Consider the following 121,896-nt stretch of genomic DNA (forward strand, 5'->3'; position numbering starts at 1 on the left):
GCAACAACATGAAGACAGGGGCAGCATATAAGTCAATACCAGAAGCATTTATTGACTGATCTCAAAAGTGTTGGCTTACCAGGGTTGGTGGAGCCCTCAGTTTCATCTTTGCCTCGCAAAGCTAACTCAAACACTCATGAAAACTTCACACACTGGATTAGCCGGCTGAGGATGTGGCGGTTCTTGCTAATGTCGTAGTAAATATATTTGTTATAGTGAATATGGAATATGATATGTTGAGTAAAATGTTGTGCTAAGATCTATTTAGGTCAGGAGCTGGTTATAAGTTCTGTTCCTATCCAATAACAATGGACAAAAGGGTCCTATCTTGTCAGCCTTGTCAGCAGGTGGCCAAGGACAACACCCACGCCATAGGACTCTCAGTTCTTCCAACTCACGAGTTCTTGCTCTGAGGACACACACACACACACACACACACACAAACACACACACACACACATCATCACTGTTAAACACACACACACACACACACACACACATCATCATCACTGTTAAACACACACACACACACACACACATAAAAATCCCCTCTCTTAGGCTGAACATTTGAAGACAGAGAACCCGACTCAGAGCCAATGCAACAGTGACAGTAGCCTGGAGGGGACCTCGCCCAACTCATCAGGACCAATCAGAAGATCAGAACTACTAGATTCAACCTACTTCATTTATTGCATAAAATGTCTGCACACAATGTTTCGGGGGCTCTCTTCAGATAATAATAATAATAATAATAATAATAATAATAATAATAATAATGCCATTTAGCAGACGCTTTTATCCAAAGCGACTTACAGTCATGCGTGCATAAATTTTTGTGTATGGGTGGTCCCGGGGATCGAACCCACTACCTTGGCGTTACAAGCGCCGTGCTCTACCAGCTGAGCTACAGAAAGTGGATACTCATGGATGCGCATCGCAATTGTAAAATGTCAACACAATTGGAGACACCATGTCATTTTGGAGACATGTTATTGACAGTAAACTATTGTAGATGCGACTGCTAACTAAATAAAACATTTTAGCTGGCTAGCTAATCATCTTAGCTAAATGTGGGGCAAACAATTCAGTTATTTACCGTTAATTTGAGGGATTGGGGTGAAAGAAATCGAAGTTACATAGTGATACTTTACGATATACTGTATTGACAATATCGCAATATTTTAGCGCTAGTTGGCTGTACCTGCACCAAAACACCATTATTGTTCCTTCATAGCTTGTTCTCAATCTTTTCACATTGGGAGCCAATTTGTTTTCAGCACTTTTATTTCCATGACTGATCAAAACTCGTTCTCATGGCTTTCTGATCCCTCTGCAACAGACATATGGTGCGAATAAAATCACAGTATCGAATCGCAATACGTATAGAATCATGAGACTCGCAATGCATATATCTTATCGTGAGGTCCCTGGCAATTCCCAGCCCAAGTTCATTTGCCACAACAAATCTCTTCGCTAGCAAACGCGATGTCTTCTCCAAAACGGCAATGTGTCTCCAGCAATGTTTACTTTTTTGACGTTCTATGGCATCTCCACTTTCCAAGCATATATGACCACATGTAATATTTTGGTAAGTGATGCAAATAGTGAACTATGTAGGGCCAGGATGTAAAATATATGTAGCTGCAGCAATTTCTCTTATCTGATATGGTAAGTAATGGGGCTTAATTTATAGCTCCCTAAGAGTTTGACGAACGGGTCCGTGCACGCGATTCCAGATATCTTTACCTCTGAATAAACTGCCTTTATTATACCATATCAACCCTGTCCAAAGTCTCTACTTGGTCTCAGTTCTCCAGTAAACTTGTGATTATCAACACTAACCTCATCGTTGTGGCGGCGGACAGCTAGCCTGTATCCCTCATCAAGTTGAGTGGCAATGTTATTTTTCCGTTCGTACCAATTTTTGGAAAATCCTCGGGTGTAGGACTTTCCGCCTTTAGTAGAAACCTGTTGAATTATTAAATTTGGTCTGGGAGGTCCTAATTGTTTCGTTGCCAATTTATCTTCATTTGTTCGCCGACAAAAAGGAACTTCTTTCAAAGACACAATCCGCTCTTTTCTCAGTTACGTTCATGGTTACGTTACGTTACGTATGACGAAAGCGTAAGTGCAAGCCCTCAGACACCCATAGAGATTGTATTGAAGGCTCTGAAATTTGAAAAAATAGATTTTACATGGGAGTCTATGACAGACTTCTGGGCGATTTTCAACCTGACTGAAATCGCCCCCAAAGGGGGGAGCCATTTGAAGCACCGACTTTAGCCTGATTCGACATTTAGTGGCAGTGTGGCACTGTGGCAGATCAGACGTATAGATTACAACACTGATAACTACTGTTGCCGTGATATAATTGATTAGAAAAAAAATCCCTTCCTTTTCCCGTTTGGCAGTGCGTCGCCCATATCGCCCTATTGAACAGGCCGCCCCTGCACTCCACTATACCCAAAATAATAACTAAAACAAAGTGGATAGCAGAGAACTTGTCTACCGTTTTCCCTAACTTCTTGGACAGACCAGAGCCTTAGATATGCAGTTTTATAAATTGTTCTTCATCCTGTATGCATTACATGGCAACGTGGGAATTTTGATAGCGCATAGGGCTGTGGGTCAGTAGGTTGTGGGTTTGCAGACCACCGTGGCAACCTGGTCTCAGAGCATTTCGTATTATTCTGTACGATAATATGAAAACGTTCTATTTAGTATGATATGTTACGTTTTGTATGGTATGTATTAATTTGGGGATGTCCATCACCCATTCCGTATGATATGATACGAATTACAATTCTTATTATATGTTACGAATTTGCCAAATGTACAATTTATTACGAATTTGAAAAACGTATGATATGTTACGAATTCTAGTTAAGTGGCTATCGTTAGCTAAGCTAGGGGTTAGGGTTATGGTCAGGGTTAAGTTTAAGTGTTAGGTTAAAGGATTAAGGTTAGGGGATGGGGACGGGAAGGCTAACATGCTAAGTAGTTGGAAAGTAGCAAAAAATGTGTAAATAGTTGAAAAGTTGCTAATTGCATAAAATGCTCAAGTTGTCCGTGATGAGATTCAAACTCGCAACCTTTGGGTTGCTAGACGTTCACATTATACGCTCCACTAGGGTTGAATGGCGGGAACCCGGTTACCGAGATTTACTGAGATTTACCGCCCAAAACCACTCCCTTTTCCCAGGATAAATAACTGTGAGAAATGGTAAATTATAATACATTATTTATATCAACAGTATGACGTAAAATGGAACTGTTAAATTACTGTATATGCAATGTCTAAATCTGGCTTCTCTATGGCCTTCTCTCTGCATGATCAATCATCAACGCTCAGGGTGGGGACAGACAGCCCATCTCAGTATGGAGCACAGTTCGCAACGCATGTAGACCTATCATCTCATCATGGTCACTTTTCTTTTGTGACACAGGCCTAAATTTGCTACAGCATAGCCTATGCTACAGTAGTATAAGGACCAAATGTGTGTCTAATTTACACATTTCCATCTGGCTTTCGGGGGTCACTATATTTTCTAATTGGAAATATATATTTTTGAAATTGCAGCTGCAGAGTTTTAAAACAGCCTATCACTCTAATATCATTGCTTTAAAATCAGAGCATGTACATGCAGTCTCTCTCCATCCATTCCATTCAAATTCCATCCAAAATAGATCATCCTGTTTCAGATATACAGTATATACTGTATATATAGCCTATATATATATATATATATATATATATATATATATATATATATATATTTTGTGGAAAAAATTAAGAGACCACTGCAAAATTATCAGTTTCTCTGGTTTAACTATTTATAGGTATGTGTTTGGGTAAAAATAACATTTTTGTTTTATTCTATAAACTACTGACAACATTTCTCCCAAATTCCAAATAAAAATATTGTCATTTAGAGCATTTATTTGCAGAAAATGACAACTGGTCAAAATAACAAAAAATATGCAGGGTTGTCAGACCTCAAATAATGCAAAGAAAATAAGTTCATGTTCATTTTTAAACAACACAATAGTTTTAACTTAGGAAGAGTTCAAAAATCAATATTTGGTGGAATAACCCTAACAGCTTTCATGCGTCTTGGCATGCTCTCCACCAGTCTTTCACATTGATGTTGGGTGACTTTATGCCACTCCTGGCGCAAAAATTCAAGCAGCTCGGCTTTATTTGATGGCTTGCGACCATCCATCTTCCTCTTGATCACATTCCAGAAGTTTTCAATGGGGTTCAGGTCTGGAGATTGGGCTGGCCATGACAGGGTCTTGATCTGGTGGTCCGCCATCCTCACCTTGATTTACCTGGCTGTGTGGCATGGCGCATTGTCCTGCTGGAAAAACCAATCCTCAGAGTTGGGGAACAATGTCAGAGCAAAAGGAAGCAAGTTTTCTTCCAGGACAACCTTTTACGTGGCTTGATTCATGCGTCCTTCACAAAGACAAATCTGCCCTATTCCAGCCTTGCTGAGGCACCCCCAGATCATCACCGATCCTCCACCAAATTTCACATTGGGTGCGAGACACTGTGGCTTGTAGGCCTCTCCAGGTCTCTGTCTAACCATTAGACGACCAGGTGTTGGGCAAAGCTGAAAATTGGACTCATCAAAGAAGATGACCTTACTCCAGTCCTCTACGGTCCAATCCTTATGGTCTTTTGCAAACCTCAGCCTGGCTCTTCTTTGCTTCTCATTGATGAAGGGCTTTTTTCTCGCTTTGCACGACTTCAGCCCTGGCCCTAGGAGCCTGTTTCGAACCGTCCTCGCCGTGCACTTCACCCCAGCTGCCGTTTGCCATTCTTTTTGTAGGTCACTTGATGTCATCCTATGGTTGTTGAGTGACATTCGAATGAGTTGGCGGTCATCCCGGTCAGTAGAGAGTCGTTTTCGCCCTCTGCCGGTCTGTAGCTTTGTTGTCCCCAATGTCTGCTGCTTGACCTTGTTCTTATGAACCGCTGTCTTTGACATTTTAAGGATGGAAGCAACCTGACGCTCACTGTATCCCTCTGCCAGTAAAGCCAGAATTGAACCCTTCTTTTCCTCACTCAAAACTTTCCCTTTCAACTATTTAGGCATGGTCAATAGTTATTTTTTGATTAATATTACTTTTGAGGTACTATTAGCACTGTTTTTGCCATCCAGCTGGTCCTATTGCAAGAGGATAGTGATGACCACAGCAGTGGTTTTTATACTTTTCCTCGTTAAATAAGATTTGGTTCATGTGATCACCTAATCAGTACCTAATTCAGTAGAATGAGGTGTGCCTGTGTTGGAATTCAACAGACACTGGAATGGAATGGCTGTCATACATGTAGAGATGCTGATTTAAGAAAAATTTGCAGTGGTTTCTTAATTTTTTCCAGAGCTGTATGTCCTAGCCTACCTCTTTCAGGTAATACATTCAATGCAGTATTAGCCTTATATTTAGCTAATGAATGATGGGTTATGCATAATAAGCTTCTCTTGTTCAATATGCACGCAACTGTGCTCCATTGGCCTCTCTCTTTAAATAACATTCCTTAGCTCTTGGAGTCCCATGCAGGAAAAGCTAGACTAGAATAGCTTGCTGGCCTTTTTTTGTGCATTTCTTATACCAATAGACTGTTCGAAGAGGGACGCAAGTTCTTGTTTGCTGAATGTTAAATATAGCAGCCAACTGAACTCACATGTAGTTTGAAAGAAGAGCGAACACGCTATGGTGGTAGGCTATAGCAGTTATTTTATCAGACCCATAACATTTTCGTGAAGTGAAGTGAAAGCCGTCTGCATCCAATTCTAGTCACATATTATTCAAGCATGTCATAAGAATGATCAAGATAAGGACAACAAAACTTATTTCATTTAACTGTTGAAAGCGAAGGAATGAAGCAACAATAGAGAGAGAAAGGAGGTAAGCTAATAACATTAGGGGAAATATTATGAAAGGTATATATGTTTTAGCCTACTAATTATACATATAGGCCCTATTATATTTACAAATTAAAATCAAATTCGCTACCCTATATTTGTAACTTTGTAGGCCGCATGTGCTGCACCAGAATTGCATGTTCTCTTCTGCTTTATCATGGTTTGAACGAGGTGCGTCATTCCAGTCCATATAATACAATACAGTACAGTAATACAGTTCACACTAAAAAGATTAGCCTACTGGAGCTTGTTTCATTTATTTACCCAAGGGAGCATATAGCTAGCTACATCTATGGGCTTTTATGTTTTTCTATCGTGCGTAATGTGCAATAGCCTATAACCCTATATCATATACAGTATGTAATGGATAACGGCACAATCATTAAACATTTTTGGGCTTGTGCTCATAGAATGTCTTAAATGTAGGTATTTAAATGTATTTAATGTATGGAGCATCAGGCTCAAGTAGCATCAGGCTTGAATTTTCAAACAAAGCTGTCTGGGTGGTTTAATACATCATCCACAGCATAATTATTAACTTGACCATGCTTAAAGAGATATTCAATGTCTGATTGCTATTGTTACCCATCTACCAAGCACTGCCCTTCTTTACGACGCTTTTGAAAACCTCCCTGGTCTTTGTAGTTGAATCTGTGCTTGAAATTCTATACTTGACTGAGGGACCTTACAGATGTTGTATGCATGGAGGACAGAGGAAAGGGTAGTCATTAAAAAATCATGTCAACCCCTTGAGACCTTGGGACTATAAGGTTCTATCTGCGCAAAGCATAGTTCTGAGATATTGAGCATCAAAGTTTTCACATCGCAGATCTCAGAACTGTTTTGTAGTGAGTTCTTATTTCATAACCCACTAAGGTCTTCGCCTTAAAGGTACCTAAAGTGCTGAGTATCAAAATTCTAAGACATTTGTAAATCCGTTTTTTTTAGGGGGGTGCAATCGCAGATAGAACCTTATGGCTCTGAAATGAGGGTTCTATCTGTTAGAGAATGTTACAATTCTTTCAATTTCAATAGAAAAGTACAGACATTTAATGATTAAATAAAAATAATACCCTTCTTTCTTTCTAATCACATCATCAAATGTATTAATTCATGTTCATCACACATTTGTTAAAGTGATAGTTCCCTAAAATAACAAATACACTATATCCTATGGATAACTAACAACATTGATAAAGCTTAGCTCTGGATGAGTAAACTGATATATTTTTCTGGTCTCTGACACCCAAAGTCAGTAAACTACTTGCTATTAATCAATAAAATGTGATAAGTATGTAATTTTAGTGAAATATCCCTTCCATGGAGGTTTTCATATTGACACAGAACAATACAAAAACAGCAATGCCTCTCCTAAGGGCTCTAAAGCACCTGTATTTATTCATTTTACCATAAAGAGCTTATGGCCATTCTTCTGAAAAAGTGGTGCAAAAAAAATCTAAGTAAATGCTAAATGTATAGTTTTGAGATAATGGGTATTTTTCAAGTCCCAGATCTCAGAACAGTTTTTTGATGTCTTCCTTTTTCATGACTCAATACAGTGCCTTCGGAAAGTATTCAGACCCCTTTACCTTTTCCACATTTTGTTAAATTACAGCCTTATTCTAAAATGGATTAAAACAAATGTGTTCCCTCAGCAAGGTGCTTCAACAAAGTACGTAAATGTGATATTTCCGTATTTTGTGCTTGTTATGTCAAGGGGTGGAAAAATTCAAGGGGTCTGAATACTTTTGTTACATTACAGCCTTATTCTAAAATGGATTAAATAGTTATTTCCTTCTTCAATCTACACACAATACCCCATAATGACAAAGCAAAAACAGTTTTTTAGAGAAAAAAAAGAAATACGGAAATATCACATTTACATAAGTATTCAGACCCTTTACTCAATACTTTGTTGAAGCAGCTTTTGTAGCTACAAGCTTTTGACGCTGCAAGCTTGGCACACCTGTATTTGGGGAGTTTTCCCATTCTTCTCTGCAGATCCTCTAAAACTCTGTCAGGTTGGATGGGGACGTCGCTGCACAGCTATTTTCAGGTCTCTCCAGAGATGTTAGATCGGGTTCAAGTCCGGGCTCGGGTTGGGCCACTCAAGGATATTAAGAGACTTGTCCCGAAGCCACTTCTACGTTTTCTTGGCTATGTGCTTAGGGTCGTTGTCCTGTTGGAAGTTGAACCTTCGCCCCAGTATGAGGTCCTAAGCACTCTGGAGCAAGTTTTCATCATGGATCTCTCTGTACTTTGCTCCGTTCATCTTTCCCTCGATCCTGACTAGTCTCCCAGTCCCTGCCGCTGAAAAACGCACAGCATGATGCTGCCACCACCATGCTTCACCATAGGGATGGTGGCAGGTTTCCTCCAGACGTGACGCTTGGAATTCAGGCCAAAGAGTTAAATCTTGGTTTCATCAGACCAGAGAATCTTGTTTCTCATGGTCTGAGAGTCCTTTAGGTGCCTTTTGGCAAACTCCAAGTGGGCTGTCATGTGCCTTTTACTGAGGAGTGGCTTCCTTCTGGCCACTACAATAAAGGCCTGATTGGTGGAGTGCTGCAGAGATGATTGTCATTCTGGAAGGTTCTCCCATCTTCACAGAGGAGATGGAGCTCTTTCAGAGTGACCATCAAGTTCTTGGTCACCTCCTTTATTTTACCCTTATTTTACCAGGTAAGTTGACTGAGTACACATTCTCATTTACAGAAATGACCTGTGGAATAGTTACAGAGGAGAGGAGGTGAATGAATGAGCCAATTGGAAGCTGGGGATGATTAGGTGGCTATGATGGTATGAGGGCCAGATTGGGAATTTAGCCATGACACCGGGGTCAACACCCCTACTCTTATGATAAGTGCCATGGGATCATTAGTGACCACAGAGAGTCAGGACACCCGTTTAACGTCCCATCTGAAAGACTGCACCCAACACAGGGCAATGTCCCCAATCACTGCCCTGGGGCATTGGGATATTGTTTTTTAGACCAGAGGAAAGAGTGCCTTCTACTGGCCCTCTAACACCACTTCCAGCAGCATCTGGTCTCCCATCGAGGGACCAACTAGGACCAACTCAGCTTAGCTTCAGAGGCAAGCCAGCATTGGAATGCAGGGTGGTATGCTGCTGGCACATCCCTAGTGCAAACCCTGCCCACCTGTCAATTCAGACCGGCTAAAGCAAACTCTAGGTTGTCTTATAGGCTACATGATTTGTCTTGCAGAAGAAGCTGATGAAGCAGTTTCTGGTGCTCCAGAGACAAGGCGTCCAGAGTCATGTCCCTCACCACACCACTGTGGAGGACATGAGCAACTGGCTTGTTAAGAACAAGACCCTGGAGCAGTGAGTACAGCTATTTGTACTATGTACCATAGAATTAGGAATTAGAATACTAGAATGGACATGAACCTCCTTATGACAGTATAAAATGTCAGCCATTTTGGTAAGGGAGTTGGTATGCCAGTTGTCAGCCAGTGCTGTGATAAGATATTGTGTAAAACAAATGAATTTGAAGATTTTCTGCACAGTATGTTTGTTAGCTACCTAGACAGTTTATGTGGAATGATTCCAAAAAAGATTCTAACTAACTGCCAATATGCCAACATTCCATACAAACAATCTAGTCAATCCACAGCCATACACTGGCTGAAATCAGTTGATGATAGGACTAAGACAAGTTGTAAATGAGAAAAGTACTGATATTGTATCATATTATAACACTCACTAACACGACTCTAGATAGACCCAGATGCAGACACAGGAGGCAGACAGTTCAAATCTCAGATGTTTATTACAAAACAGGGGGAAGGCAAAAGGCAGGTTAAGGGCAGGCAGAGGTCAGTGATCCAAGACAGCATCAATCAGGGACAGAACGGCAGGCAGACTCAGGGTCAGGGCAGGCAGAATGGTCAGAACCGGGAGGACTAGAAAACAGAAACTAGAGATGCTGGAAAATGGGAAAAACACGCTGGTAAGACTTGACAAGACAAGACGAACTGGCAACAGACAAACAGAAAATGCAGGTATAAATACACAGGGGATAATGGGGAAAATGAGAGACACCTGGTGGAGACAAGATCAGTGTGTGACAGTGGCACCCTACCCGGGCACATACCTGGTTGACCGGGGTGCCGGCGGCAGAACTCCGAAATGAGGGCTGAGTCCAGGATGTTCCTAGCGGGGACCCAGCACCTCTCCTCTGGGCCATAACCCTCCCAGTCAACCAGGTACTGGAATCCCCTGCCCTGAGATCGAACACTCAGACACTCCTGGAAACAGGAGACAAAGAGCTGTGAGACAGAGGTTTAATCCTAGACACATGAAAAGTGGGATGTGTACGGAGGGTGCGGAGGGTGCGGGGCAAAAGAAGACAAACAGCAGAGGGGCTAAGAATCTTAGAGATGAGAAAAAGGCTGATAAAACGGGGGGAAAGTTTGCGGGACTCCAACCGGAGGGGCAGATCCCGAGTGGACAGCCATACCCTCTGCCCGAGACGATAGCGGGGAGCAGGGCTCTGGTGGTGGTCCGCCTGTCGCCGATACCTGGAGGTGGTCTTCAGAAGAGCGGACCGGGCTCTCTTCCAGGTACGGCGACAGCGGCGGACGAACATCTGGGCCGAGGATATGCTGACCTCTTCCTCTTGCCAAGGGAAGAGTGGGGGGCTGATATCCCATGGAACACTCAAAAGGCGAGAGACCAGTGGCCGAGCAGGGAAGGGTGTTGCGGGCGTATTCCATCCACACAAGTTGCTGGCTCCAGGTGGTGGGGTTGGCTCTGACTGACCGTTAGACTGGGAGTGAAAACCGGAGGACAGGCTGGCCGACGACCCAATGAGGGTGCAGAACCTCAGTGGTGTTAAGACGATGGGAAAGGAAAGTGCAGGGATGAAGCTTTTGGTCCTGGGCAGAACGCTAGGACAGGATAGACCCCACTACGATGTCCGAGGCGTCGACCTCCACCACGAACTGACGGGACGGATCCGGATGGATTAAGATGGGAGCTGTAGTGAATCGATGCTTGAGGTCTGAGAACGCCCGGTCAGCAGCTGGAGACCTCGTGAACGGGACCTTGGGAGAGGTGAGTGCTGAAAGGGGGGAAGCCAGGGTGCTGTAACCCCGGATGAAATGGCGGTAGAAATGTGCAAACCCCAGGGGCAGGCTGCGCCAACTTCAGGCAATGAGCATGGCAGAACGGGCTCCAACCCTTGATAGAACCAACAGTCCAGTCGATAAGGGGATTGTGCCTCTGGAGCAATGAAAACTCAAACACCACGGGTACCTGAGGAGATTTGATGAGCAGAAATTGCATAGACTCAATGTGGTTACCTGACACTCACAGGATGATAGGAACCGTATTGTGGGTGACTCTACCAATAGAGCGCCCATCCAGCGCTCTGACATCCATGGGAATGGAGAGGGGTTGAGTGGGGATTCCCAGCTCTGACACCAGGGTAGTATCCATAAAACTATCGCCGGCCCCAGAGTCAATGAGTACCCAGAGAGATTTAGACCGGTCACCCCACAGCAGGATGGCATGGAGAGGGGTGTGAGTAATGGGAGATTGGAAATTCTCCGTATGGCCCACCATACCACCCGGGGAAGTCGGGTAACCTCGGATTGTCTCGGTAATGTAGACGCCGGGGACTTCCAGGATTCCTCGGCGGCGAGATGGGATCCTTGAACGAGCGAGTGTGACTGGGAACAGACCTCTTCTCCCTCCTACGTTCCCGTAGCCGCCCATCGAGCCGTATGGTCAAGGCAATGAGAGAGTCGAGATCCATGGGAAGCTCACGGGCTGCGAGCTCGTCTTTAACCTATAATCCGATAATCCGTGAAGGAACATGTCAAATCGAACACCTTTTTCAACTCTGCCATGAACTCCTCCAGACTGAAGCACACGGTGGATTGTTGCTCCCACACCGCCGTAGCCCAGGCGAGAGCCCTCCCGGACATCAGCGTTATAAGGTATGCTATCTTGGAGCGGTCCAAGGGAAAAGAAGAGGGCTGCAGCTCGAAGATGAGGGAGCACTGGGAGAGAAATGCCTGACAGGTTCCTGAATAGCATTCCTGAGGAGGTAAGCAGGGTTCTCTGGAAGCCAGGGTAGGCTGGGGAGACGCGCTGCTTACAGTGGGGTTACTGAGAGGCTGGGAGGTTACTGTAGTGGCTGGCTGCCTAATAGACAATCCGCGGAATTGCTCAAGCAATGTATTGAAAGTGCGGTCATGGTGTTCCACCAAGGTCTGGAATCCTTCCATAAGATTTTTGGGATGAGTTGGACCGCAGAGTGAAGGAAATGCAGCCAACAAGTGCTCAGCATATGTGGGAACTCCTTCAAGACTGTTGGAAAAGCATTCCAGGTAAAGCTGGTTGAAAGAATGCCAAGAGTGTGCAAAGCTGTCCTCAAGGCAAAGGGTGGCTACTTTGAAGAATCTAAAATCTATAATATATTTTGATTTGTTTAACACTTTTTTGGTTACTACATGATTCCATATGTGTTATTTCATAGTTTTGATGTCTTCACTATTATTCTACAATGTAGAAAATTGTAAAAATAAAGAAAAACCATTGAATGTGTAGGTGTGTCCAAACTTTTGACTGGTACTGTATATTTATTTATTTATTGCTCTTTACTTGTCAGTGTTCCCAAATAGGACATTATTTGTCTTTTTACTTAAACATGCAAACACCATCAGATAGAATTCATAGCAATCAGTGCACTGGGTTAGTCAGATTTGATGAAATATACATGTAACAGAACAGATGACCTGGAATGACATTCACTCTCACGGGATGGGTTACCAAAAATACAAAACTGAAAGCCACACCCCCAATAAGCCACAAATATAACTGCATTGAGGCATATGTCACTGTGCTTCTATGGTTATATGCACCATGCCACTGCTTATTTCATTTGTTCATTTAGCAAACAAGACAGCTCATAATTCAGTGCCTTCATCAGTCAACACATCTATATTTTAGCTTTAGTGCAACATTTTCTCTCAGCCTCATGGCAAAAATGTGTAGAATTGCAGGAAGTTTCTGGACCACCCACATTTTTGCAGGCACACCCATCAACGAATTTCTGGCTACGCCACTTTTTTTCACTAGGCAAGTCAGTTAAGAACAAATTCTTATTTCCAATGACGGCCTACACCGGCCAAACCCAGACGACAACTGTATACAGCATATTTCTTACAGAGGATGCATTTCAAAGTGCATAAAAGTGTTTCCTCTTGTCTCTCTGGCTTGTATATTTTAGAAACCCTGAGGTCTGCGATGAGGTTGTAAGAGCTCTAAAGAGCATTTCCCGGAGCCTGGCCTTCCAGCCGTACTCCAAGCTGTGCTGTCCCTCTAAGGTGGTGGTGGACATCGTGCCCAGGCTGCTCCAGGCCCTCTGGTCCCGCCAGATGGAAGGCCCCTGTGACATGTCCTCCATGGCCCTGAGCAACATGAGTGTCACCAAAGTGCTGGCAGTAGTGGATAACCTCTCTGGAGTTCTGAAGGCCCTTCCTGTCGCTCAGGTCTACTACTCACGTTCCACTGGTGTCAGGATGGTCCACTCACTCAACCGTAAGATCCAGTTCCTAAGCAGCCCTGAGGACCTTAGGAGGACTCTTTTAATCCAAAGTTCCACCCTGATCAGCACCATCATTGAAGCTGTGAGCACGAAAGTCCAGAGGATGTTTGAAGCTCCTGCTGACTACATTCCATTAAGCTCTATCCGCAGCTGGCTATCAGAGCCAAAGGCGAGCGAGGTTCGTCCAAAGTGCTCTGACCAGCTGGTAATCTCCTCGGAGCTCCTGAGGACCATCATTGGTCTGATAGTTTATGTAGTCTTCGAAGGCCACCTAGAGGAAGACATCAACCTTCATTACTGGCCCCTCATAAATGACATAATCCACCAGCTGTCACTGTGTGGGGTCAAAGTCACAAAGAGAGCGAGCAAGGCTAACTGGCATCTTGGCTGGGACCAGATCCTTGAGATGGTGACAAACATCCATACCCATCTTCACCACTACACTGGCACAGAGCTGGTACTTAGGTTTGCAACATCTGCCAGGGCCACCATGCTAACGAGGCACATGGTTCACCATGTGGTCGAGGAGCTGGTAAAGCTGAAGGACTTGGATGAAGGGACAACAGCTTCAGGGAGCAGTGAGGTAAGCAATGATTACAAGTGTTTATCTTTATGAAAGTCCACTCATTCAAAACATTTTTGTTGTCGGTAAAAAGAAGATCTGAAATGTTGCAAATGTTCTGTTAAATATTATATCCTTGTTGCTTTCAGTCTGTGGACGTGAACCTGGCAATCACCGACCACTTTGTCCCTATCCTTGTCAAAGCGGTGGACTGGCTTCAACCCCTGGCCACTACCCCAGCGGTGGACATAGCAGCACCCCTAATCACTAACTCAGTCAAAGTGGACAACATCACAACAACCCTGACCACTACACCAGTTGACCTCCAGTCAGGTGAGTTAAATTGACACTAATCACTTTGACAGGTTATCATTTCTTACTGTAATAGGGCCTCCTGTAGCTCAGTTGGTAGAGCATGGCGCTTGCAACGCCAGGGTTGTGGGTTCAATTCCATGGGGTGGCAGTATGAAAAATGTATGCACTCACTAACTGTAAGTCGCTCTGGATAAGAGCATCTGGTAAATGTAATATAACTTATTAGCTAATGTTTTGTAACTAGACAATTTCGTAATTAAGTTGTGTTTTTATGAGATTGATCTTCTCCTTCTAATTTCAAGGGGATGTTGTGGTCAAACACCCAGCACCCTGCATTCCAACTGCAGGCTTTGCCACGGCACCATGCATACTACCCCCAGGCTTTGCCCCGGCACCATGCACCCCACCACCAGGCTTTGCTCTTGCACCCTGCACCCCACCACCAGGCTTTTCCCCAGCATCCTGCCCCCCACCACCAGGCTTTTCCCCAGCACCCTGCCCCCCCACCACCAGGCTTTGCCCCAGCACCCTGCATTCCACCCCCAGGCTTTGCCCCGGCACCCTGCACCCCACCACCAGGCTTTTCCCCAGCACCCTGCATTCCACCCCCAGGCTTTGCCTCGGCATCCTGCACCCCACCACCAGTCCCTCCCCCGTCCATCCTGAGACACATTGTCCTCCGGTTCTTGGAGAAGTCAGGTGAGTTACATTGACACAATCACTTTGACAGGTTATCATTTTTTCACTGTAATAGGGCCTCCTGGTGCTCAGTTGGTAGAGCATGGCGCTTGCAATGCCAGGGTTGTGGGTTCAATTCCCACGGGGGGCCAGTATGAAAAATGTATGCACTCACTAACTGTAAGTCGCTCTGGATAAGAGCATCTGCTAAATGACGTAAATGTAATATAACTTGATGTCATCGGCCTCCCCCCTTGCTTGGGGAACAATAGAGAAGCAACATAGAACAAAAGAGCCTACCCACACTTGTGCTATGTCATGACATACCTGGACCACCTATTGAGATGTGACTTTTGTTAAGTAAATCAGGTGTTAAATGAGGTGAAAAGGAGACTGGAGTGCCACTTAAAGTTTTTATGTAAGACTGATCTTCACTTTGTCCGCCACCAACAGGCTGTGCTCCGGCACACTGCACCCCACCACCAGGCTTTGCCCCGGCACCCTGCACCCCACCACCAGGCTTTGCCCCAGCACCCTGCATTCCACCCCCAGGCTTTGCCTCGGCATCCTGCACCCCACGACCAGGCTTTGCCCCGGCACCCTGCACCCCACCACCAGGCTTTGCCCCAGCACCCTGCATTCCACCCCCAGGCTTTGCCCCGGCACCCTGCACCCCACCACCGGGCTTTGCCCCAGCACCCTGCATTCCACCCCCAGGCTTTGCCTCGGCATCCTGCACCCCACCACCAGGCTTTTCCCCAGCAACCTGCACTCCGTCGCCATGCTTTGCAGCTAATGCCATGCCAGGCTTTGGCACGAAAGTCATCCTGAAACTAATGGTCCTGCTATTCCTGGAGAGGCTCCCTCCTGCATCAGAGGACCTTGTGTCAGAGTTCCTCACTGTCGCCGATCGTATCTGCACGCTGTTTCAAAGCATCACTGCCAGATTCCGCAACATCATTAATGAGGACCTGGAGAAATGTACAGACTCTGACAGTAAGCAGTACTGGGCTAACACCTTCTACTGGGAGTACATGAAGAGGTACCCATCATCCCAGTGCCTGGGGATTGAAGCCTTCACATGTGATGAGGAGAGATGTTTAGTGGTGGCCAACTTGTTTGCAAAGAAAATGTACCCCAAGATGTTCCTCTCAGCAGAAGACTTCGACACGGCTGAAGATTCAGGGAGCAATGGAGTAAGCAATGATTTCAAGTGTTTATCTTTATAAAAGTCCACTCATTCAGTTATCTCTGATACTGCACTGTCGGAGCTAGAAGCACAAGCATTTCGCTACACCCGCTATAACATCTGCTAAACACGTGTATGTGACAAATCAAATTTGATTTGATGATTTGATTTGATTTCATCCAAAAATGTATTATTGTCGATATTGGTAAAAACAGTAAATCTGCAATGTTGCAAATGTTATGTTAAATAATAAATATCTTAAATATTTAATATTTTTGCTTTCAGTCTGTGGACATGAACCTGGCAATCTCCGACGAATTTGTCCCTAACCCTGTCAAGGTGTTGGAGGTGCTTCGACCCCTGTCACTGCCAGACATCAAAGAGCCCTTGACCACTATCCATGACAAAGTGGTGGACAACACAACAACAACCCTGGTTGCTGCCCCAGTTAAGATGGACAACATCACAACACCCCTGGCCCTGACCATTAACTTAGTCAACCTCAAGGTTACGGATGAACCAGTTGACCTCCAGTCAGGTGAGTTACATTAACACAGATCACTTTGACAGGTTATCATTTCCCGAGTGGCGCAGTGGTCTAAGGCACTGCATCGCAGTGCTAGCTGTGCCACTAGAGATCCTGGTTCGAATCCAGGCTCTGTCGTAGCCGGCCGCGACCGGGAGACCCATGGGGCGGCGCACAATTGACCCAGCGTCGTCCAGGGTAGGGGAGGGAATGGCCGGCAGGGGATGCAGCTCAGTTGGTAGAGCATGGCGTTTGCAACGCCAGGGTTGTGGGTTCGATAAAATAATGTATGCGCTTAACTGTAAGTCGCTCTGGATAAGAGCGTCTGCTAAATAATGTAAATGTAATCACCCCGTAATATAACGTATTAGCTAATGTTTTGTAACTAGACAATTTCGTAATTAAGTTGTGTTTCTATGAGATTGATCTTCTCCTTCTAATTTCAAGGGGATGTTGTGGTCAAACACCCAGCACCCTGCATTCCAACCGCAGGCTTTGCCACGGCACCATGCATACTACCCCCAGGCTTTGCCCCGGCACCCTGCACCCCACCACCAGGCTTTGCCCCAGCACCCTGCATTCCACCCCCAGGCTTTGCCCCGGCACCCTGCACCCCACCACCAGGCTTTTCCCCAGCACCCTGCCCCCCACCACCAGGCTTTGCCCCAGCACCCTGCATTCCACCCCCAGGCTTTGCCCCGGCACCCTGCACCCCACCACCAGGCTTTGCCCCAGCACCCTGCATTCCACCCCCAGGCTTTGCCTCGGCATCCTGCACCCCACCACCAGGCTTTGCTCTTGCATCCTTCCCCCCACCACCAGTCCCTCCCCCGTCCATCCTGAGACACATTGTCCTCCGGTTCTTGGAGAAGTCAGGTGAGTTACATTGACACAATCACTTTGACAGGTTATCATTTTTCACTGTAATAGGGCCTCCTGGTGCTCAGTTGGTAGAGCATGGCGCTTGCAATGCCAGGGTTGTGGGTTCAATTCCCACGGGGGGCCAGTATGAAAAATGTATGCACTCACTAACTGTAAGTCGCTCTGGATAAGAGCATCTGCTAAATGACGTAAATGTAATATAACTTGATGTCATCGGCCTCCCCCCTTGCTTGGGGAACAATAGAGAAGCAACATAGAACAAAAGAGCCTACCCACACTTGTGCTATGTCATGACATACCTGGACCACCTATTGAGATGTGACTTTTGTTAAGTAAATCAGGTGTTAAATGAGGTGAAAAGGAGACTGGAGTGCCACTTAAAGTTTTTATGTAAGACTGATCTTCACTTTGTCCGCCACCAACAGGCTGTGCTCCGGCACACTGCACCCCACCACCAGGCTTTGCCCCGGCACCCTGCACCCCACCACCAGGCTTTGCCCCAGCACCCTGCATTCCACCCCCAGGCTTTGCCTCGGCATCCTGCACCCCACGACCAGGCTTTGCCCCGGCACCCTGCACCCCACACCAGGCTTTGCCCCAGCACCCTGCATTCCCCCCAGGCTTTGCCCGTCACCACACAGGCTTTGCCCCCAGCACCCTGCATTCCACCCCCAGGCTTTGCCACGGCACCCTGCACCCCACCACCAGGGCTTTGCCCCAGCACCCTGCATTCCACCCCCAGGCTTTGCCTCGGCATCCTGCACCCCACCACCAGGCTTTTCCCCAGCAACCTGCACTCCGTCGCCATGCTTTGCAGCTAATGCCATGCCAGGCTTTGGCACGAAAGTCATCCTGAAAGTAATGGTCCTGCTATTCCTGGAGAGGCTCCCTCCTGCATCAGAGGACCTTGTGTCAGAGTTCCTCACTGTCGCCGATCGTATCTGCACGCTGTTTCAAAGCATCACTGCCAGATTCCGCAACATCATTAATGAGGACCTGGAGAAATGTACAGACTCTGACAGTAAGCAGTACTGGGCTTACACCTTCTACTGGGAGTACATGAAGAGGTACCCATCATCCCAGTGCCTGGGGATTGAAGCCTTCACATGTGATGAGGAGAGATGTTTAGTGGTGGCCAACTTGTTTGCAAAGAAAATGTACCCCAAGATGTTCCTCTCAGCAGAAGACTTCGACACGGCTGAAGATTCAGGGAGCAATGGAGTAAGCAATGATTTCAAGTGTTTATCTTTATAAAAGTCCACTCATTCAGTTATCTCTGATACTGCACTGTCGGAGCTAGAAGCACAAGCATTTCGCTACACCCGCTATAACATCTGCTAAACACGTGTATGTGACAAATCAAATTTGATTTGATGATTTGATTTGATTTCATCCAAAAATGTATTGTTGTCGATATTGGTAAAAACAGTAAATCTGCAATGTTGCAAATGTTATGTTAAATAATAAATATCTTAAATATTTAATATTTTTGCTTTCAGTCTGTGGACATGAACCTGGCAATCTCCCACGAATTTGTCCCTAACCCTGTCAAGGTGTTGGAGGTGCTTCGACCCCTGTCACTGCCAGACATCAAAGAGCCCTTGACCACTATCCATGACAAAGTGGTGGACAACACAACAACAACCCTGGTTGCTGCCCCAGTTAAGGTGGACAACATCACAACACCCCTGGCCCTGACCATTAACTTAGTCAACCTCAAGGTTACGGATGAACCAGTTGACCTCCAGTCAGGTGAGTTACATTAACACAGATCACTTTGACAGGTTATCATTTCCCGAGTGGCGCAGTGGTCTAAGGCACTGCATCGCAGTGCTAGCTGTGCCACTAGAGATCCTGGTTCGAATCCAGGCTCTGTCGTAGCCGGCCGTGACCGGGAGACCCATGGGGCGGCGCACAATTGACCCAGCGTCGTCCAGGGTAGGGGAGGGAATGGCCGGCAGGGGATGCAGCTCAGTTGGTAGAGCATGGCGTTTGCAACGCCAGGGTTGTGGGTTCGATAAAATAATGTATGCGCTAACTGTAAGTCGCTCTGGATAAGAGCGTCTGCTAAATAATGTAAATGTAATCATTTCCCTCTGTAATATAAGGTATTAGCTAATGTTTTGTAACTAGACAATTTCGTAATTAAGTTGTGTTTCTATGAGATTGATCTTCTCCTTCTAATTTCAAGGGGATGTTGTGGTCAAACACCCAGCACCCTGCATTCCAACCGCAGGCTTTGCCACGGCACCATGCATACTACCCCCAGGCTTTGCCCCGGCACCCTGCACCCCACCACCAGGCTTTGCCCCAGCACCCTGCATTCCACCCCCAGGCTTTGCCCCGGCACCCTGCACCCCACCACCAGGCTTTTCCCCAGCACCCTGCCCCCCACCACCAGGCTTTGCCCCAGCACCCTGCATTCCACCCCCAGGCTTTGCCCCGGCACCCTGCACCCCACCACCAGGCTTTGCCCCAGCACCCTGCATTCCACCCCCAGGCTTTGCCTCGGCATCCTGCACCCCACCACCAGGCTTTGCTCTTGCATCCTTCCCCCCACCACCAGTCCCTCCCCCGTCCATCCTGAGACACATTGTCCTCCGGTTCTTGGAGAAGTCAGGTGAGTTACATTGACACAATCACTTTGACAGGTTATCATTTTTCACTGTAATAGGGCCTCCTGGTGCTCAGTTGGTAGAGCATGGCGCTTGCAATGCCAGGGTTGTGGGTTCAATTCCCACGGGGGCCAGTATGAAAAATGTATGCACTCACTAACTGTAAGTCGCTCTGGATAAGAGCATCTGCTAAATGACGTAAATGTAATATAACTTGATGTCATCGGCCTCCCCCCCTTGCTTGGGGAACAATAGAGAAGCAACATAGAACAAAAGAGCCTACCCACACTTGTGCTATGTCATGACATACCTGGACCACCTATTGAGATGTGACTTTTGTTAAGTAAATCAGGTGTTAAATGAGGTGAAAAGGAGACTGGAGTGCCACTTAAAGTTTTTATGTAAGACTGATCTTCACTTTGTCCGCCACCAACAGGCTGTGCTCCGGCACACTGCACCCCACCACCAGGCTTTGCCCCGGCACCCTGCACCCCACCACCAGGCTTTGCCCCAGCACCCTGCATTCCACCCCCAGGCTTTGCCTCGGCATCCTGCACCCCACGACCAGGCTTTGCCCCGGCACCCTGCACCCCACCACCAGGCTTTGCCCCAGCACCCTGCATTCCACCCCCAGGCTTTGCCCCGGCACCCTGCACCCCACCACCAGGCTTTGCCCCAGCACCCTGCATTCCACCCCCAGGCTTTGCCACGGCACCCTGCACCCCACCACCAGGCTTTGCCCCAGCACCCTGCATTCCACCCCCAGGCTTTGCCTCGGCATCCTGCACCCCACCACCAGGCTTTTCCCCAGCAACCTGCACTCCGTCGCCATGCTTTGCAGCTAATGCCATGCCAGGCTTTGGCACGAAAGTCATCCTGAAAGAAATGGTCCTGCTATTCCTGGAGAGGCTCCCTCCTGCATCAGAGGACCTTGTGTCAGAGTGCCTCACTGTCGCCGATCGTATCTGCACGCTGTTTCAAAGCATCACCGCCAGATTCCGCAACATCATTAATGAGGACCTGGAGAAATGTACCGACTCTGACAGTAAGCAGTACTGGGCTTACACCTTCTACTGGGAGTACATGAAGAGGTACCCATCATCCCAGTGCCTGGGGATTGAAGCCTTCACATGTGATGAGGAGAGATGTTTAGTGGTGGCCAACTTGTTTGCAAAGAAAATGTACCCCAAGATGTTCCTCTCAGCAGAAGACTTCGACACGGCTGAAGATTCAGGGAGCAATGGAGTAAGCAATGATTTCAAGTTTTTATCTTTATAAAAGTCCACTCATTCAGTTATCTCTGATACTGCACTGTCGGAGCTAGAAGCACAAGCATTTCGCTACACCCGCTATAACATCTGCTAAACACGTGTATGTGACAAATCAAATTTTATTTGATGATTTTATTTGATTTTATCCAAAAATGTATTGTTGTCGATATTGTTAAAAAAACGAAATCTGCAATGTTGCAAATGTTATGTTAAATAATAAATATCTTAAATATTTATTATTTTTGCTTTCAGTCTGTGGACATGAACCTGGCAATCTCCGACGAATTTGTCCCTAACCCTGTCAAGGTGTTGGAGTGGCTTCGACCCCTGTCACTGCCAGACATCAAAGAGCCCTTGACCACTATCCATGACAAAGTGGTGGACAACACAACAACAACCCTGGTTGCTGCCCCAGTTAAGGTGGACAACATCACAACACCCCTGGCCCTGACCATTAACTTAGTCAACCTCAAGGTTACGGATGAACCAGTTGACCTCCCGTCAGGTGAGTTACATTAGCACAGATCACTTTGACAGGTTATCATTTCCCTCTGTAATATAAGGTATTAGCTAATGTTTTATTATAACTAGACAGTTTTTGTAAATAATTTAAGCTATTGTGTGAGATTGATCTTCTCTTTATATAATTTCCAGAAGATGTTGTGGTCATCAAACCAAAGAAAAGCAGAGTCATGAGATTCTTCCGTCGACTTTTCTGCTGCATGTCCAAAGATGATTTCAAGGTGTGAACCTGACCAGCTTTTCAGCTGATGACTTCAGATCACACACACCCATTTACATTACATTTACATTTTATCCAGAGCGACTTACAGTTAGTGCATACATTTTCATACTGGCCCCCCTGGCCATCGAACCCACAACCCTGGCGTTGCAAGCTCCATGCTCTACCAACTGAGCTACACGGGGCCACACCTTCAGCTCACACACTTATATGTGCGCACGTACACACACACACACACACACACACACACGCACACACCACAGTTCTTTAAAATGTTTGAGTTTCCCATGTTAAACATTTCTCATTACTTTTTTCCTCATTAAATATTTTAAGAACAAGTTATTTTGTCTTCATTCACTGTTGACTGTTTTTACTATTTACAGTAGCAATCAATTATGATTGTTATTTTTGTCAAATACAGTTTCAATTCACATTTCATCACAAACTTAAATTACATATTATTTATGCATCAACAACATGTATTGAATGTGTGTTTAGACTGAGTTTCCTACTGTACTTCTTCAGTTTTCCAGCAGAGGGCAGTCTTGTCTAATATCTGAAGTCATGTCTGTTACAGTAATTCTGATGGCCTTGTGTCTTGGTGTATATGTTTTTAGTCATTATCATGTACTATAAAGAATACTACATTGAAATATATGGATATAAACTGACAAGCATGACCACAGTACAAAGAACAATGGTCTGTATGTGTATGCTATTAAGCTATTAGTCTGAAAGATAGGGCCATATCCAACAATGTTTCCCTTTCTTTGATTGCAACATCTGTATGGGTAATCTCCAGGGGTCCCTGTTGGACTAGATAGATTATGGAAACCAAAGAAAGCTTTACAGTTTACTCTGTAGCAGGGATCTGGTTCATTTCAGTTTCAAGTGATTATGATGACCACGCCTCTCACTACATGATGTGTGGGGGCTGTGGAGAGACTGGGAACAAGACCATGGGAAGAACTAGTAGGAAAACGTTGAGACACATCAACTACAGTGCCATGCAGTACATCGGTCAAGAGTGGTGCCTTTAAAAAAATAACTGATCGAAGATACTGTACTGTATTTAGACTCCAGTCTGATTCCCACACCTTTCAACAGCACAACACCCCCGAGACCCGTGCAGGCGCAGATCTACAGCTCCCGCCAATGCCCTCGGTCCAGGTTTCCCACTTCTTTTATTCTGTGATACACACACACACCACAACCCCCCCCTTACCCCCACCCGGCCCGTCCCACACGTACACAACCACACACCTCTCCCTGTCAAATTAGCAGTGGTTCACAGGGCTGGGGGGGGGTGAGAAGAAGCCTGGCACGGAGCTACAGTGAGAGGCAGCGGAGGGCCTGATTGAAAGGCTTCCGAGAATTCTCTGGCTTTGTTGTGTAGTTCTCTCCGCAGCGTACAGGAGACGAGTAATGGCTTTAGCAGGGCCAGGTACACAAAGCTCCTGTGGCCACAAACCGGAGCTCGACAAACTTTACTGTTGACATCTGGAATTTCTTTCCTCCCTTCTCTTTTTTTCTTCTTCTTCTCTCTCCTCCTTTTTTTGATTGAGGGGTGACTCACTGGTGTTCCAGCTTGTACTGTATCCATCATCGTAAAGGCGTCAGCTGGCTAAATGTAGATGTTTTGTTTGCCTGTCCATGGTCATGTTCTGTACTGTATGGTTTTATCATGCCCTCTTGTATGTTTGACTGAGGAGAACACTGCAGTTGCCTGACTGTGTGACAATCCTTCACGTTGAACCCGTATAACATACACAATCCATGTCTCAATTGTCTCAAGGCTTAAAAATCCTTCTTTAACCCCGTCTCCTCCCCTTCATCTACACTGATTGAAGTGGATTTAACAAGTGAAATCAATAAGGGATCATAGTATTCACCTGGATTCACCTGGTCAGTCTGTGTCATGGAAAGAGCAGGTGTTCTTAATGTTTTGTATTCTCAGTGTGTATATATATACAGTTGAAGTCGGAAGTTAACCTTAGCCAAATACATTTAAACTCAGTTTTTCACAATTCCTGACATTTAATCCTAGTAAAAAAGTCCCTGTCTTAGGTCAGTTAGGATCACCACTTTATTTTAAGAATGTGAAATGTCAGAATAACAGTAGAGAGAATGTTTTATTTCAGCTTTTATTTCTTTCATCTCATTCCCAGTGGGTCAGAAGTTTACATACACTCAATTAGTATTTGGTAGCATTGCCTTTAAATTGTTTAACTTGGGTCAAATGTTTCGGGTAGCCTTCCACAAGCGTCCCACAATAAATTGGGTGAATTTTGGCCCATTCCTCCTGACAGAGCTGGTGTAACTGAGTCAGGTTTGTAAGCCTCCTTGCTCGCCCACATTTTTTCAGTTCTGCCAACAAATGTTCTATAGGATTGAGGTCAGGGCTTTGTGATGGCCACTCCAATACTTTTAATTTGTTGTCCTTAAGCCATTTTGCCACAACTTTGGAAGTATGCTTTGGGTCATTGTCCAGTTGGCAGACCCATTTGCGACCAAGCTTTAACACCCTGACTGATGTCTTGAGATGTTGCTTCAATATATCCACATAACTTTCCTTCCTCATGATGCCATCTATTTTGTGAAGTGCACCAGTCCCTCCTGCTGCAAAGCACCCCCACAGCATGATCCCACGGTTGGGATGGTGTTCTTCAGCTTGCAAGCCTACCCCTTTTTCCTCCAAACATAACGATGGTCATTGTGGCCAAACAGTTCTATTTTTGTTTCATCAGACCAGAGGACATTTCTCCAAAAAGTAAGATCTTTGTCCCCATGTTCAGTTGCAAACCGTAGTTTGGCTTTTTTTATGGCGGTTTTGGAGCAGTGGCTTCTTCCTTGCTGAGCGGCCTTTCAGTTTATGTTGATATAGGACTCGTTTTACTGTAGATACTTTTGTACCTGTTTCCCCCAGCATCTTCACAAGGTCCTTTGCTGTAGTTCTGGGATTGATTTGCACTTTTTGCACCAAAGTACGTTCAACTCTAGGAGACAGAACACGTCTCCTTCCTGAGCGGTATGATGGCTGCGTGATCCCATGGTGTTTATACTTGCGTACTATTGTTTGTACAGATGAACGTGGTACCTTCAGGCGTTTGGAAATTGCTCCCAAGAATGAACCAGACTTGTGGAGGTCTACAATTATTTTTCTGAGGTCTTGGATGATTTCTTTTGATTTTCCCATGATGTCAAGCAAAGAGGCACTGAGTTTGAAGGTAGGCCTTGAAATACATCCACAGGTACACCTCCAATTGACTCAAATGATGTCAATTAGCCTATCAAAAGCTTCTAAAGCCATGACATCATTTTCTGGAATTTTCCAAACTGTTTAAGGGCACAGTCAACTTAGTGTATGTAAACTTCTGACCCACTGGAATTGTGATAAAGTGAATTATAAGTGAAATAATCTGTCTGTAAGCAATTGTTGGAAAAATTACTTGTGTCATGCACAAAGTAGATGTCCTAACCGACTTGCCAATACTATAGTTTGTTAACAAGAAATTTGTGGAGTGGTTGAAAAACGAGTTTTAATGACTCCAACCTAAGTGTATGTAAACTTCCGATTTCAACTGTATATCTACGCCCATGGGGAGATTCCAAAGGGCATTTTAAACTGTCCTACAGCCAACCTGATCAGAGCCAGCTGAGGTGAGATAGGATCTAGTTTCCTGTGTGTTACAGGCTGAAAGAAACCACTACACACACATCTAAGAAAAGACTGACACTGACACCCACCCACAACATGACATGAAATATCGCCGGAAATGTAAATAACTTTTGGTATAGATTGTAAAGTTTGATAAATGTGAGTGTATTATTTTTTTTGTAGCTTGGATGATTTGTTTCCTCTGGTCCATGTGCAGGTAGGCCTACAAAATGAGTGGGTACAGACCAGATACTGTAAATATATGTGTTTCCAATCTACTGTACCACCATTTACTGTATAGGACACCAGTCTTCACAGCCTTACCTTTACATAACTATTTAAATATAAAATATTTAAGACACAGTATTAACACAACACTGGATAGGCCTATCCAATCAAGGGTCATGCTGTCTGCCTTGCTTTGGAAAAGGTGTCCCTCAAATCAAGTCAACGTTCAACGAACATTCAATATTACCAAGCTAATCTAGTTGCCTGATAACGAATTACATAATTGGTTAATTAATTGCCTGTCGAATCGAGGAGAAAATTCACATTAAACTGGAGTGGAAGATGAATGTCAACTGTACCAGTTTCGACCACTAGAGGACACTGTTAATTTGCTTTTCTCTGCAAAGCTCTAACTTCCACAGACGAAGGCCCTGTCCAGTAACAACTCCTATCCCACTACCCCCTAAGCACATGTAAATTTCGGGGCCAGGTGGAACTAACATAACCTCTCAGCTAGAAATGATCACTGTTTTATGTTGTTTGGATATCATACTTGTTTGATATTCGCTAGGGTAGTTTGTTCCACAACTATGTTACAGTGCTTTTGAAAAGTATTTCCTGAAGTAGCCAACCGTAGCAATTAGCTCAGACTCTCAACGATGTTGTGTTGAATTGCAGACACACTGGTTAACCATACTGAACTCTCATATTATATGCATAGTGTATGGTTGACGGGACCTGTAGCATACTTTCTGTGTTTGATCTCTTCGCATGCAACCTCTGTGCCCTCTGGTAAGTGATACTCTGGGACGTCAGTCAGTTGTGTAGAGATAGGCTACTCTACTGTGTGCCTACTGTAGAGATAGGCTACAGTGTGAGCTGGCTTCCCATTGACAGTTTGGGTCAAAGTTCTAATAAGGTACAGGATATGAAGTTATTATGATATGTTGTGATTTGATCTGATGCCTAACTCCACCCACTACCCACTTCATGTAGAGCTCAGGTATAAACCAAATATTATATGTGTATTGTCTGATTGGTGTGGCCATTCTACTACTGTTATACAGTAGCCTAAATAAGGGGCCTCTTTCAGAGGGCCAGCAGCAGAGATAAGGCCTTGTCTCTCACAGCCCAGGGAGCCTAGGGTAGTATGGGTCAGTATGGGTCATCCTGTCAGCCAGCAGAGACTGATGGAGGGACTAATCCCACTGCTGTCATGAAGATGGATCAGATGAAAACACAAAAACACCCGCCCTGCCCCCCGACCTGGGGGCTCAGACTGACAGAGACAGGTTTCAAAGAAAACTTGAGTGACTGACACACATGCATGCATGCGCGCACACAATAAATAGGCATCAAGGGAATAGGAATTATGGGAATTAGAGTTGAACCATTCTAGTTGGTTGATTTTATTAAATCAAATGGTACAGATTGAAATGGCTGCTAGATTTGCAATCTATAAACAGTAGCTAAAACCAATAGCTAAACTTACTCATTGCACACACACACACACACACACGCACACACACGTACCCTGACACACAGATGGCCCCCGGTCTGACCACAAGTGGCGTCTAACCCCTGCACCCTGTGGTGAGCTAGAACCCAGATTGCCACTAAAAAAAAGGGATGCTTCATAGGTCAACTATTTTCTGGGTAAATGGAAAGGGGTTGTGTTTGACCTCAAACACTTCACGCTCTCACTGAGGCAGGCTGTGTGTGTGTGTGTGTGTGTGTGTGTGTGTGTGTGTGTGTGTGTGTGTGTGACAGACGGTGGAGGTGAGGTCCACTGAGAGAGGTCAGGAGCAGTATGGGGACAGGGAGTGGAGGAAGATAGTCATCTCAAAACTATGAACACGTCAGGTTTACTCAAAAACATTCAGTTCTCTTCTGTTGAAGTGTGGTTATGTACAGTTAGTGGGTCATGGAGAAAGTGAAATTGAAACTGCAATATGGTAGTTTGAGGTAAAAAAAAACAACAACGTAGAAATGTATTTTAAGTACAATGATAACTCAGAACATTATTGTACAATACCATGACCAAGGGCTTTGAGTGGTATATAGATCTGGTTTTACGGATATTTCATTTGACTTTATTGTAAACAGACATATATTTTTGGTGATTCATTATCCTTCACCCCTCAGAAAATATTGAGCAAACAAAACCAGCTGACACAAGTGTCACAGTTCAGTGCATGTCACGGTTCAATTTGTAAAAATAAAATAAAAAGTGAAATATTGTACAGTACAGCCACAATCAATCAGATACCTTGAAAAAACAAAAGCAAGTTGTCAAAAATAAACATTTTCCAAGATAATACATAAAGTCAAATAAACTCTGAATTGAAATAATTTGATAATTATCAATAATGGACCATTTCAAATCTAAAATACTGCTCTGAAATCCCATATTCCATCTCATTACAGTAAAGTGTACTCAAGAGGTGTGAGAGTCGTTAGCTCCAAATCCAACCAATATATCACACAAAAGCTAAGTGGAATTCTGCCAGGCCGATTAGGCTGTGTAGCTCAAGGCTAAACACATATACAGAATAACTTTAGCTTATCCTGAGAGAAGAAAATGTAGATTGGAAAAGACAGACTGGGATCAGGGGTGTAGAGTGAAGGGGTGGAGGTGAACTTTCCTCCAAAGAGTGTCGGACTAAATTGTGTGTCAAAAACCACTAAGGGGTTTGCTTTTATATTTTACAGACAATATCCCTTTAAAAGCGCGGCACGTCTGGAAAGCCCATTAGATGTGCATATAAAATGTCCTCTGTGATTAATAGTTGATGAGGCAGGGTTGGTGGGGTTGGTCGCAGGGTACCCACATGTGGCCACCAGGGCTCTGCCTCTACAAGCTCGCGTTACACTCCATAAACTTGCCACTCTTTCCCACCTATGCATTTAAAAGGGAGGAGGGACCACTTGTCAGGAATATCTTAGAACTGTGAAAACAGCCAGCCCAGTCAGGAGCGTGTGTGTTGGTGTGTGTGTGTGTGTGTGTGGACGCAGGGGTTAGCCTAACACTTCTCTAGCAGCACAGCCAGTCAGATCACTTGTCCACTCGCCGGTCGGTGGGTGTGAAAGTGTGTGTGTGAGTGTGTGTGAGGAGCTGCTCTCTACGACGTCACCCATGCAAGACGGAGCGAGAGAGACCAACTAACCAGAGGAAGGTGTCCATCCTTACACATTGGACTGAGGAGAGTCAACAAGCCACAGTCAGTGACAGAAAGACAGACAGACAGAGAGAGTGAGTAACTTCTTCCAGAGTTGGATGTGCTGGGGAGATGATGTGCTTCTAAAACCAAAAAGCTGAAATGGATATTACCCCATATTGACAGAACCAGAGAACTCTCTGCAGGGACTTTCAGCTCTCAGCAAGGACTTCACTCAAGAAGTGTGTGAGGCTGACTAAGTGTGTGTGTGAGGGAGTGTTTATTGTGTTTATCGCCATGGATCAGACAACCAGCAGCTGCATGCGGAGCACCCACCCCGGCAATCCCATCTGGGGGTGCGTGAGGAACCCTCACCCCGGAGCAGGGCTCCAGTCGCAGGCCCCCTTCTCCCTGCACCAGAAGCCTGAGTACCTTGCCTATACAGACTTCTCCACCTCCTGCCTGGTGCCTGCGCCCTACACCGCCTACTCCCGCGACGACAGACTTTACCAAGAGCCCCATGCGGGCTTCCAGAGGGCCGACTGGCAGTTCCCCCCCTGTGAGACGCGGGGCCGGGGGCAGGAGGCCTGTCGGGTAGTGCCCGTGGCGGTGGTTGGTGGAGGGGTGGTGGGTGGCGTAGGGGGAGAGATGGACAGCACAGGTGGGGAGGTGCCAGGGGCAGTGCCCAGGTGTCTGAAGGGGGAGTACTCGCCACAGAGCATGGCATCGGCCGACACAGAGAAGAAGAGCTCCAAGAGGAAGAGGGACATAATAGGTGAGTCAATGATACGCCATGAGGGGATCAGTTGGGGTGTGCTGCTGGTAAATACCATGACTGAAAAGATGTGGGAAAAGACATGGGTGACCACTTCAGTAAGCCTACATTGCGTGCTAATACAGGTCAAATGCCATGCAGAGACAGAAATTAAAACATGATTCCCAGAGTTGACATTCATTTCGACAAACCCCTTTTCCTCATGAATATACAAGATAGATGTGCTATTCTGCAGGGAAACTCTCACCAGACTACTCTATCAGTGGACCATGATACAGTATCACATTCACTAATGCCCCATGTCATTGCTGGCAATGGGACAGAATCTCTGTATCTGTTTCCTCACCAAAAGACAGTCAACCTAGAGCCTCAACAGATAGGTATGTAAAAGGTGACGACACTTGGTGCTCAAGACACACTCTGAGTGGACCAGTTACATCCTCTCATTGTTTGAGGGCTCTTAAAATGTTGAATACTAATCTGCTTTGTTGCATCGGTGTATCCTTTGTTTCATTGAGACATGACGGCTGTCAGGATACTGCGGGTATAAATCAAATGAGATGTTTGTCAGCAAAATAAGCTTGGCGTATCTCATATTCTTATGATACATAGTATGAGGGTCACGGACAGTCCATAATAGCAAATATATAATTAGATGTCTTTATAAGCCGTACTATTAAAAGCATTAGAAGCTCCATGAACTACTTCAACATCAACACCAACAGTCAACTGTATATTACTCGCAATTCCTCATTGATTATTGATTTCAACTTCTCACCGTAAACATTGATGTTACACCAACAGAACAACGGATATTTCTTAAGTTTGTCTAGTAGGGTACGACACTTAAGGACCTATGTTTAAATATCATGGTGATATTATACCGGTCGCCAAAGTACTATTTCTGATGCAGCATAAATGCAAGTGAAAGGGTTCACTGAGAAAATATGAATTTATGATTCAGTTCAGGGCCATATTCAAATTTTCAGTTAAGAGTTCAGTCTTCTAATTTAAAAAATAGTTTTAATTGTTCACTAATCTATTCTTCTTATCTTCTTTCATTCGTGACAGGAAATCGAACCAAATTTCTAGTACAGTAACTGATATCCATGAAGTGCTAATTCCTAAAAGTCACACACTTTTTAATGACCTTTTAGTTAATGGCCCTGGGAACTGTTTATATGTATTTTCTAGCTGTAGATGTGTTATTGAAATATACTCCCACATTCATGCTAGCTGAAAGAGAGCAAAAGTGAACCTCACTTTTTTCAGCACATATGCTATAGGCATTCCCTTCAGCTTTCAGCCATGCTATGGAAACCAAACTTTCTAACCTCCATTTTTTGAAGATAAATAAATGTATTACCTCCTTGATCAGTATTCAAGTGGCTACTGGCTATATTAGGATGGCCAAAACTAAAACGCAATACTCACTTTAGGAAAATCACGTAGGGCTTGGAGACATTATTCGATAAACGTGTCTAATATGAAATCTCCTTCATGGGGCAGCAGACACAGGCCTTAGGCGCTTAATTGGGGAAATATAGATTTTTTCCCTTTTCTTGGTTTACCTTGTTGTAACTCTCCCTCAATCCAGTGAAAACATGCCAGACCACGTCTGGTAAAATCGCTTGCCTGCAACCCCACCTCTACATTCTTATCCATTGACATTTTCCTGTCATTAAGCTGTAACAGAATCGCCCACTGAACACATGCAGCATGGTTGACCACTGCATAGGCCCAGTATTTCATAGATGACCATTCCACCCTGCGTTGAATACTTTTACCTAGTATTGGGAAAAGAACCTTATTAACCTTTTACTGCAGTGGGCTAAATCAGGGTCACACAGAGTGGTTCTTGGTAGTCTTAACCAAATCTACTTTGAAAGAAAAGCACACACCTCACACACATGGTTAAAAAATGAAGTCACCTGTACCATGTCAGATATAGAGTTGAAATGTATTCCATTTTTAGTTTGCATCCCAATATTACACTTTATATACTTCACAGAAGACTGAAATATAACAAAACTATTTGAAATAAAAACACCGGATTTTCAGCAGGTTTAAAAAAAAAAAAGTTTATTAATGATGAAATTATACAAAACATTTATAACAGGGTGTTTGAATCTCATCATAGACAACTTTATCATTTTAGCTAATTCGCAAACATTGCAACTACTTACTACTTTTTAGCTACTTTGCAACTACTGTACATAGCATGTTAGCCAACCCTTCACCTAATGCTATCCCTAACCTTAACCCTTTTTGCTAACCCTTCCCCTAACCCCATCCCCTAGCCTAGCTAACGTTAGCCAGCTAGCTAACGTTAGCATTAGACACCTAACCACCTAGCTAACATTAGCAACAACTAATTGGAAATTGTAAGATATCCTACGAATTGCCATTCATAACATAACAAACAAATTGTAATGCATAAAATATCATACGAAATTGGTGATGGACATCAACAAATTAATACATACCATACGAAACGTAACATATCATACTAAATGGAGTGTCTTGGATTTCCATACAGAATAATACAAAATGCTCTGAGACCAGGTTGTATATACGGTAAGCATTTAGCTCTATAATGATATGGTGATGGGTTCACCTTCATTCATACTTTCAACCATTTCAAAAGGTTCAACCTCTACTGATATGCAGATTAATACATGTTTTGACTGAAGGAATGTCAGGTCTATCTACAGGTTTTAATTGTTTAGAGAAGCTCTGTTTAATCTAAATCAAGCAAGGTAGGGTATAATGTGCCTGTATTTCTCCAACTCCTTTACAATAGCTCTGCAATTTGAATAGTGGATACTTAAATTCTTTAAATATTATACTTATCAAAGCCAACTATTTAACTTTATTGAACCTTGTTGTGTTAATACTGAAACATATATGAGCCTGTTTCGTAACTATTTGTATTTAGAACAGGTTTATAGTGCTGCTAAACCTATGAGCATTGCAGGGTGATTTTGATCCATTTGCCTGACCACCATCATTGTTAACTTATCAACTTTATAATAACTTGTCTCTAAACAATTTCAGTAATAACTTTAATAAACATATTACCACTCCAATATAAAACTAATTACAACACCACTGTGAATAAAAACATCTTGGAGGTGTACACATTTATTTATATACGTTCATAAACCTTGGCACACACTTTAATACATTAACTAATCATGTCATTAATTAAATAGTCATTTTAATTTCTGTTTGAGTCTGAACCCCACACACACACACTTATTTACAATGGGCTTAATTCAGTGTTAATTAAGACAAATGACTTTTGCACCATCTCCAAGAAATACAAAATGCTGGGTGCAGGAGTTGCTCCCCTCCAGTTTATGAGCTCTGGCTGTGCAGGATATTTATTGGGGCCTGTTTAGTGAAGGCCAGTGTGTGTGCCCACTAAATCTGTCCTGCCAGGTGTTCAGCAAGCTAAAACTGCTCTCTACTCAGTTCCTCCACACCAGGCCAGAGTAGAGCAGCACACATAGAACAAGTTTTAATTATGATAATATGGCATTTTCAACATGAGGCATTATAGGCCACAGGTTGGTCTCTCTGAATGGGAGTCTTTTGACTAAGGTGTATAGACACACACATGGCCGCGGGAAGATGTTTTGAGTTGGGGGTACTGTGAGCGTGTGTGTGTGTGTGCATGCGTGTATGCACACGCAAGGCAAAGATGCACGACACACACACATGCAAGCACACACTGAAGGACGCGGGCACATGTGCACACACACACGCACACACACACACACACACAAGCGCACACATAGTGAGTCTGAAGGACACAGGCACACACGCACAGACAGACAGACAGACAGACAGACAGACAGACAGACAGACAGACAGACAGACAGACAGACAGACAGACAGACAGACAGAGACAGACACACACACACACACACACACAGTGAGTCTGGATCTTCCCAGTCACATCTGGACCAGGCACTGCAGTTCATTTCACAGTCTGGCTCCACGCTCTGGCAAGCACAAAGCAGAACTTCTCACTTTGACAAATTAGAACCATTTTCTTGAGATTACATCAGCAGCTAGTGTCGCTACCTACGCACAATTATTACTTAAAATCATTCCATTTAACATAAAGTTTAGATTTTTAACAAGGAATGATTAAATGGCTTTCATGTACAGTATTTTCTATCCTAATATACTGTACATTTCATTTTGACCAAGTTTACAATAGCCTTCATATTCCCTGTCGTACAAATTTGTCATACAAACTTTATTACCCTATAAGGAGAGTAAATCAATAAACACAATGCACACATATATGAAAGCCACAGTAATTACAGCACATGATTTCATAATTACTCTTTCCTATGCTCTGCTATATGGGTGAGAATGCTTCCTATTTTACAGAGGCTGGCGAGGCTGTCAGGTTGTGTGTGAGTTACTGTGACATGGCCCTCCGCCTCCTCTTCTCTGGCCCATGAGGGGAAGTCTTCCCATCTTCCCAGAGATACACACGTTTGAGCCGGACAAATCCCCATCTTTGTTCTTTTGTTAGAGGGTTTAACGATGTTCCGCTGCATTCCTCTCTAACTCAAGCCCTCTGCCTCCTGGTTTGGTGGCCCCCGTTGCAGGGCAGAGGAGCGTTGACTTGACTGGGGCACTGGTGGTTCGATAGTGTAACTCAGGTCAGGGTGGTCTCTCGTAGGGTGGTGGTCCGGTCGCGTTCTTAGTGTATACGACTAGAGCCTCGACAGATTTGTTGGCTGACCTCTTCTTCGCGAAATGGCCTAATACCAGACAGACAAACCACTCAACTTCTGTCCACATTCAGTTCTAAACCAATATACACGCAAATACATTGTAGGCCTTAGTGGTACTCCTTCAATGCATAAATGCAGGTACAGATGTAGGATCTTAATTTGATCACTCTTCTGTTGCTGAGACCTTTCCTGCAAAGCAGGAAATGCAAACTTGTAGTGTATTCTACTTTAAAAAAGGCTTCTACAGTTTGTAATTTGCACTTCGAAATTTCAGACTTGATTTACCCTAACAAAAAATTTATCAACCCCTACAAAAATGTCCATTCATTATAATCCACATAATAATTCACATTTCCTGTTGCTGCAGGATTGTTTTCCTGCTGTAGCAAACTGGCGTGCACAGAATTTTACTGAATTATTTCTCAACACTAGTGTATATCATAGCATAGGCTAATCATGCAGTGCTAATGAAATAACAATTCTCTCCACTTCTTATGTCCAGATATTCAGGACTCTAATTTCAAGGTGGACTCTAACTGCAAAGCGAGGAAAGAGCGTACAGCATTCACTAAAGAGCAGCTCCGGGAACTGGAGGCAGAGTTCACCCACCATAACTACCTGACCAGACTGCGTCGCTACGAGATCGCTGTCAACCTGGACCTCACAGAGAGACAGGTAATGAAGATGCATCAAACAGTGGTGTAAGGTACTTTAGTAAAACAATTTTAAAGTTCTACTTAAGTTGTTTTTTGTGGTATCTGTACTTTACTTTACTATTTATATTTTGGGCAACTTTTACTTCACTACATTCCTAAAGAAAATAATGTACTTTTTACTCCATACATTTTCCCTGACACCCAAAAAAACTCGTTACATTTTTAATACTTAGCAGGACCGGAAAATGGTCCAATTCACGCACCTATCAAGAGAACATCCCTGGTCATCACTACTGTCTCTGATTTTACATTTTAGTCATTTAGCAGACGCTCTTTCCAGACAGTTAGTGAGTGCATAAATTTTTCATAAGTCATCTGATCTGGCAGATTCACTAAACACACATGCTCCGTTTGTAAATTATGTCTGAGTGTTGGAGTGTGCCCTTGGCTATGCATACATAAAATGGTGCCATGTGGTTTGTTTAATTTAAGGAATTTGAAATGATTTATACTTTTACTTTTGATACTTAAGTATTTTTGAGCAATTACATTTACTTTTGATACTTAAGTATATTTAAAACCAAATACTTTTAGACTTTTACTGAAGTAGTATTTTACTTGGTGACTTTCACTTTTACTTGAGTCATTTTCTATTAAAGGTATCTTTACTTTTACTCAAATATGACAATTGGATACTTTTCCCACATTTTTACATTTTACATTTTAGTCATTTAGCAGACGCTCTTATCCAGAGCGACTTACAGTTAGTGAGTGCATACATTTTTTTTCCATTTTTTTTTTACCACTGGCATCAAACACACAACACCTACACAAGAATGTTTCTACACAATGAAAATATTTAGTGATCTATAAGCATACATTTTTCCAAGGAATAGAAAGAATAGGTCTATGAAAAAGAGGATGTTTTCAGCTAATTGCCTGACAAATAAGAGAAGAGCCTGTTGATTGGATGAGAATATGTGATTTAAAGGGCAATATTATTAACCACAAAGTATTTTTAAAATGGACATATAATTAACAATTCTCTTGATATAGTGAGCTGGAACATAGTTGATAACTTAGTTGAGTCTCTGCAGCCTACTGGCTCAGTTTGTTTCTTGTTAATAGCACTCATCCTAATAGGTGACCAACCTGAGCAGGGGATGTTTGAAGCCTTCCTTTGTGAGTGGGCAGTAGATCTTAGAGCCTGGTGAGACAAGGCTAACATTTGTAAGAACTTGGCAGTCTCCTCTGTTCCTCTCCCCATTTCCAGCCCCTGTCCCCACTCCCTACTCCTCCTAACGAGCCCATAGTTTCTCAGTGACTGCACATAGCCTGCTCTTAGATGAATTTCCCAGGCCTCTGGTGCTCAAGGCCAGCTAGGTTCCAGCCCTACACTCTGGGCTCTGAGTCCCATTGCAACTCAGGCTCAACTTTTTTGTGATTTCTTTCCGACACATCTTGGCAGAGTGACGTTCCTTCAGTCACGAGTGGCAGACAGTATCAGACGAGGGGATAGTCTTAATAAAAATAGTGTGGGAACAGATTAGTCTGTCCCAGTGTTGCCGTGGGGAATGCTGAGAGGGATGCACAGAGGTCAGGCACTGCCCTCCCCTGAGCCTGCGGGTCCAGTCGACACAGGATAGCGACTGACTGGGTCCAAGGAAATGATGTCATAAGTCATGTCAGTGATATTGTAGAATGATCCAGAAAGCTCATTAGCTACTGCAACCTACATATTGTTGCTGTCTGATGAAAACCTCTTATCTCCAAAACAGAAACCTTTCAGTAAATGGAAAAAAGTAACATATTTCCCCACTAATTAATATACAATTATGAAACTTCAGAAGCTATTTTGAACACATTTTATTGGTCCTAGAGTCATATAATGTACAGAGGACATTGAGGGAAATCTAAACAAAAATTGAGTTACAAGGTTTTCATCAGACAGAGACGATATGATACTGACTTAAATGTGATCCAACCCTAAATTCATGCTATACACTAAGACAGCACAGTAGCTCTTCCCAAGCACAAAAAAACACCAACCTGACTGATGTACTGAACTGTTGTGGAAAATTGTGGGATTATGCTTATTTACAATAAACATTATGATACGAACATGTGGAAAATGATCTAAACAATCTCACTCAATATCCCAAGCATCCATATATATCATTATGTAGAAATGGTAGTGACACCTCCTGTCTATGTCCTGTAGGTGAAGGTGTGGTTCCAGAACAGAAGGATGAAGTGGAAGAGGGTGAAAGGAGGACAGCCTGCTTCCCCTAACGACCTGGAGACAGACGACATAGACTCTGCTGCCTCACCCAGCTCAGAGTGAACACATAGAGAGGAGAGGAGGCCCTCCAACACCAACTGGACATCCATAGAGAACACAATACATCCTATAGTATCCCTGGAGAGTCGGCTGCTGGAAAGAGCATTTCTAGAGACTTCATACGCAGCCTGAACCCCTGTGTGTTTCCTATTGTAAATACTGTAGTGCTCTGTCTGTCAATGTCCAAAGTATTTTTTTAAACTTCTCTATCTAATGAGGACAATATTAGATCTAACTTCAAAGGGGTTATAAAATGTTCTGTATTCCCTACAATCTAACTCCTGGAGCATTGACTGCGCTGGAGTATTGGAATAAATAAATGAAGGAATGGATAAATCTTAGCTAGTTGCAGAGTTTATCACCCTGCCCAAGTGAGAGCTTGCAGCACAGCGATGACATGTCAGGTCTGCGATTTGATTTTGTTTGAGGACATCTCCTCAGTTCTCGCATCGTAATCATGGCCCTCGACGCTTCACTACAGCCACCTGCAGACACTCAAACCGTTTCAGCGTTGCCAAGCCATAAGTGCCTCAAAATCTGATTGTATTCAAAGTTGTGTTGTCAGGTTTTTCCTAGAATTAACTTTTTCTGTCAAACTAATTTGTGAAAATGTTTTGTACTTTTCTTTTTCTTTTTTTTACATTTGAATGATATTGATAAAACACAGATGTTGCCAATTGAAATCTGCAAAAATTAATAAATCGTAAATAAATGGGAAAAATACTTTGATAATTTCTTCCAACCAGCCACGTGAGTTCTGAAGTGACAGTGCATGGAGCTATAGGACATAACCAATGCTTTGGCATTTACAGGTTACTTAGTCCAATTTCTATGACAACTGTCTGCAGACGTCTGTCTCTATCACAACTGTGTTTTCTTTCTTTTCCTGTGTGTGTGTGTGCCTGCGAGTGTGAGCGAGAGAGCTGCACCTGTGACAACATCTGCAAATCTGTGTACGCAACCAATAAACTTTGATTTGATTTGAGAGAGATGGACAGAGAGACAGAGTGAGAAAGAGAGAGAGAGAGAGATAAATCCAAAACCCTCTCAATATAGAACTACACTCCTCGAAAAAAGGGTTCCAAAAGGGTTCTTTGGCTGTCCCCATAGGATAACCCTTTTTGGTTCCAGGTAGAACTTTGTGGAGGCTTCTACACCTGGAACCAAAAGGTTTCTACCTGGAACCAAAAATGGTTCTTCAAAGGGTTCTCCTATTGGGACAGCCGAATAACCCTTTTCGGTTCTAGATAGCACCGTTTTTTCTAAGAGTGTAGCCTTATTATCATTAATACCTCATGTGGTGTTGGGGACTTGCCTTAAAGAGCGACTGCCCCTAAAAAGCAACTTCTTGTTTTGAAAATGGCTTATGTGGCATCGATATGAGTCAGAAACATTTATTATATTGTTATAATTGACTACAAAGTGTAAATAGGATACGTTTGGTCATAAATTCAGTCTCGTCCAAAACATAGATTTGCGAGATGATAGGAAAAATGGAATGTCACGGAATGAAGGGTACCGTAACAGTTTTCCTTGGGTTGGGTTTATTTTAATCCTGCCTACATGCCCACAGCTGGCAGCACCCAAGTAATCATCAATTCGGGGCACAGTTGCACACGACCTGATCGTAATGCCCATGGTCAATTTGGTTTGACATTTGATATCCCTATGGGGCTAATTAGTGACCATCAGTAAATTACACAATGTACTTGGGACAATATTTTAAAAGGTCAATAGCTCCAAATGTCAATGACATAAAAACCTCAAACCAACTATAAATTGTAGAAATTCATATAGAAATATTGGAAGCAACTAAAAGATGTGTAAAGTTCCAGAGCATGTCTAAGTAGGTTTTGATTAAACTAATTTGTGCCCACACAAAATCTGGTATATATTAGAATAATCCTCTAGGATGTTTTTACACTGGGAATTTGTCTGGTCTGGTGTTCTTCCTAATAGCAATAAACCCTAAGAATATCACTATGATGGAAGTCCATTTACCTGACATGGTACTGACATGGACATAAGTGGATCTGGGCCTGCATTTGAATGATCACATTCGCTTTGCAAACCATAATCACTGCCATTTCAATCAGCTCACAAAGCACCATTAACCTGACAAGGTGGAATCTGGCTCCTAAAGCCCTATTTGGCCCCCAAACTATTTTCAACGGAAGCATCTGGCTGGGGCCAATTTGATCTCAACCCGAGTGGAACTCAGACAAGCCCACGCGAGGGCCGCTAGGAACCAGAAGTCTGCTGGCTGACCACTTGCGTATGATGGAAAGGGGAAATAATAGGTGGGTATGGGTGAAAAGACGGCTTCTCAAGTACAGGATGTTGTTGTAGCAGGTAGCTAGTCATCCAATTTCCTGCTTCCCAAAGAAAACAAGAGGTAAAGCGTAGGAATCCGGGGACTTACAATGGCCGGCCTATGCTCGGCCGGCCCAAACAAAGACTTTTGGAGGTTATTGCCCTTTCTCTTCCACCAACGGGGGGAGAGGTTCCATACACACCCACGGTATAGGGGTCAAGTGTGACTGTAGCACTGACCCAGTGAGGCTGCGCAGCAGCTGCTGGGGGTGGAAAAGCTCTGAGCCAATCCTCGCATCACTTCCTCCGCATTGGGTCCCTATTAGGGAATATTATTGTATTAGTGGTAATAGTAGTCAAAATAAACTATGTCCAATTGTAATGATAGTATTAATATCACTAGTGTAAACCAATGTACTTGGAATGTTGTTCTTGTACCACAAAGGTGTCTTTAAAAGGTACAGGGTGGCCAAATTTATGGATGACATTTAATTGGATGGTATTGTGTTCTGCAGGAGCTGTATGTTCGCCAAAACATTGAAATACTAGATATTCCTTTCACTTATCAGGGTGAATTATTGCAACAACAAAAAAGAGTACAAATGTTTTCTTTCATCCTGGTTAATCTTGTATGTCGTATTAGATTTGATTAGTTTACCAGAAGCATTCTCTCTAGGAACTTCGAAAGAACTGCAGCGGAGAAGTCATGCAACATTGAGTTCTAAGAACACCATAATTTCCCATCTCTGGCAAAATCCTAGTTGACAGAGGCACAGAAATAAAAATAAAAGTTGCTGCAGTGGCTTCCAAAAATAAGGATAGGGGCCGTTCTGTCAATATCCATCCAGCTCTGATTTTGAAAGCAGACTTCAGTGGAAGAAGGACATTCTTTAAATAACTCCTGACTTGCTGCTTTGTGAATATAACCTTTTTCTGTGGGTAGCTCAGTAACGGCGCTCATAAGAAAACATTTGGATGAGCAGCTGGTGACTTCACCCTGTAACGCAACGCAACGGGAGCGTTCTCTCAACGACCATTCAAAGCACAGAAGAGTAGACTTCTGAAAACACAGATTAACTGTGAAAGCTGCCAAATGGACCTAAATTCTCTATTTTAAGGTGCACTATGCAGAAATCGCGCCGCCATTTCCTGGTTGCTAATATTAGAATAGTTCGCCTAATTTCAGTTTATGTGACAAAACAAGCAAGTATAGTGTAGAGAATCATTGTACCATCTAAACCGCTGTGAAATATATTCTCCATTACCCAAAATATAGTTTTTTCAGCTGTTTGAAGCTGCTGTACAGAACCGAAAGTAAAAGATGCAAAAACATAACTTAAGAATGGGAACCATAGAAATAGCACACATAGAACATATCTACTGCCTCTTAGACTTGCTTTCAATGAGAATGACATATCCATAATTCACATTTCTATGTGAATTTGGTCAGGTTGCCCAAAAAGTTACATATTGCAGCTTTAACTAAAAAGATTTAGACCAACCCACAACTACTATACACTAAAAATGATGTACTGTATCTGTGATCTAGTGGTTGCTGTGCCTACATTACCATTATATAAAAAGTTTTGGATGAGTCATTCACCTCATAATAATGTATACCACAAAGAGTAATACATACCATTATGGGTGCGCTCAGGTACATGCACAGATAGGGGTCTACCTGTGCCCGAACACCTCCTCCTTTGCCCTCCCACTCGCCAAGTGCCCTTTTGGGTGGTGGTATAATAAATGTAAAAAATTAAAACCTTTTTTCCCCGTTGTTTTTCTGAACCCACTGCCCCCAAGTCGTCGTCAAGTTCGCCACCCCCACCCCTACCCAGTCTGTTGGACTGCCCTGTACGGAGCTCATGTGCTTCCCGGTTGTGTATTTTTCCCAGCCTGCCCTGTAGGCTACGGAGATTGCGCGCGCCCAGTATCCAAACATGCAGTATCCAAACACGCATCGCTTGAGATGCAACCGGTCAAGCGTGTTATAGCAAGGTACCTAGTTTAAATATCAACAGTACTGCCACAGCAGCATAACATTTGATTTAGGCTACATTATCATCATTATTCAGTCTGGTGGGCTGATAGCCTACACACAGCAGCACTTCATCATTTATTTCCTTATATAATCATAGCCACGGGAAGGGTGGAGGGGCTGCAGCTCCCCAGATCAATTAAAATTAATTTGCCAAAGTCATAGAATTACAACTGTCTGTTCAGAAAGAAATGAAATAATTCAGAATAGCCTACTACACCATGAGTAGGCCTATACTTTAGCCACATAGGATCAATAGCTTCTTAGTGAGCTGTGGATTTTGTGTAGCCGAATAACAAGGCATAGCCTACTGTACGGAACGCGTGGCAAATCTGTCAGTGAACAGCATACAGACTAAAAAAAGAAAGGACTCTAATCTGTCTGATGTAGGCTACCAAATTTTTTTATCAACTTCCAAATAGACCTAAGGAAAGTAAAACAAGAGAGAAATCGCGCAACGGCCATCGCTATCATTAGCTGAGTCAGTGAAACTGGAAAGTATTTGCTGTGCTGGACCTAAGGGATAATGTTTGCTTTATAAATGTTGTTTTATGTTCTAAATCTAGAAAAACATACATCAGGTCCAGTGGCGATTTTAGAATGTATTTCTTGGTGGGGCAAAAAAATCATAATGTTGGATGCATGCCAGCAAAGCCACTACACAACACAACACTAAACAGTACATGAATTGCACTATAACGGTGACAAACGGTGCCCACAAACTGTTAGGGCCTAAAGCTTTCAGCAGAGTCCCAACAGCAGAGTCCCAACAGCAGTCCCAACACCTTACCACTGCTACACCTGGCTATCAGCGGAGCCTTGTCTGGCAGAGAAACAGTTCATTTAGCCTCATTTACTGCCTTTTAAAAAAACATAGCTGATATGGCTGACTTGCTTAAACAAATGTGGTTTCTACTGACAATTGAGATGTACAAACTATGGCATAAGGGGATGACAAGTGGATAAGAGTGTCACGACGTCCTCTGAAGCTGCCACCTCTCCTTGTTCGGGCAGGCTTCGGCGTTCGTTGTCACCGGCCTTCTAGCCACTGCCGCTCCTCATCTCATCATTCCATTTGTTTTTGTCTTGTTTATTATACACACCTGGTTCATATCCCCTCAACAGTACCTGTATAAGTGTTCCCTCTGCCCCCTTGTCTTGGTGTGTGATTGTTTATTGTGGAGAGTAGTGAAGCTCGGTGGAGCTCCTTGTATTTTGTATCGCCGGGATATTTCCCCATGTGCCTTGTATTTTCCAGTGTGCCTGTTTTGCGCACTGGAGGGTTTTGGCGCGTTACTGCGTACTCTGTGGTTTGCGGAATAAAGCCTGTTATTCTGTGATTTACCCTCCTGCGCCTGACTCCTTCAACATCACCTCATCACAAAGAGGCAATCCGTAATTTCGATTAAGAAATTAATGAGCGAGCCAGGACGGACGTAGTCAATATAACTATTTGTTCAGCACTTATGAAATGTACAGCGACAGAATTCAGAACATGAGCCGTTCTTACAGTGTTCTCCCTGTACACCAAGTCAGAACCGTATGATAAATAAAGGGGGCATATAAGCAGACAATGAAAGCTCTTACAATATTTGATGATTACATTTCTCAAAAACAGGCTATAGGCTACATGGGCACCACCGAGTCAGAACAGTAGGTGAAATTCAGAGGTGAAAATAGACCAAATGATTAGGGTGAGGCGCATGGGCTACTAACAGCTTACTACACAACATACACTTAGTATTACTTTCTTAGCTACAGTATACATATCTCCCTGGCATATTACATCATTTTTGCAGCAGCATATAAGACATTTTTGGACTCACCTTGTTGTGATGTGCTCACTTGAACAGGAAGGTGGCGTGGCGGTCCTTCGTGGGAAAAGTTTGTCATCAAAGAAAGAGAAAGAGGCCGGATTTTCAATTCCGAGTTGGATGACCGTTCAAAACGTATTTTCCCAGTCTGAGCTTGTTTATTCCCGACTTCCCAGTTGCAATGCTTGCAGTTAGCCACTGTCACCGATTCCTTTCAAACCACTCATTGTTGAATTTGCGATTTAATGCCAGAATAACATGCAAAACATGTTGCTGCTAAAAATGTGGGGCTCAAAACTGAATGACGGGTTGCCACTGATCAGGTCACCCTCCCAAAATAGTTAATTTGGACTGTCAACTAAAAAAGTTCAGAAAAATAGGATGTAATCTAAAATGTGATCACGTTCATGTTCTTAGTATCTCATGTAAGCTGCACTGCAATTCAGTTTTCTGTATTGTAAACTACTAAAGTGCACCCGTGTACAAGGCCCTTATTTGACTCTAAATGTTGTATTCTATACCCATTTGAAGAGAAACAAGTTATTGTGTTTGATAAGATTAAATATTCTCTCAGGGGACCCTATTTAAATTTCAGGGGACCACACATGGGTCCCCGAACCCAAGTTTGGGAACCACTGTACTACTAACCTCTCTCTGCTTGCATCCTCTCTCTGTGTCTCCTTTGCTTCCTGCATTGCAGCCTACCTCCCCACTGTCTGTCTCACTACTCTCCATAAAGCCTGTCTTTTGTTAAGATTATAACTAGCTTAATTCCTGTCAACTGCTCCTGCTGAGGTCAGGCTCCATTTACCATTAGCTTCTAACTTCATCCTTCTAGCCAGCTAGTTATAGCTAGCTAGGTATCTAGCTAACAGTGGCCAGAGCCCTTGAGCTAGCTAGATAGCTAGCCATCTGACTGAAATATCAGCTACTATTTCCCAGTTGTAGGCTCATTCTCCGAGAGTCTGTTTTTTTGTTTTGTTGTTTGGGGGATGTCTGTTTATTCAAGGCAGGAGTCAAGGGACATAAAACATGTTTTTATTATGTCCGACCTCGCAAGGCCACTGTCAGCGGTGTCACTCTGCCACTTGCCACCGTTGGTCTGGGCTGAGGTAGTTTGTTTCATGTCTCGGCCTGTGCCGTGGGCGGAGTTTGCCATTGGACAGAATGGTGAATGAATGCCCTGCTAACAAGGCAAATCTGCAGGGAGCAGGAGAGCAGTCAGTAAACATCAGCTACAAAACGGAATTAAATTGTTGCCAATAACACAGTTACAGTCATTACCCCTCGAGATCAAATGAAAACACTATAACCAGCTCTGCTAGGGCAAGTAAAATGGTCAAATCAAATCAAACACATGCGCCGAATACAATTGTGTCTGGAAGTAGCTAGCAAGCTATTCAACTTTAGCCAGTTAGCTTTGCTGTTTTACTGTCATTGTGAGGTCAGAACGCTCGGTTCAGCCTACTCCTCGGCCAGAGTATCCAGTGTGCGCTTGGAAAGCTCTGAGAGCAAAACGCTCTGAATTTAGGTACGGACAATCTGACAATGTTCTGAATTTACAAATGGCCTAGAGAGCAATTTACAAACGCACCCTATAAAAACAATGACTATCCATACAACGCTCGTTAATGTTGCAACACAGGAAGAAATCTACTCAAATGTAACTGAAAATGTATACGCTCTGCAAGACTTCCCTTTTACACCTTTTGAGATAATCCTCATGATTTTGTTGTTAATGTTAACATTAAAGGCCTACTCTTTCATTTGAAAAACAATGGCAGCATTGCCACTTGCTTTGCTTATAAGCTGAGGGATGGTGGTGGAGTAATTTAATCACTCTCAAATCCATTTAACATAATAATGTAGAACCAGAGGTGAGTTTCACAAGGGCTGGTTCTTCTCCAAAGACTTTCTTAAAGCATTACTCTCCCTTTCCCTCTGTTCCACTATATTTTCCTACATGTATTGCACCATTGACAATGATCCATTCTCCACCATCTAGCTACCTCTGGTTGATACACTACATGTCTCTTAGAGTACATTGAAAAGTATAGCCTGTCATCAGAAAACAGTGATTCAACAGTCATTCAGTCTATTGTTGGTCTCGTCTTTTTCAACCTCTACAGTTGGATCTATCCCAGACATGCCTCACCTTGCTCTCCACCTCTTCCATCCCACACTGCCAAGGAGACAGAACTACCCTGCGGTTCGTCAAGCCAAATGGGCCCAGGAGAAATGTTACGTAATAAGACTGCCTCAAACCCCCAACCCTCCTTCCTCTCTTTCTTTTCATCCTCATTGTTATTTTAGGCCACTTGCAAATCTATTCCATCCATCTATCTACCCTCTGCTGTGTCTGCTTTTTGCCCTCTCGCACATGCAAGGCAGAACAGGAGAAGAAGAAGAAAGAAGAAGAAGAAGAAGAAGAAGAAGAAGAAGAAGAAGAAGAAGAAGAAGAAGAAGAAGAAGAAGAAGAAGAAGAAGAAGAAGAAGAAGAAGAAGAAGAAGAAGAAGAAGAAGAAGAAGAAGAAAATGTGCGATGTCTTCCGCACATCCTCCCAAGACAGCAGTTGTGTTGAAGGGGGGATACAAGGAAAAAGAGTATGTGTGTGTGTGTGTGTGTGTGTATACGTGTGTGAGTGTGTGTGCCCTAGGGGTAGCAGAGCAAGTCTGGTGAAGCAGCTTGTATGTACAGTATGTAGTAGGATGTGGTGAGTGAGAGTCACTGGAGCAGCTTCCTCCTCCCTCATCCCTCCATCCTTCCATCCCTCCACCCCCCCCCCATCTGCAGTGATTAGCGACCCCAGCAGGACAGATAAATCTTCCGTCTTCCATTGCGCAATCAGTCAAAGATGGGCTTGAGTGGAGGAGCACAACATTAAATTATCCAGGACTTCCTGCAAAGCTCTTTTGACGGTTTCTTTAGCCAAGTGGAGAGCAGCGGTGCAGGCCTGGGACCCTCTCTATTGCTCCCTCTGGCTGGTAGTGCTGATCTGCTCTTCCCTCAACCAACATGGAGGCAGGAAAGCCACCAGCAGTTACACTCTCCCAATCATCACACAAAGCAGCACTCAATTGTGTTGTTGCTCCCCAAGTTGGATGTGGAGGGTCCTGTTCAGAACAGGCACGAAAGGAAGTACACAATTAATTTTAGACACAGGAGTCTGAACTGGCATGGAGACTTAGAGCCTATAGTATCTGATATCCCATCTCATAATGTCTAAGCCTATAAAACAATGATCTTTACGATATCTAACAAGACCTTTACGAGATATTGATTTTTTTTGTCAAAATGACAGCAAGAACAGTAGTCTTTGTTTCCAGGTAAGACAATCCCTCATCTAGCTGCATACTTGTGCCCCCATCCTCCCAATGTTGTACAAAAGCCCAGTGAGTCAGTCTACTCCCATCCAGAGACTAAAGATCCCTTCTCCAAATAGCCCAGAAGGTCTTAGGTTCTGAGGAGTGTTAGGAAGTGGTGTTGGCAGTAAGGGAGGTTCGTAGTAGAGGAGCCATCCATCAGCACCACTGCTCTCTGAGTGCCCTGGGATCAGTGCTACGCTGTCATAAAGGTGTCATGGCCGCCAGACAGTAGCCTTCTGTATGACAAAGAGCCTGGTGTCTCAGGCTGGGGAACTGATCTGCTGTCTGTGGATGGAAGGTTTTGTCTCATTATAGTCTTTGGATGCTAATTTGGTGTGACATGTTATTGGGTCATTTGGTGCATCATCAGTGGTATACCGAATGAGCTCACTGTGAAATCATCAAGCTACTGAGTCTGGTTCATATGGTGTGTCAGTAGAGATGATCTCAATAAGGCTATTTGTGTTAGCGTGAGGATGGACGCTTTACAGTGAGTTGATCAATAAATAGCTGAGTTCACTGCGTATCAGGCTCCGGTTTATTACTTCAGTAAATTCCAAGGATTCAGGTTTCCAAAGTTTTAGATGGAAAATGGAAGGAACGTTTAAGTACAAATGTGTATACCATTGTGTACTGTATGTTATTTTAGTGCGTTTGAGGGGGCAGGTAGAGTGTGGGGCATGCTTTAGGTTCCCAGTTCCGCCAGACAAAGTTCAGCCATGGGAACCCTTGGGAAATGGGAAACAGGTTTCATGCATGACTGCCCGTGTAGAAAACATCCACATACAAGGTACTCTCTCTCACTGAATGGGATCCTTTTAGTGGTTGAAACAACCCCAGCCTTGAGGTGTCTACTTGAGGATATGATAACCAATAAAAACCTCCGGAAATCACAGATTAGGGGACAGTGGGGCTGATTGTCCCATTTCTTCTTACCTACTGTATACTACTCAGCCTGTTGATGTATTACACTAACTCTGTCCCACATTCACTTACAGAACAAGATCTCAAGATTTAGAACATAAACATAAAAGTCATGAACATTTGGATTTTGGCCATATAAAACACAGATGCTGTCCTCATTTATAAGGTTTGCAACACTGACATAGATTAACAACGTTAATAGAATAGTAGTACTACTTCACAGGTTTCCATCTGGAAATATATATTTTGCAGTACTACTCCCAAACCCAGACAATACAGAAACACTGTGGGGCGCACACGGTCATCCGCAGTGCAGCCATGAGGAGGTAAAGTGCCATACTCAAAGGCACGGATGATCTCTAATGATGAGGACATACTGTAAACATTCATAGCATCCTCCTGGGTTTTTGTTTTGAGCACTGTCACAGACAACCTGTTTTTTCCCCCTACACAATGTGACAACAAGCCCTGCTCTCCCCTATTCATGTTAATGTTAACACAGTCTCACAATGATACAGACTCTATTAAAACCCACATAAGTGAAACGTTTCTCATCTGTCCACTCTTTCTCATTGCTTCCATAGTCTAAAGCAAGAGCTCCAGTCAATAGTGTGACTATGTTCACCTGCACCAGGGAATAGAGCCCTCATCCAATCAGCCTTGGGCAGGAACAGCAACAATGAACAGCCGAGTCGTGTAGACATTGAACCAGTCCTCCACTCCACTCCATTTCTCAACGCCTCCATCCATCCATTCATCCACCCACCCCTGCACTCCAACTCCAATCAGGCCCCAGAGACGGAACCCGAGTCTGGGCTCGAGCCTGTGGAGTGACAGCCAGGCGGGGATTTCTGCAGCTCCCGGCCTGTGATATTCTCCATCCCCGCGCTGTCTTTCATCAGGTCCTGTCCTTCGGCCCACAGACAGCTCAGAGAGAAGGTAAGGAGCTGCTAGTGTACAGTTTCACCGCCAGGCCTCTGTCTGCAGCACGTGGGAGGATGATTTCTAACACATGGAGCCTGGGGGCCGCCGAGAAAACAATGGAGGACCTATCAGTGTCCCAGCCGCCCAGCCACCTCGACGGGACAGGGGTTAGTGATGTTACACCCATTCACACCCGCACCCCCCCCACCCCATCCCTCCTCACCCTAGTCCCAGGCTCCAATTAACACCTGTTTTTACACCACACCAGCCCCCCCGTTAGAACAAGTTGTATGTTATGGTCTGGCCTGGAGCCACCTGGGTCTGCAGGATTAAAGCTCTAACAGAGGTACGGGCTCCAGCTGCACCTCTGCAGCTCCCTCACACGTCGTGAGGATCCTGAGCTGGGCTGTTGTGTCACACTCCAGCCCAGCTCACTGAAACTGAGCTGCCACACCGACTGGCAACCTCAGCGCCATTTCGGCAGAAGATGTGTTAGCAAGCTGGCACATGTCCATAGGATTAGCTTGGTTTAGCCAGTGATGCAAGCTAGATGTGATGGCCGTTGTTTTACGTGCTCCTGACCAATTGTGCTATTTTGTGTGTTTTTCTGTGCCGATCCTAACTTTATTTGTACATAATGTTTCGGCCAGCATTTCATATGACCAAAAGTTGCTTCTGGACATCAAAACAGCGATTGCTAACCTCGTTTTGGATGATGATGAATCGGAGGCGAACGACATAATGCTCATCCCAGACCAGGCCCAAATCCCCGTCACTTGGAGTGTGGGACACCTAGAATGAGACGGCGAGTGGATAAGTCACCCTTACCCTCTGTTCTACTGGCGAACGTGCAATCACTGGAAAATAAACTGGATGAGCTCCGTTCGAGACTATCCTATCAACGTGATCTGAAGGACTGTAATATCGTGGCTGAACAAGGACATGGAAAATATACACTACCGTTCAAAAGTTTGGAGTCACTTAGAAATGTCCTTGTTTTCAAAAGAAAAGCATTTTTTGTCCATTAAAATAACATCAAATTGATCAGAAACACAGTGTAGACATTGTTAATGTTGTAAATGGCTATTGTAGCCCTTCTTAATCTTTTATTTTTATTGGCCAGTCTGAGATATGGCTTTTTCTTTACAACTCTGCCTAGAAGGTCAGCATCCCGGAGTCGCCTCTTCACTGTTGACGTTGAGACTGGTGTTTTGCGGGTACTATTTAATGAAGCAACCAGTTGAGGACCTGTGAGGCGCCTGTTTCTCAAACTAGACACTCTAATGTATTTGTCCTCTTGCTCAGTTGTGCACCGGGGCCTCCCACTCCTCTTTCTATTCTGGTAAGAGCCAGTTTGCGCTGTTCTGTGAAGGGAGTAGTACACAGCGTTGTATGAGATCTTCAGTTTCTTGGCAATTTCTCGCATGGAATAGCCTTCATTTCTCAGAACAAGTATAGACTGATGAGTTTCAGAAGAAACTTATTTGTTTCTGGCCATTTTGAGCCTGTAATCGAACCCACAATTGCTGATGCTCCAGATACTCAACTAGTCTCAAGAAGGCCAGTTTTATTGCTTCTTTAATCAGCAAAACAGTTTTCAGCTGTTCAGTTTTCTAATGATCAATTAGCCTTTTAAAATGATAAACTTAGATTAGCAAACACAACGTGCCATTGGAACACAGGACTGATGGTTGCTGATAATGGGCCTCTGTACGCCTATGTAGATATTCCATTAAAAATCAGCCTTTTCGAGCTACAATAGCCATTTACAACATGAACAATGTCTACACTGTATTTCTGATCAATTTGATGTTATTTTAATGGACAAAAAAATTGCTTTTCTTTCGAAAACAAAGACATTCCTAAGTGACCCCAAACTTTTTAAAGGTAGTGTATGTTTTTTCTATACATCGGCAGGACAGAACAGCTGCATCCGGTAAGCTGAGCGGAGGGGAGGGGTGTCTCTTTGTCAACAACAGTTGGTGCGCAATCTCTAATATTAAGGAAGTCCCTAGGTTCTGCTCGCCTGAGTTAGAATACCTCATGATAAACTGTAGACTGTAGCTGTCTATTTACCACCACAGACCGATGCTGGCACTAAGACCGCACTCAATGAGCTGTATAGGGCCATTAGCAACAAGAAAATGCTCACCCAGATGCGGATCTCCTAGTGGCCGAAGATTTTAATGCAAGGAAACTGAAATCCGTTTTACCTCATTTCTACCAGCATGTCTCCTGTGCAACTAGAGGCAAAAACAATCTAGATCACCTCTCCTCTACACACAGAGACGCATACAAAGCTCTCCCTCACCCTCCATTTGGCAAATCTGACCATAACTCCATCCTCTTAATTCCTGCTTACAAGCAAAAACTAAAACAGGAAGAACCAGTGATGCGTTCAATATGAAAGTGATTTACATTTACATTTACATCATTTAGCAGACGCTCTTATCCAGAGCGACTTACAAATTGGTGCATTCAACCACTTTTTTATCTATTTTTTTATGGGGGGGGGGGGGGGGTAGAATGCTTTTATACTATTCCAGGTATTCCTTAAATAGGTAGGGTTTCAAGTGTCTCCGGAAGGTGGTCAGTGACTCCGCTGTCCTGGCGTCGTGGGGGAGCTTATTCCACCATTGGGGTGCCAGAGCAGCGAATAGCTTTGACTAGGAACTGGGAACTGTGCTTCCGTAGAGGTAGGGGGGCTAGCAGGCCAGAGGTGGATGAATGTAGTGCCCTCGTTTGGGTGTAGGGTCTGGTGATCTGATGAAGAGGACGCTAAGCTACAGGACTGTTTCGCTAGCAAAGATTGGAATATGTTCCGGGATTCATCCAATGACATTGAGGAGTTTACCACATCAGTCACCGGCTTCATTAATAAGTGCATCGACGACGTAATACGAAAAGTGACCGTACGTACATGCCCTAACTAAAAGCCATGGATTACAGGCAACATCCGCACTGAGCTAAAGGCTAGAGCTGCCGCTTTCAAGCAGCGGGACACAAATCCGGAAGCTTATAAGAAATCCTGCTACGCCCTCCGACAAACCATCAAAAATGCAATGTGTCAATACAGGACTAAAATCAAATCCTACTACACCAGCTCTGACGCCCGTCGGATGTGGCAGGGCTTGCGAACTATAACGGATTACAAAGGGAAATCCAGCTGCAAGCTGCCCAGTGACGCGAGCCTTCCAGACGAGCTAAATGCCTTTTATGCTCGCTTCGAGGCAAGCAATACTGAACCATGCATGAGAGCACTAACTGTTCTGGACAACTGTGTGATCACGCTCTCCGTAGCCGATGTGAGTAAGAACTTTAAACCCACTCCAATTCGCATACCACCCCAACAGATCCACAGATGACGCAATCTCTATTGCACTCCACACTGCCCTTTCCCGCCTGGACAAAAGAAACACCTACGTGAGAATGCTGTTCATTGACAGGTTAACATTCACAAGGCCGCAGGGCCAGACAGATTACCATTAAGCGTACTCAGAGCATGCACTGACCAGCTGGAAAGTGTCTTCACTGACATGTTCAACCTCTCCCTGACCCAGTCTGTAATACCCATATGTTTCAAGCAGACCCCCATAGTCCCCGTGCCCAAGAACACCAAGGTAACCTGTCTAAATGACTATTGCCCCATAGCACTCACATCTGTAGCCATGAAATGCTTTGAAAGGCTGGTCATGGCTCACATTAACACCATCATCCCAGACAACCGGGACCCACTCCAATTCGCATACCGCCCCAACAGATCCACAGATGACGCAATCTCTATTGCACTCCACACTGCCCTTTCCCGCCTGGGCAAAAGGAACACCTACGTGAGAATGCTGTTCATTGACTACAGCTCAGCATTCAACACCATAGTGCCCTCCAAGCTCATCACTAAACTAAGGACCCTGGGATTAAACACCTCCCTCTACAATTGAATACTGGACAATCTGACGGGCCGCACCCAGGCGGTGAGGGTAGGCAAAAACACATCCGCCATGCTGACCCTCAACACGGGGGCGCCTCAGGGGTGTGTGCTTAGCCCCCTCCTGTACTCCCTTTTCACCCACGACTGCGTGGCCGCACAAGACTCCAACACCGTCATTAAGTTTACCGACGACACGACGTTGGTAGGCCTGATCACTGATGACGATGAGACAACCTATAGGGAGGAGGTCAGAGACCTGGCAGGACAACAACCTCTCCCTCAACGTCAGCAAGACAAAAGAGCTTATTGTGGACTACAGGAAACAGAGGGCCGAGCACGCCCCCATTCACATTGACTGGGCTGTAGTGAAGACAGTCGAGAGCGTCAAGTTCCTCGTTGTCCACATTACTAAGGACATACCATGTTCCAAACACACCAACACAGTCGTGAAGAGGGCACGACAACACCTCTTCCCCCTCAGGAGGCTGAAAAGATTTGGCCCTCAGATCCTCAAAAAGTTCTACAGCTGCACCATTGAGAGTAATTTGACTTGCTGCGTCATTGCTTGGTATGGCAACTGCTCGGCATCCGACCGCAAGGGGCTACAGAGGATAGTGAGTACAGCCCAGTACATCACTGGGGCCGAGCTCCCTGTCATCCAGGACCTCTATACCAGGCGGTGTCAGAGGAAGGCCCTAAAAATGGTCAAAGACTCCAGCCACCCAAGTCACAGTCTGTTCTCTCTGCTACTGCACGGCAAGCGGTACCGGAGCGCCAAGTCTGGGACCAAAAATACTCCTCAACAGCTTCTACCCCAAATTCATAAGACTGCTGAACAGTTAATGAAATGGTGGTTACCCGGACTTTATGCTTTTCACCCCTACCTACATCAATCAATCACCTAACCAAACCTACATGTACATATTACCTCAATCAATCACCCCAACTACCTCGTACCCCAGTACACTGAATCGGTACCAGTACTCCTCGTATACTGTATAGCCTGTATATAGTATCTTTGTTATTTTATTGTGTTACTATTTTCTTTTGCTAATTGCTAATTTTTGTACTTTTTAACTGCATTGCTGGGAAAGGGCTTGTAAGTAAGCATTTCCCTGTAAAGTCTACACTTGTATTCGGCGCATGTGACAAATAACATTTGATTTGATCCACTGTACTTGGATTCTGGTGGCTATCGAGAATGATGGATATGGCTGTGGCCATGTCACAAGAGTCTGTTCCCGGCTGTCTCTGCCTCTTCTTTCATAGTTACAAGAAGCCAGAAGCAAATGTCAGCATTGGAAAAACACCATACAGTAGGATAGAAAGAACTACACAGTGATACATGAGCTGGGTTGCTGACAGTGGTAAGGGAGGGAGGGTAGGTCCCGGTGGTCCGCTGGGGTCCGGAGAGCCGCAGCACACGGCAGACGGAGCGAGTGAGGAAAGTCATCCATCACAATGGGACCAAGAGTGGGGCCAAACCATAACAATATGTGTGTGCGTCCATTGTTAGCCCGGCCGGGGTCATTGTTTGTAACCGGGAACCTCCACAATCCACACCCTCTGGCCTCAGAGTGGGACTTAACTCCTGGCTTCTCCCTAGAGGGAGTGGGGACTGGTGGGAATGTTCTGTTCTAACACACCTTTCACTATGACACACACACACACAGACAGACAGACAAACACACACACACGCAGGCAGGCACATAAATAGAGCACAGACAGACAGACATACAGACCGACAGACAGACAGACAGAGACACTACACTGTCACGATCGTCATAAGAAGCAGACCAAGGCGCAGCGTGATAAGCGTACATTATTTTATTAAGTACACACACCCGAACAAAAACAACAAAACGATACGTGAAGTCCTAGGTTATACACCAAAACAAACCTTACGGAACAAGATCCCACAATGAACTGTGCAAAACAGGCTGCCTAAGTATGGTCCCCAATCAGAGACAACGAGCCACAGCTGCCTCTGATTGGGAACCACCCCGGCCAACATAGAAATACACGAACTAGAACATGAACATAGAAAACACAACACAGACACTACACACCCTGGCTCAACTTTTAAGAGTCCCCAGAGCCAGGGCGTGACATACACAGAGCTGTGGGAATGATCTTCAGTATTTCACACAGAGGGAAAGGGAGAAGGAGAATGTAGCGTAATGTAACCACTTAGGTTGAGTGTTTTCTTTTGCTGGTAAGAGGAACTGGCTTACAGTGATGGTGGTGATATACACTGCAGACATTCTGTTCCAACATCTTTGGTTTCAGGTGACTTACCTAAATATCGTATTTTTGAAAGTCAAGCAAAAATAATTAACTCAAAAGATGCAATATGCAGAACTCGCTCCGCCATTTCCTGGTTGCAAAAATTCTAATAGTTTGCCTAATTTCAGTTTGTGACAAAACAAGCAATGTAGAGTATAGAGAATCATTGTACCATCTAAACCCGTTGTGAAATATATATTTTTGGCCTCACGAGTGGCGCAGCGGTCTAAGGCACTGCATCGCAGTGCTAGAGGCGTCACTACAGAGCCGGGTTCGATCCCGGGCTGTGTCGCAGCCGGCCGCGACCGGGAGACCCATGAGGCGGTGCACAATTGGCCCAGTGTCGTCCGGGTTAGGGGAGGGTTTGGCCAGCTGGGATGTCCTTGTCCCATCGCGCTCTAGCGACTCCTTGTGGGGGGCCGGACGCATGCACGCTGACACGGTCGCCTGTTGGACGGTGTTTCCTCAGACACATTGGTGCGGCTGGCTTCCGGGTTAAGCGAGCCATGTGTCAAGAAGCAGTGCGGCTTGGCGGGGTCGTGTTTCGGAGGATGCATGGCTCTCGACCTTCGCCTCTCCCGAGTCCGTACGGGAGTTGCAGCGATGGGACAAGACCGTAACTACCAATTGGATATCACGAAAAAGGGGGATAAATAAATTAATTTGTATTAATTTGAAAATAAACAACACATTTTTGGGGGATGTTTTTAAAAGAAAATCTATATATTTTTTCAACACCAAAAATATTGTAATTTCAGGTGTTTGAAGCTGACGTACAAAACAGAAAGTAAAAGAAGCATAAGCTAAACATAAGAATGGGAAGCATAGAAATAGCGCACATAGAACAGATGTCTGCTTCTGAGACTTGCTTTCGATGAGAATGACAGATCTATAACTCTCATTTCTATGTGAATTTGGCCGGGTCGCCCAAAAAGTTACATTATGCAGCTTCAAACAAGAAAAATGTACGACTCAAATTATACATTCCATTTTATTTCAATAAAGTCCACCTAAAATCCAAAGTAGTCTAAGCCAAGGGAGTGAACGTTATTCATAATAAGGGTTACATGGAGAAAATCGGACCTCTCTAAAATGAAAATGGATGGCCCTCCCTTCAGCAAAATATATTTGACCTAAACCCTCCATGAACGCTTGAAAAAATTAATAAGTGACCCCACTATACCCAAAATAATAACTAAAACAAAGTGGATAGCAGAGAACATGTCAACCGTTTACACTCACTTATTGGACAGACCAAAGCCTTAGATATGCAGTTTTAGAAACTGTTCGTCGTCCTGTAAGCATTACATGGCAACGCAGGAATTTTGATAGCGTACAGGGCTGCGGGCCAGAAGGTTGTGGGTTCGCAGACCACCATGGACAAGAGTAGGAGTGGAAAGATCTCATTTATAGTAAAAGCATTGCATGAATCTATCATCATATTTGCTGGTCTGAGAAAAAAGTATTTTTTAAACATTTCATGCAATTCTACATAATGTTACATATTATCAGAATATTTTTTAATACCACACAAATTACTGAAATTACAGGATAAGAATGGACAGAGATATATGTGTTCATCGTATCATATGTTTCCAATGCCAAATCAGTGTGTCTTGTTTGCAATGAAACTTTCCTTGTTTGCAAATAATTAAATCTGAGACATCATTAGGAATCTGAGCATGGTACTTTCAAAAGTTAGGCCTACCTTTCCACTCCAGACAGAGTAGGCCTACTGTCACAGAAAATGTAAGCTTTAACTGCTGACTACTCTTCTTCCGTGGCTTAACCCAATGAGAGGTCACAAGTGTAGTCCCATGTTGTTCAGTTGGTAGAGCATGGCGTTTGCAATGCCAGGGTTGTGGGTTCAGTATGAAAAAAATGTATGCACTCACTAACTGTAAGTCGCTCTGGATAAGAGCGTCTGCTAAATGACTAAAATGTAAGTGTTTCCCTAAAAGCTGTCTGGGTTTAAACATCTTCAATTGATAGTGACAGAATTAGATTGCTTCCCAAGCAAAGTATAATTTGTATCTCCTCGGCTATAGAAGGTTGTAGCTCAGCCTCTGAATGTCAAAGAAAGGAAGCAATGATATCCCCATATTCATCGGAGTCAAGTCTTTTTTTGTTAGTTAAGTCTAATTCAAATGAAGATGGTTGAAATTAATTATGCCTACTCGAATTTGCCTACTTTCAGCACCATGAGCTGTCCATTTCCGATTGATTGTGCCGCGGCTGCTACTTCAAGTTTCACCATTACAATGTAAGTCACTAGAATCTGGTTTATTGTGAGGTCAATAACTGTGATAAATATATAATGGGCAAGAAACATATTGTTTTTAATAAAATGAATTATAGTAGTAGCAAGCTATCAAAGTTGACCTCCGGTCCTCCTTCTCATCTCCACGCTCTCCTTCTCAAACCGAATAGAACATAGGCGATAGGTTGGTCCGCACACGCAATAGGATTATTTGGACTAGGCCTAATCAACAACAAAAAACTGGCAGAAACCTTTGACTCTCCTCCTGAACTGCCACCATAGCCCTACACAGGACAGCTATTGGTTAAGCAGCACACAAACACGTTTTTGATCAGCAAGAGCAGAGCAGGCCAGGGCTCATGGTTAGAATATCCATTGCAGTGTGTAATGCAGCCTAGTTTTATTTACACCATCCAAGCAGCTATCTTAGAAATATAACTTTGCTCTATGCTTCTCCGAGCATGCACTTCATAGCCTATAGCCTATATGCTATGGATCATTTGATTGAGACCACACTATATAGCCTATAGGAGCAATTGATATTGTGCGCCCAGCGGAGAATCAGAGATGAGAGGCGGCATCTGGTACACATTGATATGTAGCCTAATAAGCAACAAATTCTAAAACACTGAGAAATATTGAAATTCAATCCATTACAAATGACATGACCCTCCCCTGGACTCCCCTTGATTGAAACTGAAAAAGCCTGACCCTCCCCCATTTTCCTCCAGGTAACCAATCTGTAAATTTCCATCCGTCCCTAAGTGAGTATCATTGACTACAAGCAATTCTGAGCCCCTGTAGGGACCGTTTGTTCTGGTAGTCAGCAGGCTGAATGAACACTATCAAAACAACCTTGGGGTCACTGTGCTGTTTGTTTGCGTATTTATACTGTAGATCTATCAGACAGGGCCAGCTAGCAGCTACTGAGACCATCTGTGCCAGCCAGTGTGGACATGGGTCAACATTTACCTACCACTCTGTAAACACTAGTCTACACCATTCAGAGAGAAGCGGGGGAAAAGACAACAGCATAACAGGCACTTTAACAACAAGAGTAGCTTATTATGTTGAGGGGGTAAGATCATAAGGGAAGGGTGTGGAGTAGACAAATGTACTGTAGGATAGGGTAGGGTAGGGTAGGGTAGGGTAGGCATTGTATTCAATTGTGGTTTTGTCACAATCCCTTTCTAATGTTTCCTGACTCCTGCGCGGCTTGTAAGCGTCGTAGAGGGAAACAGAAGACATGCATGTGTTCCTGAGAGTCTTAGCTTTAAGTAATGGGGTAATAGCTAATAGCCCCAACTGTTCAAAAGCTCGAGCAAAATTCGTAGAAAGAAAACAGAAACCACACCGTTTATCACTACCACTAAATAGTGCACATTGGAGGTTACTCAAGAGCGGAGGAGGGACTCGAGCAGAGGAGAAAGACAAGATAACAGAAATGAGGTATTATGTAATGAAACTATGCCAAGTTCACGAGCCCCTGATTATGTGAGGCCTCAGGCAATTGCCTGAGTTGCCTAATTGTAAGTCCACCACTGGGGGTAGGGTAGAGTAGTCGGAGAGGATACCTTTTTATCCACTACAGGTATTTCTGCTTACATCATAAAAGGACATAGAGACCTCTCAAGGCATAATGGAAGTAGTGCTAATGGGTGTTAAAGATTTTGGTCAAGGCATTTATTATTTCTTTATTATTCCTGCCAAAAAGCTGGGCAAAGCGGAGGTTAAAAGCACCATCTTCAACATATCCATCATCATCACCAGTTCTAAGAATCATCACTCCATCCATTCCCATTCCATGAATCTCCACACAAACCCAAAGACAGGAAATCTAGTCTTACAGCGATCACGCTCAAATTTGCCTCTCTGTCTGGCTCTGGCGGGAGGGACGTGGCCAGGCCCAGCATCCAGGAGTGTCGGTCCGGGCTCTCTGGCTGTAAACCAACTCCTGCCAGGCTATATCACCTTTCAGGCCCCTGGCCCCTGAGGCCCCTGAGTTATTACAGGGCAGATCAGCCCAGTGCAGAGCACCACAGCAGAGAGCAGCCGTACCACAGGCCAGACCCAAGGCAGGCTGGCTGGGGGCTTCCGCCGCAGGTGTCAGCCTTTCTTCTTCTCCGTCCTGCCAATTCTTCTTATTTTTGACGAGCGCTGTAATTCCCCTGCCCTATACCCATCCCCCACCTTCTTCTCATCGCTCGTTCCCTCTCTCTCTCAATCTCCGACACACACAGGCAGTTCCAGATTTTTCTCCTTTAGCACTGGCGAGGTAGCGGGACCTCTCCCACACAGCCCCAGACCCAGACCAGACCACTCTCCCCTTTCCCTCTCTCTCTTTATCTCTCTCTCTCCACCTCCCTCTGTAGGTTTTACAAGTCCAAGCAGCTGGGCTCGTCCACTAAATCCCCTGGGATTTGGGATTGTTAAAAAGATAAAGCTCTGAGGTAAGTGACAGAGAGAGCGTTTGGAGGCTCAACACCAAACCCACATTAAAGTTTGTGTGTGGAGGGGCAAGGACGTGGGTGAAGGGGGTTGTGGGTAGTGTGTCAGACTTGCTCCCACCTCGTCTGCTCCAATCCATTTTCTCCTCATTTAAGAGTAAGTGGTTTGTCTTGGACAGACTGTGGTTAGTGCTTAATACAGGAATGTTTATAAAGTAAGGTTTATACTGTAGCTGTACAGTGTGGTAGTTGGTGAGTTTAACTAGCTGTACAGTGTGGTAGTTGGTGAGTTGAACTAGCTGTACAGTGTGGTAGTTGGTGAGTTGAACTAGCTGTACAGTATGGTAGTTGGTGAGTTTAACTAGCTGTACAGTGTGGTAGTTGGTGAGTTGAACTAGCTGTACAGTATGGTAGTTGGTGAGTTTAACTAGCTGTACAGTGTGGTAGTTGGTGAGTTTAACGATGGTATGGTTTTTATATGTTATTTCTCATGCTTGTGCTAATTTAATAATAATAATAATAATAATTTCTAACTATTCTGTCCCAAAATGACACTGTCTACAGTATACATAGAATATACAATATTGATACATCTGTGAAGGCTACATTGACAACTCTATTGAACCAATTTTTCTCTGAAAAACGACCATTTCTAAATCAAGACATTGTCCAGCACAGTAGTTCTGCTGTATCACTAAGAGGGCGGTCATATCGTTTGTACTGTAACGGCTACCAGTGAACCCAGTCAAAGCATCACCACCAGTCAAACAGCCTTAAACTCACAGCCCTGATTGAATATTTGCCCTGCACTAATCCAGCCATGTTTTCCATCATCTCAGCTGATGCTAGATGGAAGCAGAGTAGCACCAGACACGTCTGACTGAGACAGAGGAGACCGAGGGAATAGGAAGGGAGCCCCGCGCTCAACACTCATGCACACCTCATCATGACCTTTTGTGATAACCAGTAGACACTATGGAGGAAACCCGATCGGCAAGCGAAAACAAGAATGAAGTCATACTGTATCTTTATTTAAGGGAGCCAGGCTGCAAGATCTGTGATATCCAAAGGAAGGAGGATGGGGGAGGGATTGGGGGTCTGGGTGAGGTTTTTGCTCTCGGTTGTTTTCTGAACGCTTGCCAGGAAAGTTTCATGGCTATGGAATTTGGACAGGAAAAAAGCGGAGCTGCTGGAAGTTTCAGAGGAAGCGAGGATTTGTGCCTCACGCAGGCAGCACCTCAGTTTGTGTCCTCCTCTCCTGGGCTGAAGAGAGAGGGGAGAGAGAGAGCGAGCAAGAGAGAGGGGCGGGAGAGAGAGAGAGAGAGAGAGAGAGAGAGAGAGAGAGAGAGAGAGAGAGAGAGAGAGAGAGAGAGAGAGAGAGAGAGAGAGAGAGAGAGAGAGAATGAAAGAGAGGGAGGGAGAGGAAGAGCGTCAATGTAGCTTTTCCAGTCAGCCCTTGGGGGACAGCCCGCAGACAGACAGGCCACAGTCAGCCAACCTCACAAATACCTGCATATACACATAACAATGCCCAGACACACATGTGCACATGCACAAATACACACACACGGACGCACACAGAGAAATATAGCTACAAAAGAAATTATCAGGATCCAAACCACATACACACACACACTCACACACCTTGCCCCAGCTGTTTCTCAGTCTCGTCTCAGACACAGCGGTTCCTCTCTTCTGGGTTTCCAGGCTGGGAGAGGAAGTGGATCCAGTGATGAGGGTGATGAAGAGGGAGTCAGATTCCCCCCAGAACCCCATATCAGTGTTTGTCTGTGTCTGCGTGTGTCCACCCACGTCTCCTGGCCATGTCACCAGTAATGGCTGCACATCAGCCTGCTCCCCATCCTTCACCCCACACCTCCGACCAGGCAGGGGCCAGGCAGACAGGACAACCAAGGGCAGACAGACTGGAGAGGCCCCCAACAGACAGACTGGAGAGGGCCCCAACCAACCATGGGAAGAAGGCCCCTACTGCTGGAGACCACCGTATCCATTACACACGCAAGCATGCAAACATACACACACACACAAACACACCCATGCTCCTTCACCACATGCCATGCCTGGGGCCAATAGGGAATTCCCACACACTCCTACGATGTCCCCCACTCCCTACAATGGTGTCAGGTCCGACACTTTGACCAGTGAAACACAAACACACGCAGAAGAGGAAATGCCTGTGGACAAATGGGCCAAATGCAAACTGACCGCTGTATATGGCACCCTTGTCACTTCAACTGTGAAAAATAGGAGGATAGCGGGCGTAAGGGCCACTAAATGTAGTTCCAGTCAGTAACTGGGGAAACCCCCCTGATGAGTATAGAGCACAACTTTTGACACTGCAGCATCGCATGAGAAATAAACTTTTGGCACCACTGTCTGCCCAAACAAATAAACTGGAGCTTTGCGGAAGTCAACGAAAACAAATACAAAAAAAAAAAATTCATGAGTAAACAAATATCCAAAAACATTGATCCAAACTTTAGGTTAGATTGGATACATAAGGAATGAACCTGCTACTGAAGCTGCTCTTGTGCTGCATTGTGGAGTGGGTGTGTGTCATTGTCCATGATCATGTGTGTCTTAGGCTTGCAGCCTTTTTATGAACATGTCCTGTATTGATTCTAAACTGCAGCCGATTGTAGCACTGGCTTGATGATATGAGTCAAACGTATTTAAGCCCTCCTTGGCTACATTCCCTTTCCAGCACACAATGGCAAAGCTATGGCAGGTATGGTAGTGTAGCCTATGAATGAGCACGTTGGAAGCCATTGGCTCTTGTTTAGTACTATACAAATATACTTTTTTTCAGTGGAATAATGACGGTCGGGGGGGAGTAGAGGGGGACGGGGGGGACGGGGGGGTGTTTACTCAGCTGTATGGCTCCACAGGTCCAGCCAGGGGAAAGAGGATGTGTTCAGGGCCTCATTAATCATGGCCGCTTCGGAAGAGATAAACAAGCCCGGCCCAGCAGGGATGCTGCCTGTCGCATGATGGGTGGATGGGGGGATGGGATGGATGGGTGGACCGGGGATGAAGGGTTGGAGGGGTGGACTCACACCAGGGGGACACGCCAAAACACTTGCTGTCCGGTCCACATCTGCATGGTCGCACGCACTCATAAATCTGCATTCCCAACTCGTCTGGACAAACGGACGAACTGGACACAGACGGACAGTACTAGTCTAGTCTAATGTAGTACATATACTTCTTGTGTAATGTTGGATTGCTCTTTTCTTTCGTAAAACTTATACAGGACTTCATGCCGATTAGATGTATACCTCAATCGCACATTCAAACATGAAGGTATTGTGATTTGAATATCTCTTGTTAGTCTCTTTACACCCTCTTTCTATGTGATCGCTGGACATGATGCACTGAGAAGAATATTCATAGATAGTATGAAACAAGTGTCCAATTTCTTCACAGATCTCCTATAGCTATGTACTGCCTTTTGGTTGCCACTGTTGTACTGAAATGCATCACTGTATCAAACAATAGACAGGTGTTACCCCTACTCAGGTATATTCAACCTGACAGACAGTGTTATTCTATACCCCCAGACAGACCCTCTTTCTTCTGGAGGAGAAGAAAACCAGGTCCAGGTCCGCTCCGCTTCAAGAAGGCTTCCATTAGTACTACCTGCTGCTGGAGCCCGTCTCTCCATCCCCTCCAGACCTCTCCTCCAACAGCCCATGTGTTTCACAACAGGCAGGGTTTCACTCATCTTCCTTGCACCATATTTCATCAGCCGGGGGAGAAGGAAAGAGAGAGAGGAAGGGAGGGAACAGAGAGAAAGGGCAATCAGTTTGAGAGACCTGACAGATGCAATAGGAGAAACGTTTACTTCACTGCTCCCCACTAAATGAGTTTTAAGATATTATATTTCTCTGTTTATGTAAGCTTTATGTCTTAATTATGGGCTGTGTGTGTGTGTGTGTGTGTGTGTGTGTGTGTGTGTGTGTGTGTGTGTGTGTGTGTGTGTGTGTGTGTGTGTGTGTGTGTGTGTGTGTGTAGATACACTAATTGGTAGTGATAGTCTTGGAAAAGTTACATCATTACGATCTCACTACCAGTCAAACAACAGTATATGAGTGAAATACAGCTGCGTAGTGTGGTGAGTGAAGTGGATTCATGCCCAATGATGTGCCCTGGCCTTGCATACTGTTCCACACCCTACCAATACCAGCTATTTACCATTTCCCTGTCTAACTAGTAACCGTGTAGAAATAGGTTACAGTAGTTACTATACAATAGGCCCAGCAGGGAAGGCATACACCACTGATGGTTATATGACTTACAAGACTAATCAAATTATCAACAAAAAGCTAAAGTTTGTTGCATTATTGCTCACTTTTTGGTCCGCTTTTGCCTATTGTTTGTGTTTGTTTGCGCTTGCTCATTACGTTTCAGGTGCATATTCTAAATGTTTTAATTAAATACAAGGAGTTGATGGAGCGTTAATGTCAAGATAGGTAGGCTGTGTGGCTGCAGTCACAGGCAGGCAGTTGATATTAGAAAATTACTAATGATTATCGGGTTCAGTGACTTCAGTGACTGAGTGACTTGAACATCACATTGCAGCGTTCTGCCGCAGCATATTTTAGGTCTTTACTGCCACCTAGTGTAACCCGAGAGAGTCACTCAGCACTATCAACAGATGGTTTTCAGCGCATAGGCTGTACCACAAATGACCACATGGTGGTGTAGTTGACAACAAAATGACCATTTGCATCCCTGAAGAGCTATTCTCTGAGTAGAAAAACAACTCTCAAGACATTAACTTTGAATAATGATCTATGCCTCATTATAGTTTATTTGAGCTCCCTTACATAAACACAAACACATTTTACAAGTAGTAGGCTATCCTAGATTGAGCAGCACTGATAAGGACCTATTTCACTTGACTGCACCTCAAATATGGAGCCATCAGGTGCTTTCCAGCAAATCACCTTCTAGGCCACCAAAATATTTACCTCCAACAAACACAGGTCCAGATTTGTATTTTACCTACGTCATGTTGCTGAGAGATATCTCCATAAACCTTATCTGCTCCTCTCAGCTCCTCCACTGACCCATCTGTTGTGGGCCACAGCCACCTACTGTATATGTGCACTCACCGGAAAGAGAAAGACAGATTGAGAGAGAGCTGACAATGTGGATATATCTCTATCTATCTGCACGTATCCAACCTCTAATTTCCGGAAATGTCCATGAGGTGGCCTGATTTTGCTACACTGGTTCTATTCGGCTACTATGTGGCATATGATTTACAGTTATGACATCCTTGACCATTATGAAACCAAAGAGGGTCCACGTGCTGAGATGCACTTTATCAAGGATGCTTGGCCTCTTGGTTTTGGGGGGAGCTGCAAAACAGTTTCCTAAAAGGCCTACAATAGAATAGTACTGAAATATGAGTTTGAGTTTCATTTGACAGGGAACATATCTTCAGTGTATCTCTACCATTAGGCTTATATTAAAATGGAAACTTAATTAATTCAGAATCTGTAATGGATCCTAAGCTAGATTGACTGAGATTGCTGGAGAGAGCTTAAGTAACAAGTGTCTGAATGGGCCCTTTAGAAATCACACATGATTATGCAATGGCATGTGTAACAGATAGCATAGGGAAAATGTTTTCATTCGCCCTGCCAGCCCCACCCATATCAGTGCACTGAGCGTCTCACCATAACATTATGAGCCCGGGGACTAGCAGGTCTCTTCACATGCCAGTCAAAGTCTTCTCTGATCTATAAGAGTGGTTTGGTGGGGTTAGAAAGGGTTGATCTGGCCAGTTTTATCTGTGTTGCTACTTGACTAGACACTTAGCTATGATGATAGAGACCTCTTCAGTGGGCACATGCCTCATGTCTCAGCCAGGGAGAAAGATAGTGGACCTATGATGCACCTCCAAGAACGACGGTATCTATACGGTATCTCAGATCTGACAGCGCCACCCTAGCTAGCTCCCATGAGAAAGTTGAGAGAAATACGATCCACCCCTCAGCTCAACATGACACCCCTGTATGAGCATATGCTAGGAATGTGTGGGAACAACAAGTCAACAGAACAGCATGCTCAGAACCCAAACAATATACCCATACGTAAGAGGCTTGAAGAGTACAATATATATTTAGGCTTAAATGGCTTCAGCATGAAAAGAGAGAGAATTCAAAGGGGGAAAAAATCAAAGACCAATTAATGTTGAATGCAAAATATACAGATACTGCTATGTCTTTCAAACATTTTCACTATTAAAGTAAAATCGACACTTTAATCCTACTCCTCGTTTTTCAATGGTATATTCACCACCTTACAGTGTGTGTTAGATTTCCTTGCATTCTGTCTGTGGTGGACTTGTTCGCAGCAAGGTGATTACTGGGCTATCATTTCCTCTGTGGTGGGAGACCACTTTCTGGGTCAGTGAACCCCACCAAAGGAGTGATTGAGTCTTAAGGGGGGCTCCCTCAAGCATGTGCCCTCTCCCCTGTCCCCTTGTTCCCCAGACAAAGGGCCCAACACACCGGCACCACCACAACGCCCTCACAACATCCAGGAAACAATCCTGCAACATTCAAAAATGTTACACGTGTCTCGTGAGAGTAGCAGGAAATGAACCAGGTACTATGGAATAATGTTATATCATAACTAATCTCTATAAGCTTTTACCACAGCATCTCTCTCTCCTATCTAAGATCAGTGTTGTGGATGTAGCTGGTTTCAGCTCACCTGCCTGGTTTTCTGGGTCTGCTCATGCAACTGTCAGTGGAGGCCGGAGAGGAAGGGAGGGATCCATTGCTCTAGTGTAACGAGATTCCCGGCTAATCAGTGACTTTCCTGCCTTATCTCTGCCATCAGGACACTCAGGAGGCCGTGTAACCCAGGATAGGGTGATGTCATGCTGTGATGATGGGTAAGGTTGGTGGGGAGGGGGAGTGAGTGTATGTGTGCGTGAAGGAGGGGGGTACAGGCAGAAAACCACATGGTGGTGACCAATTATGTCACCTAACCTAGACAATATAGGATTAGGGGGCCTGGTTTGAGAGAGAGAGAGAGAGAGAGAGAGAGAGAGAGAGAGAGAGAGAGAGAGAGAGAGAGAGAGAGAGAGAGAGAGGCCCGCCTGCGTGCGTGTACCTGGGTTGGTTGATGAGGGTGAGAAGACATCAGCAGGCCTGTTTTGGGCTCATCTAATGATCTAGATTGAAGTGGACCTGCAGCATCTCGCTGATTGCTAAAGGTGTCCCTTACACACTGGCCCACTCTGCAGTCAATGGAAAAATGTTCTCATGCCTTCAAATACCACTGACTTCATTCCCTGCCTGACGTTAGGCAGAGCGCTGAAGAGAACAAACCTACCATCAAATCAAATCAAATTATATTTGTCACATGCTTTGTAAACAACAGGTGTGGACTAACAGTGAAATGCGTACTAACGGGCTCTTCCAAACAATGCAGAGAGAAAAAAATATACAAATAATAGCACGGGGAATAAATACACAATGAGTAATGATAACTTGGCTATATACAGTATATGGGGTACTAGTACAGAGCCGATGTGCAGGGGTACGAGGTAATTGAGTTAGATACACTATACAGTGAGGGAAAAAAAGTATTTGATCCCCTGCTGATTTTGTACGTTTGCCCACTGACAAAGAAATTATCAGTCTATAATTTTAATGGTAGGTTTATTTGAACAGTGAGAGACAGAATAACAAAAAAAAAATCCAGAAAAACGCATGTCAAAAATGTTATAAATTGATTTGCATTTTAATGAGGGAAATAAGTATTTGACCCCTCTGCAAAACATGACTTAGTACTTGGTGGCAAAACCCTTGTTGGCAATCACAGAGGTCAGACATTTTCTTGTAGTTGGCCACCAGGTTTGCACACATCTCAGGAGGGATTTTGTCCCACTCCTCTTTGCAGATCTTGTCCAAGTCATTAAGGTTTTGAGGCTGACGTTTGGCAACTCGAACATTCAGCTCCCTCCACAGATTTTCTATGGGATTAAGGTCTGGAGACTGGCTAGGCCACTCCAGGACCTTAATGTGCTTCTTCTTGAGCCACTCCTTTGTTGCCTTGGCCGTGTGTTTTGGGTCATTGTCATGCTGGAATACCCATCCACGACCCATTTTCAATGCCCTGGCTGAGGGAAGGAGGTTCTCACCCAAGATTTGACGGTACATGGCCCCGTCCATCATCCCTTTGATGCAGTGAAGTTGTCCTGTCCCCTTAGCAGAAAAAACCCCAAAGCATAATGTTTCCACCTCCATGTTTGACGGTGGGGATGGTGTTCTTGGGGTCATAGGCAGCATTCCTCCTCCTCCAAACACGGCGAGTTGAGTTGATGCCAAAGAGCTCCATTTTGGTCACATCTGACCACAACACTTTCACCCAGTTCTCCTCTGAATCATTCAGATGTTCATTGGCAAACTTCAGACGGGCATGTATATGTGCTTTCTTGAGCAGGGGGACCTTGCGGCCGCTGCAGGATTTCAGTCCTTCACGGCATGGGTGTGTTACCAATTGTTTTCTTGGTGACTATGGTCCCAGCTGCCTTGAGATCATTGACAATATCCTCCCGTGTAGTTCTGGGCTGATTCCTCACCGTTCTCATGATCATTGCAACTCCACGAGGTGAGATCTTGCATGGAGCCCCAGGCCAAGGGAGATTGACAGTTATTTTGTGTTACTTCCATTTGCGAATAATCGCGCCAACTGTTGTCACCTTCTCACCAAGCTGCTTGGCGATGGTCTTGTAGCCCATTCCAGCCTTGTGTAGGTCTACAATCTTGTCCCTGACATCCTTGGAGAGCTCTTTGGTCTTGACCATGATGGAGAGTTTGGAATCTGATTGATTGATTGTTGACAGAACAGCGCCGGAGAAGATGGCTGCCGTTTTACAGCCCTCTAACCAATTGTACTATTATGTGTGTTTTTCCGCGTTATTTGTAATTTATTTTGTACATAATGTTTCTGCCATCGTCTCTTATAACCAAAAAGAGCTTCTGGATATCAGGACAGCGATTACTCACCTCGTATTGGACGAATATTTTTTCTTCAACGAGGCGGCCGCGAAGGATATCATACAGACACCCGACAAGGCCCAAATCCCCGTCATTCGCGTGAGGAAGAGAAGGAGATATCGCGGACGTAGATCGGGGTGCCTTGTAAGGATCCGACGGCGAGCGAGTAAACTGCCTCTTCCATCAATCCTATTAGCCAACGTTCAATCTTTTGAAAATAAAGTGGATGATTTAAGATTACGGTTATCCTACCAACGGGACATTAAAAACTGTAATATCGTGGCTGAACGACGACAATGATAACATTCAGCTAGCAGGCTATACGCTACATCGGCAGGACAGAACGGCTGACTCTGGTAAGACAAGGGGTGGCGGTCTGTGTATATTTGTAAACAACAGCTGGTGCACAAAATCAATACTAAGGAAGTCTCGAGGTTTTGCTCGCCTGAGGTAGAGTATCTTATGATAAGCTGTAGACCACACTATTTACCAAGAGAGTTTTCATCTATATTTTTCATAGCTGTCTATTTACCACCACAAACCAATGCTGGCATTAAGATTGCACTGAATGAGTTGTACAAGGCCATTAATCAACAGGAAAACGCTCATCCAGATGCAGCGCTCCTAGTGGCCGGGGACTTTAATGCAGGGAAACTTAAATCCGTTCTACCTAATTTCTACCAGCATGTTAAATGTGCAACCAGAGGGAAAAAAACTCTAGACCACCTTTACTCCACACACAGAGACGCATACAAAGCTCTCCCTCGCCCTCCATTTGGCAAATCTGACCATAACTCTATCCTCCTGATTCCTGCTTATAAGCAAAAACTAAAGCAGGAAGCACCAGTGACTCGGTTAATAAAAAAGTGGTCAGATGACGCAGATGCTAAGCTACAGGACTGTTTTGCTAGCACAGACTGGAACATGTTCCGGGGATTCTTCAGACAGCATTGAGGAGTACACCACATCAGTCACTGGCTTCATCAATAAGTGCATCGATGATGTCGTCCCCACAGTGACCGTACGTACATACCCCCAACCAGAAGCCATGGATTACAGGAAACATCCGCACTGAGCTAAAGGGTAGAGCTGCCGCTTTCAAGGAACGGGACTCTAACCCGGACGCTTATAAGAAATCCCGCTATGACCTCCGACGAACCATCAAACAGGCAAAGAGTCAATACAGGTCTAAGATTGAATCATACTACACTGGCTCTGACGCTGCGTCGGATGTGGCAGGGCTTGAAAACTATTACAGACTACAAAGGGAAGCACAGCCGCGAGCTGCCCAGTGACACAAGCCTACCAGACGAGCTAAACCACTTCTATGCTCGCTTGAGGCAAGCAACACTGAAGCATGCATGAGAGCACCAGCTGTTCCGGATGACTATGTGATCACGCTCTCCGTAGCCGATGTGAGTAAGACTTTTAAGCAGGTCAACATTCACAAGGCCGCAGGGCCAGACGGATTACCAGGACGTGTACTCCGAGCATGTGCTGACCAACTGGCAAGTGTCTTCACTGACATTTTCAACATGTCCCTGACTGAGTCTGTAATACCAACATGTTTCAAGCAGACCACCATAGTCCCCGTGCCCAAGGACTCTAAGATAACCTGCCTAAATGACTACCGACCCGTAGCACTGACGTCTGTAGCCATGAAGTGCTTTGAAAGGCTGGTCATGGCTCACATCAACAGCATTATCCCAGAAACCCTAGACCCACTCCAATTTGCATACCGCCCCAACAGATCCACAGATGATGCAATCTCTATCGCACTCCACACTGCCCTTTCCCACCCCGACAAGAGGAACACCTACGTGAGAATGCTATTCATTGACTACAGCTCAGCATTCAACACCATAGTGCCCTCTAAGCTCATCACTAAGCTAAGGATCCTGGGACTAAACACCTCCCTCTGCAACTGGATCCTGGACTTCCTGACGGGCCGCCCCCAGGTGGTAAGGGTAGGTAACATATACGGTACCCCCCTGTATATATAGCCTCCCTACTGTCACTTTATTTTACTTCTGCTCTTTTTTTCTCAACACTTTTTTTGTTGTTGTTTTATTTTTTACTTTTTTTTGTTTAAAATAAATGCACTGTTGGTTAAGGGCTGTAAGTAAGCATTTCACTGTAATGTCTGCACCTGTTGTTTTCGGCGCATGTGACCAATAAAAAAGAGTGTGCTCCTAATCTCAGCTCGTTACCTGTAGAAAAGACACCTGGGAGCCAGAAATCTTTCTGATTGAGAGGGGGTCAAATATTTATTTCCCTCATTAAAATGCTAATACATTTTTGACATGCGTTTTTCTGGATTTTTTTGTTGTTTTTCTGTCTCTCACTGTTCAAATAAACCTACCATTAAAATGATAGACTGATCATTTCTTTGTCAGTGGGCAAATGTACAGAATCAGCAGGCTTCGGAAAGTATCCAAATCCATTTACTTTTTCCACATTTTGTTACATTACAGCCTTATTCTAAAATTGATTACTTTTTTTTCTCATCAATCTATACACAATACCCCATAATGACAAAGCAAAAATAGTTTTTTATACATTTTTGCACATTTATTACAAATAAAAAAACAGAAATATCACTTGAAATAAGTATTCAAACCCTTTACTCAGTACTTTGTTGAAGCACCTTTGACAGCGATTACAGTATCGAGTCTTCTTGGGTATGACACTACAAGCTTGTCACACCTGTATTTGGGGAGTTTCTCTCATTCTTCTCTGCAGATCCTCTAAAACTCTGTCAGGTTGGATGGGAAGCGTCGCTGCACAGCTATTTTCAGGTCTCTCCAGAGATGTTCGATCGGGTTCAAGTCCGGGCTCTGGCTGGGCCACTCAAAGACATTCAGAGACCTGCATTGTCTTGGATGTGTGCTTAGGGTCGTTGTCTTGTTGGAAGGTGAACCTTTGCCCCAGTCTGAGGTCCTGAGCGCTCTGGAGCAGGTTTTCATCAAGGATCTCTCTGTACTTTGCTCCGTTCATCTTTGCCTCAATCCTGACTACTCTCCCAGTCCCTGCCGCTGAAAAACATCCCCACAGCATGATGCTGCCACCACCATGCTTCATCGTAGGGATGGTGCCAGGTTTCCTCCAGATGTGATGCTTGGCATTCAGGCCAAAGAGTTCCATTTTGGTTTCATCAGACCAGAGAATCTTGTTTCTCAAGGTCTGAGAGTCTTTGGTGCCTTTTGGCAAACTCCAAGCAGGCTGTCATGTGCCTTTTACTGAGGAGTGGCTTCCGTCTGGCCACTCAACCATAAAGGCCTGATTGGTGGAGTGCCGCAGAGGGTTGTCCTTCTGGAGGTTTCTCCTATTTCCACAGAGGAACTCTAGAACTCTGTCAGAGTGACCATCAGGTTCTTGGTCACCACCCTGACCAAGGCCCTTCTCCCCCGATTGCTCAGTTTGGCCGGGCGGCCAGCTCTAGGAAGAGTCTTGGTGGTTCCAAACTTCTTCCATTTAAGAATGATGGAGGCCACTGTGTTCTTGGGGACCTTCAATGCTGCAGAGATTTTTTGGTACCCTTCCCCAGATCTGTGCCTCGACACCATCCTGTCTCAGAGCTCTACGGACAATTCCTTCGACCTCATGGCTTGGTTTTTGCTCGGACATGCACTGTCAACTGTAGGACCTTATATAGACAGGTGTGTGCCTTTCCAAATCATGTCCAATCAATTCAATTTACCACAGGTGGACTCCAATCAAGTTGTAGAAACATCTCAAAGATGATCAATGGAAACAGGATGCATCTGAGCTCAATTTCGAATCTCATAGCAAAGGGTCTGAATACTTATGTAAATAAGGTATTTCTGTTTTTCATTTTTAATTCATTTGCTAAAAATAAAAAATAAAAACTGTTTTCTCTTTGTCATTTTGGGGTATTGTGTGTAGATTGTTGAGGAAAATGTTTTATTTAATCCATTTTAGAATAAGGCTGTAACGTAACAAAGTGTGGAAAAAGTCAAAGGGTCTGAATACTTTCCGACGGCAAAGTATGGATTCGGCTATTTCAGCCACACCCGTTGCTGACTGGTGTATAAAATCGAGCACACAGCCATGCAATCTCCATAGACAAACATTGGCAGTAGAATGGTCTACTGAAGAGCTCAGTGACTTTCAACGTGGCACCGTCAAAGGATGCCACGTTTCCAACAAGTCAGTTGTACATACAGTACATGTATAGGCGGTCCTCTGTAGCTCAGCTGGTAGAGCACGGCGCTTGTAACGCCAGGGTAGTGGGTTCGATCCCCGGGACCACCCATACACAAAAATGTATGCACGCATGACTGTAAGTCGCTTTGGATAAAAGCGTCTGCTAAGTGGCATATTATATTATATTATTATAAAGTGACTAAGCAACAGGATAGATAATAAACAGTAACAGCAGAGTATGTGATGAGTCAAAAGAGTTAGTGCAAAAAGGGTCAATGCAGATAGTCCGGGTAGCTATTTGGTTAATTATTTAGTAGTCTTATGGCTTGGGTGTAGAAGCTGTTCAGGGTCATATTGGTTCCAGACTTTGTGCATCGGTCCGCTTGCCGTGCGGTAGCAGAGAGAACAGTCTATGACTTGGGTGGCTGGAATCTTTGACAATTTTTAGGGCCTTCCTCTGACAGCGTCTGGAATAGAGTTCCTGGATGGCAGGGAGCTCGACCACAGTAATGTACTGGGCCGTACGCACTACCCTCTATAGCACCTTGCGGTTTCCATAGCAAGCGGTGATGCAGCCAGTCAAAATGCTCTCAATGCTGCAGCTATAGAACTTTTTGAGGATCTGAGTGCCCATGACAAATCTTTTCAGCCTCCTGAGGGCTGTCTAGCATTCTTCAGGACTGTGTTGCTGTGTATTTTGACCATTTTAATTCCTTATTTATATGGACATGGAGGAACTTGAAGCTCTCAACTTGAACCACTACAGCCCTGTTGATGTGGATGGGGGCGTGCTTGTTTCTCCGTTTCCTGTAGTCCACGATCAGCTCCTTTATCTTCCTGACTGTCAGGGAGAGGTTGTTGTCCTGGCACCACACTGCCAGGTCACTGACCTGTTCCCTATAGGCGGTCTCATCGTCGTCGGTTATCAGGCCTACCACCATCGTGTCATCAGCAAACTTAAGGATGGTGTTGGAGTTGTGCGCAGCCACGCAGTCATGGGTGAACAGGAAGTACAGGAGGGGACTAAGCACACACCCCTGAGGGGCCCCCATGTTGAGGGTCAGCGTGGCGGATGTGTTGTTGCCTACCCTCATCAACTGGGGGCGGCCCGTCAGGAAGTCCACGATCCAGTTGCAGAGGGAGGTGTTCAGTCCCATGGTCCTGAGCTTAGTGATGAGCTTGGAGGGCACTATGTTGTTGAATGATGTGCTGTAGTCAACGAACAGCATTCTCACATAGGTGGGAGAGGGCAGTGTTGAGTGCAATAGAGATAGCATCATCTGTGGATCTCTTGGGGCGGTACGTGAATTTGTCACGTTCGTTGAGTACAGGATTGGACCAAGGTGCAGCGTGGTATGCGTACATGTTCGTTTATTGAATAAACCCCGAGCAAAACAACGAAAGCAATGTAATGTGAAGTTCTAAAGGCTAACATCAAACAAGCCAAACACACAGAAACAAGAAACAAGATCCCACAACATAGGTAGGCAACATGGCTGCCTAAGTATGATCCCCAATCAGAGACAATGATCGACAGCTGCCTCTGATTGGGAACCACACCCGGCCAACATAGAAATACAAAACATAGATATTCACATGCATAGATATTCACACCCTGACCAAACCAACTAGCGAACTCTATGTCAGGGCGTGACAGAATTGGAATGGGTCCGGGGTGTCTGGGATGATGGTGTTGATGTGAGCCATGACTAACCGTTCAAAGCATTTCATGGCTATAGATGTGAGTGCTACGGGGCAATATTCATTTAGACAGGTTGCCTTGGCGTTCCTGGGCACACGGACTATGGTGGTCTGCTTGAAACATGTAGGTATTACAGACTTGAAAATGTACCCGCCAGCTGGTCAACGCATGCTCTGAGTATGCGTCCTGGTAATCCGTCTGGCCCCGCGGCCTTGTAAATGTTAACCTGTTTAAAGGTCTTACTCACATCGACTACGGAAAGCGAGATCAAACAGTAGTCCAAAATGGCTGGTGCTCTCATGCATGGTTCAGTGTTGCTTGCCTCGAAGCGAGCAATGCAGACATTTAGCTCGTCTGGTAGGCTCGCGTCAATTGGCAGCTCATGGCTGGGCTTCCTTTTGTAATCCGTGATAGTGTGCAAGCCCAGCCACAGCCGATGAGCGTCAGAGCAGGTGTAGTAGGATTCGGTCTTAGTCCTGTATTTACGCTTTGCCTGTTTGTTGACTTGTCGTAGCGGGATTTCTTATAAGCTTTTGGTTGGGATATGTAAGTACGGTCACTGTGGGGACGATGTCGTTGATGCACTTATTAATGAAGCCGATGACTGATGTGGAAAACTCAATGTTATCGGATGAATCCCGGGAACATGTTCCAGTCTGCGCTAGTGACACTATAGCTTAGCGCGCTAGTGACACTGTAGCTTAGCATCCGCTTCATCGGACCACATCCGTATTGAGTACACTGGTACTTCCTGTTTGAGTTTTTGCTTATAAGCAGGAATCAGGAGGATAGAGTTATGGTCAGATTTGCCAAAGGGAGGGCGAGGGAGAGCCTTGTATGTGTTTCTGTGTGTGGAGTAAAGGTGATCTAGAATTTTGTTGTCTCTAGTTGCACAGGTGACACGCTGGTAAAAATGAAGTAAAACGGATTTCAGTTTCCCTGCATTAAAATCACTGGCCACGAGAAGCGCTGTGTCTGGATGTGCATTTTCTTATTTGCTTATTGCCCTATACAGCTCATTGAGTGCTGTCTTAGTGCCTGCATTGGTTAATTGACAACTACGAAAAATATAGATGAAAATTGGTAAATAGTATGGTATGTAGTTTATCATGAGGTATTCTAACTCAGGCGAGCAGAACCTAGAGACTTCCTTAACATTAGAGATCGTGCTTCAGCTGTTGTTAACAAAGAGACACACCTCACCCTCTCTCATCTTACCCAAGGCTGCTGTCTTATCTTGACGATGGATGGAAAAGCCAGCGCGGTATATATTATCCATGTCCACTTTCAGCCACGACTGTGCAAGGGTGCCGATATATTAGAGCACAACTGTCATTTCTAAATGACACAGACAATGATTCTCCCTCCCTCATACATTGACTTTATTTCAATAGAGAAATAGATAGACCTCTAAATATTTAAACAACTATTTTATTCAAACCAAACCTATTCAAATCCAGGTTACCTCTAAAGCTATGTTTTACATTTAGCAGATGCTCTTATCCAAAGCGAATTTTCGTATTTATTCGTTCTGGTTCCCCGTAGGAATCGAACCCACAACCCTGGCTTTGCAAGTGCCATGCTCTACCAACTGAGCAACACGGGACCTAATGTTAATATAGGAATACCAGTGAGAGGCCACCACTCTCACTCTTTTACAGAGGACACAATTAATTAGTTAGAATCCTCCCATTAACCCACTGACATTTCCACCCCTGTCTTCTGGGTACATCTTCTATATTTCCTATGTCTAATGGCAGTAAAGCATGTCCACACTGCCACTGACCTGACAGTCCCACATACCAGGCTCATCCCAACAGGTGGTCATTCATATACCAGGCCTCGCCAATGCCCAGATGGCACAGGATGGCTCTAGTGCCAGTGTCACATCCATCTTTCTTCAAAGTGAAAGGTGGAGTGCCAGGCATTCTCCACGTGTGGCCTATAAGCCTGGTATTAGCTTGGTACACTAGTAGGTGCAAAAGGTCACCTCTATCTTCAGCGTCTGTATAATCTTGTTGAGGTTGATGGTGGGTTCGTAAGAGTCGTAAGAGTATTTAACTAATAGGACAGTGTGTTTAACTTTGATATGTTCACATACTGTATCGCCATATTTATATGATTTCATGTCATACTGATGTAATACGCATACAGGATGTTAGATTGAGCGTAGTTACTTTGCTTAAGTCCATACCTATGTTTTCCTAAGAGTGCTTTCTAACAAACATGGGATTTCAAGTTGCATAAGCATAGAGAATTGAGTCAACATGAATTACAGTAAAATATACAGTACGAAGAAACTAAAAACTACCAGCTGTAAAAGTCCAAGCAAGAACTACAGTATTTCTTGACAGTCCAGTTTTCATCAACTCAGGTCAGCCCAAACTGGATAAACCCAAACTAAACACTACCACCCAGTTGTTTGGAATCCCAACACAGGCCCTCGTGTTTGGGGGGGAAAGGTCTAGGGACATTGTTTACACGTACAGTGTTCATAACTAATTACAACAAGTATTTTGACAGAATTAGTGAGGCTCCCCTTGTGGAAACAAAACTATAGTGTTTTGAAAACATGAAACCTCAACAATTTTATTTAGGAAAAGAAAAGAGGTGAGGATGGGTGAGAAGACTGGTTAACTCTGGGACACCATTGATCAGTGAATCTGTGAGAAGTTTCTTCTTTTCTCAGCATGCTCTAGGGTAGAGCTTTGATGACTGTCTGAGTGGTATTGAAAGTGGACAGAGCCATGCAGGGGTCTTCTGTACAGTACTCACATCTATAGAATTATTTAACAAATGTATTATTTTACAATTATTTCTCAAAATATCAACTTCTAATCAATGATAACCCATACTCAATCATCATGATTGCATACTAACATTTTCCACTGTATAATTCATGATAAACATTCCACAATACTAAATATTCCTTCTATCCATATAGCCTTTTGATTAGACTGAGACAGTGATGATGAGGCACAGAGCACGCCCCAAGGCCAAACTTTCCCCTTGCGCCTAGATGATGCAGCTGGATTACTATAGCTGAAGTAAATGGGATTTGTTTTGTCCCCAAATTAGCATGGAAATGAAGTGGAAATTGGGATATAAATGGAAATGTGGGCGAGTCGGTTGGAGGGACAATAGAGAGTTTACACAAAACCAGCGCTGTGGAACGACAGAGACAGTAACAAGGCTCCTCTGTGTCTCCTCATCCGAGCCATCCCACCCTAAAAAAAAAATACTTCTCCCAGTCCCAGCTCTTCTCTATGGGCTCCTGATGTGTGCTGTTGGCTCGTGGAGAAAACTAGAGAGGGCCAGTCTAAACCGTGGATAAAGGGGGGTTTGCTTTGTCTCTTATCTGGAGCCTCAGCTGGGCCAGTGCAGCTGCATGGAGACTTTCAGCCGGCATCTGAAAACACCCCCATAAACGAGGAGACGATTGTGTTCACCTGATTGATCTTTCATAGGGCAGTGCAGGCTATACAGGCTGGCTTTGGTGGGGCATGGATGGTAGGGTTGACAAACAAGCAAGTCAGTGTCTGTGGCAGGAGACTGAGACTGCAGGTGCTGAGCATGCTTGGGTTGGCGCGCTAGTCCTCCTCAGATGCCAATGGTGACATTTCCTGCCTGTGCCTATACACAAGCAGGCATCCCAGCAACGAAGCTATGTCCTGGGGGAATTAATAATAGGCCACTGGCGGGTACAGAGCACACACACACACACACACACACACTCAGACAGTATACACAAATAGATAGAGAACACACACACAGATAGACAGTACACACACACTGATGAACGCTTACACACACACACACACACAGCAGTTAAATCTCATCTGTTGTTGTGGGGGAGGCAGGCTGAGCTGAGCCTGTCTGGGGTCTGTGTGAACTGCAGTGCCAGGCATTCCACAGGGTTGGCGGTGGGAAATCAATTTATGTGTCGCGGTCTAAGCCAACAGCCAGTGACAATCCCATGCACCAGGCCCGAGCCAGGGGACATAAATCAGACACTGCGCCAGCTCATGACTTACAAGCGTTAATAACAGAGAAAGTGCACTGCAAGTGACTCTCACTCCCTTCTATATTTGGTGCAAATCTGTTCACTATTCAGGTGTATTCATAACAGGACAATTACCTGACTGACGAGGACAGTTTTATTGAACAGGCAGCGGCAGACAGTGACACTACAGTCTGTCTGCGAAACAGCACAATAAAACTCTCAAGGATCTGTGTTCAAAACCCTGATTTGTATTTGTGTAACGTGAACACCTAAGGAAATGTTCTTCCACATTATTAAATCTGACCTCTTGGCCTTAATAAACATAATTGGCTCTGGTTTATGCTTGGGTTATTTTCAGGTGAGCATTGTTTGCTGTTCAGGAGGATGGAGGAAGTCCTGAAATGAATGGAGACGTCATTGGCCCAGAGGAGTCGGGACATAGGGCAGGGCAGCCTGGATCCACATTTGGCAGCCTGGCACAAAAAGGATGTGCGATAAGTCTAAGCCCAAATGTGTAGAGCGTATTTTTAGTTTCTATTTCACTGGAAACGTTTGTTTAGCACACAAACACAGAAACACACAAACACACACGCGCATGCATACACGCACACACACACACATACACACTCCCTCTCTCACGCACACACACACTCACCGTGCACCTCTTTTCACACAGCAACTGTTTGGACTGGGAATCATCTTCCAGTTGACATGGCATGTGAGAGCAAGCTGCTCTTCCTCGAACGCCCGTCCCCACTGCAAACAACCAGGGCTGCCTGTCTTGTCTGGCCTCTGCCCACTGCCTGAGAGAGTATGTCCTGTTTGTTTTAATGGCCCAGAGATGCCCCCTCTATGGATGAGAACCATGGATGTCATGCACGGGTCAATTCAATGAATGGACATCCTCATGTGCATTAATGCATTATAAATGTGTCACTATTTGGAGGAATGAAGATTAAATAATGAAGAAGACTACATGGTTTATAATAATGTTCATTAAAGTAAATGCTTAGTGTCAATTTAGGAATTATGAATTTACAATTAATCGATATTATGGTTATTATTACACAGTAACATAATACATTACTCTTTGACATATGATCATGGACAAAAGTATGTATAGGAGGTGGGGAGTAGGATATTGGCAGAGATTTCTTGAGTAGCACACATGGTTTGGTTCTGGCATGGTCTGGTCTTGCACTGCTCAACTCTGGTATGGGAACTCATTAGATTCCCAGTGGGGGTAATGGTAGAGGGTCAACCTGTCCCACCATTGAGCCACCGACTCGACCCAGGGCAAGCTGTCTCATAGACACAATAAAAATACATAGCCTGGCACTACTCAAATGAATAAAATATTTGGTTGAAAATAAGAATTATTTTCAATAAAATGAGCAGTAAAAAAAAAGTTGCAAAAGGACATAATTTCAGGACATCATCAATGTCCTATATCTCAATATGAGTGAGCATTTTATAAAATATGGTTCTCTATCTCTGCTCACAACAAGGACCACTGAAGTCGTGGTAATAGAAAAACAGTAACATTTTACCCTACAAACACAGCCCACTTTGATCAATAAGCACTCATCTACCAGGTTCCATCTACTCCCTCCGACAGAAAGCTTTAGAAAGCCTCCTTTCGCTCCCTGTGGACTCTTCTTAACCCTGCTGACACAGATATCAGACTCAGACAAGCATACATGGCTATTAGTATATGTTTTGGAAATTAGATAGGCTATATGCGTACTTTGAATATAATGAATCATCTCCATTAGTTTCAGAAATTAACCACCACTCTAAGCCACAGGAAGCTTGTTTTTATACCCATTTTTCCCCCTTTTCATTTTCATTTTAGAGCGCATGTGATAGAACAGAATAGAATAGAATAGAATATAACCTTTTTTTATCATCATAAAACACAATAACACGATATTAACCTTTTCATTCCAACTCAGTGTGATGTTTTGTTTAAACGCAACCTGTGACATTTCATTTAATTTCTATTCAAAAGGTGTTCCAAATAGCCGACCTCTGACTCATTCAGTGAACAAAGTAATTGCTAGTTGTACATTGCATACTGTAAAACACGTTATGTAGCCTAGTCATTCAAAGTGAGGAGAAGAAGTGTAAGAAGGTAAACAAATTAACTTATTTGACAGTGTCTGCGCAAGAGGGACATTAAAGCTAGGGCAGGTTTTTATGAATGGAAGTTTTTTCCCAACTTTACCTCTCTCTCTTTTTGTGAATGAAAAACAACTGGAAAATCTAGAATAAAGGCTCTCTGAGTCCCAAGCTCTGATTGGCTGCCACTCCTCTAACTCCACCCATGGTTGCTAGGGACCCGGACAGTCTCATAGCTGATTGGTTCAAAGAGGGAACCTAGTTTTCATTCATAAGTCAGGTCATTCATTAGGACAAAAGCAGAAATTCAACCCCTTGAAAGAGGAAATCCACCAATCACCAAGTCCTTTGGCCGAGCAAGCGTCTGAGAGCAAGTAAAGCAAGTCTACGTAGTCCAAATCAACACTCAAGTCTGGAAAATAATTGACAACACCCTTGTTTTTTGGGGCATTTCTGTCCCATGCTTATTACACATGCATCAGCTTTTAGTTTTCTTATAGTTGACTATTATAAGCAAGAGTTATTTAGTTGCCCTGTAGCCTGTACAGTCGAGACTGGACATCTGTTAATTTTCACATTATCCACAGTTCCATTTCCTTTCAGGTTGTTGGTGGAAATAGAAAGTATAGGCTACTTTTTAGTAAGAGAAGCCTATTTTTATAAGTGCATGGTCCTATAAAAACACAATTTATTGATTTTAAAAATGAAAATTCAACATTATTAGGTAACACTATTTGGATAGTCCATCTGTAGATGCTCTACAGATTATCTACAGACTATCAGCAACATTTCAACTAACTATCTACTAACCATAACCCTAGCTCTAACCATAACCCTTATCCTAACCCTTATTCCAAACCTAACCCTAACCGTAACCTTAGCAAGCAGTTGCTTATCAACAGATTGTTTACTGATGTTATGACCATTTTCCATCTGTAGAGCATCTACAGATGGAAAATCAGGACTATACAAATAATGTGTGACCCATTAATATTTACATAAAACCTATAAGCCATTTATAAACAACAAATAACATTTTATAACTATAAGAGCAAAGAAGAGGCACATTGCATAGGCTTACTTGTTGAGAGAATTTTGTGCGGTACGACAGTCACGAACCAGCAGTAAAGGGTTTTGTCTAGAAGGGATACAGCTTTTGTCAAAATTGACTTTTCGTAACAGGTTTAGGAGAACTTACTCAGCAGTTTAGGATAATTAACGTAGCAGGTTAGGAGAGTTGGGTTAAGGTTAGGAAAAGGGTTATGGTTAGCTAAAATGTAAAAAAATAAATACAAAATAGCTGTATTCCATCTAGACGTGGCCGTGGCAAAGGGGGAAGCAGCCCGCTGGGTAATAGCTCGCCATCGCTTCCCTCTGCATTTTATGTGAATGGCGCTCATTATGTATGCAGCTTTCTCGCAGCTCCATTCACAACTATCGCTCCTCTTGTCCCTCTCCCTCTCTCCCTGCAGGCTGCGTGGATCTCATTTAACTCAGCCTAAATGACCACAAACGGTTAACGGATGGATTATAAAATGGATGGATATTTGGACCAGCAAGTGCCTTACACTTTAGCAAATGTACGTATGGATAAAGTAATGTATTTGTAAATGCTGTGCTCAGTTTTTAAGACTTGGCTACCGGGCTTTCTCTTTGATCGCCCTTTGCGTGAGATTTGTCTGCAGCAAATGTGTGCGCGAAGAAAACTATTTTAATTCGCTTCTAAACTATCAAAAGTTCTGCATAATTGTTTTACTACATAAACTAAATGAAAGCTTTTATTTCACACTGTTCATTAACACATTGCTTGTCTCTAGACAGGACATGTTGACAGTGTCACCTAGTAAATCGGTTAACAATTTGAGAGGGCAAATGGAACGATAGAGAGCGTTTGTGTTGCAACACTGTTGCAGTTTACGGTGACAAGCTGCGTTGGTTTTCTGTTGTGGGTTGATCATAGGTAATATGAGCGTAGTTCTCAATGGTATTTGAAGGGAAATACTTGTTCAGTCTGGAATTATAAGAAAAAAATGAAAAACACTGACACTTAACAACTCTATAATAATTTGGATACTACTACTAATAAAAAGAATAGGAGAATACTAGCCTTATAATATCCTTATTATAATGTAATATGTAATTATTTTAGTGTTGATAGCCATATTGACTAATTAACTAAACCAATTAGTGACAGTGGAAGGTTCTATGTAGCCTATGACATCTAAGGTAGGCTACATGTCATGTTTGAGTGTATATCCCACTTCTGTAATATTTCTGATGCTTTGCAGAAGTCACAAGGAAATGGGCCCCTAAATAGACTGTTGATGGCTGCAAAAAGGAAATACATGGACACGGAATTACCCCCTCAGGAATCTGAAGGTAAAGTTAGAACTCCAAAGGAAGCTCGCAATGTCCCCTTTACATGACACAAGTTTACCTCATCAATGTTCTGCTTACCAAAGCATCATACAGATTTATGACTTCTACTTATGGATTGACTTAACTTGCCTAAACCTGAACTAGCTGACATGACCAGACCATCTTGTGATTAATGATCTTTGATCTTGTCATTCTGTGGTATTCATGTCGTTTTTTCGTCCTTTTTCAGACCTCTTTCAGGATTTAAGCCAACTTCAGGAGACATGGCTCACAGAAGGTGAGACTGCCTGCAGCATTTACATAAATGTGTTTTTTGATGAATTGCTATGTTTCAGTGAGAATGGCAATGATAAATCATATAGCAACAGAGACTGGGGAAAGGTCAACAATATTTCAATATGTTAGATAATATGTTTAAATATGCATTTGATCTATTGAACATTAGTGGTATTGATACCCTGGAGGATCAGCCTTGGACAGACATATGAACATAGAAATGATCATTACAAAAGGAGTCTATTGATATAGTTGTTAGTGTGTTTGATCTCAATTTCTCAATTTCTTACTCTCAATACATTACTTGATGACTGCTAGGTTGATGAGAACATAGGTTAGAATACTTAAACTATGCTTATAAATGTGTTATACCACCACTAAGCAGCAATGGCTTCAAACAACTCTCGGTCATGATCGAGGTCTTTTCTCCAGAAGTATATTCATGAAATTATTTATTAAATCCCTACAGATGTATTAATATAGAGTGGGACTGAAAGAATGTACAGTATGATAACTACAATTCATTTGACTATTAGTCATATGTACCAAATATTCAGTTGACATCAAGAAAGGCATATTTTCCTTTACTACAGTGGTATTCAAACTTTTGCAGTGGGGACACAATTTTTTCGCCAGATTTTTTGGGGACACAATTTCTAATGACACAACCATAAAATCGGTCAATTCCGATTTTTACATCAACAAATAACCTTCAATTAATTGCATTTTCATCTCTTATCAAAATGAAAAGAAACCAATAAATACATTTACTCAATAACATTTTATTTTTCAAATTATCTTTTTGAAAAACGCTTGTATATTGTCCAATACAATAATCTGTACTCTTAATGTTTTTTCAAAAAAAAAATACAAATTAAATATGATTATTTTGGCTGCAGACCCCCCGCGACCCCACTCGCAACCCCGATTTTGAATACCACCGCTTTAGTGAGTGTTAGACACACAGGACACAGAGTGGAGTAGCGACACTTAGTTTCTCAAAGTAAAACAAGGACCTTTTCATTTTAAGAGGTGAAGAAAGTCTCTGGGAGTTAAAACATTCTGATGCAATACACATGGTCATTAGTGATATGTTACGACAGAAACATTTCCTCAGTGAACATAGACAGGACATGATAAGCTGTAAACATTCCCTATTTTGGCCATGTTGGCATGTAGTGGGCTTGCGTGCCAATAAGCCCAGCCAATGCAAACAAACAGCATGTTAGGCCTGTGTCACTAAAGGCACATAGCAATGAAATGGACCCAGGCAGGCATAAGCAACTGTCAGCAGTGTGGAGTTTAAAGGTACAATATGACGTGCGCTCTAAAGGAGCAATTATATGTTAGGACGGGACAACAACACTAAGGAATGACTCACACCTGTTTGGTAACGTTTGGGAAATCTGGGGCCCAGAAGTGGCAGGGCAATATGTAATGCTTAAATAATCTCTAAACAAAGAAATGAAGCCTGCTACAAAATGCTTGCCATCTTGAACCAGCCAAATTGATATCCTATGATTTATAGCAGACCTGGGTCAAATATACAGGTATGTCAAATGCTTTCAAATACTTGAGCTTCAGTTGATTTTCTTTGCATAATGGAGCCAATAGAAAAGTCCCAAAAGTGCAAACTCCAAGCTGAATCAAGTGCACCTCAAATCCTTTCAGACCCGAGTCTGGTTTACAGTATACATAATGTACACAACAAAACAACCAGACAACTTATGTAACATTATTTTGTTTGGCTCGAGAGGGTATCGTACTGCCTTAAATGAAAAGCAAAAGGGTCATTTCTATACGTACATTTACATTCTACATTTTAGTCATTTAGCAGACGCTCTTATCCAGAGCAACTTACAGTTAGTGAATACATATTTTTTTATACTGGCCCCCCGTGGGAATCGAACCCACAACCCTGGCGTTGCAAACGCCATGCTCTATCAACTGAGCTACATCCCTGCCGGCCATTCCCTCCCCTACCCTGGGCCAATTGTGCGCCGCCCATGAGTCTCCCGGTCGCGGCCGGCTGCGACAGAGCCTGGATTCAAACCAGGATCTCTAGTGGCACAGTTAGCACTGCGATGCAGTGCCTTAGACCACTGCGCCACTCAGGAGTACATATACAGGAGTCTTGAATTGCCAGTGCTGTGTTCATGGTAAAAGAGTAGTGAGTACACTAGTGATTAAATGGGAGATACTTCCAGACTGTTGTTGTGAGGAAAGGGGATTTCTAAAGTTATGCATTATCTGCTTTTTTTTTTTTTAAGTAACCATTTTTGATGGTCGAGGACGGTTCACAGTAGCATCCTTAGTATGGACCATGACCAAAATCTATAACCAGATCCTGTGAGAAGTCAAGTATTATCGACACAGACTACTTTAAAGAAGTTGTTGTGGATGCTTGAGTTGTACTGAGCCGAGCTGTACTGTATTGGCCTGGTTACGCATCCACCATAATTGCTGGAACTGTGCTGGAAAGGCTAATGTGAAAAGAAAATACCCGAGCCAACACAGTACGGTTCGGGTCGGCACGGTAGTGTGAAAAGGGTTCAAGTCATTCAAATGGGCCTCTCTCTTAGGAAAAACAACTGTTTATGATGCCCAGCAAACAATGCTCTCTTTGTATATCGGCCTCGGCACCTATTCTCGTCAAACTGGCAAGTTCACACCACTACGCTCCACAGACAAAGACAGATCCAACACCAATAAAAGGGCCAACAATGAGAACCACCCCCAAAGTCTGATCCCTTTGATGGACATTTTATTTGTATTCAGTCAGCCATAAAGGTAACATATATAGCATAGCAGTAGATATGGGGTTCTGTTGTACTGCATCAACAGATTGGCTAGAGGAGGACTGTCGCTGGGCTATAGAAAGAATTAAAAAGTCGAGCAGCCTGGGTGGAAGTCAGTGGCGTAACTATTAATGTGTTAATTAACCCTAAATAGTAGCCTGTTTTTGAGCTGTTATGGCAGAACACCTCTGTCCTGTTGCATTAATTAGAGGCCTATCACTGTGACTGATTGTGGTTGCAAGAAATTCACCTGCATTGTAAAAACTCGATAGCTGGAGGGAGTTTTCTGCTAGAGAGAGTGGAAGAAAGAGAGGAGACAGGAAAGTTACGAGAGAGAGAGAGAGAGAGAGAGAGAGAGTGTTCAGGAGCTTGTCACATCTTGTCATTGGCGTTTATGACAGAGTTCTACGCTCCTCCCAGGATCTCCCATTGAGAAAAAAAACAGTAATTCAAGGTGCCTGGAAGAAAAAAGGGAAATGTGTCTGCGCTCATATAAACACATTTTCTGTCTTGTGCTGACTTGCACCTCAAAGCCTTTGGCGAGGTGTTCCTGGAAGCAAATCGGATACACACGCGCACACACCCGTGCACGCGTTCACGCACACACACACACACTCTCCCTCTGGCTCCCTAAGCACAGGGTTGTGCTCTTGTCTACGAGCCAGTCTCACTGACGCTCAGACATCCTTCATGTTGTTTTTCTTCTCTTCCTTTGCTTAGCTGGATCCAACGTGTTCCATTTTAGACACGTTGAAACTAGTGGAAATGATTTATTATTTGATCTGGTGGATTAAATATTGGCCTCTGCTCTTTCTCATAAAGCAGCTTTATCGTTCTCCTTAGGGCAAAAGTTAAAAGGGGGTAATAGCATTACCGTATAGGAACAGGACGCAGCATTATATAAGAAATCAATGTCATTTATCTGAACATGCTCCAAGACGCCATCATCCGGTTTCCTCCTCACAGGAAGAGGGGCAGAAATACGTGAAAGTGGAGTTGAATTTCTTATTTCCTATTTTCACTCCGTTTTGGTTTCCCTGCTTTGTTTTGTGGTCTGGTAACTGAAGTGAAAGAGGGGGCCTTTTGGCTAGGTTTGGGTCTTTAACTTGGCTGGGTGATGTCACAGGCGCTGGCACTTACTAACTTTCTCTTTGTGGGTGCTATGAATTTGCCCTTGCTCTGTGTTTGAGGAAAAAAGTAAAGTGTTAAGTACATTTGGTTATGCCATAGTTTCAATTTGAGAGACTTTTTAATGTTAGTAAATGAAACTTCAGATTTGGTTTCCTATAATACTATACAATTTCACGTTCCATATTCTCATTATTTTAAACGATTTCAGAGTGGAGAGGGGACATGTGCTTCCCATGTGGTGGCATTTTGTTTTCGTTGGCCATTACGGCTAGATTGGTGTCTCTGTATTTAATGATAACCATCAACTTTTCCTAAGAGTTGACGTGTACCATTACGTGCAAGACCAAAGCAATGGAAAGGCTTATGAAAAAGCAGGAACCTTTCAAATTAGACTCATGTCGGTTGTAAAGGTTTCTAGGCCTGGCTGCAGGCGAGGTTTAGTGTTAGGCCATTCAGCCGTGGGTAGCGAATCAGATGCTCATGGCTCACTGGGTAAATTTGACCTTTTCACCCTTTGGGGCATTGGCAGTCCACTAATCTGGATTTCCTAACCTGTTTGTGTGGTTCAAAGTCCAGTGCTTGGGGGGACAATTGATATTGGAAATGTATTTGGATCTGAACATCTCAGCAAACAGAAAAGTACAATACTACCAAGCCCACTTGCATCTGTACCCAATGGGCTGTGTTTGCATAATGACTGCCACAATTCAATCAGATACGGCCTAGATGGTAGGATCGGGTTAATTTTACTATAATGTCAATAATAAGATTGTAAATTAAACTGACTGCAAGTTAAAATCTAGTATGAATACATTAATATTTATTTCACCAGGTCCAGTTTTTAATTAAATGTGATAATTTTTTGTGTTTTTATGATTGAATTATTCAACAAAACATCACTCATTCATACTAGATAGTGGCCTTGTGACCAAAATCGAAATAGTGCTAACCTAAACTTGCCCTCAGCTCCCCCTACTTCTCTCTCAGTTCCTCGTCCTCTTACCACCTCTAGCTTAACCTTAAGAACAATTTCTCAAAGGCTTCAAAGCAGGTGACAAATTCCAGAACACTTCACTAGCCGCAGAGCATCTAGACTGACCAAGAATGTCTTCCAGCTCCACTAAATGGGTGTAAGACTGACAGAAGACGTCTGATTTCCTTCCTTGTTTAAAAAGCCTGTTTAGTCTGTCTGTGCTCTGTGATGGAAAGTACACACACACAAGTAAACAACATACACACATTTTACATGCCGCTGACGTCTTGTCACAATTCACATCAATGAGGGCAAAACATATCTCTGTGGATCTTTGGCCAGGATTTAGAAAGAGAATACGATTCCAACTGAATGTCTTGACATGGGATCCATGGGTGGAGGAAAGGAAGGCAGCTCCACCTCTGTATTGATCCATTAATCACCAGTTTGGTTCAATAGCTAGTCTGTGTGAGTGACAGTAACCCTGTCTCCACTGTAAGTGCACCTCTTAAGGTCTTAAATCACCCTGTGCTGCCATCGTTAGGCCTCAAGTCAGAGCCAGTGGCATGTATTCATGGATGCCAAGGGAAGCCAGGCCCCCCCACCTTAAAAAAATATTAATAATAATAATAATTTATCTTTCATAATGTTCCTTCAATTTGCAAGACGCTGACTGTATCTTACCGGAGAAAGCATCCAAGTGAGCGAAACAGCACCCCTCTGTCTCTGTATGTGTAGGGCATCTATCTGATGCTGTCTGGTAAAAAAGAGTATGACATTGTTGCCACCCGTAGCATTGAATGCAAGGGAAGCCAGCGAGCATTTGGCCTCCCTTGATAACAAAAAGTATAAAATAATAGCCAATCACCGTTGAGCTGAATTGAGTGAGCTCAACTGTGAATGGTCCTGGCACACCAAAAAAAGTGTCAAGGGAAGCTAGGTTGGATTTGGCTTCCCTCAAATCACATCACATCGAGAGCAATACGTCATTGACAGAAACTTGAATTGTTGCATCTCGTTGTGTTGTTGTCCGGTGGCTAGCTAGTTAGCTAGATAAAATTGTCCCTTTCCTAAATTAGCCATGGATGGCGATAGGGATTTGGACTTGTGGATTTACTTAATTCTCCCAAGTGGCCAATGATTATAACGGCAAATCTGATCCAACCATAAATTCATACATTGTGCCCCTGGCCTGAGAGGATAGAAGTTCAATATGTAGCTAGATGTAGAAGGCTAATGTTAACAAGCTAACGTTGCCCATAAAAAGGAAGTTTTAGCCAGGTGGCCTAGGACAACAAAAAATACAATTGTGTACTGTAGGACAGAGTGATAGACCGTTTCGTCAACATGAAAGAGAGGAGGATGGCATTGGCATTTCTCTACAAGTAGGGTGAGTCAACATGTTTTTTCTGCTTGCACGCACACACACACACACAGAAATCAGAACCATGGACAGCCACATCATATTTAGCTTACGTTGATTGGACGAAATTGTTTTTGGTCTCTTTTAGTTGTCACTGTATTAGACTAAGCACAGGTGATTTGATGATGTTGAAATGTTGAAGTTGAAATGGTTCTGTAATAGTGGAGGCAGCTCTTGTTTTCTTTGCGACTTGCGGTAACTCTCAGTTTTTTCTAAATCAATAGTGGTTTAGTAGTCTGAAAAATGTTAGAAACATTAACGTGCTTGACCATGTTGAATTTATTCTGCCACTGTGTCTTCTTATTGTCTCAGCCTTAGGCCTATATATCACGGTCGCAAGGCATATGAATGAAACAGGTTATAGAGCAAGCAACACAATTATCACAGCACATAGGTTATAATATGGCTTTTTTTCTGGCTTCGCCAGTGATTTTACCCACGCACCGCTACTGGTCAGAGCATCGTCCTTCATACCGAAATAAGTTATCAGAAGGGAATCAGAGTTTTTCCCGGTCAGGTCATGTGGTCAGGAAAAACTCCTGACCCTAGTTGAGATCAGAACAAAATTAGACACAGTCAATAATCACAGTTACGATGTTTGACTGCGGTCAAGGCATAACTGAGGTTAAACCCTTCCAAGCCGCAGCTCAAAGGGTTAACGAATAAATCAGTGTTTGTGCCATCAAGACGTTAAATGCCACATGAAATGAGGAGAGCGAGGTAGCACGTAGCTGTGATGGAGTCCAACAGCTAAGCTTCATTCCCCCCTTGACTATGTGGTATTGATCTGTCGCTCATGGAAAAGTGCTGGCACACTGGAAAGTGTGGAAGTGAAGGTAGCTTGGCTGGACCCAGGCAGTGACTCAGGTTTCATGGCCAAAGAGAGAGTCTGACGAGGCCCAGCACCATGACCGCCAAGGCCCATGGGCAGGTTGAGCTGAGCTTCCACACTGGCAAGGCTGCTGGACAGCATGAAGCACCAAGACTGGCTCAGTTAATGGAGAGATGTAGCTAGCATCAGACAGGCTAAGCATGCATGCTAGCGTAGTGCTCACTCGCCTAGGGAGGCTAGCATAACAGGCTAGCATAGTGCTCACTCTGTCTAGATAAATTGACAGATCACCAAGGCTAGCAAGGCTAACCATATTATGCTCAACCCATGACATGACTAACGGTTTCTCTTTGTTTTCTTATTTCAGCTCAAGTTCCTGACAGTGATGAGCAGTTTGTTCCTGATTTCCACTCCGAAAACTGTAAGAAAAAACTGCATGTGTCACTGTGTGTGTGTGTGTGTGAGAGAGAGAGAGAGAGAGAGAGAGAGAGAGAGAGAGAGAGAGAGAGAGAGAGAGAGAGAGAGAGAGAGGGTCAGCATTGGGTTGTTAAACTGTTCAAGGCTTGGGTGCAGCTACTGTACTTGTCAAAGTTACGGTAATCTTTGCCTGGGAAACAAAGCATTTCCAATGCCTGGGAAACAAAGCATTTCCAAGACACATACTTAATACGACCTACTCATCATGGGTGAATTTGGATGCTACTATTGTCCTCCTCCATCCATTTGCATGGTTTTGAAAAGCTGAATGGATCGGCCCAGGAAACCAGTAAAAGATCATTCAGAGTCCAGGTACAAAGATTCCCTTTTGTGTATGTCTGATGTGTAAGAGGCGAAAGCAATATACTATACTACACAACTGCGTTGCTAGTATTTGAATGGGTTACCCTTTTTGTTGTGTGTCTAGACAACGGCGATTCAGGATCTGTAGGGGAGTGTGCGCTTTACAAACAGCGTCCTCCGTGCCCTTTTCATTTAAACCCATTCATAGAGTGAGGCCCTTTTTACATTGACGAAAGTTGAAGGAGATTCTCGATAGGTATCGAAATAAATCCTGAGAATATATACTTATTAATTATGTAATTTAAAACTGTGAATTGCTGACGTTTCGACCGCTAGCTACCTTCGGAGGTAACGCACGACACTCGCCTGACAGTTGCCCCCCTAAAATGTTGTTTAACCAGCTAAACAGCTGCTCTTAGCGAAAATGGTTTTGGAGTTAGTTACCTTTCTAGCTAATAGGCTATGATAGAGTTTACTCTTCCTCTTCTAATTATAATGTGGGTAGGTCAAAATAATGAACAACTATTTACCAAATCTATTTATTTTAAAATGTTGATTACCTCTCCTTGTCATTATCATTCACCTGATGATAAGACAAGACGTGAAAACGTTTTTTTGCAAACATTTGATGGGGGTCCCTGGGTCGCCGGTTTGCCTGGGAGGGGGTCCCTGGCAAGAAACGGTTGAAGACCCCGGTTTTAAGGTAACTTTAATATGCTGAAATTGTAATGTAGGACTAAGAGCTAACTATCTAGCTATGGTTCAGCTAACGTTAGCTAACGTCAGCATTCAGCTAACTGGATAACGTTAGTAGCTAGCTATTATGATGTAGATAGCTAATGAGAATACATAAATTATTTTATTTAGCTTGCTTCTTAGCTATCTATGTACTATACTGAGAATGACACTATATGATAATGTTATTGTACTTTTATATTTGTATGAGACAGGTAAACGTTCATGTTTGATATGCTAACGTTACTAGCTAGCAGTAGCTTAGCTAGCTGTTCAATCGAACGCTGCTTGCACCCGCCCGCCCGACTAGAATCACTACTCTCGGCGGGTCTGACTTAGAATATGTGGATAACTACAAATACCTAGGTGTCTGGTTAGACCATAAACTTTCCTTCCAGACTCACATTAAGCATCTCCAATCCAAAGTTAAATCTAGAATCGGCTTCCTATTTCGCAACAAAGCCTCCTTCACTCATGCTGCTAAACATGCCCTCGTAAAACTGACTATCTTACCGATCCTTGACTTCGGCGATGTCATTTACAAAATAGCTTCCAACACTCTACTCAGCAAATTGGATGTAGTCTATCACAGTGCCATCCGTTTTGTCACCAAAGCCCCATATAATACCCACCAATGTGACCTGTACGCTCTCGTTGGCTGGCCCTCACTACATATTCGTCGCCAAACCCACTGGCTCCAGGTAATCTATAAATCACTTCTAGGCAAATCCCCGCCTTATCTTAGATCATTGGTCACCATAGCAACACCCACCCGTACTATGCGTTCCAGCAGGTATATCTCACTGGTCATCTCCAAAGCCAACACCTCCTTTGGCCGTCATTCCTTCCAGTTCCCTGCTGCAAATGACTGGAACGAACTGCAAAAATCTCTGAAGCTGGAGACACTTATCTCCCTCACTGACTTTAAGCATCAGTTGTCAGAGTAGCTTACCGATCACTGCACCTGTACACAGCCCATCTGTAATTAGCCCACCCAACTACCTCATCCCCATATTGTTATTTATTTTTTTGCACCCCAGTATCTCTATTTGCACATCATCTTCTGCACATCTATCATTCCAGTGTTAATACTAAATTGTAATTATTTTGCACTATGGCCTATTTATTGCCTTACCTCCATAACTTACTACATGTGCACACACTGTATATAGATTTTCTATTGTGTTATTGACTGTACGTTTTGTTTTTGTTTATTCCATATGTAACTATTTGTTGTTGTTGTTTTTAATCGCACTGCTTTGCTTTATCTTGGCCAGGTCGCAGTTGTAAATGAGAACTTGTTCTCAACTGGCTTACCTGGTTAAATAAAGATGAAATAAAAAATAAAATAAAATAAAGTATAGAGTGTCTGCACATGCTTGTGAATTGTTGCATTATTCAAGAGTGTAAAATGCTAGGGTTGCATTATTGAAGAGTGTAGCTAATATGTTTTAACTAGATGAAAAGTTGTTTGCATTGTTGAATAGTTTGCATGCTTACTGGCTAGTGTCTACTGTGATATTTACGGTAAATTCGGAGCTACAGAGTAAGAATGTCACAATGCCAGCCACAATGAAAGGTAAAGCAAGGATGTAATGTAAATTGAAAAATCGAAATACACTACATAGCCAAAAGTATGTGGACACATGCTCTTCGAATATCTCATTCCAAAATCATGGCCATTAATATGGAGTTGGTCCCCCCTTTTCTGCTATAACAGCCTCCACTCTTCTGGGAAGGCTTTCCACTAGATGTTGGAACATTGCTGCGGGGACTTTCTTCCATTCATCCACAAGAGCATTAGTGAGGTCGGGCACTGATGTTGGGCAATTAGGCCTGGCTCGCAGTCGGAGTTCAAATTCATCCCAAAGGTGTTCGATGGGGTGGAGGTCAGGGCTCAGTGCAGGCCAGTCAAGTTCTTCCACACCGATCTCGACAAACCATTTCTGTTTGGACCTCGCTTTGGGCACGGGGGCATTGTCATGCTGAAACAGGAAAGTGCCTTCCCCAAACTGTTGCCACAAAGTTGGATGCACAGAATCGTCTAGAATGGCATTGTATGCTGTAGCGTTAAGATTTACCTTTACTGGAACTAAGGGGCCTAGCTCAAACCTGAAAAACAGCCCCAGACCATTATTCCTCCTCCACCAAACTTTAGTTGGCACTATGCATTGGGACAGGTAGAGTTCTCTTGGCATCCGCCAAACCCAGATTCGTCAGATGGTGAAGCGTGATTCATCACTCCAGAGAACGCATTTCCACTGCTCCAGAGTCCAATGGCGGCGAGCTTTACACCACTCCAGCCGATGCTTGGCATTGCGCATGGTGATCTTAGGCTTGTGTGCGGCTGCTCGGCTAAGGAAGCCCATTTCATGAAGCTCCCGACGAACAGTTCTTGTGCTGACGTTACTTCCAGAGGCAGTTTGGAACTCGGTAGTGAGTGTTGAAACCGAGGACAGACGATTTTTACACGCTTTGCGCTTCAGCACTTTCCATTTCTTTCCATTTCCGGTTCCATTCTTTGAGCTTATGTGGCCTACCACTTCGCGGCTGAGCCGTTGTTGCTCCTAGACGTTTCCAATTCACAATAACAGGACTTACTGTTGACCGGGGCAGCTTTAGCAGGGCAGAAATTTGACAAACTGACTTGTTGGAAAGGTGGCATCCTATGACGGTGCCACGTTGAAAGACACTGAGCTCTTCAGTACGGACCATTCTACTGCCAGTGTTTGTCTATGGAGATTGTATGGCTGTGTGCTCGACTTTATACACCTGTCAGAAACGGGTGTGGCTGAAATAGCCGAATCCACTCATTTGAATGGGTGTCCACATACTTTAGGCAATGTAGTGTATCTTCGCCAGTCCGCTCCTCAAACACTCTTCCAATTTTTGTCAATCTGAATAGGTCCTTATGGGTGAGTCCATTCAAAATGACGATTAATAGGACATTGGTATATTTAACAGCAAATGTGATGCAGAATTATCATAGCAATTTCAATGGATAAAGTCTCAATTAAACATGTTTTGAACATAATTTAAACTGAAAATAAGTCAGAAGTTTTATAGTGTAAAACTTAGCAACGGAGTTCCCCCTGGCCCTGCTCAAAACCCCTTAGCCCCAGTGACACATGCCCAGTGAAACATATTGTTCCTGTCTGTGGGCCAACAATGAGGAGGAGGAAGTGGTGATGAACCCTAGGGCACGCAAGGGTCATGTCTACTTAACCCTAGGCCAACCCAGCCATTCACTGCCAGCTTGCTGCCCATGGTTGACCCTGGTATGATCCGTAGGGTCATTGGGCTTCACTTTGACAGGCAGCTCACTTATATGCAGTAGTCTGAGCAGAGACGGGCTCAGGTTGACAGACAACGCTTCTGCTAGCTCCTGCTGTTCACACTCAATGGCCAGAAGACTCTTTCGGGCTTCTCTATTCAACATGATGTGATGGGAAGCTCCAAGTTGACAGGCTGCCATAGACATAAAGATATTCTTCTACTTGTTTGGTAGCGAGTCTATTGAAGCCCCCAGTGGGTTAGATGAAAGCCTTGTCTGTTCCCATACCCGATTATGCATTATTCCATCAAACTCATCACTCTTCACCCTTGTAATATAGTTCTAAACAGGTAGGTCAGATGTTATAGTAACTCAGAGTACAGGACGCAAAGCTGGCAAACAAAATCCTAATTCCTTGTAACCACATTTTTTTGAGGCCGTATTGAAAAGGCGGCACAGCAAATCAAACATTGTATTCTGAGTCAGGTTGTTACCTGTATGGGTGTGAATGATAGAGGGAAAGAGAGAGAGAGAGAGGGATGAAGAGAGTAAAAACAGAGCGCTAGATGAAGGAGATGGGAGGAGGGGGGACAATAAGTGATTGTGCAATACCTGCACATCTGGTAAATATATCTATCTGTTCCCTTCTCCCTCAATAACAGATAACAAGCAGGCTCTGTCTGCAGAGTTCCACTGAGGGAAGGTTATGTAAACACATGTCCTTTACCTCTGACCCATACTGTGTATTTGAAGGTAATTGACCTTCAAGCTTGAATACAATACATGTTTGTTCCTTAACATATGATTCACTGAATACCGTTATGAAATGAAGTTAATTATAAAGACGGGGATGACTTTCAGCTTGTGATAGCTAAAAGGGAGGGGGGATGTTGACTTTTGGGGGTTTGACAAAACCCCCTATCTGATCTTTAATGAGGCTGTTGGATACTGACAGACCCATTTGTTTCAATCTATCTGGCTGCAGGGAGGGAACTCAGTCAAATGTCAATCAAATCTTCCACGCACTGAATGTTTACTTAGTTTCTACTTTTTAAGGTTTTTAGAGTTGTCTAAGAGAGAATAAATGAGCCATTGATAAATGTGTTGTTACTGAAATACAAATTGTGTGGAAAGCAAGAGTTCTTTAAGTTCTGTTAGACGGAGAGCAGCCCAAGAGACACGTCCCATTCATAAATTTTCTCCTGAGTGTAAGAGGAAGCGTGTCTCCCCCTCTCCCCATTCATAAAAAAACTTCTACAGTACTACGTTACCCCCTTTGTGACCCCCCTCTCTACGAGTGGATTCTCTGACCCCTCCCTCTTCCTGCCTCTGTACAAACTAAGCCGAGTTTTAAATCTGGACACCCCAAACTACCCCCCCTTCCTCTCTCTCTCTCCTTTCCTCCCTTCTCCCCTCTCTCTTTCTCTACACATTGAGTGTTCCAAGATGTGAGCTGATCCAGTAATTTCGGAGCTGTGTGGGCCGATTGTTTAGTTTTGGGCCTTGTAGTAATTATATAGGAAGTTGTGGCTGTAGATGCCGTTCCAGTCCTTTAGAGAGAAAAGGGGAAACGGGGAGAGAGAATGGGAGAGACAGAAAGAGATAGAGAGTGCAGTTGAGTGCGAACGCTCACAGCAGTTTGTCTCTTCGGTAGGAAGCGTTCTGCCTCGACATTCATTTTCCACCTTCTCTCTTGTTTGTGTTGTTGTGTTCCCCTGCTCACTCATTTGTTCAGAGCTGGCCCAATCAGTCCCCATTTGGAGCCCAGGGAGAGTGAATTGGTGAGCCTCTCCCTCTCTTTGCTCTCTCTCCACTCAAACGAAAAGAAATACGCAGCCCAGTGTTCTCAACTTTCCAAAATACAGCTGCTATGCAACAAGTCTGCAAAAACATCCAGGTGACTGCCAGATATGCATGGATACCATTCGCCCTGGGAGGATGATTCCTCTTCAATGTGTGTCCGTCCATGTGTGCGTGTGGTTATATGAGTGAATAGGTCATTTCTCTTTACAAACACACATGCGCACATGCATCCTGCCCACCTACACACACTATGCACACACTTCAGCCCCACAGTTTTATGAATGGGCTGGTTGTGAGAGACTGGCTGAAGCAGCACATTGGGTTAAGGGGAGGGAATCTCAATTAGTGCCGTTATTCTACTACTAACACTACAAAAATAACAATTTAAATGTTTTATCTCTTTCCATTTGGTTTCTGCTAATGTAATAATTCTTTACAAAGGAGTTAAATTTATTTTTTATGTCTTCTCGATGTAGGGGTTTGAAAGAATCAATAGTTGTTTTCCCTGTTATAATGCACATGCTAATATAATACTTTTGCCACATAATACTCAATAAAAACGGTCTTCTATGGGTGAAGTAAATGTTGATTCAGACCGGTCCTGCAGACCAGTGACTGTATATGTAGAGATTTGAGGCAGCTCTAGCGGAGTGTCAGCTCAACCTTCTGAATGGGCAGTAGTGTGTGTTTTATTACAGAAGAGGGGGAAGTATGTGTGCATGTACGGGGAGAGAAAGGGGGGCTTGAGGAACGGCTGTGCTTTAACATTCTCCGCAGCTGGAATGTTTTCTCTTTCTAAGGTGAGAGCAGGGGAGAACAAGGGGGAACAGATGCAGGCAGGGGTGAGGCCTAAAAATAACAGGCCAGTTCCATGTTAAGCAATAATACATGACCTTCGAGAAACAAGAAGAGCACGTCAGCAAACCACGCACGGCATCACAATATAGCACCAGTGTTAATTACCTTTGGTGATGCTATAGTTTTTGCCAAGACAGGCAGCTAAGGCTATCCCTCTATTTTCTCTTCTTGACTGAGTCAGTCATAGCTGGGTCATGTTCAATAGGGAGAAAACGTTTTAAAAAGAAGTGAAACTGGGAGGTAGTACCTGAACTTGTCCAATAAGAACACAGATTTTCTCTGTTTTTCTCCGGTGTGTCTTACTAAACATGACCCTGGTTGGCTCATTGTTTACAACAACCACATGTGACTTTAAGACGGGATGGTTGATGGTTGAGGCTGAGGTCTTGCTGTAGTGACTTGCTGACAGAGGACAGGACGTGTGTGTGGAGTGAGCCTAGTAGAGCTGTATTGATCCTAAAGATTCCCCAGAGAGGGGGAGGAAGAGGGGGAGGGATAGATGAAAGGATAAAATGTGGATAAATCAGGAAAGGGGAGAGAGAGAGGAAGAGAGATAGAGGAAGACATAGAGAGATTGAAGGGAGCGATAGAGCGAGAGGATCTGTGGATGTGGCATGTGCTCTGATCATTACGGGGAGGTGTCCGGCCAGGCTTTCTACTAGGGCTTGATGGGAACAGTGCAGCACGTGTTATCTATCTCCAGTCAAGATAAGCCTGGTCTGCCCCCATATCTCCTCCCCCATCCCTCCAGCCCATTAAACATTAAGAGGGGACAGCAATATTGGGGGCTGAGGGATCGAGAGTGAAGGGTCAATATTGTGCCACATTAATCACACCCCCTGCTTTCTGCGATGGAACGTCCCGCTCGCTGCCCGTGTCCTGGGATGGGGATATATTGTATTTTGTCCACTAAACAGCAATGGGGGAGAAAGATTTATAGACAGTCAATGGCCATTTATAAAATACCACCGCAATGCACTGGAGATGAAATGGACAATGGATGAAGTGTGATTAATCTAAATGTTTAAAGAGATACAAGTCATATTTTTTGTCAATAGGAAGGCTATGGCCAACTTTGATTCAACTTAGATTTAGTGCAGCTGCGTGCATTTGATTCTGTATCACTGTACAGTACATGTTGTTATTCACAGTCAATGGTGGATGACATCATTTAATTTAACATTTAAGGCACACATGATATGAAAAGGGAATTCCTACAGTCAAAAGGGAAGTGAGAAGTGAAACTTGGATGATGGCAACGTGTGACGCTCCATACTCTGGTCACAAGTACTGAGTTTCATTCAAGTCCACCACATCCTCTTACCCAACACAACATCAAGCTACACATAATAAAATAAAACCAAAATGCATCAAACACTTCTGTTTATCTTAAAGCATCTTGATATCTCTCACATAGTTAATCGGTTTTGAATCAACAAAGCCAAGGGAGTTAAAAGGACTTGCCACGTCGCTTTCCCGTCCAATTGCTTCCTGTTGATACTACAGTACTGTATATCAATCGTGTCAGGCTCGTTTGGCAGGTATCTGACAACAATGCTTTAAATATTCAAGGAAGTCAAGTAGCAAAAGCATTATCCGATCAGAAAGGGTGACCCGTAAATCAGAGAGGGAACACTAATGGTTAAATGGACCAAGCGTTGGCTTTTAAAGATGCCGAGTTGTCAGTTCGCCCCTCGCTCTCTCTGCTCTTTCTGATTGTGCATTGACCTGAGAAGCACACATGTCCAGCACATGTTTCCATGTGCAAGTAGAGTAGCTGCTGCATTGTCTCTCTAGTCTCAATGATGTGGAACACATTGAATAGCCGTCATTGACTCGCCATCCCACTGGATTTTCCACTGACGCATTATTACACTGAACAAAAATATAAACGCAACATGTAAAGTGTTGGTCCCATGTTTCATGAGCTGAAATGAAAGATCCCAGAAATGTTCCACACGCACAAAAGGCTTATTTCTCTCAAATTTGTTTACATCTCTGTTAGTGAGCATTGATCCTTTGCCAAGATAATCCATCCACCTGACAGGTGTCGCATATCAAGAAGCTGATTAAACAGCATAATCATTACATAGGTGCACCTTGTTCTGGGGATAATAAAAGGCCACTCTAAAACGTGCAGTTTTGTCACACAACACAATGACACAGATGTCTCAAGTTTTGAGGGAGCGTGCAACTGGCATGCTGACTGGAGGAATGTCCACCAGAGCTGTTACCAGAGAATTTAATGTTAATTTCTCTACCATAAGCCGCCTCCAACGTCGTTTTAGAGAATTTGGCAGTACGTCCAACCGGCCTCACAACCGCAGACCACGTGTATGGCGTCATGTGGGCGAGCGGTTTGCTGATGTCAACGTTGTGAACAGAGTGCCCCATGGTGGTGGTGGGGTTATGGTATGGGCAGGCTTAAGCTACAGACAATGAACACAATTGCATTTTAACGATGGCAATTTGAATGCACAGAGATACCGTGACAAGATCCTGAGGCCCATTGTCGTGCCATTCACCCACTGCCATCACCTCATGTTTCAGCATGATAATGCACAGCCCCATGTCGCAAGGATCTGTACAGATTCCTGGAAGCTAAAAATGTCCCAGTTCTTCAATGGCCTGCATACTCACCAGACATGTCACCTATTAAGCAGGTTTGGGATGCTCTGGATTGATGTGTATGACAGCGTGTTCCACTTCCCGCCAATAGCCAGCAACTTCGCACAGCCATTGAAGAGGAGTGGGACAACAATCCACAGGCCACAGTCAACAGCCTGATCAACTCTATGCGAAGGAAATGTGTTGCGCTGCATGAGGCAAATGGTAGACACACCAGATACTGACTGGTTTTCTGCTCCAGGACTACCTTTTTTTAAAGGTATCTGTGACCAACAGATGCATATCTGTATTCCCAGTCATGTGAAATCCATAGATTAGGGCCTAATGAATTGATTTAAATTGACTGATTTTCTTATATAAACTGTGCCTAAGTCAAATCTTTGAAATTGTTGCATGTTGCGTTTATATTTTTGTTCAGTATACTGTACATACAGTACTTTCAATGTGTGGGCCAACATACTTGGAATTAAATTTCACCTAAATGTTTACAGCGAGTGATTTATTTTTTTTTCTGTACTTGATAGGCTTGAAAGTTACAGCAGTGGCAATAAGCCCAGTTGAAAATAAATTCTAAAAATCACTACAACAAAAAAGGTGCCAGAATTAGGTGTAGATGAATAGCATGTGTTGATATATTTGACCTCTGCCATCATAAAATATAAAACTATTGTCTATCCATCATGCCTCCTACTGTCTACAGTTGAGCCAGGCCACAGTCAGAGAGAGGAATGCTATACACAGTTGAAGTTGGAAGTTTACATACACCTTAGCCAAATACATTTAAACTCAGTTTTTCACAATTCCTGACATTTAATCCTAGTAGAAATTCCCTGTTTTAGGTCAGTTAGGATCACCACTTTATTTTAAGAATGTGAAATGTCAGAATAATAGTAGAGATAATGATTTATTTATTTATTTCATCACATTTCCAGTGGGTCAGAAGTTTACGTACACTCAATTAGTATTTGGTAGCATTGCCTTTAAATTGTTTAACTTGGGTCAAATGTTTCGGGTAGCCTTCCACAAGCTTCCCACAATAAGTTGGATGAAATTTGGCCCATTCCTCCTGACAGAGCTGGTGTAACTGAGTGAGGTTTGTAGGCCTCCTTGCTCGCACACGCTTTTTCAGTTCTTCCCACAAATGTTCTATAGGATTGAGGTCAGGGCTTTGTGATGGCCACTCCAATACCTTGACTTTGTTGTCCTTAAGCCATTTTGCCACAACTTTGGAAGTATGCTTGGGGTCATTGTCCATTTGGAAGACCCATTTGCGACCAAGCTTTAACATCCTGACTGATGTCTTGAGATGTTGCTTCAATATATACACATAATTTTCCTTCCTCATGATGCCATCTATTTTGTGAAGTGCACCAATCCCTCCTGCAGCAAAGCACCCCCACAGCATGATGCTGCCACCCCCATGCTTCACGGTTGGGATGGTGTTCTTCGGCTTGCAAGCTGCCCCCTTTTTCCTCCAAACATAACGATGGTCATTATGGCCAAACAGTTATATTTTTGTTTCATCAGACCAGAGGACATTTCTCCAAAAAGTACGATCTTTGTCCCCATGTGCAGTTGCAAACCGTAGTCTGGCTTTTTTAATGCCGGATTTGGAGCAGTGGCTTCTTCCTTGCTGAGCGGCCTTTCAGGGTATGTCGATATAGGACTCGTTTTACTATGGATATAGATACTTTTGTACCTGTTTCCTCCAGCATCTTCACAAGGTCCTTTGCTGTTCTGGGATTGATTTGCACTTTTCGCACCAAAGTACGTTCATCTCTAGGAGACAGAACGCGTCTCCTTCCTGAGCGGTATGACGGCTGCGTGGTCCCATGGTGTTTATACTGGCGTACTATTGTTTATACAGATGAACGTGGTACCTTCAGGCGTTTGGAAATTGCTCCCAAGGATGAACCAGACTTGTGGAGGTCTACAATTTTTTTTCTGAGGTCTTGGCTGATTTCTTTTGATTTTCCCATGATGTCAAGCAAAGAGGCACTGAGTTTGAAGGTAGGCCTTGAAATACATCCACAGGTACACCTCCAATTGACTCAAATGATGTCAATTAGCCTATCAGAAGCTTCTAAAGCCATGACATCATTTTCTGGAATTTTCCAAGCTGTTTAAAGGCACAGTCAACTTAGTGTATGTAAACTTCTGACCCACTGGAATTGTGAAACAGTGAATTATAAGTGAATAATAATCTGTCTGTAAACAATTGTTGGAAAAAGTATATGTCCTAACCGACTTGCCAAAACTATAGTTTGTTAACAAGAAATTTGTGGCGTGGTTGAAAAACAAGTTTTAATGACTCCAACCTAAGTGTATGTAAACTTCCGACTTCAACTGTAACATATCCCAGAAATCAATCAGTTCCTTTCAAAACCTTTAGAGCCATTGTGATATTATAATCCTTGTTGTTTTTATTGATCGGTCATCGTTGAGATCAATTGGCCAGTGGGGAACCAGCTCTCTCTCTCTCTCTCTCTCTCTCTCTCTGACTTTTGAGAAAGAGCCACTCTTGGGTGTACAGTACATGTGCAGTTTGTATAAGTCATGTACTAATAATGGAAATGCTATCATGTAGCATTCAAGGAAAGTCCTGTGACAGTTGAAATACACCTCCATTTGTTCTCATGGTTTACCTATGGCAGTAGTTTGCAATACTATTCACCCTATTTGACATTGCCCCCCCACCTCGCGGGCCAAACATTTTAGTGGTCCCCCCCTTGATGGTGAAAATACAAATGTATGTTTTAAAGCTAATTCCCTGCAATTCTACACATTTTGCCATGGCTTATGCCATGTTAATGATATTTATGTGAGAGTGACTAACAAAATCAATAGTGGCTCCCTAGAGGTCAGGGCCCCTGGACACGTGCCCGGCTTGACCGGTCGTTATTTGGCCATGATTACTACAAGTTTAGATAGATGGCTAGACTAATTTACCAATCTAAAAATGGTTAGCTAAAATGGCTAATTGAGTGACTGATAGTGACTGACATAATAAGGGAAAAAATTGCTGATGCACAACCAAATTTCGAACTTGCACCTTGTGTATTCTACTATTCTAACTCTCAACCGTAAGTTGAGAACCTGACTGAGTTTTTTTTTTGGGGGGGGGGTTGGGGGCCCCGCTTATGTCGCTTATGCCTGGAACCGGCCCTGAACCAGAATGATAAGTCACTGGGATGCTCACTGGCTGGCTGGTGGATACAGAAGCTGTCACGGCCTGCAGACTTCCAGAGACAGAGACTTCCCATCCCAGAGATAAACACCCCAATGTAAAGTTCTCCAGATCTTCTCTCACTGAGTTCAGGTTTGATTTCCCCTAGAGGATAACCTTTAATGGTAGGAAATGCTCTGTATAAAATAAACTGAGGAGTTTACAGGGGGGGTTTCCTACCTGGCATTCAATCCTGGCTGCCACTTGTTTGATCATTGCCATTAGCTACCAAGCTATGATTGGAATCCTGTACAAACGGAAGATCACAAGAGGATAGCGAGACGAGATAGATACCCTATTTTTTATTCTTCCTTGATACTTGATGTTTTCAACTTTAAGTCTATTGATGACACAACACTCTGAATCCTAAATTCCTCTTTGCGTTACACAATGTAGTAGCATGGCTATGACAAGGTATTTCTTCAGCACTTCATGTCCTAAGCCTCAGAAGAATGTCCCATTTCAGACGAGCAGTCCTGAGGAGTTCTTACTAGTACCTCCATATGTTCCAGCTGAGGACCCTTTTGTGTGGGCGGAGACGGGGGTGGAGGGGTGAAGGGGGTGGGGGTCTCAGGTCCTGACATTTGTTTGTGGTGGGTGTTGACTGAATAGTTCCCCTCCATAATAATCCCTCCACTTCCTAAAGCACTCAACCATGACCATCACCTTTCACCCTGCATCCTCCCCCAAAGCTTCCCATTTACATATGTAAAGTCCAACCTGCTCCTCCCTACATCCCCGACCTGGGTCATCTTGCCGATAGGGGTGAACAGAATGGGAATGAATTGTGAGACACCAGAGAAAGCAAAAATGCAAAGATTGGAAAAACTAATCAGAAAGAGGAGCAAACACAAGATGAAAACGTTCAACTTTCATCACAAGAAGAATACTTTCCACAGGCCCTATAGCCCTACTCCATTTATTTTGAGGGGAGAATAAGAAAATCACATCAGCAGTAAACGTCTCTAAAGTTACTCACCCCTACCTAATGATGTTGAGATACACCAGGTTAGGATGTGTTCATATTTCCGGTCCCCCCAACACCCATTCCAAATATTAAGAGAGGACACACACATCCCCTCTCTGCCTTAACACTGTGTACCTTATGTGTACAGTATCTGTCCAGAAAGATCTAAACACTTCTCTAGGCCATTATACAGTACATTATGTTTAAGTTCACCACACCTCCTTAGAAAAAACGTATTGAAATAGAATATGAGGATCTTGAAGAAAAGGTGATGTAACTACTAACAGAGCTGTAGAGAGGGAAACCAGAGCCTGTAAGCTGGGGTCAAATGTCCCCAAATAAAACCAAGAGGGAAGGGCAATGCTGTCCAAACTCTGTTTATATGACTGCCACTACTTTATAAACTTTGGGAGCAAATGTTATGTCATTTGAACTGGATTAACCTCAATAATGTGCATTTTTTCAAATATTTGTAAAACCGTCATTTGTTAAACCGTTTTGAAACCGTACATTTTAGGAATCCCCCTTTTTCTATTTGAAATCAATCAGAATTTTTCTGCCGTGTGATTCATTTAAGATACTATTTGAAGAGGTAGGGTTTCAGAAGTTTTCTGAAAATGGGCAGGGACTCCGCTGTCCTAGCTTCAGGGGGAAGCTGGTTTCACCATTGGGGTGCCAGTCCAGAGAAGAGATCAAATACAGCTCAAATTTTTGAATATTTCTATAAGGATCAAGGGATGTAGACTAATCCAATGTCTCCAATCCTTTGATCCTGGGCTTGACAAATCATTTGATTCATTAGGGCTTCGTTAACGGGGAAGTCAGCCAACTCCTGCTAATTGAGGAAGCGTGCCAGACAACAACAGCACCAATCACACACACACAGCCATCCCGTGCTCATTTACAAGAGTAATTCATATTGTAGATCCTGACAGACAAATCTCCACCAACCCACTACAGTGCTGTGCTTCATTCTCAAACAGCGACCCATGCTCTTGGCTCGATGCTGTTCAGAACAGTATGCAGTGTTTGAAATGAAACATGTTCTGAGGCTGTCCTCAGAAGCGGGGCCACATCAAAAGGCAATATGTCTGCCAATCATATTAGCTGCTCCACTTGGGCTGCATTGTGACTGGACTTTTTATAGTACACACTACACACCATGGATTGTTTGCAGTTCATGATTGTGGCACAAAGCGAGAGTCAATATGTGAGACAAGCACAACCCACACAGACGTATTCGAAAGTCAGTCAGTCATGTGCCACCCTGGGTATAAAGAGAAGGGAAGAGAGCAGAGGGATTTGGAGGACTGGAATCTTATTGTGTCTGTGTTGGAAATCTGGGTAAATACTTTCTAATCCTTTCTGATCGCACTCTGAAGCCAACACTTCCTCACCTGCCCGGGTTTGTCAAGGGAGAGAGGAGAATAAATAATAGGGTTTCCTCTGTTCCACAAGCTGTCTGTCTGCTTGTCTTTCTGTCTGCCTGTCTTTCTGTCTGCCTGTCTTTCTGTCTGCCTGTCTTTCTGTCTGCCTGTCTTTCTGTCTGCTTGTCTTTCTGTCTGCCTGTCTTTCTGTCTGCCTGTCTTTCTGTCTGCTTGTCTTTCTGTCTGCTTGTCTTTCTGTCTGCCTGTCTTTCTGTCTGCCTGTCTTTCTGTCTGCCTGTCTTTCTGTCTGCTTGTCTTTCTGTCTGCTTGTCTTTCTGTCTGCCTGTCTTTCTGTCTGCTTGTCTTTCTGTCTGCCTGTCTTTCTGTCTGCCTGTCTTTCTGTCTGCTTGTCTTTCTGTCTGCTTGTCTTTCTGTCTGCCTGTCTTTCTGTCTGCTTGTCTTTCTGTCTGCTTGTCTTTCTGTCTGCCTGTCTTTCTGTCTGCCTGTCTTTCTGTCTGCTTGTCTTTCTGTCTGCTTGTCTTTCTGTCTGCTTGTCTTTCTGTCTGCTTGTCTTTCTGTCTGCCTGTCTTTCGGTCTGCCTGTCTTTCTGTCTGTCTGTGGCTTTCTCTCTCTCTTTCTCAGTCTCTTTCATTCTGTCTTTATTTCTCCCCGATTGTCTCTTTTTCTTTTGGCCTCTCTCCATTCCGCTCTATCCTTCTCTTCTACTGTGTTGCTCTCTTTGAATAACTGTAGAAGTTCCTTTCGCAGCTTTTACAGTCAGTCGCTGCATTTTTTCTCCTCCCTTTTTGTGAATGGGATACATACAGTATGTAATTACCTGGTCTCGGGTTTCAGCGGGGCCTGTTCTGTCAGCACCACACCCACTGCAGTCACACACAGTGCAGACACACACACACACACACACACACACACACACACATATAAACACAGTCCTCCCCAGCTGGAAGTGCACAGCTGCTGCTGTTTACCCTCTCAGGCCCAGAAAAACATCCTGTGCTGTACAGTCGGTGAAAACCTCCCCTCACATAATAAACACAGCCTCGGCACAGTTTGAAGCCCCACTTTTGGTGATTTGTGTGGCCTTTAAGACAAAGGTCCTCACCAAGAGAAGAGCTTGATAGACAGTTGATGTCTTACGTAGAGTTTGGATTGAAAATTGAAAAAATTATAGACTGTGCAGAAGAGGAGGGTCTTGTAAACAGCTCAGAATGTTTGCAATTGAAGAATGAAACCAAGACAAAACATTTTTATCTAGCCATCTCCCTTTGGAAAATAAAGTTATTAACTGAAATACCCAAAATTATATAACATTGTTTGCCAAGGAAATAAAGAATGTATTATGTCTCACTCAAACCAAAGTGTTACGTTGCCTTTTGCTCATCCAAAGACAGTGTCGTTGTTTAGCTTTGGCTTGAATTTGTGTTGGGTACAAAGGAAGTTATGGCTGGTGTTGTGTCTGGAGGAGAGGGCAAAAAGTGGGCGAGGACACCAACGGCTTCCAAATGAACTGCAGGAATGTGTGTACGCACGCGTGTCCTATGTGTGTTTAGATGTGTCTGTCTGCATCCCTTTCAATTGACTGTCACTTAAGCGTTCTGGCAAGTATTAGGGATTCCGGTGTGGACAGAAGTATCTGCTTTGCCTTTGAGCTTGACAACACCACAGAGGGTAAAAAAACAAAACAATCCATGTGTGCCAACCTCCTCTTCTGTCTCTGTTCTTCTACAGCAGTGGCATTCCACAGCCCGCCAGTCACCATCAAGAAGGAACCACAGAGCCCAGGATCCGACCCCAGCCAGTCCTGTAGCCACAAGCAGACCTTCACCTACCCCAATGGAGAGCAGTGCCTTTACGCCAGGTACGCATGTCAGTAAGTAAAGTACACAGCTAATTATGGCCCATTTACAAACATTTCAGAGTTAGAGGGTCCATAGCAAGTCACTAGTCAGCCAATTCCAGTCAATTATCATACATAAGTCAGTGCAGCAGAGTGACCAGACCACAAGCTACTGACCACAACGGCAGGAACTACAAAACAGCCATCCCCCGTAAGCCCAGTTTGGCTTACTGACCTGTATTACTAATGCTAGGGCCTACTACTGATGCCATGGTAGTACTCATAAACCACATTAGGATTCATAAACTATGTGTGTTTTCCAGTGCCTACGAGCAGAAGAGGGCTGCAGGACCCAATAAGACCTCCTGCCCCCCAGGGACGCCCATGTCCCCCATGCAGCAGCATTACTCCCCAAAGCAAGTCGGGGGCGCAAATGGACGGCCTGACAACATGGCCTACAACATGAACCACCCTGCCGCCTCCCAGCCTCTGCCCAGCCACAACAACTACCCCATGAACCCCAGGTATTGCCCCCTGTACAGTACAAAATACTTAAACTTGTGCCAAAAAAGTACATGCCTTTGGTGGGTGACATAATTATGTGTTGTCGTTACTGATCGTTTTTCATAACCGCTCTCTTCCCTTCTCTCAGTTCCAGGTATCAGGCCCCCTCAGCAGACATGTGCCCCCCGGGGTTCCCCCCTCAAGGGCAGGCCTTCCAGCGCATGCACCCTGCCCCAGCCGGAGGTGGTGGCGGTGGAGGAGGGGGTGGAGGACCAGGTGGAGGTGGTGTTGGCTACCACCGGCAGCACTTAGACCCGTGTCTGCCCTACCTGCAGCAGAGCTTCAAGCAGGAGTATCTGGACCCTCTGTACGAGAGGGCTGCCCACATGGCAGGACAAGGACACGGGCCTGGGCCAGGGCATGGATCAGGGCACGGACCTCACCAACACCAACACTCCCACCCCCATCCTCACAGGTTCCCCCCTGCCCACATGATGGTGAAGCAGGAGCCGACTGACTACACCTATGAGCCTGGTGAGTGATCAAAGCATGGAGGGCCCTAGAGCAGAATGACAGAGATACAGTATGAGTATGTTTTGAATGGCAGCCATCGCTTTGTATAAAGAGTCTATCTATACTGAATAGCTAATGGTTTTTGGATGGAAGCTAATCTTTAATGGGAGTCACTGAGCATCATTCCTCCCTAACAAATCACAACACACTGACACACTGAACACTTCAAAACATACCCAAACTAATCCAATGTCACTCAAAAGAACATGTAGGATGTATACAACCCAATTACCTACACATTGCAATGTTATGTACATATTGCTTTGTGGCTTTTGCTCTCTGTCCTACAAAAGATCCTTTGAGCCAACCTGGTGTGTATGGCTAACCTTAGAACAAAATGTCTAAAAGCAGACACTTCTATATCTACAGCAGACTTTTCCCTACCCCCTCCCTACCTCCAAACTCCTCCTTTCAACTCCCTGACACTTTGCAAAAAAAGGTCTCGACTCCTGTCTGTAATTCAGTTTTATTCCCTCCTCTACACTCCTCCCCGCTCCCTCTCTCGTCTCACTGAAAGGAAGGCAGAGGAATTTCATTGAGAAAATGGAGGGCACTGGAAAGACTAGAGTCCCCAGTGGAGCACTCTGGGGTATTGGGTTGCAACAGCGCCTTCCTTTCTGCAGGCAGATGAACTCATAATGGAAAAATGAGCGTGGCCGCAGTAACACGAACCTCTCACTGGCTGGGATGTGGAGGGGGAAGGAGAGGGTGGGGGTAGCCAGGGCCCTTGGCAACAACAGACTGAGAACCAGCCCTACCACCACAGCACAGCCTCAAAGCCTGGCGGTTCCCTTTAAGCCGTGCTAGGATGCAAACACAAGGGCTGGAAACGCAATATGTTGTATAAGTGACATATGTATGTTGTGCATATAAGTGACAGTCAACTGGGAGCAGAGCTGTCTTTGTTGTGGTTCCCATGAGTCTTATGGGCACAGTGGACAAACACAGCTACAAAGAGAGCCTCCCAGCGCTGAAACCAGCATACCTCTCTATACAATAACACGTAAGACCGACGATCTAAATTCTTTGGACTTTTTTATGTTTTTGATAGAAGCCGTAAATTGCTCAGAAAGTTAAACTTTGTGCTTGAATAATTTTGACAGCCTTAGTGGATAAACTGGACTCTGGTGGTAGGAGGAGGAGGAGTTGAGGGGGCTGGTAGGCCTGCCCGAGAGTTATGCCACAAATAAGAGCTGGCCAGCTGTTTTGCCTGCTCAGAAATTCTATCACAAGGACCTCATAGGTCTACAGGCACTCAAATGTGACCAAATCAAATCAAAATGATTGATAAGTGCACCCCTAGGCTTGAGGCAGTTATGTGGTTCAGGCTTGTGAATAAAGTTGTCTTTTTCACATTCAAATTTCCGTCTAGTAAAATAATGTGTGCCATTGTATTGTGTGAAAGACACAAAATGGCTCCAAAAACTGGCTACACCAGCAGCACACAATTTACACTGGTGCTATCGCCCCAAATCTCCCCATCACTGGCTGGCAGTGATATTATTTACTGTGTGATAGAGTGCTGGCCCGGAATGGAGGGTCTGTTTTCCCCAGTGACATCTTATCACAGCCACAGCACTGCAACTGCATTCCCCAGGAGTGAGTCACCAGACTCACCACACTACTGAGATGCAGGAGACTAGAGCTTCACCCATTCAGCCACTCATACAAACAAACACACAGATGCATGTGCATGCACTCACTCACTCACACAGGCACAAATACACTATACTGTATAGTCCCCTGTAGCTCAGTTGGTAGAGCATGGTGCTTGCAACGCCAGGGTTGTGGGTTCGTTTCCCACAGGGGGGGCCAGTATGAAAATGTATGCACTAACTGTAAGTCGCTCTGGATAAGAGCGTCTGCTAAATGACTAAAATCTAAATCTAAAATCATATGAGATGAGACCAGTTTGTCACCAACCGGCCCACAACCATTAGCAATAAGGAGAAACATCCGCCACCCACCTGATTAGAGAGGTTTTCAATTTATACAACTTTTGGAAATAGAAATTTGATTACAAATGTGATTAGGGATTGATAGAAATATAAAGATCTCATCCATTTGCAGCGTGGCTGGTTGTAGGGGTGTGTCCAGTTACTGACCTGTATTACTAAGGCCAGGTGGATGGACAGAGTGCTGACACTGCGGACTCACCATTCTCTACCACTGTACTACACTATACTGTTGCTCCTCACTAGGTGCTTACTCGTTGCCTAAAAATACATATGAGGACAGGTGATATTATGACAAATGAAGGTTTTGTCCTTGCAGGACTAGAGGCGATCAAACCAACCAAACTCTCTCCCCGTGGATATTGGCCTGGTATATATAGACTGTATCTGTACATTAAAAAAGCTTACACTGCATTGTTTCTGTCCTATAGATGTGCCTGGATGTCCTTCCATGTACCACCACAACGAGGGGTACCCCAACCCCCAGCACAACAATGAAGGTAAGCAAAAACGAGGTTATGTTAATTATTACTTGTCATAAGCATGTATAAACCCTTCATAGATACTTCATAGACACTTATGACAAATGTTATAATGCATTATGACTGCAGCATGTTTTTGTTTTTTTACATGCATGCCTTATTACCAAAAGTCTGTGCCAACGGTTTATGGCACTGTAGCTGGGATGGGCATACTACATGTACCGAATCTTCCTCTCCCATTTTTTATTTCAATGAGGCCTTGCTACTGGCTGTAGCATTGCGGTCATTGGCTAACCAGCCCAGTGTCCGTATTTCCATTGGCTAACCGGCGGTGTCGCTATGTTTCCATTGGCAGAGGCTCTGGCCTTTCCCTGCCTCAAGGATCTCTGGATAAACATTTCTACTGGAAAAAGCCAGTGTATTTTTCCTTGAGAAAAGAAAAACAATCCTCCTCTTCACTCCCTTTGTTTGTCACACCATTCTAGTTATTGTCCAGGATCATTTCTTAAATAAGTGAGAACTCAGGAACTACTCTTGAACAGCCAATCCCAAGACAGACTGTATTATTAAGGATCACCAGAGTATTAAACACTTTAAATAAAATATTAAAACAAAAGTAAGAGGGAAGATGGAGTCCTTTTGAGATATTTACATTGAGGAATCCTCCCCTTCTCACTAAGTACTCTACTCATTCTTGTTCAAGTGGATGAGTAAAGTACATCCAATAAAGAGTGTACTCTTCTCAACCACTTCAACATGTGTCATGGGTGAATTCACCATTTTCATATTCATTCATTTTGTCATAATGTGATTCAAGATTTGGCATACATGTTAAAGCCACACAAGACAACTTGAAGCACTAATAATAATACCCGTCTTGTTTTACAGGCTATCTCTTTGAAAACGACTCTTGTGTCGTTCCAGAGAAATTCGAAGGTGAGTCTTACAACTCCTATCTACTGTCCAGAAGTCAGCTCAAGACACAGAGCCTAAACCTCGCACACTCCAATCCACTTCAATAGGTGTCACTGAGATCAGATAATGGTTAGGGGTGTTGGTACTGAGGGTGTCCACTGTCCGTTCTCCATAGGAAAGAAACAGAATCCATTCAATCACATCACATGGCTCTCCGTTTGGTATCAGCACTCTATAAGTGCCAATAGTATCAGATATAGTGTCGCTGACTGAACAATAAGCTTTAGAGGTTTTGTTGCGTGACAGGCTCTTGATTGGAGCTGAGTTAGCGGGTTTCGTTTCTCCGTGCGTGAGGTAGGGACCAGGCTCCTGTGTCATGGAGAGCAAGGTGACAGTCAGTTTCCCATTGTGCACTGGGGTGATTGATGTGAGGGGAGAGCCTGAGGGCTACTGCACAGGTTGAACCAGCGAAACACACCGGGTTAGAGCACCATTTACTTACAGTGACAAGCACCATGTTCCACACATATGGTGCTTTTCCATTGAGACTTAACCCCACACTAGCGGCCCGCCAGTGTTTTATAGTACTGTTTTATAGTACTCATCCGCACCATTCCCTGCCTCTCAAGATAATCAACTTATCAACTGTCCCTCACATGGTTGCAGTTACTACAGTATCTTAAGCATGTCAAGACAGCCATTGATTGGACTCAATCAAAATGACAGTCTTATCCATTTCCTATTAGTCATGGTAAACAAACTTGGCCACATTACCATGCTTGTTGGTAGCTGTCTTATGTCAATGGTAGCTGCCTACTTCCTTAAACCAGTCTGAGCCTACAGCCTAGTCCAAGCTCCAGTGTCCCTGTTCCTCTCCAGGTGAGGTGAAGCAGGAGGGGGGTAGCGTGTTCCGTGACGGGGCCCCTTACCAGCGCCGGGGATCCCTGCAGCTCTGGCAGTTCCTGGTGGCCCTGCTGGATGACCCGGGCAACGCACACTTCATCGCCTGGACCGGCCGCGGCATGGAGTTCAAACTCATCGAGCCTGAGGAGGTAAGGCCCAACCTACAGGTCTAGATCTACAGTAACTAGAACTACAGTAATGACATCTCTAGTGGAACTATATCTACCGTAACAAAATGTCTCATGTCCTCTTTGTAAAGAATTGTTAGAACTAGGCTTAACCGTTACAAGAAGGGTAAGTTTGCTTGTTTGGGAGGTCAGAGACAGACATGAGGTATTTTAATTCTGATTGTGCCTTGTCTAGAATAGTAACTGTAATGGCATTTCCCAATTTGGGAACTTTGCTCTTTGTTAAGGAATGTTATAAGTAGGCTTAGCCATTAGAAGTAGGCTAAGTTCACTCGCTATATGCTGCAGGGTCAGAGTCAGATGTAAGAGGTCTTTAAAGGGGCAATCTGCAGTTGCTACATTCCTTTCTGGATTTATAAATTAATGATATGGACCCATTGAGTCTTGAAGAATTTAGCTTATAAATGCCTTATGAACTTAGTTCAACTGTCGTACCACATCAGAACTCAACATAGAAGCTTGGTTTACTCCAATGTTTGTAAACAAAAGTAAATGTAAAAAAATTAAAACACTACCCACATGAAAAAATACTATAGTATTCACGGTTTTTGAAGACTTTACTGTAGTATTTAGTTTACTAGAATATATACTGAACAAAAATATAAACGCAACATGCAACAATTTCTAACATTTTGCTGAGTTACAGTTCAAGGAAATCAGTCAATTGAAATACAGTGGGGAGAACAAGTATTTGATACACTGCCGATTTTGCAGGTTTTCCTACTTACAAAGCATGTAGAGGTCTGTAATTTTTATCATAGGTACACTTCAACTGTGAGAGGGAATCGAAAACAAAAATCCAGAAAATCACATTGTATGATTTTTAAGTAATTAATTTGCATTTTATTGCATGACATAAGTATTTGATCACCTACCAACCAGTAAGAATTCCGGCTCTCACAGACCTGTTAGTTTTTCTTTAAGAAGCTCTCCTGTTCTCCACTCATTACCTGTATTAACTGCACCTGTTTGAACTCGTTACCTGTATAAAAGACACCTATCCACACACTCAATCAAACAGACTCCAACCTCTCCACAATGGCCAAGACCAGAGAGCTGTGTAAGGACATCAGGGATACGATTGTAGACCTGCACAAGGCTGGGATGGGCTACAGGACAATAGGCAAGCAGCTTGGTGAGAAGGCAACAACTGTTGGCGCAATTATTAGAAAATGGAAGAAGTTCAAGATGACGGTCAATCACCCTCGGTCTGGGGCTCCATGCAAGATCTCACCTCGTGGGGCATCAATGATCATGAGGAAGGTGAGGGATCAGCCCAGAACTACACGGCAGGACCTGGTCAATGACCTGAAGAGAGCTGGGACCACAGTCTCAAAGAAAACCATTAGTAACACACTACGCCGTCATGGATTAAAATCCTGCAGCGCACGCAAGGTCCCCCTGCTCAAGCCAGCGCATGTCCAGGCCCGTCTGAAGTTTGCCAATGACCATCTGGATGATCCAGAGGAGGAATGGGAGAAGGTCATGTGGTCTGATGAGACAAAAATATAGCTTTTTGGTCTAAACTCCACTCGCAGTGTTTGGAGGAAGAAGAAGGATGAGTACAACCCCAAGAACACCATCCCAACCGTGAAGCATGGAGGTGGAAACATCATTCTTTGGGGATGTTTTTCTGCAAAGGGGACAGGACGACTGCACCGTATTGAGGGGAGGATGGATGGGGCCATGTATCGCGAGATCTTGGCCAACAACCTCCTTCCCTCAGTAAGAGCATTGAAGATGGGTCGTGGCTGGGTCCTCCAGCATGACAACGACCCGAAACACACAGCCAGGGCAACTAAGGAGTGGCTCCGTAAGAAGCATCTCAAGGTCCTGGAGTGGCCTAGCCAGTCTCCAGACCTGAACCCAATAGAAAATCTTTGGAGGGAGCTGAAAGTCCGTATAGCCCAGCGACAACCCCGAAACCTGAAGGATCTGGAGAAGGTCTGTATGGAGGAGTGGGCCAAAATCCCTGCTGCAGTGTGTGCATACCTGGTCAAGACCTACAGGAAACGTATGATCTCTGTAATTGCAAACAATGGTTTCTGTACCAAATATTAAGTTCTGCTTTTCTGATGTATCAAATACCTATGTCATGCAATAAAATGCAAATTAATTACTTAAAAATCATACAATGTGATTTTCTGGATTTTTGTTTTAGATTCCGTCTCTCACAGTTGAAGTGTACCTATGATAAAAATTACAGACCTCTACATGCTTTGTAAGTAGGAAAACCTGCAGAATTGGCAGTGTATCAAATACTTGTTCTCCCCACTGTAAATACATTAGGCCCTAATCTATGGATTTCACATGACTGGGCAGGGGTGCAGCCATGGGTGGGCCTGGGAGGACATAGGCCCACTCACTTGGGAGCCAGGCCCAGCCAATCAGAATGAGTTATTCCCCACAAAAGGGCTTTATTACAGACAGAAATACTCCTCAGTTTCATCAGCTGTCCGGGTGGCTGGTCTCAGATGATCCCGCAGGTGAAGAAGCCGGATGTGGCGGTCCTGGGCTGGCGTGATTACGCGTGGTCTGCGGTTGTGAGGCTGGTTGGACGTACAGCCAAATTCTCTAAAACGACATTGAAGGCGGCTTATGGTAGAGAAATGAACATTAAATTATTTGGCAACAGCTCTGGTGGACATTCCTCCAGTCAGCATCTTGATATGCCACAGCTGTCAGGTGGATGGATTATCTTGGCAAAGGAGAAATGCTTGCGAACAGCGATGTAAACAAATTTGTGCACAAAATATGAGAGAAATAAGCTTTCTGTGCATATGGACCATTTCTGGGATCTTTTATTTCAGCTCATGAAACCAACACTTTACATGTTGCATTTATATTTTTCTTCAGTGTAAATACTGTAGTAAGAAAAAAACTATAGTACAGTGCCTTCAGAAAGTATTCATACCACTTGACTTATTCCACATTGTTTTGTTACAGCCCGAATTCAAAATGGACCAAAACAATTCTCACCCATCTACACACAATACAGCATAATGACAAAGTGAAAACATGTTTTTAGAAATGTTAGCAAATGTATTGAAAATTAAATACAGAAATAACTCATTTACATAAGTATTCACACCCGAGTCAATACTTTGTAGAAGCACCTTTGGCGGCGATTACAGCTTTGAGTCGTCTTTGTATGCCTGTATCAGCTTTGCACATCTGGTTTTGGGGATTTTCTCCCATTCTTCCTTGCAGATTTTCTCAAGCTCTGTTAAGTTAGATGGGGAGTGGCGGTGAACAGCAATCTTCAAGTCTTTCCACAGATTTTCAATGCGATTCTGTTGGAACATAAATCTTCGCCCCAGTCTAAGGTCGTTTGCCCTCTAAAGCAGGTTCTCATCAGGGGTTTGCCTGTATTTGGCTCCATTCATTGTTCCCTCTATCCTTACCAGTCTCCCAGTCCCTGCAGTTGAAAAGCATCCCCTTCCTTTCACGTGCATTTTTGCAAACTCCAGGTGTGCTGTCATGTGCCTTTTTCTCAGGAGTGGCTTCCATCTGGCCACTCTCCCAAAAAGCCCAGATTGGAGAAGTGCTTTGTACGACGGACCAAGGATATACAGTATGCCTCATCACAATTTTATCTCTGAGATCTACGGACACTTCCTTGGACTTCATGGTATAGTTTCTGCTCTGACATGCAATGTCAACTGTGGGACCTTATCTAGACAGGTGTGTTCCTTTCTAAATCATGTCCAAACAATTGAATTGGCCACAGGTGGACTCCAATCAAGTTGTAGCGACATCTCAAGGATGATCAAAGGAATTTGGAGTGTCATAGCAAATGGGGGTGAATATTTATGTAAATTGATATTTCTGTATTTCAATAAATTAGCAAAAATGTCTAAAAACATGTTTTCGCTGTCATTATGGGGTAATGTTTGTAGACGGGTGACACATTGTTTGGGGAATTCAGGCTGTAACACCTCAAAATGTGGAATAAGTCTAGGGGTATGAATACTTTCTGAAGGCACTGTATATACTATAGTGTATTATAGTATACTGTAGTATGGACTGTAGTATACTGTAGTGTTTTTGCTGACATTACTGTAGTATTTACTATAGTGTTTTTGTTTTATTATCTTTGACATAGCGAAGAAAACCTACTGGACAAAATACTTTTGTCTGGGTAGGACTGAGGTCTAAACGGACAGTTCAGAGCTTTTTATAACCTGTAGGGAACACAGTATATGGTCTATAATTGGCATGTAGGTTTCTCACTTATGGGTGGCACAAATTGGGATATGGGGAAGGGGAATGGGCAGGGTATATGCAAATGAAATACTGTAGTGTTTTTGAAGTATTTACTATAGTATTCTACAGTATATTACAACATTATCTAGTAAGTACTACACATAATATAGGTATGCTAGTGTTTAGTATAGTATTCTATAGTATATTACAGTTTACTACATAATTTTATAGTAAGTACTGTATTATTCTATAGTAAACTGTAGTATTTTTCCATGTAGGTCTATAGCCTCAAAACATGGTTAACACTATCATTTTGATATCATGGATGGTAAGTCCATAGCTCTGTGAATGCATTTGAGAGTGGTTGGATTTCTCCATCCCCATCCCTCAGCTTTTTACCGAAACAGAGGCGAGGAGAAACTTTGTTATTGTTTCAACTGCTGATTGCCCCTTTAATGCTGATTGTGCTTTCTCTAGAATAAGGTTTCAATGTTTGAGATTGCTCCCCCCTCCACCCTTCTAAACCATCCCTCTGGGGCCATGCACTGATCTAAACTGCCAGTCGCCCATTAACCTCCATGCATTATTTACCACACGTAATAACAGTAGATACACACACAAAATGGAGGATGAGCTCCATCACCTAATATTCACTCCACGTCTCCTATAAGTCAATGGACTGGTTGAGAGATTATTTTGAAGTTGAGGGCTGTTGACTTAGAAGTTTATTCAAACAGGTAACTGAATTTACAAGACATTTAAAAGACATTCAGATACAATGATACTGCCATTATCTGGCTACTGTACATAAATAATTAATACTGCAAGAGTTTTACAAGAGCAGCTAAGGTTGAGTGTGCACTCAGGATCAAAGAGAGTAGTCTGTTCTGGGACATCAGCATTCCCTAAACCCCCAAGGCAGGAGTCTACTACACCTTCTCTATGTGTCCTCTACACTCAAGTCTTCCTATAGTGACCAGGCTGTTTGTCAACAACACACATCTCAGATGGCACGGTTCCATTCTGTTCTCGTTTGGAGATGTGAGACATTTCGTAGGTATTGGAATGAGCAGGCTGTCAGTGGGGAGTTGAGGTTGAGACACTATTTCACGATGCTGCCCCTATGACAACCAGGCACCAGATTCTTATTTCACTGCGCACATTGTGGGACTCTGGTTGCATTAAAGTGGTGATGGGTTATATAAAAAGGAACCCATCACCATGTAGCTCAGTTGGTAGAGCATGGCGGTTGCAATGCCAGGGTTGTGGGTTCAATTCCCACGGAGGACTAGTATGAAAATGTATGCACTCACTACTGTAAGTCGCTCTGGATAAGAGCGTCTGCTAAATGACTAAAAATGTGAAAATGTAAATGAATCCACATGTGGGGACTCAGCCTGCTTTTGACATGATGAGCCAGTTAGGTCAGCGAGACAGAGCCTTAAAACTGGTCACTGAGGACTCCCTAGCGGTGGCATTGGAGAGTTGCAGGCAGAAGGAAGAAAAGTTGTGGTTCCCTCCAGGGCAAATTATTTGGAATTCATTCATATTGGCTCCAGCAGTTTTTCCCCTAGGATTTGTTTCTGCAGTGGTGGCAAGGGTAGCGGCCGGGGGAGGCTAACATTACTACTAGCATTAGCGCAATTACATGCCAGCTGTTCCATTGCGCAATGACATGCTAGCTGTTCCCATAGACCTCCAGTCATTGAGCCAACGACTATCCATTTAAAAGCGCGTCTCGGCAAAAATACATATATATACAAAAAATACATTTTTTGCAGAGGGGGCAACAATTAAGCAGCGGTGGGCCACCCCTTCTAAATGAATATAGGGGAAACACTGCTCCAGAAAGAAAGCCCTCACTCCATCTAACCTCAATCTATAAAATAATATAATAGGAGTGTCCTTTGGCAGATGCTAAAAACTTTGTCTCCTTTTAATGTGTGTTCATTCACCCGTGAAGAGCAGAGGGTCTATCCACTGGAGCTGAACAGTCCCAGATGCGTAACCACCTCTTGCTCTTCTCCCTCTTTTCCCTTCCTTCTCTCTCTCTCTCTCCTCTCGTTTCCATCTCTCCTCAGGTGGCCAGGCTCTGGGGCATGCAGAAGAACCGTCCAGCCATGAACTACGACAAGCTCAGTCGCTCTCTGCGCTATTACTACGAGAAGGGAATTATGCAGAAGGTTAATAAACCTAGCTCTACAATTTGCTTTATTCAGCAGTTCAAATGTGTCTCAGAGTGGTGGGACTGTCTATCATTTGGATGGCTCTATCATCCATTTCATTTAGAAGCAATGTTTTATATTAAATGACTGATGTATATATCTGATTTATTTGATTAGATTTGTTCCACACTTGCATTAGTTTAACGACACCGACTAACTAACATATCTAACAGAGAAATCCCTTTCCTCCGTGTTTGCAGGTGGCAGGGGAGCGCTACGTTTACAAGTTTGTGTGCGAGCCCGAGGCTCTCATCTCCTTGGCCTTCCCCGACAACCAGCGGCCCAGCCTGAAGGCCGAATTTGAGCGCTACGTCAACGAGGAGGACACTGTGCCCCTGTCCCACATGGATGAGGGGGCCTCCTACCCCCCTGAACAAGCCCCACCAAACATGGGCGCCCAGCCCTACTCCAAAGGCTACATGTACTAATGCCACCACCCCACCCCCCATCCTCCAGATCCTCTCTGTCAGGGGTTGGCAACAGGCGGCACGTGGGCCAAAACCGGCTGGCAAGTGATTTTTTTTGGGCCCCCCAAAGTTTTTAGGGTTTTAGTTTTTGGTCAAAAAATACCAAAATCGCCAGGAATTCAGCCACCAACTTTTTTTTTTTTAAGGAAATCTGTTCCCAAGTATTCCTACAAATAAAAAAGAGGTGATAATGTCTCAATGTAATCAAGGTATGAAATGATTGTTTTTTTCAAATACAATCTCTTTTTGGGCTTAGTTGTGGTCAATTTGCAGTGTACAAATTATTATTTTCCTGCCCCCCCGACCATCTGCTCCGACAAAAATCGGCCCGCGGCCAAATCTAGTTGCCTACCCCGGCCCCTGCACCTATTGCACATGACCACCCCATCCACTTGTATATACAAAGGCTATGGTGTTTCTTTGTTTTTGTTTAAATTAATCTCATTAGGGATTTTTGAGTTTTTAAAAGCTGCATTCCTCACTTCTGAGGCCTATTTAATCCATACACATGACTGTGGTTAAAGAGATTGCTTAATAAAGATACGCTATTACTACTATTCTATGTGCCAAGACCTTGTATTCTTTCTCTGATAACATTGTGACAGATTGGGAATGGCTACACAGAGGGGGAATGGTTGTTATTTCAAGGTATGGAGTAATTAACAGCATAAATGAACATGAAAATCAGTTAATCAAACTTCAGTCTATGGGAGAATCTCAATTGCATACTACTCACGTCCTCTCGCCTCTGGCTTTCTCATCCAATGGGTTTTCAGGAGGCAAGGAGAGAGGACGCGAGGAGTATGCAATTGAGATTCTCCCAAAGTCATTGACAAAAGAGCACATGCATTTCCTACCTCACATGCTGCCATTATCAGTGGTCACACCTTATGTCAACTAGGAAACATGATTACTACAAAGGTTCTCATAGGTCAGAGTGTTCCACTCCAAATACAGTG

At 43.9% G+C, this 121,896-nt stretch overlaps 4 protein-coding genes across 6 annotated transcripts; all 4 read left to right on the forward strand.

The window, feature by feature from the left end:
* Positions 1-9,161: 9,161 nt before the first annotated feature.
* LOC121564388 lies at positions 9,162-18,520 on the forward strand. The gene is made up of 9 exons (XM_045209928.1): positions 9,162-9,278; positions 13,195-14,095; positions 14,224-14,407; positions 14,692-14,813; positions 14,869-15,088; positions 15,521-16,263; positions 16,542-16,794; positions 17,230-17,658; positions 18,090-18,520. The coding sequence occupies exons 1-9, from the start codon at positions 9,169-9,171 to the stop codon at positions 18,518-18,520; spliced, it is 3,393 nt and encodes a 1,130-aa protein (XP_045065863.1). The 5' UTR covers positions 9,162-9,168.
* A 5-nt stretch (positions 18,521-18,525) lies between these two features.
* Positions 18,526-22,417, forward strand: LOC123482392. Its single transcript, XM_045209929.1, has 6 exons — positions 18,526-18,885; positions 19,164-19,416; positions 19,856-20,284; positions 20,716-21,524; positions 21,803-22,055; positions 22,205-22,417. The coding sequence occupies exons 1-6, from the start codon at positions 18,526-18,528 to the stop codon at positions 22,297-22,299; spliced, it is 2,199 nt and encodes a 732-aa protein (XP_045065864.1). The 3' UTR covers positions 22,300-22,417.
* Positions 22,418-29,101: 6,684 nt separating this feature from the next.
* LOC121547294 (homeobox protein MOX-1-like) lies at positions 29,102-37,936 on the forward strand. Its single transcript, XM_041858476.2, has 3 exons — positions 29,102-30,111; positions 35,374-35,546; positions 37,749-37,936. The coding sequence occupies exons 1-3, from the start codon at positions 29,634-29,636 to the stop codon at positions 37,869-37,871; spliced, it is 774 nt and encodes a 257-aa protein (XP_041714410.2). The 5' UTR covers positions 29,102-29,633; the 3' UTR covers positions 37,872-37,936.
* A 44,658-nt stretch (positions 37,937-82,594) lies between these two features.
* On the forward strand, positions 82,595-121,494 carry LOC121547293 (ETS translocation variant 4). Of its 3 annotated transcripts, none has more exons than XM_041858473.2 (12): positions 82,595-82,791; positions 83,500-83,590; positions 83,820-83,867; positions 91,391-91,444; positions 108,411-108,552; positions 108,843-109,043; positions 109,172-109,557; positions 111,983-112,051; positions 112,922-112,969; positions 113,828-114,000; positions 120,327-120,428; positions 120,671-121,494. In XM_041858473.2, the coding sequence occupies exons 1-12, from the start codon at positions 82,735-82,737 to the stop codon at positions 120,896-120,898; spliced, it is 1,599 nt and encodes a 532-aa protein (XP_041714407.1). In that variant the 5' UTR covers positions 82,595-82,734; the 3' UTR covers positions 120,899-121,494. The 3 variants fall into 3 exon arrangements, with proteins under 3 accessions (XP_041714407.1, XP_041714409.1, XP_041714408.1); XM_041858474.2 differs by having other exon boundaries at positions 82,596-82,791; positions 108,411-108,540; XM_041858475.2 differs by lacking the exon at positions 91,391-91,444.
* Positions 121,495-121,896: the final 402 nt, after the last annotated feature.

The sequence above is a fragment of the Coregonus clupeaformis genome, chromosome 31, assembly GCF_020615455.1.
Source record: "Coregonus clupeaformis isolate EN_2021a chromosome 31, ASM2061545v1, whole genome shotgun sequence".
NCBI lineage: Eukaryota > Metazoa > Chordata > Actinopteri > Salmoniformes > Salmonidae > Coregonus > Coregonus clupeaformis.

Coding starts and splice junctions, on each gene's coding strand:
- LOC121547293 (XM_041858473.2), top strand. CDS start 82,735: ATGGATTATAAAATGGATGGATATTTGGACCAGCAAGTGCCTTACACT. Junction 83,591..83,819: donor ACCCCCTCAGGAATCTGAAG/GTAAAGTTAGAA, acceptor GTCCTTTTTCAG/ACCTCTTTCAGGATTTAAGC. Junction 83,868..91,390: donor GGAGACATGGCTCACAGAAG/GTGAGACTGCCT, acceptor TTCTTATTTCAG/CTCAAGTTCCTGACAGTGAT.
- LOC121564388 (XM_045209928.1), top strand. CDS start 9,169: ATGAAGCAGTTTCTGGTGCTCCAGAGACAAGGCGTCCAGAGTCATGTC. Junction 15,089..15,520: donor CCGGTTCTTGGAGAAGTCAG/GTGAGTTACATT, acceptor CGCCACCAACAG/GCTGTGCTCCGGCACACTGC. Junction 17,659..18,089: donor CCGGTTCTTGGAGAAGTCAG/GTGAGTTACATT, acceptor CGCCACCAACAG/GCTGTGCTCCGGCACACTGC.
- LOC121547294 (XM_041858476.2), top strand. CDS start 29,634: ATGGATCAGACAACCAGCAGCTGCATGCGGAGCACCCACCCCGGCAAT. Junction 30,112..35,373: donor GAGGAAGAGGGACATAATAG/GTGAGTCAATGA, acceptor TCTTATGTCCAG/ATATTCAGGACTCTAATTTC. Junction 35,547..37,748: donor TGGACCTCACAGAGAGACAG/GTAATGAAGATG, acceptor TATGTCCTGTAG/GTGAAGGTGTGGTTCCAGAA.
- LOC123482392 (XM_045209929.1), top strand. CDS start 18,526: ATGGTCCTGCTATTCCTGGAGAGGCTCCCTCCTGCATCAGAGGACCTT. Junction 18,886..19,163: donor AAGATTCAGGGAGCAATGGA/GTAAGCAATGAT, acceptor TTTTGCTTTCAG/TCTGTGGACATGAACCTGGC. Junction 21,525..21,802: donor AAGATTCAGGGAGCAATGGA/GTAAGCAATGAT, acceptor TTTTGCTTTCAG/TCTGTGGACATGAACCTGGC.